The following is a 144179-nucleotide window of genomic DNA, read 5'->3' on the forward strand; positions in this document are numbered from 1 at the left end:
CCGAGGAATGTAATTAATATCTAATGCTTAGCGACTGATCTACGTGTAAATACAGTTATGGAATATGCATGAGCTCATATCACTGAGAGGCAGTCTGGAGGGCTTACTGACTGGTTGCCAGCATTCTGCATGTGCTTCTTTTTCTCTTTTCTTTTTTTCTATGATAAAAACATTTTATGGAATAATAGATGTATTGTAATCATGTTGGAAAGTTTCAAGTGGAATATGGGGCATTAGATAAGTGTACAAACCAAGGTAATTTCCATTTTTGTCAGCCCCTATAAAAACTGGTCGTTTCTTCTTAAATGGTCTAATATCCCTCTACACAGTCAAGAATGTATGGCAGCATTGTAGGGAGGATCAGAGTTTTGTCTGAAGGTGGTCTTTCTCATTATTAATGTCATCCTAATTAATTGTTTCCATTTTTCCAACTAATGTATGTTAAATCAAATAATACAACCACTGACAAGGAGTTGAAAAAAATGGAGCTGAAAAGAAGATAAGGTTTTGAGGGGGAAAAAAAGCATACAAGTACATTGAACATTGTCCCTATTAAGAAATTTACTTAGTAAGCTGTAGTGTAGAAAGTAAGTGGTTCTAATTTGAAGTAATTCTCATACTGACAGCCTTGATTTCTCCAACTGAGTCTGCGGTTTGCACTGGAGTGTTCCAGTCTAATGAAGTGCTTTGATTGACTCCTGTGGAGGCTCGGCCTTGGTTGCTGTCTTTATAGATGTTCCTCCACCCTCTCTGGCTAATAGGACTGGAGGCCTACTTTACTGACAAAGCTTTTAGCTGCCATTTTGTGACAAGCATGATGCTGTTTGCTACAGGCCGTAAAAAAAGTGTGAATGGGAGACTAATAAAGGGCTAATTTTGAGCAATTTCTCCCTGACAAAGGTAGCAGAGGAAGTGAGTGTGTGTGTGTCTGTGTGTGTGTTTGTGTGTGTCTGTGCATGATATTGTTAGTTGGAATATTAGTTGTTAGTTGGAGATTTTCTGGCCAACTAACATACAACTTAGTTTTATGATTCTTGAAATATTTTTAGATTCAGGTTTTTTTTTTCGCAAACAAAATAAACAAAATTTCCTTTGTTAATTACAAACTTTGAAAAATAAGAAATGATAAAAGACAGAAGACACAAACTGCTCCCAGGAGTGGTGTTTGAACTGCCAAAATGAATGCAGCTGAAGCACATTGATTTGATTTGCCTTGAATGTCAGCACTGGTAACAGGTCAGCCTTGTTTATTGCTGAGGGTGCAGGAACATTTAGCTCCATGTATCCATTGTTAGAATCTTGTAATATGATGTAACATGATACATATTCTACCATTATAGCTCTTTGAAATGTCATCTCCGTCATAACAGTGAATGCAGTATAGTCACGGCTTTGACAGGTAAAAGCCAATTCAGTGACCTCCAGGTGCAGTGTATAGATTGATTCTGACAGTGCTCCTAAATTTAGGACTAGGGTTAGCTTGTTGATCTTGTCTTTAAATGCATTTCAGCTCTGGACTTTGCCTCTCAGCATTGCATCATTTCCCAAGAGGACTGTTTGGATGTCTGATGCTCAGTGAACTGACTAGTGAGATGTAGAAAACCTGGACATACTGTCACTCATGGACAAGCACATGAAAAACATATGGCACGCTGACAGAGTTGGCATTGTACAGTGACAAAAAAGCATCTTATATAAAAAATACCCCAAAAAAATGTATTTTGACAATTTTATTGAATTTAATTTTGCTGATCGAAGATCTGTGCGATAAAAACAAGACATGTAATTTAACGTGCAGTTGTGTAACTTGAATGGTGTTATACATGCAGTCTTCTGATCAGAATGTAAATCTCCCTCTAGTGCACTTAATTCTATTGCAAACTTAATTTTAAGGATCAGCTAATGACAAGATTTTGTTCCTTGTCATCAGAGGAAAGCCAATTAGATCTGGCTTCTAGAGGAACAGAATTGGGGTTGTTGAATTTCTAATTTAACTTTTCATTTGATCACTTGGTGAATCTGTGAACAGCTATACTCTTTTGCCAAAGATGTGTACTTCTTTACATAGGAATTTCCTCATCATACTTGCAACCAACATTGAATTTTCGTTGTTTTATACATACATGTGGACCAAATACCCATTTGTTCCTTGACTGCAGTAGCTTGTTGTGTGAAATGACTGAGGACAATGAATTTGGAAAAAGGTTCCATTGCCCTGCTTAACACCCTGTGTGTGAACTCTGAGATTACCATTTGAATCCAGTTTTTACCAGTGTACTCAAAGAAAAGCTGTACATCTCCTACTCTTTGACACCATCCAAAGACATGGTGGCAATAAATTCAACAGAAATGTTAGGCCAAGCATTGTTACACTGCTCAAAGACCATTCAGTGTCTATCGGTGAGGCAGTAGAATTTTCTTTGTCTGTGTATGGTCCACTTTTTCTCCCCTTGAATACCAAATTTCCTGAATGTTTGCCTGAAATTTATGTTGCCCACTATGGTCATGTTATACGTTTTTCAAGTTTAGGAAGACAACCTTGGCATTTGACACTGAGTGGTTGCCCTTGGCACTGCAAGGATGGCCAGTAGATCTCTTAGAGCATGAGAACTCTCACCTGACAATTGCCCATGGGCCCAAAAAACCACATGATTTTCAGACCCAATTCAGATATTCAAAGAAGATAAGAAATAAACCCACAATTCAACCATTCCCCTTCAAAAGCTTAGGAAAAGTACTTGAGTTCTAGAAAAAAAGAACATGAGTTTTTGGAGCGAAGAATGAATGGCCCCAGGATAAATATAATGGAGGTGAACAGTACACACAAGCCTGGGGACAGGTGCCAGAGAAATCTGGGCCCCTCAACTCAATGGCAGTGGTTTGCACAGAAGCTGAACTGAAAGTGCCTTCTTGAGGCAGTATTTACACTGCACATAAGTTTTTGACTGCCATTCATCTTACCTTATAAGGCAGATCCATTTTGTGGAACTGTAAAGAGTATTGTTGCAAAAAGAGGAATAGATAGATAGCACTAAAATGATGGTAAAGGTGACACATACATGCAACATATGCACATATTAGTCATTATATTTGACTTAGATAATTAGAGTACCACTAGTTCAGATGGAATGGATAGCAGTCCTGCTGTGGATAGATAATCTACTCCATCCATTTAGAGTTCAGGACTGGGCGAGTAAGAATGCTGAGTCTGGATGTCCTGCTGCTAGTTACTTCAATGCAAAGTCATAAACAACGGGTGACAGCAGACCTTTGCTAACCTTTGCTAATAACAAGTCCATGCAAAGTTCATGGGTCAAACAGCAAAAAGGGGTAAATTTATGTTGGTGCACCATTTACGGAATGTGCTATTTGCTGTTTACCTCTGTGCTTTCACAAAATCAGACTTACTAGATTGGTCAGAAATGTACATGTTCTCTCATATTTCACTAAATAGGATTTGTTGTAAAATTCAATACAGAATACAAATTCTATTTATGCCACAACAGACAATGAAACCAGAGAATGTTATTTTTCTCAGTTGGTAAAATGCATTTAATGATGGTCCATTTATTCCCAATTGTCACCTTCTTCACACAACAGAACTCTTCTCTTGCAAATGTGTTCACACATTCTTTTGGCTTTCACTAGGATTATTTTTCACACACTTTTTCACAACAGTTAGCATAGATCTCACCGAACATTGCTCAACTCCACTGGATAACTGCATAAAACATAATGAAAATGATTAGCGTCAGTGTCAACGCACATAAATATAAATATCTTCACCATCTGTGAGAAACCAGCACAGATGAAGAATGTTGAAGATGAGCAGGAGATGAACAACCCATGAAACCCATGAAAGGCATTATGTAATGGTTTACTTTTGTCTAGCCACATTAAGGCTGATGTTTCATTAATGGCATGATGAAATGTTGCTCAAAATATACATTTACACAAAGTAAGAACATATTTAAGTCTCCACAGGCTGCCTTGTACTGCTGGCAGAGGTAACAGTGTTCACTGCTAAACAGGAGATTGTCATTGTAGATAGGGTTGTGGCAAACATGCAATAAGACTGCGTGAAACTTAGACTGCAATAATTGCGAACGGGGAAATACAATCACTGTGGTCACCATCACTGAGAGTAGCCAGTTTGGCATGAAGCAGCTCTACTGAGCTCCAATCCACGGGAGTAATGACCTTATAAAGTGACATCACTGACAGATGACATAGATAATGCATTAATGATGGTGCAGTTCCTCGCTGCTTTATCTGCCATTCCAAAACCAGCCGAGGAATTCTCCACTTGGCTATGGATGGTATATGATCACCAACCCCATGAACAGATGTAGCACTTGGAGGCAATGAATGCTGGCCATCCATCAGTCTGTTCCGAAGACTGCCAGTGATGGATAAATCAAGCAAGGAGGCATGTCCCTTGATGAAAAGCAGTGTGCGTGGGGGGTGTGAAGGCAAATGTGATTCCTGTGATAATCGGAGCACTAGGGGCTGTAACGGCCAAACTCAGAGAATGGCTCCAACAGATACCAGGAACAACATCTCGGTCCAAAAGAGTGGAGTACAGGGAACAGCTACGATACTACGCAGGACTCACAGGCTCCCCATTCAACCTGAGGTTGAAGGAAAAACACTGCTCAGACAGCAAGTGGGGAATATCTATACATTATTAATATTTAATTTTAGGCATTAAATAGGCAACCAACAAAGGAGATCTGCTCCAAGGTAAAGTAATGGCCACATAAACAAGAGATGTGTTATAAACCAGAGAGAACAAATGAAAACAGAAACCGACTCAAAAAACAATATTTAGAGGAAAGATACATTTTTTTTTAATTGCACCAAACATTTCACATTACATTGTACAATTCCGATTTTAGTTCTGATCGAATTTGCCTAGCTTGACGGTTTACGTTAATGGCCTGTATGTCTGTAATGGGAACGGCAAGCATGCGCACATTGACAAGCAAACGGTCAACAACAACAAAAAGGGACATATTTGTGAAGTGACTCATGATGTTAAAACCGGAAACATGGACGTGCTGGTGGCTTAGGTATTGCATCAAATTTTGCTCTGATCCACTCGAGAAGGCATAAAAAGCCAGTCGTCTAGCGTTAGCTATTACCGTAGCTACTGTTACCATTGCTGTTGCTTTCCTTCATCGTTTTGGAGACGACAGCGAATAGGCAAAAAAAAGCACATGAAGTCCACTCTACCCGTTCTCATTCAAATCGCATGGCTATGAATCCGTTCTAGGACCACATACGAAAGAGACAAATCCGATTTGAAAAGATCGGATTTGTATGTCCACACAGCCCTGAAAAAAAAAAAAATCAGATTTGAGTCACGTGAACATAGCCAAAGTGAAAATTTCAAAAAGGTTATATCTTGTAAAATTTAAGAGAAAAAAAGTGATACGCTTACTTCCCTTTGCTCCTAAATTTAAAGAACCAGTCATGAACATAGAAAATGTATATATTGAAAAATGAAAGCTGAATAAGTTGATATCTGAAATTTTATTTTTTTTCTTTGTTTAGTGTGTGACTGAAAGATTATTCAACTGATTACAAGTTCTGTTTGAGTAAAAAAAACTGTTTTTGTTTAATGTCAGAACATTTTACAAGAAACATTTTGGCCAGCAAGCTTCATCTTATGTTTGGTTTCCTATGGAAATATGACTTTTGGATAGGAGTGTGCAATGATTAGGACTGTAACACCAAAGTTAGCTTAACCCCAGTTCCAACACAAGGGAGACACATTTGTTCAGACAAATATAGCTCAGTTGGTTAGAGACCATAAGCAACAGTCAATGAGGTGACAGCACAACATATTTAGAAGCTCACTTTTCATCTTACAGCATAGTGCGTTTAAGTTGGACTGCTTTGAGTAGTGATGGGACTATCCATTCATTAGAGTACTCAGACACTAGCTATCAGGCACAGGGTAATCAGGTACTGTTGTGTTAGGCATGTTGATTTATGCGGCACTATCAAACAAAATGACATTTCCTCTGACCTTTGCATTAACAAATGAAATGAAAGGATTGGTTATGTTGAAAGTACTTGTGTCATTTCACTTTTGACATGGCCACTCAATCTCATCTTGTACTTTGTTATGTTCAAATCACATAGTGTTTTAATACATGGCAAGTCTTTCCCATTTGCTCACTCAATCACACTAGCTCTCCCCCCCTTACCCACAGAAGAGCAGCAACTTGCATCAATATGGTCTCACGAGGAGTCCTCCATATTAAGGAATTACTGCCACCTCTAGTCATACTAATTTGTAAACTTTTGATGCTTTGAGATTTCATATTGTAATGGCTGAAATGATTTTGAATTAAAATTCAACATTAGCCACTAGTGTTGGTCCACATCTAGCTGGCTTCGGGCTGTTTCAAGCCACATAACACATCTGCAGAGAACTGAAGTGCCATTCAGTTTCTCAGACTTATGCTTGGTAATGACTGGAAATTATGGTGGGATGTTAGTTTGACAGATTTATCATAAAACCAGTGCCAGCTAAACAAATGAGAAGACAACTGGGATCCCCAATAGAATATATAGGATATTGCTAGCAAGCTAAACAAGGCATCATACCGCAAATAAAATTAAAATGCTCCCTCTATTTGAGGGAAAATGAGTGAAGTAACTTTCACTTTATATTCTAAACATATTCTAAATATTTAACTTAAGGCTGAATGGCTGTTTGCTTGTGTCCACACTCCATTTCATCTATTCTTAAACACTTCTTATTTTTCTCAACAATTTGTTCCCTCAAACACTGTTTGCCTTGCCATATACAAACTTTCCATGTCCAAAAGCACAAAACCCAGCACTCCAGAGCCCATCTCTGCAGGAGATCTGCCTTCCAAGTGGCACAAGGCTGCAGAAGCCTTTTTCAAACCCGGCTAAACCACCCCCAAATGTTCCACATAATGAGTCCAATTTACTGACTCCTCCGTGAAGATATTTTCACCTTATTCCATTCTGGGTTGATAGATCTATCCAAAGACCTTTTCCTGTTGTAGTAATATTAAACCAATTTCATGGCAAATGGAGATGGCAGTCCTGAGAGTTACAACACAAGAGAATTTGCTTAGCAAACAAAAGATGAGAACATGACAACACTGATGGAAAACACAATTACATATTCCAATCTTGGAGGAACAACAGTCCAGCACTGTTTAGTGTTGTCCCTGCTCAGACACACTTGATTCCAGTTACCAGTTGGTTAATATCCTTGGAAGCCCTCTTAGAGCAGGGAAACCAATGAACTCTGCTGGATTGTTGCCCTCCAGGACCAGAGTCAGGCATCTCCACATTAAACATTACCGTGACCATACACAAAAGTTTACTATGCTGTATTAGGAAACCAGTTAGCTAACTGCTAATGAGATGAAGTTATTAGCTAATTGCTAGAGAAGGTGAAGTTAAAGCATAGTGATTGTATTCCATCATTCAAACTTACTTAACACTTATATAACATTGCAGTGTTATATCGACTACTACATTGATTATTATATGGATGGCTCTTGTAATCTAAACAGACCATGTTTGAAGCTGGAGTTTGACGGAGGTTACAGTATCTTCTCCTGACCTTCTGCAGAGAACAGAAAGGCACCTGGAGGAAGTTGAGACACTTATAAATAAAAACAGAACAAACAAACAAAAAAATCCAATGTAAGGCCAGTACAGGCCTGGTCAGATCAATTCTTTCTGGAAATGCACCAAAAATCAATGGTACATGCTGCTGCTATTGTTTTGTATGGAATTTGTATAAGCTCTGTCGAAACAAATCATCAGGGACATCCTTTGTTAACTGCACAATGTTGAGCAATGATTATTTGATACTGATTACAGTTAAACAGCCCAACAGGGAAGGTCATGAGGAGGCATTCCTTAATCTTCTTTAATCGAAGCAAACCAACAGGAACCACAGTCAAAATCTTTAACTTTGGATGATTATTGTGGGAGGGAAACAGAGACAGAAAATATTAACATTTTACCATCTATTGTATGGGCCAGTGCATTAATGTACTGCATAAATGAGGATTTTTCCAGAGCTCACCCATTACTGATCATATCAGAAGTGCCAGTGCAAAATGTCTCCAAAGGTTTATAGTTTACAAGACTAATCTGTGCAAACACTTAGTTTCATGTTCTCTGTATTCAAAACAGATACCGACTGGTGTACTCACCTCTGTGTCTCCTGACTAACTAGACAGTGTCCCAACAGAGATAAAATATTAACAATTGAGCAGTTAGAAAATCTGCATGTCAAAATTGTCATTTTAGGCATGGATTGGATTGCGCTGGACTGATGTGTGCTCCCTACATTAAATCAAACTTTCAGTATCCCAGCCTCCTGCCTGTCAGCCTCCTGCCAGCTATTTCCAGCACTAGAGATATACAAATGTTTTAAAAGCAGTGAAAATTTGAAAGGTTTCTCCCCCTTCCTTTGGCATAATGGAGCACCTAATCTTCAAAGACAGGGCTGTCCATGTATTGAGCATTTTAATCAAATACTTAAAGGTCCTCACTTAGTAAATCAGAATGAACATGAGCCATTGGTTATATGATCCTACACTGTAAGATGACTGAACTGTTCCAGCGCAGAGAAACGCAGAAGTCACTATCGCACAGTATATTGAAATGCCAATGCTAAGAATTCATGGATAAGAAATGATGGACAGCTAGTAAGCTGACTATTAAATTGAATTGAGCACATTCTGCTTGTTATAGCCTTCGAATTATGTTAGAGGTTGCCTTTTATAACATTTAATCAAAGGGAAGTTCTCACCGTTACTCCTCTCTCCATAAATCTCCATTGCTTTGTGCCACCTTTTTCTGCATCAATGACCGATGTGGAAACACAGGCGGCACATTCAACATTCAATATGCTATGCTCATGAATCAGTTTGAGCTTTTTTTTTTTTTTTTCTGTTTTCCCAGAGAGTCTACTGTTTGCCCTTTGCACTTATAAAAGGGACTGGTTTTGGATGGGGTATGGCTCAGCAGAATTCCAGCAGTATTCTCCAGTGCACGGCTTGGCATGAAATGTCAATGTTTCAGTGTACCGACCAACCTTACAATTCGGCTTCGTTTTCAAAACCATGTATATGCGACTGTCATTCGGCAGTGTAACATAGACTGAGAAATTCATTCTTCAAACTTAATTAGGCACACCTATTCTAGCTGTAGGCTGCCATACTTTTTAATAGTAAACTGTAAGATGTAATCCCCCATCCTGGCACTACTTTTTTAGTCCCCCATCCTGGCACTACTTTCGGAGGTCAGCTGACTGACTGTCCTGGAGTCCTGTACCCTGTGTAAGTTGTGCCAAGCTTTATTGGCTGCTTTCAGTTATGTTTGGCCTGGTTTTGGTCCAATAGGAAGGTGTTTGCTGAATGCTTTTGATAAACATTTGTAATGCATATGCAATTACTGCTATGGTTTATGCAAACACTTATATGCATTTACATATACACGCACAAAATATCCAGACATCCTGACAGCCATAATGAAATAGGTGCATATACAATTTCATACTCAAATTTCAGCATGAAAACCTGATTAATTTGTACAGATTTTTATTTATTATTTATGTTCAAGAATCCTTGTTTGCGAGCCAGTAAATGTGCTGTTCTTCCGATCATGGTTTGAAACTAACAGATGTCTCTTATCTCACTGTTATTCTACACTGTAAATTAAAATATATTGCATAACGCCACCTTAATGTATCCAAATTTTGCAACAGCTCAGATCACAGAATTTACTGTTACTCTTAAAAAATCTGAAAGTGTCCTAAGATCAGAGCTCCTCAGTCCTGGCTTCTCGAGGGGTAATTTCTACAGGCATCCCTATCTCGGCTCTACCTAGGAGTCAGTGTGATGTCGTAGTGACCAATTAGCTAAATTTGTTGAATCAGTTGAATGTGATACAAATCCTGGACAGAGTTTGGATTGAGCATCAGGAGTTGAGATTTATAATCTTATTAAAAGCATGACATTATTATACAAGATATTTATGGTGATGGGAATCCTCATATACCCAGACCACCAGTATAATCAGGATATAATAATCCAAAGAATTAATGATCAAAGTATAAAAATGATAATCGTGTGATGGCTCCTTAAGGCTAATGTCAAGAACATTAACAGACTACAGAGATAGCTGTAGTGCTTCTGTCATTGGTGTTTCAGTTCGGCATTTAATACCATTTAACTTCCACACGAGGCTGACGTCATTAGGTTTTCACATGGTGAAATATCCGTTCCCACAAACTCCAGAGTTATCTTTTATTGATTCCTCAACTTAATGTGTTAATTCCAAGGACTTGATAAAGGTGTCCAAGGTCATTAATTCAGTTAAGGCTACATTGTTTTGATATGGGAATGCAAGTTGGACAATTGGAAACAAGAAATTCCCTGCAGGTGTTTCTAAGCACCCCTCCCACTCAACACAGTACAGCAAAAGAAGTTAGATTAATTTACAACTCAGCATAATTAGTTTAGTGAGAAAACAGAACGTTATTTTATGATGTGCAGCATAACCTGTAATTTTTAAATTCATGTTAAATAGAAACTGAGATATTATCAACAGCAATCTGGAACTCGACCCAAGTTTAGGATTTATGGTATTTTGAAATGGCACATGTCTTATTCCATTTATAGACTGTATATTTTAGGAAGAACTAGATATCCCATGTGTCTGCCAAAGACTTGTTCTTAAGCACATATAAGTGACTGCTGTAGTTTATTTTAATAATTTCTCATGATTGTGCTGTTGTTTTTAGAGAACATGATGTAGATTGCATTTTAGAGAACATGGTGTAGATTGTTTAATTGTGACCTTATTAGTATAACACACTCATGTCCCAGGACTGATGTATGGTGAAAATAACAATCCTAAAACAACAGAACTTACACCAACTGAAGTGAAAGACAAAGACCTTCCCAACAATATAGCCTGTCTGAGGAATGGAAGCCACATACAGCCCGGTAGCGTCTGGCTTTGTGTTTAGGGCTGAGCATGTGCCAGGAAACCCAGGTGCCGTGCTTATCGGTCAAAAGCCAGTTTGCTTCTATTCTTTTGCTGTGGCATTGAGACAAATGAGATGAGCTCACAGCCTGACAGCAGGGGGAGGGGACGTTGCCTGTCCCGCTCAGTTCAATTTTTATGAAAATAAAACTGGGGGGCGACAAACCTGATTGCGAGATGAAACGTAATCTCCAGCTGCGTTGGGAGCGAGGGCCATTTCACAATTGATTGCAGAGGAGACTCTGTTTGTCTTGCATGGTGTGTTATCGCCTGTTAAAGGGCTTTCTTTGTGTGTGTGTGTGTGTGTGTGTGTGAGAAGGTATCAACCCTGTAAAAGAGCAATCAATTCTGTACCAACAAAGTAGAGTTTGAGACTATGTCCATCTTGTGTCTCCTATTAGAATAACCACTCCTTTAATCATTCAAATGCACGCACATATATATATATATATATATATATATATATATATATATATAAATATAAAAATATAAATATATATATATATATATATATATAAATATAAATTGTGTGTTTGTGCATATATGTATTTCATGTCTTGCTTGACAGTGTACAGAATTTGCACTGTTTTAGGCAATATTGCATAGAAAAAGGCTAAAACCAACCACCAAGCATTTCTTGGGAACACTGAGGACATTTTTGCATGCAGCTGTAAAGAACAGCTCAGAGCAGCTGCAGGAATTTCAAGAGATGACCAGGCCACATGTCTGTTGGGCGACCCAGGAACACAGGAACAGGGACAGCTGTGCGGAAACAGCCGGTGCCAGGTCACTTACTGAAGAGTGAAGCACTCATTCGGGTGTGGAACAAGATGTTGTTCTAACCGACAGTACAGCGGTTAAAATGAGGTTCTCCGACATTTTTTTTTCTTTATTTCAAAAATGGGTATTTCTTAAACCAGCAACTCAGCCAGCAAAGTTAATCAAATATAAAACAATAATTTATTATTTCTCTCATTTTACAGGACATCAGATTGTGTTGCTAACTAAGGATTTGTTAAACTGTGTTATTTTGCTTTAATACGTGGTGTCCTATACAAAAGGCTTTTTGACTACATTGGAATTTAAATTATGACTGATTTTTAAAGCCATTTTGTATACATGAGATATATATACAAATTATGAATGTATTTTAAAGGATCTGTCAGCTCAGCTGTTATGTAAACAAACAACTGAAGCTTCAAAACATGTTTCTTCAAGATACTGGGTCTTGTATTTCTTGTCTGGGAATACAAGGGGAAGCGCAAACATCTAATTTATTATATCCGAATAATAGTGCAAAGAGCACCAAAAATCACAGAATGTACCTATTAACACCACAAATTTACAGTTCAGAACTTGCTCTCAGAAGATACACAACTCACTGTTAGCTTGACCTATTGAACAGCTGAAACACACAATAGCTGTTTATAGTAAAACTTTCATGAAAGCAGCACCCTTTCTTTGAACTCTGCAAAAGAAAGTTGTTTTGTAAAAGTAAAAATGTCTTCTTGAAGTACTGTGTTGACCATGATGCTTAATACTTTGTTTTAATTTTAATAAGTTTTAATAAAATGTATGTTTTAATAAAATGTATGCATGATGAGTAAAATACTGATAAACATGAACAAATAACAATGGTTGTTTACTTATGGCAAGTGGTCTTTGCACTGTTCAGAAATCTTTCACAAGTCCTAAATATTACGAAACAGTTCCTTTAACATGTTACTCAAAAAAAAAAAAGCAAGCGCAACTATAAAGCTATAAGGAGTGTATGAACCATTTGGGTCATTTTCCTAAACACCGCTTGCTAGTTCAACTCCAAGACACTAATCGTACCTTCTCTCAACTGCCAAATGCAAAAGTTCCTTCAGACGAGGCACTCCCATGTCCTTATTTACAAAGGTTGCCACATTGAACGAGGCAGGATACTCTACCCCAATCGGTAGTGTCCTATGTACAGCAGCCACACCCACCAGGGGTGCACTCACACTGTGGTCACCGACAGCAACGAGTTGTACACCCGCGCACCGTCTGGCGAGCGCGTGCCGTGCGTGAGAAGCTCCTGAATGGTCATCCAGTTGTCGAAGATTTTCTTGTTGCGTTTTTTCATCATCTTTTTGTGGCTCAGTTCGATGATGTTGAGCTCCTTCTTGTCATCAGCAGCGACAGCAGTAGCAGTGGGGGAGGCGGCGCCCTGCTCCCGCAGGCAGTCCATGCGGCTCTGCTTCATGAACTCGCGCCGCTGCCGCTGCTCCTTAGCCCTCACGGCGTGCTGCTTGCGCTCCTCTTTGCTCCAGTAGCGGCCCATCTTCAGCTCGCTGGCGGCGTCGTCGTCTGTTGTCATGCCGCCGCTGCGCTCCTCGCGAATGCGCAGGGCACGTTCCTTCAGCAGCCGGTCGCGCACGGGCCGCTTGGTGATGTAACGCGTGCCGTCGCTGCGGATCTTCACCTTCCACTCCATCTTGGGCGCCGGGTCGGCGGGCGAGGACGGGTCCCGGCACATGCTAGCTAGGCTCATCTGGCTCTGCGCGTATTCCACGGCCGACTTTTGCTGGATCAGCTGCATGTAGCTTTGGTAGTGCTGGGCGTGCGCTGGGATGTGGGCGTGCTTGTAGGGCGAGTGGGGCGGGCCGAGGCGGGCAGACTTGCGCTCCTTGGACTCGGGCTGGGGCCCGGCGTCGGGCTCGTCGGCACGTGGCGGGTGGCCCCGTGAGGAGCCAGGGGCCTCCTGCACAGGTGACAGCAGGGGCTTCAAGCTCCGTCCGGCGAGGCCCGGCGTGGTGGCTCCCGTGGCACCTTCTGCCAGTGCCTCGCTGGCCCGGCGCAGGGAGTTGTCGGGCGAGAGCTCGAGGGTGAGTGGCGTGCTGCGGCAGCTCTCGCCTGTATTGTAGGCGCTGGAGCTGTCCTTGTCCGACTTCTCGGGCAGCTCGCTGATGTCCGCCAGCTCATGGCGGCGCGCGTCCACGCTGGTGTTGTAGTTCCTGAAAGCTCCGTTGTGCAGCATCCACGGCTGCTCCCGGCACTGCTCACGGAGCTGCTGCTGCATGCGGTGTGCCCGCACGATGCTCAGGCACTCCAGCTCGATGCAGCGCAGCTCCTCGTTCAGCAGCTCCAGCTCCTTGTCTACGCCCTCCTCGCCCACCACGCCTGGCCCATGCCTGCTGACTATGCTGAGGCCGGGCCAGCTCAGGCCCTGGTGGGCCCCGCCCCCGCCCTCGCTCCTCACCTGGCACTTGAGCTCCAGCAGCTCGCGGAAACGCTCGCACTCGTCGGCGGGGAAATCGCCCACAAATTCGCCGTCGCCGTAGTCGGCGGAGACAAAGGACTCGCTGCTGAAAGGCAGGTCGCTGCTGCCCAGCGTGTCCTGGCTGTATGCCAAGCGGCGCCGGCTGCCCAGTGTGGTGGAGGCGCTGGTCTGGTCGTCGCCCAGGTTCTCCTGCTCTGAGCTCTCATCGTTGCGCGTGCTCTCGTCTGTACGGCCCACGCCGCTGTCCTTCTCGTGCCGCTGCGAGTGTAGCGTGGCCGTGTCCGTTGTAACGCCGTCCTCCTCGTGCTTCTTCTGCCCACGACCAACCGAGATACACGTTCCGGAGACAACCGAGAGGAAAATGAGAAAAACAGCATTCTGAACGATTACACTGTCTGTGCATCTGCCTGTTTGAGCATGCTTTTGAGCTGCTAAAAGGTGCTGCTTGTGTTTGATTGTGGGACAGATGAGTGTGAATTGCCTAGTTATGTACGTGACCCAACAGACATTCTGTACACTTGATTTAGCATTGCTCTGAATTGATAGGACGGGAAAAACTAAGCCGTCATTTAACATCCAATTAGATGGCTGTGGTTTTGCTGGGAGCCGACAGCGATCGGTCCCAATGACAGGACGCAACCTTTGCAGCCAGCTGCTCCACTTGAGGGCTCTCTGACACCCAAAGGCAATACTGGATGGTAAAGAATTCATTCGAAAATCATAAGTCCTGCCTAGAGTGTTGCACTTGCTCAGCATATGAGTGACAAGGACATTTAACAGTACGACTGACTGAGCCCCCAGGTGACTAACTGACAGACGTGGGGACTGTGTGATGGACTGCGATGCCTTTTGCCAGCCTGTGGCGAGCGTCTCTGGGATGGATGGCTTTACCTGTTGGAGCATGCTGGCTGTGAACTGCATGGCCTGATGGTGCTGCTGTTCCAGCATGTCCATGTGCAGGTCATCCAGGAAATCGTTCCTGTCATCATCCAGCCATCCCTCGTCGAGCTGCACAGAAGGAGCCCAAGCTGCCAATCTCAGCCCATCATCCTAACAAGTCGCGGGTTGCGGCTGTCTGAAGCTTGCGATCACGCTAATGACTTCAAAAGCATTTGTGGGATCTGTCGAACTTCATGCCTTTAATATGAAGAAGTTGTGATGGCAGGCTCTGGCTTTGTTACCTGTATCTCAGGTCGAGCCACTAGCAGGCAAACGTTCTGGTTCTCCTCACTCGTGAGCAGGGCCACCGCCTCCTCCCGATTCTGCACCTCTATACCATTGATCTGAATGGCGAACAGGGAGACAGCTTTTACTGCGGGCCCAAAGTCATGATGCGCCAGACGTGTGAAACGCAGGGCTCTAGTCCTGCTCCAGCACGGAACAAACCTGGATGATCCGGTCCCCCTCCCTGATGCGGCCGTCTCTCGCAGCAATGCTGTTTGGATCAATCTGTCAGAGGAGTGAAATGGGTCACGGCACAGCAATGAGCAACTGACCATATAATAATTTTTTTCTAATTATATGGCTTTGCTATGAAGCATAAATTCATTTCACTATGAAATGGATTAAATGCTCTACCCACTCTACATGCCATATAATTATTCTAATATATAAAAATATGAATTATGTATAAAATATTATTTAGATAATTATAAAAAACCTTTTGATATTTTCTCATTTTTATTCAGTCAAAACACTATGGTTATTAATTTATTTATTTATTCAATGGCTAAACACATTGAAGACATGCTGAATATTTTCTCTAACATAATGATCATAATCTCTAACATATGGCACAATTTCCAGAGTAGACTGTAACAGTACACAAATAAATCTCTCATCAGTTAATTTTCCATCTCTAATTCAAAGAGATGCTGGTAGCTATGGGCAATAATGCAATAACAAATGGTGCACTGTATAAATAGCTTCCATTATTTTCCCAACGTCAGTCTCCAAATACAATATCAAGGAGATTTACTAGAGAGATAGACACAGAGATGGATAGTTATAGAGGGAGGACCAGAAAGGCAGACGGAGAAATGGAGGGAGGGAACGAGAGAGATGGCGTGAGATACTACAATTTCCTCATGACAGATCCACTAGATTTTGAAGAAGCCCCCATCCCCCATTAACATAAATGTAAATTTGTTGTTTGCCCCACAATGTAATTCGAGTGCCTACCTCGCTGACGTAAATCCCGGTTTCATCTTCATCGTCGGTCCTGTAGCACACAGTCAAGCCCAGCTTGTCCTGGATATTGGTCCTGTACAAATCCACCTCCTGCAAAAATGGAACAACACTTACATACCCGCTACGGTTCTACCCAGCATGTGGCCCCTGCAGTGACGAGATCTGCACCGGTGCAGTCTGGGAACTTTATGCACATTGTGCAGCAGAGAGATAAACCTCGACACTGCCGCACAGACAAGCCCTCTGATCAGCCTGTCTGGCCTTTTCATTGGAGGCGTGTGAAGGTGCACGTTTCTCAGGGTGACGGCTATCGTAGGGCCAGCCCTCCTTCATCCGTTGTCAGCACCTGTAATCTTTAAGATACGGATGCAGACTGATTTTCCCATTGGGGGGGGGGGGGGGGGGTCAACTGTGGCTTTGGGGGGCCTGGGAGATAATGCCAGAACAGTCTACTGCCTAAATCGGCTCTCGTCTAAACTAGAGGTTATTAATCAGTCCCCCCCACCCCCAATTTTTTGTTTTTAAATCACAGGCCTTTATTTTTTGTTGGGTGTGGGTGAAGGAGCTTTGTTCTGGCCCTCTTCTTCTCACTGAGCTCTGTCTTTGTGGCCCTGCGGTGGCGGCTCCTGGACCCTCCTAGGGGCCAACAAAGGGTCAGAGAAGATCTGCATGTTGAGCATCTGTCCCAACCCCTGAATTTCACTGCTTCAATAACACATTTGCACACCCACTGACCCTTATTTTGCCCATCTCTTTCTCACACTCTCATTACGACATAATCTAACGGCCAGCGATGTACGCCATCAGATCAATCATCCACCGTCTCTCCCTTCCACCAATCTAATTATGCTCCTTCCATGATCCACTTTGGTCGTATGGGCTCTGAGACCTATTAGTCAATGACACTGGTAAAATTAATGACACCGCGGTCCGGCGTCTGCTCGAGGTGACAGCCCTAGCGAAACTCCTTTCTGCCTTTTCAGCACTTCAGTTCGTCTTTCAAGTGGACAGGGGTTTGTCAGTAGAGCAGATGCATCACAAGGAGCGTGTATGGAGGACACCCTTTCAATGTCACCGGACTGGAGACGGACAGATTTTGAGCAGGCGGTAGAAGTAGATCTTTCAGAGAAATGCAGTGAAATGAGAGTGAGGGAATGAGAAAAAAGATAGAGAGAGCGATAGAGAGACAACCAGGCAGGGACAGAGGAAAACTAACAAAGAATATGTTGGTCACATTTGAGTGTGTAGATCTGTGTTACCTCATATTCAAGCTCCTCTCTTTCCATATCTTGCTGTATGCCCTCTAGAAAGTCATTCGGATCAAAGTACTCATGCCCAGGAGAGTGCCTATGAAAATAGTATTGTAGGTGTAAAGATAGAGAAAGGTCAAGTTCACCTGGCTAATAACCCCTTCTCTTAAAGCTTTAGAGGACCTTTGTTATGATTAATATGTTCCCTTTACAACACCTGGTTACAAACGTTTTTTGCCCAAGCCATCTCTACTATTTCAAGAATTCAGAAGCACCTCCATTCCATGACAACAAAGCAGAGACCCATTTCTCCGAGCAGTGATTAAATTTTCACTTCGGAACAATGCCACACCAACCCAAGTGCAATTCTTTAAAAGCTCTCTTAATTAAACTTCAGCAGGGCACAGCATGAACGAATAAGTTAATGTTCCGTGGCGGAAGAGAAAAGGTGGCTAATCAGGTGCAAATATCAGCGCGAGCACAAAGGGAAGCGAGAGTGGCGCCTTTTCATTTCGCCCGAGCTGCAGAAGCAATTAGAACTTTATCAGCGCTGGCTGGTGAAGTAGAAGAGACAGTGCCTGTGCTGTGCGAGCGCGACAGAGGTCTCCGCCACGGGCAACGCGGGAAGGCGGGATGGGTGTTTTGAGGGGAGACATGATTTAGAAATATGGTTGCCCACAACATACAGCCATGGCTTCAAAAAGAGCTGCCTAAACATAACTGGGTCAATAGTGAGTACACCACAATTACACAACAAATAGGAAATGCCCATAAACAAACAAGTATTTAGTTTTTATATATTTTTGTTATTGAAAATTCTTAACCAGCTTTTGACAAATTTTATTAAATAATTAATTTGTTTATTTATTTATTTTTGTGACCATGGAAATAGATATATTTTAAATAGGATTATTTATTAAAGTGAGTCATTAAAATGGGGTTAGCAAGTGCCTTCATGTTATGTTAATAGAAAGTCAGTGAAGTGTGATGTAGCTATGCTTTAACCTGTGCTATGAGGGTGGGATCACTCTGACAGGCTGGAAAAGCTGCCACTCACCCCTCAGGTAGCAGGTATTGCTTCAGCACAGGCACTGGCGGAGTGGAGGCTGGCAGCTGGCTGAGGGCCAGGATGTGCTGGAAGGTGATGTCTGTCTGGGTGCTGATGTCCACCACCTGGGCATCCCCGTCAGGACCTGCTGGTTTGGGTCTGGGAACCCTGCGTAACACCTGAACCATGATGGGCTCTTTGGCTGTACGGAAGGTCTCCACCGCCTGCTCATGAGTTGCCTTGGACAGGTCTTTGCCATTGACCTGCACATAAAGAGAGAAGATTGAGAATGCTTGTTAGAACTGAACTGCTTAGGCAAGGCAGCAAAGCTGAAGTGAACAGAACAAATGCACATGGCAAATGCTCAAAGTCTTAGTTAAGCTATTTAAGCATCCGTCAAGTAATTTCTTTCAATTTTCTTTTCTTCTAATGTTAAGAAGTCAGGGATCGTTCTCAGCACAATCTGAAAATAATAACGACCATTTTACACAGCAGTGCTGTATTGTCTACATGGATTGCTCGCCAAACAGTCTCTCTCTCTCTCTCTCTCTCTCTCTCTCTCTTTTCTCTTTGGCTCCCTTCTGGAGAGCAGCTGGTGTAGTCACTCTCTCCTGAGATCTCAGGAGGCTTGTTTCCACCTTGCCAGGCTTTTTTTCTCACCAGCAGCTATGCTTCAACAGCAGTTTGAGGGTTCTGGCCATCACAAGTAAGAAGGAACACCCCCCCCCCCCCCCCCCGGCTCCCTTTGTCTCATCTCATCTCGTCTCCTCTCGTCTCAGCTCCAGAGAACACTTTTCTCTCCCCCAGCAGAGTTGCAAGGTCATGATGCTGGTAGAACAGGAACGAGGCTCTCGGGGTCACAACCTCAGGACTATTCTGTCCCTATTCTGTCGCTCCCTGACGCTGGAGCCGTCTCCTCTGCAGCTGCAACAGGCCGATCTTTCTCTCATCACTGCTCTTAGGGGGCTAGGGTCCACCATGACAGAACGGGGACATTAATTAGAGAGTGGGCCTGCTCGTTATAATTAATCGGGGTCGTTAGGCAGGCTGAACTGTGGGGGTGTGCCGGGAGGGTGAACTTGTTTAGCTAAGTAATTTTAGCGGTGGTGAAATATGAGGGCTCTCCTAGGGGGACCGGGCTGGTGCAGTACATTAACCTGTGGAGATTAATATGAACAGGGGCCGGTGGCACAGTACGGGCTTGGGGCTAATCACAAGCAAGGCCCATGGGATGGAAGAAGAAGGGGTGGGGGGGGTGATCATATGGTCCAGTTTCCTCTGAGCGCCAAGCTCAAGACTGCCTGCAAACGCTCGCGTGTGTTGCAGAAGTTGCCAAACATCAGTCGTATTCATATGGTACATGCATCTCACAATGTGGCACAAACACAGGATCTCTTGGCACATGGATGCAATTTTACAGTACCTTCAGCTCTCCCATCTTAGAGAAACCTCCCAGCTACACAGCAGAGAATACAAGGGGGAAAAAAGACACCTTGCTGTGTTGAGGTTGCAGGCAAGCTTTCACAGGAGCGTGGGTACTAATGTGCTAGAAGTTGTGTTAGCATTGTGGCTGAATGGTGGAGAGAGTAGATAGTTTCAGGTACCTTGGTGTTCACATCTCGCAGGACCTATCCTGGTCCCTCCATACCAACTCCCTGGCAAAGAAGGCTCGTCAGCGTCTTTACCACCTCAGACGCCTAAGGGACTTCACACTGCCCTCCAAGGTACTGCGGAACTTCTACACCTGCACTATCAAGAGCATCCTCACGGGGAACATCACAGTATGGTTTGGGAATAGCACCAAGCAGGACAGACAAGCACTCCAAAGGGTAGTGCGTTCAGCAGCGCGCATCACTCACACGGAACTTCCCGACCTGCAGACCATCTACTACAAGCGGTGCCAGACCAAGGCCAGGAGGATTGTGAAGGACCCCACCCATCCCAACAATAGGCTCTTCTCTCTGTTGAGGTCAGGGAGGCGCTTTCGCTCCCTGAAGACCAAGACAGAGAGACTGAAGAGGAGCTTCTTCCCACAGGCCATTCGGGCCCTGAATCAGGGAAACTAATAAACTGGGGACCACCACCACCATGTAACATAACTGTATATATATAGATATTCTATTCCACCATGTAACATAAAAACTGTAAAAACTGTAAATGTCATTTTACAAATAGATCTGTACATTCTGTACATTGTGTACATATACATACACAACCATATACATTGTACATTGTGTATATAAACATAATATACATATATTGTACATACATTGTTAATATATCTTTGTACATATATAGAATATATATTTCTATGCACCCCTGTTTGCTTTTTTCTCAGTTTGGACAGCACTCTCAACCATTTCACTGCGAGTTGTACTGTGTACGACTGTGTATGTGACAAATAAACCAAACTTGAAACCTGAATGGATCTTAAACCCTGGGCCAGCCTTCTCTCTTCTTTCTCTTTTCTCGGGATGCTAACAGAGTGCTTTCCTGGCATTATTCATTTGCGACTCCTGGAGGAGAGACAACTTTGAAAGCGTCTGTGCCTTGGGAACTCTCTCTCCCTCTTTCTCTCTCTCTCACATACACAGACACAGAGTATGTTCTCTTCAAAAAGCGATGATGAAACTGGGAAAAATAAATGAATGGGCACGTAAGTAAAAGAGCATTTGATATGGACAAATCACCTTGATACGGATATTTGTGGTGATGTTCCGGGTTTCTTAGAATGCACTCACAAGCAAATACATACATACACACACACACACACACACCCCATACTCTATCTTGGGAATTAATTTTCTGATAAGCTTAAGCACACACATTTCCACCGATATCCGTCATATCAAGGATTTCCGCATGCTACCGCGTAAACAAGCCTCCCCTTGAGGGATGTGAGCAGCTTCAATCACATTCGCAGTGGAAGCATTTATTCTGCGACTTGGTAAAGCTAATGCAGCTAGTCACAATGCCCTCACTCTCAGGCCATGGTGACGAGAGGTCCAACGATGACAATGTACTGTTGAGGACACTGCACTGGAAGATATCAGCAGAAACAGGGAAGTGGCACACTTTAACTCTGGAGAAGTTTTGTGATAATAAGCAAGAAAGGATTAACTCTAATCCCATCCAGAAGGATAATTGGATCATCCGGAATGAGCCAGACTAAAAATTTGGAAATGTGAGAAAGTGAGAGAGGCTGGGCCTAGGAAAAAGGAATGGCTTTTAAAGATTCTCACTTTGCATTGGATAATTGAACTTTGAGCAGTGAGTAATGCCAGGAGAAATGAATGGCCTAATATGAGCAGTTTATGAAAACAATAAGCCCAAGGCACTGAATGTGGTTCTACTCTATACTCAGCATTCTCAGGACTACAGTCACTGTTGCCCTTCTACTCTTTCTCTTCCACATTTTTAACCTCCTTTACTCCAGCTTTCAGACTTATGTAATTCATTCAGTCTTGGCATGTCCTCAGCCCTCACAATCGCTCCCCTCTCCCTGCTCGACTCCCCACAGGACCTGAGTGCCTGGCACTCTTAGCTCTGACCCCAGGGACAAGCCTCGGGCCTGCGGCCTGTTCTGCTCGACCGCCTTCCCCGTTGGGGCTTCCACAATCCTCATTCCTGCACCCTTTATCCGCCTTCCAGCTAGGGAATGCTGGTTATGATGCTAGCGGCGCTCCCATTCAAGAACTTCACCTCTAATGTAGCCCACAGCTACAGCCTCTGGTTGCTCGCAGCACTGTGAACCAAGACCCTTTGCTTTGCAGGCTTACACACAGATAGCCACCTCTACATAACTCCAGCCGTGGCACATTTGCTGTTATAGTGGGCTTCTGTTGACTCTGAGCCAGGGAATGGTGAACATTTCATTGATGTACTGCTGGAAGAGGACATGGAATGTCCTGAATTATGTGCTGATGCTTTGCCCAATCTCACAGATGTCCTGTGCTGGAACTCTTACAGGACTTTTATGACAATGTTGACTAGACCTTTAGGCAAGGTTGCCTATATAAACCATCCACTGTTGACAGAAAGATGGAAAGAGAATTAAATGAGATAAAGGGGAACAGAGTGTGACATTCTGTGTCTTCCAGCGGTGACAGCTGAATTAGTAGGGGCTTGGGATGCTGTCATGACACCAACGCTCTGTCTGAGGCTGTAGTCGAGCAGCTGGGTTAATGTTAATATTCTGTTGAGATCTTGTTAACGACAGAAGGCTGGAGCCGTCACTCCTTGGGTAGAATAATGACATGAGATAGAACAGGGTGCCTTGTGTTCTCAGTGAAGCAGCTACTAAGCGCCAAATCAAAATCTGGTCTTTTCCTTGAGAAGGGCTTTGCACCTCTTCACGCTGCGTTCTGTTTGCTGCTATTGAATCGTGTAGTGAAAGAACAATGTATAGCACATATACATATCCTTATGAAGGATTATAACATATTTCACACTCCATTATACCATATTCCATACAAATTCAGCATACATGAGTAAAAAAAGAAACGCTGTCAAGTTCAGTGGCATATGGTCCCATTTTTCTATGTTCTGAACAAGGCACCATCTAAGGTTGTTGGACCCTATAACATGAACATCTACTGTTCTCTCATAAGCTCTTGTCAAACTAGGCCTGGGGGAGATGGCGTTAACCAGTCCTAATGCTCCTCGGCTTTGGAACGCTCCTCTTTTTGCTCCTTCCTAAACACATTCCACTGGGTTGCCGTCCTCGAGCGGAGGAAGCAAGGAGGTCTCAGTTGGATGGCATCTTCCTAGAGCGAGCCTGGAGAGACAGGACGAATGCTCTCATTATCAGGCACATCTCTTCAGAGTTAGGCTTTAATGCTTCTTTTCCGACACGCTTGACAGTCCGGACCCGAAACAACTCGGTGACGTCCTTTCTGGTGCTGCCGTTTTACTCCTTTCATGGTCGGCTGGGAGATGATGTCTTAAAAGTCGGCAAAGGGAGGCTCTGTGGTCAGCCCGGAGAACATGGCATCCTTTCTTCTCCCGCGGCATGCTGTCCCAGTGCGGCTTAAGCAGGAGGACAGGAGCGAATACGGGATTCGATCAGGAAAGCAGGAGTGAATGCCGGGGAGGACAAGCGTAGCTACTCACTATAAGATGGCGTTGTCTACTTTCACTTGATCTCCCGTAAGCGTGAGACATTCGGTTTTTCATAACAGATCGATAACAGAAGGCCAACCAACTTCCTTTGAGCTTCAGATCGCTTTTCTGCTTTGGCTTAATGAGCATAGCTTCAGGTGTTCGTTTGTGGGGTGGAGTAGGGGCGGCGGGGGGAGTCTCGACTTTCCCACACTCCAACGAGACCCAGAGGAGCCAGAGCAGCCACCGTGTGATGTAACATCCAGGGTTGAGTTGCTCGGGTGAGACGGCAGCATGCCTGAGACTCCTAAAGCAGTGATCCACTAAAGCACCTGCCACTGGTGCAGCTTCCATTACAGCACAGCGAGCCAGAAACGCTGAGGGGCTCGTCTGACATGCTCTCATCACTGACGCATGCCTTTGAGAATCTCAAAGCTGTGTTCTATTTTGCTTGCTTTCTTTTTTCTCCGTGTGCTAAAAGGTTCATCATCGAGTTTGATTTCTGCAAAGTAAGGTCAATTTTTTATGGACGCCCGCCGGATATCCGATAAAAATCAAAATTTTTAAAAAACATTATCCTGAAAGCTGACATTCATTAGCCGGAACAAAAGGTCCGGGCCCCTCTGTCCCTGCGGACACTTTAGGTCCTGCCTGGAGGCGGACACCGCCGGACAGCCGTCTGAAGCGAGTGGGCTAGCGGCGATTAGCCGCTGAGGGAGTGCTCAGGCTGAGGACGATTTAAGCAGCAGTAATGACCCCTCATCATCTGCATTCAAGTGCGGCCCACAGCTCTAACGAGGGGCCTGTCGCGCTAGCTGCTTAGCATGTTTTATTCATCGCGCGGCACGGGGGGACACATCCCAAACGTCTGGACACGTGCGCAATACATGCTGTTAATCATGTCCTATCACTTGTCATTGAATAACAAGGCCCTGGAGTGAAACACCGTCCTCTGATAGAGATGGCAACGCTAGTGTTAGTCATTCGCTGTCGGGTACATTAATGACGGATTCCACAAACGACCTAGTCTTCCCTTTGGCTAGAATCGATTCAATTTTTTCCCCCTTTTTGTTGTCAGAATATTGACTATTAATTAAAGAAATGAAAGAAGTAAAGCATGACAGTACAGCCCTGCTAATCCTGCTCATTCAGTGCACAGAACAAAGACACTAACAAAAGGAAGCATAATATCAGGCACTGCACAGGCAGGCGGTACACTTAATCTGGCCTGATGTCTCTGTTATTTCAGCAGATCACACAAAGGGCTCTACAGCATCTGTTCAAGCACATCAACTGTATAAAAGAAAAAAGAGAGACCCGTCACACCTGTGCCCGTCTGTCGCCACACAAAATCACATCTGTGCCATGTTTCAGGGATTTAAAAACACAACGGCATTCTATTCTTAATGTTTGCTGAGACCCTCATGGATTTCAGTAATATCTATACATAAAACGACTCTGATTACATCAGCTTGAATGACTTAATCAAGCATAAACTATCCAGTCACAAGGTTCCAAATGGCGCAATGAATTTTTAGATTAAGATAAAAAATTAAGCTGAGCTGCTTTAGAGTAAAGCTGTTTGAATTTCTTTTTGTTGCACTGGTATGTAGATTTTAAATATGCATAATCATTGTTCGGATAATGCCCTTTTTATTTGTCTTATAAGTGTCTCATCAATTTGTATCGATGTATATCTGCTGTGGCATTATTTTCTGGTTGTGAATTACATTTGTTCTGTTCAGCCAAAGCATCTTTCTGTCTCGTCCGTGTCATGCCTGCGGTTTGTCCAAACGTGTCACATCCGTGTCCTCGCTGTGTTATGTCTGTGCCTTGTCCATGTCATTTGTCATGCTGCGCCTGTCATGTCTGCACCGTGTCTGCCTGTCTCCTGGGCTTGGGATGGCCGGTGGGGGGGGTTCCAGGAGAGCGGTAAGCACCCGGAGCGCCCCCGTCTCTCCCCCAGTGACTTGCCGACCACCTGCTCAGTGTGAAACAGCTGTGGAGCAGTGGTGGGGGGGTGCAAGCGTGCGGGGCCCAGCTTCAACCCGCCTCCCTGCAACGCCGTACGCCCATCCTGACCCGTCCTTTGTCTTCTGCAGCCTGTGTAGACGCTCCTTGGCATACGGCGATGAGAGAGGTGGTAGGCTCCACTGCTGGACTCTCGCCTGTCAGCAGCTCTGTAATCAGTTTATGGGGTCTTCAGGTCAGGGTGCGTTAATGACAGGCTGAGGAAATGACGCATGCGGACATGCAAAAGCTCATATCATAATGAATAGTTAAACAAGTAATATCCTGAATCTATTTCCTTGCCATTTCTATCCTCTCTCATAGGAGATGGGTGCCTTATCTTTACGTAAAATCAAATTAGATTTACACTCATTTCAGACCGAAATGATCTTGTTCTCATCCCAGACAGATGTGTCATAGACTTTGTTTCTATCAAATGCTGTTAAAAAAGCTTCCCCATTGCAAAGCTCGCACCGTGCAATCATGTGCATCAGGAGCGCCTCAGCACACCGAGATCTTATCAGGACCTGGCAGTCAGTGCAGAAGCTTTGATTAAGGGGAAAGTATAGGCCCATGCCCCAGCCGCTGCCTCACATCGGGGGGAGATTAGGACCCTCCACACCCCTGAGCGGAGTGGTTCTTGCCTCGCAGTGGGCCAGAGGGGAGGAATGAGATGGTGGAGCATACCATTGACGGGGCTGGGGGGAGGGTGGTGTACAGGGATGACAAGGTGAACTCGCTCCATGGTTATTCTGGGTTTTTATGATCCTGACAGAGGGAAAAATGTCGCCCCCGAGGTTACAGCGGCTCAGGGTGCTAATACGCTTTTCCTGAGAGTGGCATTTTAAAATGGGCTCCCTTCACCGGAATCAATGGGCCAACTGAACTGCTATTTTCAAACATGTTTTGTGTGTGCACGTGAGTGAGTGAGCGCGTGTGTGTGATCTTGCCTGAGCGTATCACAAAAGCAATGGGGAGGTTAAGCTGTTGGGCTCTGTTGCAAGGGAATGCTGGTGGATTCTGGGCTTGGAGTGGAGCAAATTTGTTCAAAAGTCCCTCTCGTTCGCTGGTGCCACTAGACGACAGCTCATGCAGGTCTGACTGATGATACATATGCACATGTGCACGTGTAAACAGAGAAGAACGTTACTGCTGTACTGGGGCTGCATCATTCATCATTCATATTTTGGCTGCATTGGTTCTCAGACAGAAACATTGATGAGGAGTGGGAATCTGTGTATTCGTTGGTTCCCTCTCCACACCACTATGTGTGTGTGTGGTAAGTGTGTAGTCTGAGTGTGCGTGTGTGTGTGTGTCTCTCTGATGAGACAGGCATAATTCTCAATCAGAGAGCCTCAGAGGAGACAGTAAGAGAAAGCAGCGGGTAGGCAGGGTTCCAGACAACCTAATGAACAGGATCTGTGTGTATTATCCGAGGATGAGGCTTGCCTGAAGCCTGATCCTCCATGCATCCCATACACCCCCCCCCCCCCCCCCCCCGACACACACACACACACACACACACACACACACACTCATCCCCTGCGCACACACATCCCTGCCCACTCTCTCCACATCCTGCGCCTCCAAACACCCGTCGATAGCTGCTGAAGGCCATGCTTCGTCACTCAGCCCACCGAGATGCTAGTGTCTGCCTTACACTTCTTTTAAAGTGGGGCAGAAATTTCCAGAGAGTTCTGGGGGGTGGTGGCGGTCACATGCGCCCCCAGACGGCTACGCCTGTCAGGGTTCTACCTACCGCACCCTAGAGGAGGCTCGCCGCACGCATGCCAGAAAGCTCAGCTCTAGGAAAAGACACAACATGGGCCAATCAACACAACCATCTTGAAGGGTCTAGCGCCACTGTGATGGTAACCAAGAATGGCCCCATTCTCAGAATCACACGGGCATGAAGAAACATTTGAGTTTATTGAAGTGGCATGCTTACGTTGGCAAGGCCAGCCTATGACAACGTTGGCGCCTCATACCAGAACGACTTCATTATGGTTGCAGACAAGGAGCAACCTCTCTTTTTACACCCCTCCTTCCAGATGAGGACTACCATACAAATGCAACAGAGAGAGACAGAGAAAGAGAGTGAGAGAGCGATAGAGACAGAGAGGAGCAGGCTTATCTGCAAAGTGATGAATGGAGTTTGATGTTATACATGGATGCGTTGCCTTTGTCTGCTGAAGCTCAGCCTAGTCAGCTGGTAGCTCCGTTTGGAGTAATTGGCAAAGAGAGAGAGTCATAAGTCTAACAGCATGGTGCCCTTAGCTAACAGTTCCCCAATCAAACTTAATTGACAGGCAGCATGACTGACTCACCACACAGAGTCAGACCGGACGACAAAGATCTACGGTCTTGTCTGGTCACCCCACATTTCTTGTTTTCCACTTCTTTGTTCATTTACTTTTTCTTTTTGAAAAAAAAAGGTGATGTGAAATGGACCAGTGCTTTCTGCTGGATTGGTAAGAGACCATTTACTGTTACAGAACACACGTGCGCATGGACACGCCACCCCCCCACGAGAGAAAGCTTTTAGTCCGCTCTCACACAGACTGTATGATCAAAGCTGAGCTCGCCTGCAGACACAATAGGGAAACTGCGCTGTCATCAACAGCTAATGTAGAGGAAGAGCTACAGAAGCAATTACATGAGGGAAACACACAAAGTGGGTACTCATTAGCTTTACTTATACACACACACAAACATACGCACGCGTGCACGCACGTGCAGCCACATGCACGCACACATGCCCCCCACAATGCTGCTGGTATTTTTCACGACAGGCAAAGAAAGACCCAAACTGCAGAGCTGAATCTGGGCTGTGTTGGGCAGCGTTCAAGAATTTAAGCTCAATCCAGCCAGTGTGCTTGGGATTCAGACAGACGTACCAGAGGATACAGTGGGAATTCAGACAGTTGTAACTACTCTGCAGGAACAGACTGGCAGAGGAGGCAGGCTCAGTATGGAGCGGGGATTACCCGCAGGTGTGTGCGTGTATGAGTGTGTATGAGAGTGTGTGCAAGTGTGTTACTGAGCACGTTTGTGCACATGAGTGTCATTGAAAAAGTAAATGTGCTCTACACAGCCCCCTGCTGGCTCATAAACACAACCCCTCACTGGTTAGCACCGTCAAATCTCAGCAGGGAGCTAAAAAGCAGCATTGCACATGATTGTATAGAGCACAGGGTACTACCAGTCCCTCACAGAAGAAACTTGTGCAAAAAGCCTTGCCTGAAAAACAAAATAAAAGCCCCACAACCAACAGAAAAAAAGTCAAATTCTTTAAGACATGATTCTTGGGGACATCAAGGATAATCCCAGTCTATCTTAGTTGCTCTTGAATGTCTATGTTCTCCCTGAAACCTCTAATCTCTTCTTTACCGCTAGAGACCTTAAGATGAAGCAGTGAAGAGATGGACAACATTATTAGTGTGACTGAGGTACAGTGAAAATAGATAAACGAAATGTAACATGAGAAAAATGAGAGATCTTATTCTGAGATCTAAAGGAGAAAACAAAATATATAAATACCCACAGTATGACAGTATTAGTCTAATAGACACGATAAAAATACTAAACAATAGGAAGAACTTTACATCTACCAAAGTAAACAATAAAAAAAGTGTTTATATGTTTAGTAAAGAAATTTGCTAAATAAGGTTTAGATGTTAACTGTAAATATAGGCAGGAGTCAAACAGAGGTTGCATTGTGAACTGATGGAGCCTGTTACTATGTTAAAAGCTCTTGCGTGCACACACACACATTTTTTTTACTGTGCCTCTGACCCTTTACAGTACCCAGAGTTCTTAAACTCAGTCCTTCTCCCATCTTGGACTTTGATCTGCCTCACCACATATATATGCACATCAGAGGTGTAGCAGGACTTCACAGTCTCATGTAATGTTAACAGTACCTAGAAGTACCTAGGCATTCCCACAGCTTTAGCACACCACCACACTCCATCCAGCACAAGCAGCTACAAACAAATGTCTATTTCAAAGACTTCAGATGCTCCCTTCAGATTTCCACATTTTGACATTTCCATTAGAGATTTTTTTTAAGAACCCAGCATTCATACCAAAGGTTTGCTATAACCACACAAGCGACTGACTGGAACCATACAGCCTGAATTCCCAAACCTGCAAGCTTTCCACTATTCTCTGACTTTCCTTAAACAATACGAGAACTGTGCTGGAACACTGCAGGTGGAAAAATCCAAAGCAAGAATGCCATGAGTTGGTTACCTGACACACTTCATACAGGAGTTTGTATTGCTCTGCTGGCTTCTGTAAAGTACAGAGGCTGCATCCCATGTTGGAGAGATCAGACCATCCAGCGTTCCTTCAGGAAGAGAGTGGGAACTCTGTATGCTCTCACCCTTCTTACTTTCCTCTCTCTTCCTCTCTCACTCTCTCTCTCCCTCACTCTTGAAGAAACGGATTTATCTGAGAAGACTTAAGCATGTTCCGTAGACTCCAACACATCCTGTGAAATTCTGTGTGTGGGAACACATTGAAGCGTGCAAGTGTGGTCCTTTCTCCCCTCCCTCCCTCTCTCTCTCTCTCTCTCTCTCTCTCTGCCTTTTCACAATCTCTCTCCTCTCTCCCTCAATCCTCAGACTGAACAACCTTCCTATACCAGTAACACAATTCGTCTTATAAGCACCCACTCATGCATATTAAGAATGAGCTTATTGAATATGTATAAGGGGGAGGTCCCACATTGCTGTGATGAGTAAAGAGCCTAAGTGCTTTGTGCTGATAAAAATTAATTAATAAGCTCGCCTCCCAACATGCATCCACAAAATGCTGCCATTGTTGAGCCTCTGCAAACAATTATGACTCAGTCTGATGAGGTCAAATAATTATAAAAACCTGAATAGTTTCAGGCTAGTCATTCACAGCATTATAAAAGCACACAATAGACAGAAATCCACATAACAGGCAACCAAATTGTGTTTTGTGTTGAGAAATAATCAAACTCATCAAACGTACACAGACTTGAACAAAGAAAGGCAAATTGGCCCGTGAGGTAAAACAAAGGAGTCAGACCCTGACTTCATGTCCAGCCCTCACTGGTGTGACCTCTAGCAGAAGAGAGGCAGGACAATTCCTGGGGCCAACACCCCTGCCAGTGGCTCCCAGTAAGGGCTTACTCCCACTAATGACTTGGCTCACAGCCACGCGAGCAAATTGACAGACCAAAGTTCTCTCAGTGTCTCATTACCGTGCCGCACAAGGGTCTTGCCAAACGGGCGAGCTAAAACGATGCGGCATTCTCGGCCGCCCCTACGCACGTACAACGCTGGGCATCCATGATTTGCGGCATCACGCTTGCTTGACGAAAGGGCTTCCCACCACAGCCTCCTGGCTGCCCACCACAGTGCCACTCAGCCAACCAAATATAAAGTCCAATTTGGAAGCCGCGGCGCTGAGCCGGACAGCCTTAATTACTGGGCAAGGGATGGAACACACACACACACACACACACGCACGCACGCACGCACGCACGCACGCACACACAACACAACATCTTCAATATGACCACCACCTACATCTGTATCAATGGATCAATCTACTCTGGGCTTGATGTTTCTTGAGCATTTCAAACAAATCACAGCAAAAGAGAAATAAAAAAAACAAAACAAAAAAACCCCCAAAAAAACAACGAACCACTCTTGACCTGCGCTCGGCATTCCATACGTGCCATTTTATTTTCACACGTAGCACGGACAGTGCCAAAGATATCAGTCAGGGTGTGAATTCTTTGCCCTGCTGGATATGCGAGGTTATCGCCTGAGGAAATATTATTTCAGACGCAGAGCTTATATGGCCTCCGCCCTGAATGGCCAGCCAGCCACAGAGGAAGCCAGCCTGGGTCTGTGTCATTCTCATACCTGTCTCCGTTACACAGGTCGGGGTGGGGCCATGGGCCGCGTTTGCCGCTTCTGGTGCCACAACTGGGATTTCCTCAGACCAGATGTTTCCAAATTATGTGCATCAGGTTTAGCTATCCAGATCTCTGTGGTTTCCTGTGTGCGGAGTGATGGGGGTATGTAGAATGGCCAGTGTGCTGTGGCGCTATCCCTTAGACGGGATTGTGCCTACACTCTGCCTTTTATCATCTCTAAGTCGTCGCTTTTCTCACACAGGACCTTTTCAACGCGCATGCCGTTCCTTCACCGCTGAGATCAAAATGAGGATGTCGCAGCATGGTGGAACCAAAGAAAAGAACGTCCGCCGCTTGGATGTAGGGGGATGGTGAGGATTTGAAAGTCTATGTCCTACTTTCTCTTTAGATTTTGGTACCACGGGCAATTTTTTGGTCTTGGTGGGTGTTGCTGGAAGTTGCGTGTGCCTATGTGCCTGTGTGTGTGTGTGTGTGTGTGTGTGTGAGTGTGAGTGTGAGAGAGATAGAGAGAGAGAGAGAGACAGGATTAGCCTATGGCCTCCCTGAGGCTATGATGATCAGAGAGATTTAAAGACTTTCAGCTCATCTCACGGCTAGCAAGGAGATTACAGAGTGACCAGCGCTGACACGGTCTCATCCACTTAGGCTCGCACACATACAGTGCATCCACAGTGCTGCTTGCAGCCAGTTAAGCTGCATGCCTGCTAAGCCCAGAGCAAACGTCTCGTTAAATCAGCACCACATCTGTGTGTACCAGGACATTGAGACGCCACAACAGATGAAGCCACCTGTCAAAGGGCCATTACTGCATTTATAATGCCAGCGAGTTCCCGGCAACCAGCGTGGCTAGGGCACATGGCCTTTTCGGGGATAAGCAGCAATCAAACACCAGCAATCCCTGCATGCTGCAAACCCAACCAATGGCAAAAGCGGTTCATTAGTGGCAGGAGGTCTCCCAGTGGACCAAATAATGCATGATGAGCTGGTGACAAAGGTAAGGATGGGATGGCATCTCAGTAGGGGGGGAGACAGGGACGGGTGGTTTAAAGACCTCATAAGGCAGGATGGTTGGGGAAGCTGCTTTATCTCTGCTTTAATTAGGTGCGTGGAGGCAGTGGTTTGCCCCTTCCTGATCTGGACACCTGCTCCAATGCATCATCCATATTCATAGCCCAGACTTCCTTAAGCCGTGCAGGCACCCCTCTAGACCTGCTTCACTAGTTGTGTCTGCTGTTATTTTAACCGTCACTACAGAGAGATCAGCGAGTCCCAGCCAGATGCTCACTCTCAAATACACACGCACACACCCATGCGCGCTCGCACACACACACACACACACACACACACACACACACACTCTGTTTCTCGCTGCTTGAATATGATGCACAGAGATTAACTGATTCAACAAATGGAATGTCACAGAAAGATCAACTCAATCTGTTGCAAATATTAACTGGAAACTTTAAGTACAGAACAATGATGTCATTTACTGTCATCAACATCAGCATCATTTATTGTCATCACAGAATTCCTGCTATTGTTTTTATGAAATCTCTTGAGAGAGTGCTAGAGGTTCACCTATATCCAAGTGTCCTTAGCTGCCACTATAAACTTAAGTGCTCTATAACCCAGCTCCTGGAGGGCAGAATGTCTGGGCTTGCTCTCTTTAACACACTGCTGAAAGGATCAGGGTTCAGTCTCCCATTAATAGGGCCATGCCCTCAACATTTCAGCCATACGCCAGAGGAAATGCCATGCTATCTGTCTCTCTGTCGGAAGCCACGGCAAAAGAGACAGAGTGAGAGAGAGAGAGCGAGTGAGCAGAAACACTAGATCATTAACCTGGAGGTGGAGGTTACAATGTGGCCACAGCAGAGAGGGATCAGGCAGCATAGAGCAGAGATGTGTTTATACAGTAATGTGTGGGCCAGACCAGAACATACACTGACAGGATGGCAGTGTGTATTTACCTCTTTGTGAAAAGTACAGACCTAGGTCTCTACTTGTGAGGTTCAGTGTCTGTTTCCCTTTACTTTAGCCAGGATTTGACAGCATTAGCACCAGCATGAAGAACAGCTCCAGGAAACATGGCACCCAAAGAGTTAAAAGACAAGCGAGAGGGAGAAAATAAAAGTGTGCAGTTTTGGACACTTGTGTAAGACACTTGCCAACTTTTGTACATGTCTAGATATGGTCACATTGTTGGATTCAAAATCCAGACCACAACAGAAGAGACAGAAGAGACACAGAGCTAACACCAGAGGCCATGCCATAACAGCACAACATAAAAAGAAAGAACAAAGCCAATGCTACAAGTGTGTGTGTGTGAATGGGATTCTAGATTTTCACTGGACCTACTATTCAAAGGCCAGGATGTCCAGGCTTTCACATATGTGGGATCTCCGACATGTGGGAAGGGCACAAAACATCGTTGAAGCTGCGTTTCCGGAGGAAACCGGACACGCCGACAGACAAACCCATGTTGCCTCAGATGTGAAACTCACACCTCCCCAGTTATCAGTGTTGTGGTTCGAACAGATACCCTGCAGAGGACTGAAAGTGAATGCCTCACTGTGCCAGCTGTCGTGAAGAAAGCTGGCCAATATCTGAGGTCTGTTCACAACCCCCCCCCCCCCCCCCCCCCCCACCGCCATAAATCACTGACAGCACCAGGCTTGTGGATGCAGCCAATATTTTGGATCTTTCAGTGTCCCAATCCCCTCCCAAAATCCCTGTGAACAGGTTTAACAGGTTTGTAATCTCATGAAAAATGAAGAACTGTCAATGAGACGCTGTCAGCAAGGACTATGCTCCATTGGGAAGCCTAGAACGGATTTAAACGTAAATTAACTGGCTGAGGTGATGAGAAAGGTGGGACCTGAGGTGAGGTAAACATATTCTCCCTCGTTTGATGGGCATTCCTAATACGTCTTCAGTCTTTGTCCAGCTTCCAATGAATGCTCAAGCGTTCTGGCCGGTCAGAGCAGCACGGGTACCTATAATAAGGGCTTTAAAACTCAGCCCTAACCTTTGCCACAATGAACCCCTCCCCTTTCCCCTCACTGTAGACAGCCACAATGAGGCGTAATAAAATACTATTTTACAGTTCATTATCCAAAGGCCATGACGGTTCTCTAAGCAGCTAACTCTGGTGGCTTGTCAGCGCAGCTATTAGGTTGGATATTAAGCGTGTTCATATTTCATCCGTCAGCCTTCGGAAGATGGGGAAATGTGGTTTGGTGTGCTGACAAGGAAAGAAGAACGCTGCATGGTGTTTCTCAGGAGGAAGAGGCAGTATAGACTTGACGAAGGAGCGAAGAACAGCCAGTTCTGTGGAGTACGGAATGCCTGCATGGTTGTGAAAGCTTGACACTGCTCTAAGCTTCTATTGCCATGGAAGAACCAATGTGTATTTGAGTTTGTGTAACACATGAAATGCATTCCACACTTAGGTTTACAGTTTGCTAACACCCTTAAAATACCTTTTTTTAAAAATACTCCCTACAACAGCTTCAGATGCTTCAAAACATGTAGCCTACTCTGTGTAATTTTCCCAACACTATGCTGTTAATATTTATCTGCTGCTGTCAAACAAGGTGTCAAGGTTAAGCTTGAATCTTGTCATTATCTGAACAAAGATGAGCTGGATAAATGGAATATTAAGGCCTTTTAGTCCATAGCAAGGCGGTGCCTGACACGGAACACAGATCAGAGATCTGTGCAGACTTGTTAGATCACTCTTACTACAATCCTTAGATAGCTGCTGTGATTATTTATCTACTGGAATAAAAAGATAAAAAATGGGTATGTCGAAATAACACAGATCCACCCCCCCAAAAAATAAACACATAAACGATGCCATGTCTCTTACAGGGTTAATCTCCACCTAGGCCATGTGCTGGTTTCAGTTCTCCACTGATTTCCAGGTTCCAGTCATATTTAATTTTATTAATCATATCAGTAATGACATTTTCTGTACACAGCATACATTTTGAGAACTCACATGATTTTCACAGATTTTGACACTGCTATACTGTTAATTACCATCAGTGGTCCCTCAGTATAAAAAATCTGCCCAGTTTATGCTGTAACACTTTCTGTATCGCCCTCATTCTCTCACGTCCTTTCTTCACATACATGTTCAAGACGAGACAAATCATTAGTGCATTAAATTAATCTGATAGTCAACTAGCACAACTAATTATTTATATCTCCAATTCCCACTAGACATCTTGCCTGGTGATCCACAAAAGATTAGCTTTTAAGCATCTGCCTCTAATCCTTTCAACATATATGGAAAAATGCATGTGTAACAGTTTGCACTCTTGAGCTGTTAAATTTGTCACTCATGCTAGCACTTAGTCAGTGTGCTAATGATTGGATATGCTAACCTCGAAAATGGCTGACAGAACTGGAGGAATAACCAAAGGGAAAAAAAAAAAAGTATCCTATAGAAAAAAAAACCCCAAACAAACCAAAAACCCAAATACATGGATGAATAGATAAATTAATAAAATTCAATTAAACAGCCTCAGAGATGTGCAAAATGTACCATGTGGGAAAATCAGACAAGGCAATTTCTTTTATGAAGCCTCTCAACCCGCGACAAACGGCCTGTCAATACAATGCCTTTTGGGAGCCTTAAAAAAGACATCAGAGCCTTTTTGGTGAAAATAGAGGGGAAAATAGTTTTCCCATTAGCCATTCCCACCATATTCCCTTACACCCTGGGTTATTAACACCACCATAATTCCCCAGTAGCTGTTTCCCCCAACACAGCTTTGGAAAGCCTTCTGTTTGTTTGATGATAATTTCATCCTTTTCTCTCTGGCATAACCCCTCTTACCAGATGGAGAATGGAGGGAGTCTGGGTGTATTATATGTGCTTTTTTTTAAAAGACCCTGGGCCCTATAATTTTCATCCAATTCAAACTTCATTAGTACTGAAGCACTCCTGCTACCATTATTGAGTACAATGGCTGGTGCTCAGTTAAGGAAGACATCACGGGGTCCATTAACTCTGAAGGGGAAGGCCTTCAGCTATCCTTCTCTGGCTGGACAAAGAGATGAGGTAGGACGAGGGGAAGGGGGGGGGGGGGGCCTGAAGGAGACGGCTCTTTAGCCAAAACAAACTGGAACAGCTGTGTGTCACATACAAAAAACTTCAGGGTCGACCCATCCGTTGGCAGCACCTTGAGTGCGTCTGTGTAGCGTGTCCACGCTTCAGGTTGAGTTGTGAAGAGTTGTGAAGGCAGTTTGAGAAAGGCATGGGTGCAAACCCGGCTTTAAAATGTGCCTTAGTAGTTCAGCTCTGACGTGACGTCTAAGTTTGGACAAAATCGGAAAACACAGTGCAGGAACACAGCAGTGAGGTCACTGGAGGTCGAGAAGGCATCTCAGGTCGGTGAGGATGTGGAGAGGTGTGAGTGGGTGCTCGACCTCTGCGGTAAGACGCAGATCAAAACATACTCTTCGCTGCTTTTAAAAGCAATATGACTCTGCCTGTCATTGTGTGAGAGAGCGACTTCTAATGAAGACGGGCGGAAAAAGAGGGGAGAACAAAATGAGACAGAGGCGGGGAGTGAGAAGAAGGAGAAAGATGAACATCTGCAGCAAACTGCAGCGACCTTGGCACAACACCTCAAAGCATCAATGACCTCCTTAAAAAAATTCACTTCAATTTATGACAAACCCCCACAGGCAAATCTTTCCTCCTGCTCTCAGCTGAACTCCTCTGTATACTGATATATTAATCACTCCCTTTCTCTTTGGGTTTCGCCTCCTCTAATGGAGTCATAGCCACTGGAGCGCATCCTTTCTTCTTCTCACTCTCTCCTCGTGACATGTTTTCAATTACGATCGCCAGCACACACAAAGGCAACCTGTGCGCCAATTCAAAAAGGACACAAAAGGGCCAGGGGAGGGGCGACCCCTCCCATTGTCATGGCGACGGGTGAGTGACAGTGGCCGTTGTGCCACTGGCTCCTGGACCCCAGAGCAGTGAGCACTTACTTTGTACCTGTCACTCAAAGGGGACGTTGTGCACCCTTTGGAGGTGTGTGTGTGTGTGTAAGAGAGATGAGCTGGGGTGAAAGGGCCTTCAACCATGGCCTCCACCCAGCAGGACATGCAACCTGAAAAACGACCCTCAGAAAGAGACACTTTGCAGATGGTCTTACCTCTTCTCCACTACACTATAACCAAAGCCACTTTATGCACTTTTTAACTAAACTGGCAGCTGTTTAAACCCTATTAAAACGTGCAGGCAGCTAATAAATGACAAAACAATTACACACAGTTCCCATACAAAACAAAGTTGAGAACTACAGTATTTTCTTGGAGTACTTTACAGCATGGACTTTTCATTTCTGTATTACACAGGAAATTTTATTTTGCATATTTTAAATTTTAAACTGTCACAACACTGCAAAACCAACCTAACCAAAACGCAACAACTTCACACCTTCCGGACAAATGACCGCTGTCAGTTTCTGACCTGGCTTACGAGGGCTGTTATCTGCTCTTGTACCCATACAGAACTTGGTGATATGGATTTGCAGCACAGTAGTGGTGAAGAGAATATGACTGTGAAGCTAGCCCTCAGCAGAAGAATATGTCAGGCCACAGGGAATAAGAAGGGGAGAACAACTGTCAATACGAGTGCATGGTTTCGAGTGTCATCTATCCCACGATCAGTCGAGCAAAGCAGGAGAGGGCACACGACATTGTTACTATTGTGGTCTCTGTTGTTGACCAGAGGAGGACAGGCCCTCCCTTTGAGTTCTGGTTCCTCTCAAGGTTTCTTCCTCATGCTCTAGGGTGTTTTTCCTTGTCACGGTCACTCTTGGCTTGCTCACTGGGGGCTTGGACTCTGACATTTGTAAAGCGGCTTTGTGACAACATCTGTTACAAAAAAAGGAGCTATATAAATAAATTTGACTTGACTTGACAATAGCGCCACAGTCGCAAACAAGAGGTGGCGATGCTTGACTTTGGGCCATTACAGCAATGGCCAATTTGGATAGTGGATTGTATTGCTTGTCATATGTTGTTAGGATCAGCACAGTTAAGTATTTGGACAGCGGTTTTTGCAACACTGCATCTGAAATTGAATAATGTATGAATTTCATGTACACAGTACAACGTTAAATGTGATGGTATTTACATTTAATTGACTGAACCATATCAAAGTTACACAACTTTTGTAACTCTCCCCTTCTGGGGAGACCAAAAGTAGTCAAACAACTGAACACAGTCTTAAATAAAACCTCCATGTTTAGTACCTCCATGTTTAGTTGCAAATCCTGCACACATTACACCCTCGGACCAGGCCTGGCTATACAGTCATTATTTAATTTAAAATTCAAAGTGATGGAGCACAGAGGCAAAATACCAGGAGCTGTGTTTCAGCTCAACCATAGCAGGTACAGTTTATTTTGTGCGGATTATAAGTAGAAAATGCAGTCGTCTTCCTCTTGAAGAGGGAAGAAAACTATGTTTTGTCTCTCTCTCTCTGTGTGTGTGTGTGTGTGTGTGTGTGTGTGTATATAGTGTGTATAGTGCTCAGAGCTAGGGCCACAGGATGTGATGGATGTACATTACTCCAAACTCCTTGTGTTTTGATACTCTGTCACACTTCACCACACACCAGCCCATAATGAGGCAAACAGGTGGGTGGAGTTTTCGCAACACACACACACACACACACTCACACACAGAAATACAAGCAGGCCATGGTGACCACGAGGACCATGAGTCAGATAAAAGCTCACTGAAAATGGCAAGGAAATAAATGTTAAAGCAAGGAAAGAAAGGCTCAAATCCATCATGGCAGTGGTGGAGTGCCCCAGGGCTCAGACCTCGGCCCTCTATAGTTTGAACACATGAACAAACAAGGAAAATGCGACCGCCATCCGCCAGAATCAGCATCTTACTTTAAGTTGGAACCAGGGCAGTTGCCAAGGAAACGTGTGCTGTTAATGTCTGTTGCTATGGCATCCCATTACTTAAAAGTGCTCAAGCGCTGCCGGTGGAAGGACTGCATTTCCCCTGAAAGTATAAGGCTGTTAATCTGGAATGGAGAGATGAGGACCGGTTCATCAGGCACAGCGCAGCATCAGGCACAAAAATGACAGCGCTGGTTAAAGTGTATCTGCATGACTTGCTTACGAGAAGAACTGGCAAGCAGGTGGACAAAAATAAGTGCCCACCCCTTAGGGAGGAGCTTCAGTCTTATGAGGGTTAAAACTGAGACTACAAACAACTTTCTTCCCTAATGTCATGAACAATTAATGCACATAAATGTTTTTATATAGTACTGCCACCTTGTTTTAATCATGTAACTGTTAGTAATCTATCCATTACATAAAATTATTCAAACGTCCTTTATATAGATTTCCCCCCCTTCTGTGTGCATCTCTAAATGCAGCTTTTTATACGATGACCCAGATATTAATACAATTTAAAAAATACTACACAAAAAGCTGTATCCCTTCTTTCCTTGGTGGAACATGGCAGTTGTCACATTCAGCACGCCTGAACTTACAGAAACCCAAACTGCTGTGATGGCTTGGCTGGTAAGGTGTGAAACTGTGAAATTAGAGATGAACACACCTCACACACACACACACACACACACACACACACACACACACACACACACACTTATGCCCCTTTCCTTCACTACAAACATTTTTATTTAGCTCCATCTTTCATGTTTATTACAATTTTTGATGAACTGGACATGGTTTTCACTTTCGGTACAACTTGTATTTCTTGTAGTCTTTTGTAGTCGATTATTATTATTTGTAGTCAATTAAAATACAGCACAGAAACGCAAACAAGCATTACACTGGTAGGAAATTACCTACTCAATCCACTGAACTGCAAACAAGGTCCATAACCATAATACAACAAATAGATTTCTGCAGAATGATCTTTAGTCTCCACTGCATTATACAAGACAGCCTAAATGACTCCTTCAGAGAGAGAGGGAGAGTGTGTGTTCTCAGCTGAAGTGGTGATTTTGTTAGCTGCCTGTAATGAGATTATGGCTGGGGGTGAAGACTAGGCAGATAGAACAGGGAATGAGGTAAGGTACATTCAAGCTATTGGCAACCACCTAGAGATCAGAAGCTTGGAGGAACTGTGCACTTACGTATTACCACTACACTGTGTCACAAATTTCAAGAGCCCGCCATGGCTTGTACTGGTGACCATGTACTTCAAAACATGGTTCCTGTCAACATTCCTCATGTAATTCTTCAGTGGTCCACATGATAGCATCTTAGAACTGTTTCGCTGATGTTCCAGTTTCAATTTCCTTGCTTATAAGTTAAACATTGTACACTTAATAAAACATAACTGTATTTAAATGCATTTGAACTGTAATTAATAAAAACTGCTGCAAAAATACATAGAAACAGCATAGTCGTCATGTGATACAGCAGTGGGCATATCGAGAGAAAAAAGTCCTGTCTTTTTGTTTGAGTATACATTTGAGTATAAGCGCTGCTGTTGGCGCTTGTAGGCTATAATGAATCTCTTAGGTTATATCTCCCCCTACAGCCAGAAAGCGGTGCGGCACTTTAACTTTGATCGCGAGATCCACACACACACACACACACACACACACACACACACACACACACACACACACACACACACACACACACAAACAGACACACACAAACAGCACTTTAGGTACACCAACCGCTTTGTAACAAACTCCACTTTATTAGCGATTCCCGATGTACAGTTCAGGTTAGCCCTCCTCTGGTCGTTTAGCAGTGGTTTTTGGTCACATGACTACCGTTGCCAGTTTGTTCAGTGGCAGGCCGACCTCAAACCAGCAGTCACAATGGAATGTGTGAAAACCAAATACTGTCGTGCTTGACAAACTTAACGCCCACAACCATGTCAGTGTTAATGCTATTTTAAGTTCCGTCACCCAGATATTATGCATATTCTCTCCAATATAATAATTTTGTATTTTTTTATTGTAAAGCAAAATAATGAATTTTAAAATCATTTTGAATATATTTATTTAACTGAATGTTTTGACTGAATATCACTTTTTGCAAACAAGGTATGCGTCACCTTAGCATCACCTTTTTGTTTCGGTTAGGAAATACTCACAAATACTTCAATTGTGTTTGCTGTGTGTGTTTGGGGGAAGGTGTTATTAGGTGGTGCGGAGATGCAGAGGTGACAACCTGTAAGATTTTGGGTCAAATTGAGAATCTGTGAAACAGTGGCCTAATCCCAGAAAAGAGAGAGAGAGCAACAGAGAATGAAAGTGAGAGAGAGTAGGTCTACTGTTTACTTGCTACATTCTACAGCACCCCATAAATCTCCCTTGTACTCCTCTCTGCACACACAAACCCACACACCCACCTACCCTCAGCTGTTGCCTCCCTGCTCCTGTTCCTTCTCTGATGCCTTTTTGTCGCTTCTTTCCCCGAGATCTGTCTGCTCAGTGTACATTTCCTCTCCCCTCTCCCACACTCTTCCTCTCACTTCCTTTCTCCTCCCTCTCTCTCTCTCTTTATCACACACATTTTTGAGTCCATCTGCACATACAGGTACTAACTATGTGTGTAGGCTCTGCATACTCCAAACCTTGTGTGACTCAGCGTGTGTCCAGGGGAGAAACAAACCCACCCCCAAATTCCCTTTGCTCTAAAGTCTTCCATTTCTTTCTGTCCCTGATCACCTCTCTCTCTCTCCCCATCTCCCCCAGAAAAAAAACATTAATAACAGGCTGACTCGTTTGGTGGGAGTGGGAGGGAGTGTGTACCTGTGGTGTGTGTGTGGGGGCAGGTTGTCCTACTTGGGTCCAAGTAGGCTCCTGCCTATAACACACATTTTCCTTAAAACTGAAACAGCTGACCTCACACACTGCACAGGAGAAGGTTTGGAGCCAAAATCTCTAGCTAACCAGACAGAGGCATGTAACTTTACCAATACATCTCTTTAAGTAGGACTTTACTAAAAATTCTCCCATTGCTACTAACTGCCCATTTAACCATTTTTGGAAAAGAGAGTCCTTTCAAATTAAAGTCTTTTGATGCAGAAAAACTACAGCAGGTTTGCTGCATTGCTTCCAAGCTATTCCAACAGTAGCAGGTTTGAGTGCAGACTGTTCTCACATGCAACATGTATAGATGCCTGAGGGAACCATGCACCTGTTCAAATGGGCCAAATCTATGCAGAAGAAAGAAACACTTCCATCTCTACACGTGTCTTGCACACCAATCATTCTTTGGCCTTTTCTTACCAGCTTTTCACAGTCCAAGAGCTTGGCACTGAAGTGAAGGAATGCACACCTTGTGGTGGAAAAACCACTGAATCCTCCATGACTCGTTTCTTTGAGCTAAACAGACCAAGTACTTGGCTTGGCTAAGGCTTGGTTAAAGGGAAAAGGCAAAGTGTAAACTACACCATTCAGGTCGTAGGGATGCAACAGGCACAATATGAATTTGATTAGAACAAAAGATTGTAAAAGAATGAATAATACTTTCATCTTAAAATCTGTATAAGAACTTTCGTAGTCAGTCCACAGCACTTGCAGTAGCAGATACACACACGCATGCACAGACACACAAACGCACATACTGACACACACACACACACACACACACACACACACACACACCAGCTGAGGTGAGAAATGTATGAAGATCTGAAGGAGACAATAGATGATGGACAATAGAAAATAAGCTTCCTCTTGCGTCAATGTATACCACCTTTTCACCTGCCTAACTTGAACCAGGATCTCCTAGAGCCGCCATACCTGATCCTGGGCTTGCCTTACTCGAACATGGACTACCTAGCCACTTGACTTATCACTAAATTGCTGTTTTTGTTAGTATTCTTTTGTGTACCCAGTACTGTCCAGTCATATGTTCCCTTTTTGAGTCTGGCGTCCCAAGGGTGTTTCTTCAAGGATTTCAGGGAGTTCCTCTTTACCACCACTGCCTCTGGCATGCTCGTTACACATCCAGGCCTGCCTCCTGTAAATCCGCTTTGAGAAAATGACTACTATGAAAAGCTGTAGAAAAATACAATTTTACTGATAATTTGATAAGCGTTTTAGATTTTTATTTTTAACTATAACTGCTGTTTGGAACAGACAAAAGAAAGTCACAAAAAGGTTTTGTGTTTTGAAACATAGCATAAAACATAGCCTACACACAGCTTTAATCACTTATCTCGGGTGGCAAACCTGGTGTTTAACTGACACGTTCCGACCTGCAAGATTCAGCTTTAGACAGACAGACTGCACTTTCACAAAAACATCCTCAACGCAGAGGCTAAAGAAGCACGATGTAACCATTTAAAATAACAAAGGAGTTAAAAAACGGTCAACACCGTTTCAGGAGCTGCCGGAGCTGGTTTTCTAGGACTGGTTGGTCCACTGGGGGGTGCTCCTCTCCTCTGTTCCTTTTACTCTGCCTCCCCCCCAATCCTTCACCAGTTGAATCCAAATGGTTTCTGGACAGAATTTGAGCGGGGCGGCGAAAGAGCTGAAATTCTCTCACCCTCTTATAAAACAAGGCACACTGGTGCATTGACCTGTTATAATGCTTCCCGGCTTCTGTACCGGCTAAAAACATTTTTCAGCGACTATGCAACTATTTTACGATGACCCCACAATGTGTGGAAATCGACTCTGTTTAAAATAAAACTAAATAACTTTTTCAACCTGCGGTATTGACACAGCCAAAATGAAAGCGCAAATGGATCATACCAATGCACAAGGCTTTTGAGGTCAGATGACTCCAGGGTTGGATTCCCACAAGCAGACATGGGTTCATGCGTTTTACTGGTCTTAACGCCACCACAGATTATACAGTTCACGGGTGGGAAAACATAAACAAATAATGCTCAACTTTCAATCCAAGTTACCCAAATGTGGCAAGTAAGTAAGTTCAGTGATTAAACACAACAGGGAGAGAGCGAAACAGAAAAAGAAGCATTAAAGCACTGAAGGTTAAAAGCACATCATCTGCTGTGTTTGGTTTAAAGAGGTCAATACACTTTCACTCATGTCTCCATTAAGCTCCAGATCAGAGGCACTCCATCAAACATAGCACTACATCACATACACTGTAGTGGGATTCATATTGTGTGTGTGTGTGTGTGTGTGTGTGTGTGTCAGTGTGCGAATGTGCTCAGAAGCTGGATGCCTCCACTTCTACACATTCCAGTTTACATAAACATTTTTCCTCTCTGCAGTATGCCACAGACACGTCTGACTGGGAATATGAGGTGAGGGTGTGTGTGTGTTTGTGCGCGTATGTGTATATGCGTCTACGAGCTTGACCGTGTCCACACACTGTGTGTGTGTGTGTGTCTGCCCTGACTACATGCCCTCACAAGTGGCCATCTCCGATGAAAGCGGAAGGACGTACATGCTAGTTGGCCTTACGCTGAGCATGGCACCAGGACCGGCGGTACTGACCCACATGCCATGAGGCTTGGCACCAGGCTGGTGGTCCAAAGTAAGTGGTCCTACATGGGATGGGCTTCCAGGTACTGCTACAGTTGGCCATGCTCACAACTGGGGCTGTCTGCCCTTTGACCCCTAACCTCTGGAGAAGGCCCAGGCCCAAAGCTTTGCATGGAGGGGTCACACTGCAAGCTCTGTGGATGAAGTGCAGATACGTGACAAGACTTTCGTGTCAAGTGTCAGTGCTGAATGGACAATCTTTGCGTTTACATTTTCACAAAATAAGATACAAGATATATATCAAACCCACAACCTCTGTGTTGCCAGCATCTGGGTCTAGCTGCTCTACCAGGTGAGCTACGGGAGCACAGAAGCTTTGCTGAGACCTTGATCGAGTGACCTTGCCTGTCTGCCTGAGTTGCCTCAACACTGCTGGAAAACCAGCATGCTCGACTTACGGTGTATTCCGAAGCTTCCATACGCTTCCAGGCTGGCGATGGCATATCCAGCGTGGCTAGCTGTATGGCCTGGCTTTGGACTTGAGGTTACACTTTAACTCAGGATAACAGCTTCCCCACCAGTGACGCCTCTGATGTTAACCTTTTCACATGGCGATGGCGGTTAATGATATACGACACTCGTGAAACAAGCTTCAAGTTAAAATGCTATACTTCTCACCCTGCTTCCACAGTCCCATCCTCAAAAGAAGGTACCCAAGCAGAGGAATGAAAGCCTAACGCCATAATGGGCCGCAATTTACTGTAAGAAAATACATGCTTTAGAAAAAAAGGAGTTAAGGTAGACATAATCGCCCACTGCCACTGGAAATGTCTAAAATTACGGCTCTTTGTGTGAACATCTATTTTGGTAAACACAGGCTTGAAGAACTCAAAGCGAACACTTCAGGAAAGGGGCAAATGTCTGCTTCCAAAGCAAATATGCACTTGTCAGTGAGTGCTTACCTTGCCAGGAGACAGCTACTGAATTTAAAAGTCCGCTGACTCCCTGTGACCGGAGGCACCTGTGGGCTTGTTGCTGGCCCGATTTGGCTCGTTAACCATGAAAGCATGAGAGCGTGATGAGCAGGGGGAACCGAGCCCCACAGCTCAGCCTGTCACAGCTTACACCATTGCTTTGAGCCATAAAAAATGCTATTGTTGCTAACGGATTAAAAACCGATGTGGAGAGGTTAGCGTGGGCTCATTAGAGTCAAGTTAACCGCCATATAGATTTACCGTCAGCAACGTTTTATCATCGCTTACTGTAAGATAATAATGATCAATGCACCACTGATCAGGATTTTGTTTTTATGTGTCGGTTCAGTAATACAGCGGTTCAAAGTTGCAACTGTTCTGTGGTGGTGATGAGGTTAATAGGAAAGAATGTAATGTTACATGAGGCATAAAACATGTCTGCTGCTTGAGGATCATACCATAATTAAACAGAAATACCCTACCTTGTCATACCTTAAGGAAATATCATAATGCTGTTAACTTAATATTTCTTTTGCAAATAAGGGACAGGGCAAAGAGAGATCTTTTTATTTAAATTTACCAATGAATGCATTATGTAAGTGCTATTGTAATTTGACTACATACCCCTGGGTCTCTCTGCATGTAATTAAAAAAGATGGATTAATCCCTGTTTACCTGCAGATTAGAGCCTCCCTCAAGCCAGGAGTGTGGAGGGATAAGGGGGGGGGGGGGGATGGGCGTGGGGTGAACGTCAGATTAGCGCTAATCTCCCGGCTAATCAAAGAAGGTGTGTGCGCCGGGGCCCTGCGTGGCCTTTGAAGACGGCTCAGAGGGGAGGAATAAAAGACGCCCTCGGCCCCCTCCACCAAGCAGGAGGTCTCTGGGGGCGGCAGCCACAGTCTCACCCCCTGAAGTCTCACCTCGTCCCTCCAGCCCTCCTGTCCCCATTCCCAACATTCCCTTTCTGCAGTAATGGAATAAAAGTCATAGCTGAGTCCTGGCATCAGTTTGCTGGGGCAGCAGGTGGTGGTGGTGGTGTTAGGGGCTTGGTTCTGCAGAGTCTGGGGAACAAGAAGGTGTCTGTTACCTCATGAAAGCCTCACTTGGATGAGATCCAGGTCATTTTATAAGGTCAAGGAAAGTGATAGATAGATAGAGAGAGAGACACAGAGAGAGAGAGAGAGAGAGAGAGAGAGAGAGAGAGAGAGAGAGAGAGTGGAAAAGGCAGAGAGAGTGCAGGTAAAAATAACAAAGAAAAAAGAGATAAATGAAGGCAGTAAGTCAGAGCGGCACGGCTTGTGTATACATCACTATGGAGACATGTGGGCTCTATTTCACGGCTGTGCTACAGGCTGAGGGCCGGAATGTCGAAGCGGCAGTGAGTCCACTCGGGATCCACCTCATAACGGCAGCCACTCCATCTGAAATGCGACCTCGCCGGTGTCCCATCAACCTACTGGCCCAGAGTGCTGGCCCCTGTGACTGGGCACTCCACCTCTGAGGCAGCAGCTGGGCTCTGAGAGCGTGGCTAACACATCCGTCTGGGCAGAACTGCTGAACCACTCAGCTGTCTCCTCTGCTCTCCAACGTTTTTCTCTTTTTTTGTGCCTTTCTGAGTTGGACGTTTTGACATTTCTCCTGTCTCCACTTATCGCACCCCAACTGTTCCACAACAGATGTCCATGTCTAATGAACTTTTTTTTTTTTTTGGTGAATTTAAAAACATTAAAAAAAAAAAGCCCAATGGAAACAACCATCACGGCTGACGCACAGGGCTACATCTGCCGGTATGTGACTCAGAACTAGCAGTTATCCACTTCTTAAATCTCCTTTCTATCCTTCTACCCCAGCCCCTCCACTCCCATGGGAAACACCCTGCCCGTGTGTCAGACTCCCAACCCCCCAGAGATCGGCCCCCATGAAGTGACTCCCCACGGCGTACAGCATGGAGAAATACACATCACAGCACAGCCAAAGACATCAACAGTCGCAGCTGGCTTGTTCTATTCCATCGGCACTTTTTTGGGGGGTTACCCTTCTTCCCTCTGGTTTGGTTCAGTCTCTGGTTCATATACTCCACTCTGCAGTAAGATTGCTGTCTTTGTACCAGAAATAGAACCGGTCAGAGGTTTTGGGAGGCCGGTTCATGGAAATCAAAAGTGCTAGTCTGTGCAGAGTCTGGTGAAAAAAACATGACCCGCTAACCAGCAGACGTAAGTGTGCTGTCAGTCAGAGGTGAAAACGACTGCGAATGCAGGAAGGGCCAGTTACACGTAAAAGGGTAAAAAATATTGCTGGTTTGAGAGATATACACTTGGATGACATGACCCTTGGACTGCACCAATCTTTCTTGTGAAAATATGGAACAAAAATCACTGGGAGTGGAAGAAACAGAGAGAAAAGTAGGGGAGAGAGGGAGGGAGAAAGAGAGGGAGAGGGAGCAAGTGGGAGAGAGAGAATAGTTTTGGCTAAAGTGTAGCCCATCAGGGCAGCAGATGGCATTGGCTAGAGGGAGTTAATTATCTACTATCTGCATCACTTGGCATATTACCCACCTCTTTCTCACTACTGCACAAACACAAACAAACACACACACACACACACACACACACAAACAAACACACCCCTTTCCCCCCACTGACTCACCGTTCAGCTCAAACTTAAAAATTCAGTCTTCCCATTCTAATACTTTGCACAGCCGTGTTCCCACCTTAATAAACCCACACCACTCGACAGACCTACTTCTCTTTTTCCTAAGCCTAGACGCCATATCCAGGAAACCGAATGGCCATGAAGAGCAAGCTTGGGCTGATGTGCACGCCCGCTATGGCTTTACCCATCTTCCACTGGCTCACAAACCAACATGCCCGGACGTGCCCGTGTGTTAAATTGCATCCAGAGCGCTCTGCTGGCACTTCTTTTCCTGCATCAGCCATTCACCCATCGCCTCCCCCCCCGCCCATTTTACCCAGAATTCCTGCCACCACAGGATGGCAAGACTCCCGTAAACACAACTAGGGCGGGTGAAGTCTCATAAATGCAGTTATCCAGGATAACGTTGGTGAATCTCTATGTGTCGAGTTAAACAAATTGGTCTGCAAATGTTTCGAAACAGCACAAGGGTATATTTTGCTTTTTTGCAAAGGAAAAAAAAACCTGACTGCTGATTTGTGGTAATAGCCTTTGCTGATGTAGGAACTTCCTACAGAGTCAAGCTGTTAGGTGGGTTTGAGTGGTGGCGTCACTTCCAGTGTTGGCGGTCGCAAGACTTTTTTACATGATTTGGGCGAGGTGCTTGTAGGTTTGGACGCCAAGCAAAGCTGAATGCACATCTACCTGCGATGTCACTGGACCCATGGGTTGATGCGTCATGTCCTCAATAAACATGAGAATGGCACTTCTAATTCTGGCGGAGAAGTCTTTCGCTCTCTGGTGCAGCTGGCCTATTCTCAGCAACCCACATTGAACACTGCCATGAGGACACACAGCAATCTTAAAAGAACAGCCCATGTGAACACTGCCCTAAAGGACACAGAGCAAGAGGCTCCTCCAGAGAGAGGCTCTGTGTTTTTGCTTTGCCCCGCTCTCCCTCTCTGCCGGTCTCTTATGTCTTCCTTTCATTCCGAATTAAGCATGTCTTCCTAGGTACTGTCCGGGGACAATTAGGTAAGAGTGTGTGTGTGTGCGGGGGGGGGGGGCTGTGGTTCAGCAAATGCACGAGCCATGGAGAAGGGTTCCCTTGCTGAGGTTAAGTGCTTTCCACAAAAGCCCTCGTGACCCCAGTGGCCAAGGGACTTTCAGTGCGAAACGCCTCTCGGTCTGGCCTGAGCTGCCATAAGGCCCTCCTGCCCAGACACCATCCCCTCCGTTCAGAGCACGAAGGTGCTCCCTCACTCCTACCTGCTCGCAATCCGACACTCTCAGCAGACGCCGAGTATTCCCCTGATGCGCTACCTCGGCACTATCGCTCTGACAGTAATTACAAGCACTCCTGGGAAGCTGCTCTTTAGCTAGGGATTATGCAAACGAAACGGTTTGTGCTCATTACTGCTGAGCTGGTGGCAGCCGAGGTGGAGTGAGGGGTGTCGTGGTGGGGTGTGGGTAGGCAGATCCAGAGAGAGCAGATAAAGTTGACTCACACCTACAGTCAAGAGCTTTGTTTGACTGACAGTGGGATTACACTAAGGCCGTGTGCGAGTGTTCCAATCCACATGCACGCACACGCGCGTGCTTTTACAGAAGCAGGTTTCTCACAGCTTGTCAAAATATTATCCAGAGGATATTAGATGCACTTGGATGAGTTGCAGTTGACACAATTCTTAAAGCTACTTACACAGGCGATCACACATTGTGCGGATGAGGAAATTCGAATCTTACCTGCGAAAAACAAGAGGATGGAGAGAGAGAGAGAGAGAGAGAGAGAGAGAGAGAGACAGAGAGAGCGCATGAGCATTAGTATACAGGACACAGTTCTATGTGACATTTAAGGCTTAGACATAATATTGCACTAGTGATATTTACTTAATGCAGAACAGTCATTTGTCACTGGTGTTCAAAAAAACATTGCTTTTCACTGTTATTTTGAGGCATCCATACCCAAACCATGTTTTATAAAAAACATATCAAATGGATATGTTTTAGGAACAAAATACAGGAAACAGAATGATCTGCCTTAAAAAATCTTATTTAATGTCAATATATTTCCTGAATAATCCCTCATGCCAACTGGTCAGTCATCATATGCAAGAAAATGTGCTGTGTGAGGAAGAATGTTAGAATGATAGGCTGTGTACTAGATATGGAGGCAGGCCCTTAATACTGGCAAGGTGGAATTGCAACAGGCTGGGTGAGCAAAAAGGCCTTCACCTTATTTGGTGTGCTGACTGGATGTGTTTAATGTAAGAGGCTTTCATACACACACACACACACACACACACACACACACACACACACACACACACCTTTGCTTGCTCTCATATTCCACACACTCAAACATGGCAGTGGTGTTTGAAAATTGTGTTATTCCCTCCTGCCTCAAAAACAGGACATGCTAGGCAGTGTGTCTCCGCGTCCTTCAGCCTAGAATGCTCAGATCTGTCTGGGCGGCTGAGCTATGGCACTCAGAAAAGGGTGAGTGTATGCATGTATGTAATTGTTTTTTTCATCAGAGCAACTGGGCAAAGATGAAACTACCCAGAGCTCTAGTTTTCTAACCCATCTATCTCCCTCTCTGCATCTCTTAAAGAAACACTGACCAAAACAACTTTTTCTTCTTAACCAATAACGTAAAAATTGATGGGAAGCACCACTGTGCTATAGGACCCCTTTTGTATTTTTTCCGTAGTATCGCCACCTTGTGGTGAATCTACTGCTTGCTAACCATACATGTGTGAGTGAATGAGTCAGTTACAATCCAGTTCCATGAGGTGTTTCGCTTCTATTAAAAGCCACTACACTGTACTACGCAAACGCCACCATGCTAATCGGTGGATACTACCTGCCATTCACCGTTAGCAGTGTAAGTATTTGTGGTCGGCCTGTTTACGGTTCAGCTTTCTTTTATTTCCTCCGCCTCTCCTTCCCGCTGGGTCTGCAGCAAAACGCCCCGTCCAAGAAACGCAGACGCCGACGACAGACGAGCCGGAAAATCCGGCGCTCCGTCTCATCCTACAGCCATACGGGTGAGCAGTGAGCGAAATTGAGACACGAGTCAGTGGCGTGCCCGCCTCTGTCCACAGGGTTAAATTTAGCCCCGATCACCGCTATCTCGGGGCCGAGCACGGCACCCAACCATCAAGAACAGCATTATCATTCCTTAGCCTTTTCGCCGCAAAACATGCTACCGGGCCAAGAGCGCAACTCTCGGACTAACCCACCCAGGTTTAAACATAAAGCGGTCCGGCCTCCAAAGTGAATGAGTCACCGACGCCAAGGAAACCCGACATGTAATCTAGCGGCCTCGGCGACTGGGCGAATAGAGCAATTTTTAAAATTGTGTACTCAGCGTGTTCGGAAGCAGAATCCTAAACAGCACATTGCACATCAAACACATTTCATCAGCGTGATATCAAAAGCTATTTCTCATTGCCCCCAAACATCTCTTGTGTACCGCTACTCAGAGTAGCCTGAAGTTAGAAAAATAAACCAGAGAAGGCTTCTGCCCCCTATCAAAGTTCACAGACCAAAATGTTTGGCTAGTAGCTATTATCCTTTTCCCAGGGCACTGGACTGCTGTCAGTGTTGTACTATCTTTGCTGTAATTGCTGCTTATTATACAGTCCAGATAAATCCGAGTGGTGTAGTGAGGCCGCTTAACGCATACACATTTGGACGCGATTTTAGCTTATCTAACCTACGCCGTTTGTACAGAAGTGTAACAGACGCCCTGGTTCTAGCCTAGCCTTAACAGGCTGGGTGGAGTCATTGCAGCTGCTTCTCTATGGCCACAAAGGAGAGCTTTTAATTGGTACTGAACACAAGGACAGAGACTTTCAGTGCCGTGGTGACGCTGCATGTGTGTTCATGGCATGTACTAATCCTCCCTTCAGCGAAACAAAAATGGCACCAGCTTGAAACAATACGTGCCAGCGACCGCAATTTTTAAAATAACAACCGGTCTGTAATAATTAGTAAGCGCTAGCAATTGCAAAATGAGAGCCACTTAAGTCATGCCGTCCAAAAACATGCCCAAAGATTGATATCTCTCTCTCTCTCTCTCTCTGCAATAGGTCATCCGACTGCTATCCAAGTCTGCCATAGTGGTGGGTTGGCTGAGGTGCATTTTACAAGCCCTGCTCTATTTATAAACAGCTGTACTTGTGTGATAACTCAAGCAGGGGGCTCAGCAGATGCTGTGATGCAATGTTAGACCCAGTGACCAGCCCCGCGCCCTTCCTCCCCCTACACCAAGCCCAGGGCCCGGACAACAATGGCAAATGGCAAACCAAGCACAAGGCAGTGGGATCATTTTTCGATTGGTTTATGTGAAGCCTGGGTAGTCATATGGAGTTCATTTAAGCATTGCTGTAGGTAAGTAAGTGGGTGTGTGGGTGGGGGTCTAAAGAGTCAGTCAAAGGCCAACAGAATCAAAACTCCAATCCAAATTGTAGACTGGGGAGTCTGATTAAATGACTGTGGTGCAGTGAAAGGCGGATTCTTTAAGAGGGTGTAAGGCTCTTTGATACAGTAATAAGTGATTAATAAGTAAATGCAGCCCAGTGGTCAAGCTCTTCTTTGTCTTTTAAATATGGGACTGTTTAACTTTCTTGATGAGCTCAGTCTGTTAGTTCCAAAGCTACCACCTCCCCTTGAGAAATACACACACACACACACACACACACACACACACACACACACACACACACACACACACACACACACCACACACACACTCACTCACTCACACACACACTCACTCACTCACTCACATACACACACACACACACACACACTCACTCTCTCTGTCTCCCTCCCAAGTCACTGACTGGCCACTAGACAGAGCCCTTTTTAAACTGCCTTTCCAAATACAAAGATAGTCATTTTGCCACTCCAGAGGATAATGTGTAAGAGCGTGATTCTGGATATGTCAACACTGAACACAACCTGGCTGACCAAAACTTACGCCTGGCAGACAACAGCACTGGCTGTAAAATCACGTCTGCTTGGCTTCAGTTCTTATATTTGTAATTTAATATATTTATGAAGTTATTTATATCTGCAATTCAACCAGAGCTGTTTTTACACAGAAACATTTCTATTGCAAGAAGTGAAAACATCTTGAAAATAGGTGAGGTTCCTAATATTTCTCTTTATGAGATTAGTACAGAACTAAGATTACTAAACACATTCAATATGTTACCATAAAAAACTATAAGACATACAAATTGTAAGCAGTCATATAAAAATGTAATGCTACAAAGCAAAATTTTCATTCATTATTGATCAAATAATATATTTAAAATGTTCATTTATTGAGCTATGTGACTGGGTATCTGATTAATGTTAAAAGGGATGGAAAATGTGTCTACCTAGGGTGTCCTGGAACCAACTTAACAGTTCTCACCTCAACACTTCACATATCTTTATCAGTCCCCCATGTCATTTGTGTACTGTCAGTCTGTACGCCAGCAGCCCAGGGGATCAGGTCTTGGATACTGTTTTTCACTTAAACAGATGAGAAAAAGGAAAGTGGAGACCAAGGAGACCAAGCGAGAGAGAGAGAGAGAGAGAGAGAGAGAGAGAGAGATGGAACAGAAGAGGGCAAAAGTAAGGGGGGAAGAAGCCTGTGGGAGTTCTTAAAGTTTTCTGCAAGTGTCTGTGCATGGCGCACGCCAAGCTAAACAAGGCCTGACTACGGTCTGGAATCTGATTTCAAGTGGAGAAACAAGACAGGAAACACTGTTCCTCTGGGGGAGGAGTGGGGGATCCACAGACATGGAATTCACCAAAGCCTTCTCTCTTCTCTCTCTCTCTCTCCCCTTCTTCTCTCCCTGCCTCTCATTCTCTCTCTCTCTCTCTCTCTCTCTCTCTCTCTCTCTCTCTCTCTAAAACATTTTCAAAGCCCACCTTTCTTTTTTTCCCCCCTTCTCGGTTACCAGACCCGGGTCAGCACCACGGTCCACTAGCTCAGCTCTGTCCATTCTCAGCCCCGTTTGCTCTATGGTGGGACCAGGATGCTGGCCAAGAACATTGTCTGGCAGGTATCATGTTTCGCACTTGGGCCTGTGTCACCCTGCCAGTGAGTGAAGGCCAATCGGAGCTGGGACCACTGTGTCATCAGAAGGTCACACTAGTTCAGGCTAACCGCACTAGTAAGGGGAAAAAATGGGGCCACTATCTCCATCCAGATCAGATAACCATCGCAGTTGAATAAGAGCCCAAAGGGTTGAGACTTATCAAAGGACACTGAAGGGTATCTGCTCTACACGAGGGAGGTTCTCGCATGTTAAAGCTCGCATATTGGCTGGAGGTTGCTGCCTGGAAAAATGGCACAGTAAAACAAGGTCCTGCCCCTCTATTTGTGGCCTAAACAGGGGTATCAATGCCAGATGTGACCAATCAAGGATGTAAAGGGTGGGGCCTGAGGTGCAGCTGCCAATACAGCTGTGTTGCGCCTCCTCCCCACCTCCTGTCCCTTCTGCTCCACCCTCCACTGTCTCGCGGATGCTTCAGGTGTTCTGGAATGATCCATCGGGCGGAATATCACCTCCCGACAGCAAATGTCACCAAGCAGCAACCACTCTGGTGACCGTGTGCGCGGAAGCGGAGGGGGGAACGCTGCAGGTCATGTTCATGGAGTCCACCTGAATAGCGCCGAGGAGTCTCTATAATGTGGGACATGTGCGCGGCGATTCAGAGTGATGGCGCCGGAAGTGGGCTGGGTAGCCCATCGCCGCGTTGTCATCTGCTTCCGAAAGCCGTAAAGCCGCTTCACCTCGCCGCACCCATGTGCGTGCTGGACCTCTCAAATGGAGGTCAGTGGCAATCTGCCTTTGCCACACAGTACTCTACTGGCATCAAGCCCTCATACAGGAGACATACTTAGCAGTCCGTGTGAGGCATTTCACTCTCTCACCCCCCCCCCCCCCCAAACCGTGAAAGCTGACAGCACCATACAAGAGCACCTCTGTTTGGGGTTTCTGAGAAGAGGCTGGCTTCGCTAGGCTCTGGGCTAGCATGAATGTGGGCATTTAAAAGAGCCTCCATATGGAGCAGGCCTTAATTAAAACCCCATGTTCCAAATAGTGCACTTGGGGCTTGCAGCAGTGTGCCACTGGTGAAGATCACATGCTATAAACAAACATGGGACCCCAAGTGAAGGGGAAAAAAACCTCTCTCCAATCTAGGGGTATGCTATTCACATAAAAAAAGCCAGAGAGTTAGGACACTCACGTGCGCATGCACAGTCATGTGCACACAGACATTCCCTCTCTCTGCTCTTCTCATCAGATGGAACTTTTGTCAAGTTCCCTCCAGAAGATTCCCCTTTCCTCAGCTCACAAAAAACAGCTGCAGCTCTGTGTGTGTGTGTGTGTGTGTGTGTGTGAGCACGCGCGCAGGGGCCTTCCAAGCTGCATTCTGATACAGTATTAGCAGATTTAGGGCAGGAAGGAGCTTTGGAATGGCTAAATATAAGACTGCTATTGAGTCTCTGATTGGGTTGCTTTGAACTGAATCGCAAGGTTCGCTAGCGTCTTTGGGGACCAGTAATGCAGGTGGCATGCCAATAACAGAGGCTGACTAATAGTAAAATCTGTTAATGAGCAGTCAGCAAGCTTCTCAGATGTTCCTGAGTTTCAAGCATGCCAAAAGACTGCAGTATCGCTGGCGGTTTTCAGCCTAAATCTACAGGGAGAGACATGCACATGGATAAAATGACATCGCATGCCAGCATGCCACCATGCCCTCTTCAGAGCTGTTGGTTTCCCAGTGAAGCTGATTACTGCTGGGGCTTCAAAGTCAGGAGATTTGTGTGCCAGCTTATTTTTCACAACAAATTACGTTCTGATAAATTCCACATCTCAGACCCTTGATATGCTAATGATGATGAAATTGAAAGGCACTGCAAACCAAAGCTAGAGTAACAATGTCATAACATGTACATGGAAGCATCACTCAAAATACTTTAAAAAAAGATTGTGGGTCAGACTGAGAGCTACACAACTACAGCACTGGAGCTGGAAATGCCCATGGGAAGCCAGCCCAAGAATCTACTTGCGGACATTATGAAATCAAGATAAATCTTGCCCAATTACAAACAGGATATTGAAGTTTTGGGAAAAAAAAAAAAAAAAAAAAAAAAAAAGTAGTTACATATAAATCAGCCTTTCCCATCTAGTTCGGTTTATTTTGTTCTTTGAGAATAATGTGTTCAAGAAATGGATTTTGCAAAATGCAGTTGGTCATCCAGAAGGCCAGAGCTCTCATCTGGTTGTTTTACTGCAATTTGAAGAGAATAACAGACAAAGGGGATTGGCTGTGCACGTGCAGCCCAACACCAAACAAGTTGTTTCTCAGTTTACTAATTACAGCAGGCACAATGGTGGTGTGTGGGTAGAAGAAGAAAGCAGAAGGGCAGGAGGCCATTGGCTTTCAGTGGTAAAAGATGGAATCTGATGGGCAGTGACCTGCGATTCAACTCTGTAATGCCGGTTCAAGTGTCACCAGAAGGCCGTTTCTGAGTGTTCCACTATTCAAACATCTCGAGAACATGATAATGGTAAACACTATATGCATTACAAGAAAGCTTGTATGAAGAACAGAGCTTCTACCCAAAAATAACTATCTAAAAATGTAATGTCTTTTTTATTAAGTCTAACTTGCTGTAAAAGAGGGATGATCTATGTTTTACTAAGCCAAAACAAACAAAGAAACAAAAAGACTTTTATTATTCTTTATTACTATAGAGAAAAGAGTAATGGCAACTGGAAACACTAGGAGCACAGGATATTAGTCACCATGCAGCTTATATCCAGCTGAGCTTCCAAACAGTGACTGTAGTTATTCGTGCTGCTAAAGTAGATGAACCATAAGTGTCCAAGAATCTAGGTCAACAGTGGAAGAAAAACGGACTCCAAATTGTTTAAAGAGTTCATGTATAATACATCATACATCTTTTGGCCGTGAATCGTTTTATTCCACCAACACATAAAATGTTATTTAAAGGAGTTAAAGGATGGTTTACATCTGTGGCATGAGTCCATATGAACTGAGTCCATGATGCTATCCTTAACGGCACTTTGAAATGAGGACGCCACTCGGACTGAAGCGCCAGTCGAATCCCAAATAAATGATGTTTGGCACTGTCGCTGGGGGCCAGCTGTATGCTCATCTGCTCCTGTTAGGCATGACTGCATCCAGCACGGCGGTGGCAAGCTCAACCTGAGCCAGACTCGGCAGAGGAAGGTCAGTGAGCCACACGGCCCAGAGACCGCACACGGCAGGAGAAGCAGAGTCAGCGGACGCACAAATCCTGCTTCTACAGCCTGAAAAAGTTTTTTGTTTTTTTTAAAGAAAAAGGGTGTGCATCTATTTCATGTGTGTATAGTGTTTCCGTATCAAGCTGTGGAACCCGGTGACAGATGGAACAGGTCTGTCTGCTGCTAATGTAATTAGAAAGAGTCATCTGTGCATGCGAATGAGCAACTGCTAAATGTTAATTTGCCCCCACAAAACAGGGCAAGGTAGACTTATGGGGTCCAAAGATGGTTCAAAGGATGGTTATTATTATTATTATTTTTTATGTGAATGTAAAGTATAACCATGAATAGATAACTGGGAGAACAGAAGTGTGTCTGGATGATTAAATGCTTTCTTCTTCATGTCCAGGTGGTCAGAAGTCTCGCAAGCACACTTATGCATCAAGATTTACAAACAAGAAAAGGGCTGTAGTGATCTCTAGCCACATCTCTAGCGGCTGTCTGAGGCTGGCAGAGCTCCGGTATGATCACAGGCAATAATGGCACCATTTAACTGATCACAGTCAGGCTAAGCCAAGATACAGTAATATCCTGTTACACAAAGATTATGAATTTCTAAAACAAAGAAATGAAATATGCTGTATGAGAGACCATTGCTGATCTCATCTTAAAACTAATTTTCTCAGACTTTGATAAATGAATTCTGCATGGAAGTTCACCATATGAGGTCACCCAAATGACAATAACTGAAGGAAAAGAAAAAACAAAACAATTGGGCAACAATATGACTATCTGGCAGGTGTGTGCTCCATAAAGGCAACCAGCTGTCTCCAACCCCGAAGAAGCACAGCATATATTCTTTACGAGGCATGAGTCAGAACTCAGACTGTACACAAGAAAAATGCTTTATTTCTGGCCATGTGCTCTGGCCCACCCTGAAATAGGACTTTTCCAGTTCCAGGGTGCTGGAGAGATACATCACTCCCTGCAAAGTCCCGAGTCTTGCCGCCAGGTCCCTGAGTCCCACCTCCTGCACTGACCGCGCAGCATGTGTTGGCAATTTGCACACAGTTGATGTTGATTAGTGTGGGCATGACATCTCTGGACCTCAGCTGTGGCTGTGTACGAGGGGACGTGTCGCCCCCAATTAGCTGTGGCATGTTAGCAGATCAGGATTTATGATTCCTACAGAAACACCTTAGGCTGTGGTGCAGGAATGAAAAATCTGCCCCTGGTTTGCAAATGGATCACAACAGTGTATATGGGGAAAACCCAGGAAACACCAGGGTCCAACCTAAGTAATAATATTCATCCAGATCCAAAAACTAGATGCTGGACCACACAATGGGAGACAATATTAACAAACTGAGAAGGGTAAAAACCAAAGAAGGTCCATTTTAAAACATAAAAAAGCACTTCTTGACAAATAAATTAAAAAAGAAAGTAAGAAAGAAAGATAGATAAACTGAGAGATACCGTTCCCACTGTTTTTCAGCCTTAATTATTAAGCCTACTGAAAATAGATGATCTTAGTTTCACATGAGAGATAGCAAATGAGAGAGACAGAAACATGAAAGCATGGACATGCCCCCATCCCGCCCCTGTCCCGCCCTCGTCCTGCCCCCGTCCCGCCCCTCATCCCCAGGCTTAAATGTGATAATGTCACATTAAGTCATTCTCAATTGCAAGTTTTCCTACCTCTGGACATGAGCATGACATACAACTCTTAAAGCTTGCTTGATTTGTTTAGACAATGAAGGCCTATAAGAAAAGTGAGATTTAAATGGATGCCTCAGTCTTGACCGACTAAAGGTATTACAGAGTTCTCCATTTCCCGTCCAGCTATTTTGTGAGTGTGTGTGCATGAGCAGCAGGGATCATGGGAACCCACTTTAGTGGCGGAACATAAAACAGAGCCGCTGTCTCCCACTGGGGCTACGCATGGCTCTGAAGTGGACCCAGCCCCTCTCTGCCTCCTCTTCCTCTTAAACCACTTCCTCTTTGAAAAGAACTTGGAAAACACCAGCCCAGTCCACAGGGACCGGGACTGAGTTGCAAAGCGTGAAATGTCCCAAAAAAACAGCACCATGGTAATGTACCTTTCCAGCACAGCATTTACAAAGATAGAGTTTTTCAGTATGTGCTGCTCCATGGTAAAAGACATCTATAACTCAAAGATATCTAAAAGACAGACTGGCTGGACACCATTTCCTAGTCGAAAATTAAGCCTCTCTCACTCTCAAATCTGTCTACCCGGACATGAGGAAGTCCCTTGGGTCAGCCTGTGCCCCCTTCCCTTCTGCCTACCCCGACTCCTGTGCAGGCTCTCAGAGCCATGCTGATAGACAGATAGTGTGAAGGTCATCCTCAAAGAATGAAAGGCTCTAAGGGAAGAATGCAAAGAATGACCTTTTACTAGGGCTTCGGACAGAAGGGCTATCTGTGAATCAACACGAGTCTGGCACAAGGGCCTGTGTGTCTGGACTGTCACTACAGACAGCTGAAGAGGTGCGAGGGGGCCCTTTGCTCCAGGCGAACATAACGAGGTCTTCAGGGTTAGCTCAGCTCCGTAACCTTCCACTTCCAACGAAGCTCAGTTTCGGTCTGCTTGATGGGTTGGTTCGTCTGGGAATGTCTGCTTCACTGTCTGTGGTTCGACCTCATCCATTTACAATCAATGGTATTTTGTCATTTGTACTCCAGGAAAGCAATCCCCCACCAATTCTAATCCAAAAGAGCCAACAGCAACTCAGTGTAAGGCACATTCAACAAAACTACAATTAAGATGACTGACTTCAGAATTTGTACCAAACACCAGGAAATGGCTTATGTGTCCACTCCATGTGTCCAAACCTGAGATTTATGACAATATGGGAGGACATACCTTTTAACATCACAGCCTGCTTTCTAATATAAAAACTTGCTGGCATGGACATTGCAGGGTGGGACAAACAACTCGCTACTCAGTCCCCTAAATGTATTAGTTTTAAGGCCAAAGACATCAAACGATGTTCTCGGATATCACAGTAACGGAGCTTTCCACGGGCAGCACCTTGCAATAACAGCATGTGTCATATGAGAAGCCCAGCTGTGTATAGTAGTGTTGGTATAGAGACAGATGTTCCAGGGCCAGGACAGCACGAGAGCACAGCAGCAACTCAATTTTGTGCAGACCAGTATATATGATGATTATAAAATGAATGATAATTTAGGCCATATATCTTATGCAAAGCACACATTGCCATATGCTCGTTCCCTACTCTGCAATTACCGAGCTATACTTTGATTTATGTTTGTGTTTCATTTAGTTTCATCTAAGCAATAGAGCTTTAAGAAAACAGTTTCTGGACTCAAATTATGCCCTATTAAGTATTGGACAAACTGCCAATAAGGATCCTTCTTTGAAAATCCTTTTAGTCAATGGCTGAACTCTCTCTGTGTCAGAAAACCTGCTACAAAAAATCTATTTAAACCATATTCCAACCATATTCTCAGCTGAAATTCTCACTATATTCCAACAAAAACATATTTAAAGCCTACTGCAATTTGTCCAACACTAATTAGATAAAGCAGTCCCATGCACTCCACCACATGGTGACACCATCGCCAGCTAGCTGGCAGTATGCAGGCGTGTCTTCTTGCTGTTGGTGGTCCATTGTGCTGCTGGCTAGTGCCCGTCAGTGAAGTAACACTGGACCCCACACACAGTGAATGGGACTGACCTTGGCTTCAGGCGTGCGTCGGTTCAGAACTGAACCCGATATGCTTAGATAAGCAGGGCACTGGGAGGTTGGTCGGCAAGGGCAATACTCAGATCCACTTGGGGAAAGCGTAGAAGTCTAAATAAGATAAAGAATGCAGCAGGCCAAAACACAATGCATGCTATATATGGGGACATCTGGCCTGGGACTGATGATCTGTCTGGCCTTGGGTGGAGGGCAACACTGTGACTCAAATATCCTCAGCTCCTGCATCCTGGCTTACATTCCAACAGGGTGATGCTGACAGACTCTTGTTTCGTCATGGGATTTTCACATTTTTATGATGTATTTACAGGTGGTATTGTCATTTCAGAAATGTGTATACAAAGGTGTTTTTTTTAAGTTCTCCATTCAACACAGTAATTTGTACTTTGTTTACCCATTTATCTGATTACACAGGATAAAGCATCTTATGGGCAATGCATGTGCGTAAGCAAAAACGAGACAATTCTACAATTCCATTTCCTTGCCAGTGATGTGGGCAAAACAAACACCAATGTGGCACCTACCTCCTCTACAAACACCAATGTGGCACCTACCTCCTCTACAAACACCAATGTGACACCTACCTCCTCTCTTTAAAGCTCATACTGCCTCTCTTTGTCTTTCTCGCATTATGGCTTCCTCACATCAGAAACATTTTCATTCCCGTTAGGAACCTGGCCAGGTTACTGTACACAAAAAGTTTAAACAAATCGACCACTCCTGCTTGAGCCCAGTTACAATTTACATTTGAATGTCCTCATTTTTAAACTGCACAGCTCTTTAATTAGTTGTACATGGAAACATGATGGAACTGGACCAGTCAGGAAATATGGTTATAGTGGAAGGCTAAAATAGGAGATTTTTTAAAACATCACTTCAGTGATCATCTGGGTGTCTAAGCGAAGCACATATAACACAATTACTTAAAATATAAAGTTCTCTGAGAAAGTAGGTCAGCGGCAGAGAGAAAGTGTCAGAAGCATAGAGAGAGTCTCGAGCTAAGACACAAGGCCCCCAATGTTGTATTCACAGTCTTGCAACCACATCCACTCCAAGCTGAGTGCTTATGTACTCACTCGAGCCCTGTTAAGTATTCTTTCTAATGGCTTCCAAATGTACATTCCCATACCAAAATGACACCCCCCCCCCCCGACACACACACACCAAAACCTAATGTACTCACTAAACCATAAGAAACATTGTCCAAGCTGAGGCTGCCTTATTAGAAACAACTCAGTGCCTCAAAGCGAGGCACAGATCAGCCTCTGACTAAGAGAGTGTGTGCACATGTGTGCGTGTGATTTCACATGAGAGTGTTTGTCCATCTGTGTCCAATCTGTTACAAACAACTTTTATTAATGAGCTCCCCAGATGCACGCACAGACATGACTATCTTGGATAGTTTCTCCCTCCGGAAGGTCTGGATAAAACAGCCCCCTTTTCCTCCCTCCTTCCCTGCCTTTTTCTCTCCCTCTGTGTCCTCATGCTGTCAGGACTTGGCAAAGCTGACACTTCAAGAAGTCCTTGTTAATCAATTAGCAATGAGAGCAAAAAGGAGGCATGTCTTAGCAGGATATGAAAAGCGGTGTGAACAAAGAGACGTGGTTAAGTGAACCGCATGGTCTCAGGCCTGCGGTGCTCCTCACCGGAGTGCTCAGTGAGGTGTGTGTGCTGCTGAGGCAGAGGGCAGGGGGAAGGAAGGTTGAGTGCATACATGCGCATATGTCCGTGCGTGTGTGTGTGTGTGTGTGTGTGTGTGTGTGTGAGAGAGAGAGAGAGAGAGAATGTCTGGGGAGAGAGGAGAGTCAGAAAATCGTGACGGTGTATACTGTTTGTGTGAGAGAGAAAGCAACGCAATAGTGAAAGTGATTTCATTACATTATAGTGTTGTATATGGTTAAGACATGACTTGTAATATCAGCGTGACCTCACTGTGTCTGTGTGTATGTTTGTAGCTATGGGGGAGGATAACCAGTCGTCTGTGAAAGTCAAATGTAAACTGGTTTTTACAGGAACTGCAAAGACAGGCAGCCTCTCTGAGCTAATCTGAGCAATCTTGTTCTCAACTGGCAACTGCACAACTGACATGTAGCATCGTCCCAAACCTGTGTGTTCACTTAACAACTGCAAATGTAAACTTGCACATTTGCTTGTCATTGTGGGAATATCTGGCTCAGAATGGTGGGGGGACGGGGTGCGAGGCCAGCGTCACCATCATCTCTTTTTGGGTGCAACTGTCCAGCCATGCGCAAAAGACATCACATAACAAACGAGCGCATGCAAGCGTGAGTCATTCACACTTGCACTGCTAGCCGAATGCTGGTTACAGGGACAGCAGCTTGGTTATCGCAATCCTGGGCAGCGACACAATGAAGCAATCCACGGTCCCAGCACGGCTTCGCTGAGCAAATGCCACGTGGGACAGTTTTAATTACTGCTTCAAAACCGGTCGATGCGTTGACAAGCCAATGTGCAGGTATTTGCCATGCTAACTCGATTGTAGTGTATTCCATGCATCAAAACCAATGCCACTGCACTTGACAAGTAATCTCAGATCATCACATTTAAACTGCATTTTGCAATGGGTTATTTTGGACGTGGGCTTTAAACAAAAGGGACCATTTCTTCTTCTATGTGCAACAAGGGTTCTGCTGTCAGTTTTTCCAGCTTTAGAGTTATTGTTTAGCTTGAGCCACTCCTTTGGCTTTTGGACACTTCAGGCCAAAATGAAGTATGAAACCAACCACAATGTTGCATTTTTTCCTTCAGGAGTCACAGCTCAGTAATCTTAGGTACACCGTTCAGGGGCCAGACAGAGGGTGAGAGGGATGGTCAAGAAAGGAATAAGGATAGTTTCTGACTTCAGTTGGGAAGCCTCTGGTCATGTGAGAGAGAGAGAGAGAGAGAGAGAGAGAGAGAGAGAGAGAGAGCGCGCTGTAATGAACAGGCTCAGGCCCTAGCCCGGTCGACTGTGAGGGGAGTCCGCAGAGAGGCTGGAGTGTCAGGAGGCTGGATCCCTGCGGCTCATGAATCATGTCATCCAATTCACAGCGCACAATCGCCGCTAGCCTGCTGCCCGGTGGCTATGCAAGAATTAGCTCCGGCGCAAATCCTGGGAGACCGGCCATGCCTGCCCTGCTCCTCGATGACGTGCCCGCCGACCCCAGCTACGTGCTGGTTTCTATCTCATTTACAGTGTGATGAACGAGCTAGCAAGACCGCAAAGAGAATAAAGGTTTCCAGTGACTGCAGGCACATGGTTCTGCCTCATTCTCAGGTCACTAAAGTATGCCTGACGTAGGGGGAGAGTAGCTTCAGCCGTCTTCCCCTGCCGTTCCGTGAAAATATATGGCCGCATGGATTATACGTTTCGGTGCAAACACTCCACAATGTAGGAGGATGTAGGAGGTGGTGGGAGCCGCAGAGCTGAAGAATGCTAGAAGTTATGGCTTTGAGGAGATGGTTATGAAAATATAAAAGTTCCCAGCTTAACGTGGACATGAAGTGGTACGAAGTGGTATGTGGTATGTTGGTGAGAGGCATTATACCACAGCCCTCCAGAAGACCAGATTGGGAGATTTCATCCTATTTCATACTGTAAAATGTGTAAAGCCCACAATTAAAAGTCTAATCTGGGACCAAACAAAAAGCCTGGTAAACCACATTGTGATAAGTGATCTAGATCTATTAAACTCAGGAGAAATTTTATTTTTATTGTATTAGTAGTTTCATTCAATCATGCACAAAAGCGTCCATACACAAGGTGTTCTCTCTTTTCCACAAGTACAAATTAGACATCAGCGTCTACAGGATTTTCAGAATCAGATTCAGGAACAGCCTTCCATGCTGCCTGCCAGCTCACTAACCCTGTGCCCTGTGCACTGCTAGCTGCCCCGCCTCGCCTGGCCTCACCCCACCTCGCCCTGATTACCCTCAGCCGCGTTTAAAGCTTTCTGCGCGCCGAGTCTCCACGAGGGCTTACATGAAAGACTCGTTTGATCAGCCAGCCGGGCCTCCCCTCCTGCTATGTGCGCTTACATAAATATTGACCAGCTCACCGTGATCTGCGCATGCTGTTCTCCAGCCAGCCAAGGCGAGCAGCGGCTGGGACGGTGAGTGTTCTTCACATGCTTTGGACATATCAACGAGCGCCTGGAGGATCTCCAGGTTCTTTCGGAAATATTTAGATGCTTGGGGCCAACGGGGAATGACAGGAAGCGCCAGTGTAGGAGACTACACCAAGTTGGGGGCTCGTGAGATCTTAATGGGCACAGGCTTCTTAAGTGGAATATGTAGTAAGTGGGACCGTTCGCAGTGCCACCGGAGTCTGCAGAATACCGCGAAAACAAAAGAACAGCTTAGTGCTCAGAATCAGAGAACGAACTGACAAAGAACTAAGCAGCAATGAAACTGCTAAACTACCACACACACAGCACACCTGTCATCAGTGAACTAAATCTAATAAACAGACATACAACAGTACGTTATGCAGGACAGTTTCCTCTCAGGTAAGAGCGTGTGGAGCTTGGAGCTCTTTAGACTCTCTCGCAAAAAAAAGTCGAAGGACCAACAGCACAGAGATGGACACCCCTCTGTCTCCGTTAAGACCAACCAAGCTGAGTCGCTAAAGACGTCCAAACAGACAAGCATATCTGGCACATCTGCCTCCGGAACCTTGGGGAAAGGCAGGGTACGCACGCACGCACGCACACACACACGCACGCACGCACGCACACACGCACGCACGCACACACACACGCACACACACACGCACACCCCTTTATGTTAAAAATGTAACCAAACATGTGGTCCTCATTTCTGGAGCCTAACATGGGTGATAATGTTGGAAAATATTATTGCAAGAGTGGACTCCAGTTGCTTTAAAAATCAAACAGGAAATTTAACTGAAATCAGGCAGGACAAGAAAACAGCCATCCATACCTGCTTGCTAGTTCTTTGCCATGACATCTACTAATGTCATTAGCACATCATCAACTTCAAGCCTATCCCAAGACTCTGATATAACGTTCCAGCTACATTTATTCAAAATATGTATATTCAAAATGGCAGTATAGCATGCTAAACTATGCTATACTGTTATGCTAGCATAAAATTGGGCCTACATGAAGTTGTTTACACTACAGGACACTCGATCCAGTTTCAATGCTTAAATCTTTTATATGCTTTTCAAAGCTTAAATCTATTATAAACTTGTGGAAAACAAGATCCAGGACAACAGTATAAACTTGTTCAACTGCTCTGTACAGTCTTGACCCCAACCCCATGTGCAAACCACACCTAGATGTTCACCAGCTGGAGGGAGCTGCTTCGCATTTCTTTGAAACTCCCGGAATTCGGTCCAGAGTTTGAAATTCAGCAGCATGCTGGCTGGTAGGAGGCTGCTGCAGCTTTACCTGACCTTGGCTTAAAATGGATCTCCTGGACCTATCAATATACAAAAGAACTATTACTGTTATATAATAATATTAATAATAATAATGGATATTATTATTTTTGTTTGTTGAGTACATAATTATAATAACTTGAGAACTAAGAATGCAGCAAGATTGTTTTAAGGGTACTGTAATAAAGCAGAAAACAGGAGCCTTGTGCAAGACCAGCCCTGTCTGGAAACTGAGTTAAGGCAGCTAGTATGCCTTGACATACAAAACAGCAGCTGTTACCCTGATATAGCAATAGAGCAGGGGACAGTTAAATTCAGCCTTTATAAGTTCTCTCTCTCTCTCTCTCACTCACTCTTTCTCTCAAACTTCTGGGAATAAACACACTCACAGAACAATTATTAAACACAAAAACACGAATCTATTAAATCTATTATGCAACTTAGGTCACGGGACAAAAGCCTGAAATATAGGCTCTGGCACGTGCGTTAGGCAGTCCTCTCCTCTCTCCAGTTCATAAAAAAAGGATTTCACAGCCATTTAGGCTGATGACATGTGCTCTCCTCACAGATTAAAACCACTTTATCTGAGTCTAAACATCAGGTGGGCATTTCTTAAGCTGAATTCTTTTGCTACCAATTTGTTTTCACTCCTTCTATAATCCCCACCCCCACCTCTTCATAACCATGTCCAAGATAACAACTTGCCCAGACAGCATAAAGTTAGTTGATGGCATCATAGAAAAACAAGGATGAAAAGATCTCTGGCATATATCTAAATGATGCATTGAAAGTTACCCCTTGCAAATCAAATGCCATGTGTGAGAGAGAGAGAGAGGAGGGAGAGAGAGAGAGGGGGGGCGGAAGGAATAGCTGTGCAGAGTGAGGAGAGTCTCTGCTAGTCCACAAAGGAACGGTTGTCAGGTTGCCAGTACAGTCAGAAACCTGATTCCTCCCTGCAGATGTGGCTTGGTTTATTTAACATCACCTACCTTGTCGAACAGGGCTTGTGCTAAACCTGCCCCTGCTCTACCCCCCCTACGTTGGTCCCCCCCAAACTCAGCAACTAAAAAACACCCTGCCGGGCTAAATGACCATCCTCTCTGGCTCAGTCCGTTTCATCTTTGACCCCCTCCACGGCTTAAGTTGACTCTCCCGATCCTCACCATCTTCGCATGAGGTCGGGTTCTGTGATGGGCGCCTGTCTACTGTCCCAGTGTGAATCCAGGCAGGTATGGACTCAAAGCACTAGGACCTTGGACAAAGCTCCCCTCTCTCTCGCTCTGCTCTCTGCACAGCTAGACTATGTAGCCAGTGTTTTTCACAGGTTATTTAGGATTTTCCATCGGTTTGGAGTCCTTCACAAGCAATGCCAAGGCAAACACAACCGTTTTTTATACTGCATTATATATTCCAACGTAATGGATTAGCACGACACCAAATGAAAAATGAATGGATAAAAATGAAATTATTTGGTTGAAATTTTATTTAAACAGGAATGCAGTTCAACATGTTGAAGAGCTCACCTGCAGTGCAGAGTTCTGGTTTTTAATATTAATTTAATATTAATCAAAAATGACACATTGTCCTGCAGCTCAGCTTCAGCATGGACCCTCAACCATCAATGGCACAAATCAATCATATGCAAGCTCAAAAATGTTATCTGGTGGACCAAAACAAAAGGAAACAACAAAAAAATTTAAAAAACAAAAATGCAAAATAAAATAAAACCCTGAATGTTACCATTCACTGGATCACTGGATCTTGAAAACTCTTTACATGTCTATCAAGTTTGTCACGTCTGTCACATTTGACTCTAACCTTAGCTCTTAAGCTTTGAGATCCTAGCTGGTAGATATTTTCCTCTGCTGATTAAAAGTCTGTGTAAGTGTCCTTATTTGGAAAACTGGACTCCGTTCATCATTCAAGCTTTTTTTTTTTTGGCTGATATTTTTAGGGTGGCACTGTTGTCACTTATTACTGCCTCTGTATGTTATAACTGGTTGACTCAATAGTTCCCTGATGTGAATACAAGATGCATCCAGGATTGCTGGTCCCAGCCTACTGCTTTTTACTTGCTGTAACCAGGCTAGCAAATTTGTCTGCCTCAGACTTGAAAGGAGTAGGAAGTCTCACATCAAAAGTAGAAGGTAAAAGTGAAAGAGACTACATCTCTCTCTGGGGGTGACGGGCTGGGTGCGGAGGGCTGGGCGCCTGTCAAAGAGTCTGCCTGGCAGTGAAGTTTTCTATTTGCACACATTTGCATGAGAAGGGCGCCCAGCGGTGGCTGGTTGCGCTTTGTTTGGACTGTGAAAGCCTGCTCGTTCCAACAGCCGTTGGAAGAGAGAAGCTGGCGGGGAGACTGGAGCAAAGGAATCTCTGAAGCAGTCCTGTGTTGCTAGGATTAGGAGGCATCGCGTTATAGAAAAGCAGTCTGATAGTCGAAGCCTGCCTGACAAAAAAAAGCAACAACAAAAAAAAACCCCACGAATCATCAAACTCTGACCATGTGTCCTTTGTGGTACTTCCAATGGGCACTAACTGAATATGTGGAAGCCATCCCACTCAGCCCCCATCTAGATGTACTGGATGAAAACACATGGGCCCCATTAGATAAACTGTACTGAAGGATCCTAGAGCTAATGGGTGCTGCCCAAAGCATGCTGTAAAACAATTATTAAAGGTGTACTAGCTATTTGGTTTTAATTGTATCCTCTACTTTCACTTCACATAATAGGAGCGCAGATCCTCTGTGGTATTGTCCTGTAATGGAAAACGCAGCACCGTTGTGGAGCGATTCCATGATTGCCGACACATTAGAGCTTTACCCTTTACAATTTTCCATTTGTTGGAGGAAAGAGAAAAGCACGGGCTTGTACGTCAGTGATTTATGATAGGAAACGTGACTGCAGGGCTGCCCCTCCCAGGCAGACACACTTTAATGTTAGATCGTGAAAGGGTCGCTGAAATACAGCGCAAACTTTGCTTAAATTACAGTATAGTCATTTCAATAAGAACATTTACAAGGTCTGCAGTAACTCTGCTTCAACTTGGGGGAAGAAAAAAATAGCACTGGGAGGCAGGCTTTTAAAACAGGAAGACTATCTTCATGCACCGTAAAAATGAACAGCGTCATAAATGACTTGGTTCTTTTATTACCATATTTGGAGAAAATAGCTGACCATCTTGCTACTGCTAAAGACCAAACCAAGAGTTGTTGTGCCACAGTTGCTCTAGGACAGGATGTGCTTACAGTAAAGGAACATAGTAAGCACTCTGTGCATGTCAATAGTCATGGTTTTGATATGTTGCTGTTAGCAAGCTTCTGCCATCACAGTGCGAAACTGATCCAGAGCTTGACTAGGCCTTTGAAGTCTGTTCAAAAGTCCAGGCACAAGCATAGCATGAACTGTTTCAAAAATCAAAACATGATACTTATGGTAAACATCAACCAGCATTACATGCTGATTTGGAAGATCCAACAACGGGGCAAATAACCCCCTAAGCATTTGACCAGTCAGAGTATATCCACGGTTCAGTTTTGAACTACAAATAATAATTAGAAATGAAGCAATCCCAGACAAAACTGTGGCATTATTTTTTTATTTTATTTTTTTTACCATGCACCATACTTGTGTGAGCTGGGTCATAACAGTTTGAGCTTAGCCAGCATACCTAAAAGTTGTGGACGCTCAAAGCAGGGCACTTGATTAACAGACCGGAGGGTCTGGTCTGGATTACTTGAGGGAAACCAGAAGGAAGCAATGTGCTATTACGGCCCCTGTTAATCAGCCTATTAGCATTTAATTGAGGGTAGTTAATTAGGAAGATGGTGGGGTGGGTAGCATACATTGGGGGTGGGTGGGTGGGTGGTGCTGTTCAAAAGACTCCGACTGAAAGAGCAGCTGGTTGGGCAACCTGAGTCTATTGTTACCATTATATTTATGCCAGTCCACTTGATTGATTAGCAAGACAATTAGTTTTAATCTGACATGGCTATTTTAGGTCTCTAGACATTTTGGTTTGCCATGAATGAGCACTCTGAGGTAAATATAGAAAAGGTAAAGGCATGGTCTCTTATTAACTGCTTTTCAGGGCACATTTACAGTAGGCTGAAGCCAGACTGAATGACTCCATTATAACAGCATTAGGAGCCTCTGCTTTGAGATGGAAGGAGGAGATTCAATATTTCACAAGACAAAGATGGTTTTAAAGAGCACTGACAATGAACGGATCAAGTTTGCCAACAGCGAGGAACAAACTTCATGTTCTGCGATTACAACAACTCTTTGGCTCGCTTGTTCTCTGTCTCCTCTCACTTTGCCCTTGATGGTTAAGAAAACAAAGCTCTACTTTTTCCATGCATAGCTACTCTCTAGCCCATAACACAAAGCTGTCTTGCTCAATCCCAGCATGCACCACTTCCACAGCAGCCTGCACCCGATGCTAATTATGGTCCCTTTAAGACTTCCGTTGGATTTAATGTCTTGAGTTAGCCAAGACCGGCCAAGCTGGAATGCACCTTTCAGCTGATAGTGACAGACCCCTATAGAGCACTCTTGCAGGCAAGCTGGCCCCACCTTTGGACCGCTTGTGTGCTTCAGCAAGGCAAGACACACACCAGCGCAGGAGCCCAAATCCAATAAAGTCCTTCACAAAGGCCTGCTTCTTGCCATCAGATACCAAACACCATGTGATCCCCCAACCCCTCCATGAAATAGCTACCGCCTTTGGTCAGAAATAAATACAGGGGACCTTGTGACACATGCCAAGCTAAAGATGCCATGTCCTCTGACAACTTAGTGGCACTGGTAAGAGGACAAGGGATGTGAGGGAGTTTCAACCCCATGCTGGTCTGACCTGACTCTGTGTCCCTGGGGAAATAAAGAATGGTGACCCTGATCCAAAAATATTTAAGTTGATCATAAACATTTAGTAGGTTGATGGCAGACAGGGTGTTTATGTGTGCTAATGAAGAGCAACATTCGAATGAAGGCTTCAAACATCCCTTCGTCACTAGCAGGAGAATTCATAGGATTCACTTCTGCACTTTTTCTCAGAAGAAAACAAAAAGGCTCCTGAATAGCTTGGCCACTTTAAAGGCATTTCAGAGGCCCCTTGCTAAATGGTTAACTTGGGTCAGAGTTTCAGATCTCAAAAACACCTCTTCAAAAACCAAAATCTAAAGTGCATTAAGACATGCATTCACCTTGACTGAATTCAACTTGAGATAATATGACACATGACCAGCAAAAATCAAAGCTTTAACACTTTAAAACCACAAATATACACAATTGAAATATTTCTGCTTCCTTGCTCTTTTATTAGGACTGATTAAACTACTAGCTCCTTTTAAGCAGAAGCAGAAAGGAATGTTGACACCCTCACTACATAAGAACATAAAGTCTCATCTGCATGCTAGCAGTGGGCCCCTTCATCTTGACTCTTCTAACACAATCTATTAAGTAGCAACCATGCTAAGCAGCATTTTAGCACCAGCCCAACTAAAGTAATTGGAGAAGGTGTAGGGTGTTAAGTGCCTCTCAGTAGGTAATCTAGTATCTTGGCAACTCCATCAGGATACAGAACTACAGGTACTGCTAGAAAGCATTGCTACAAAGGTCAAGGCATTTGCCAGCACGTTCTTCTCAGATAGGATATGCTCACTGGCTAGCAAATAATACAACAGAAACTTGCAAGCCTGTTTTTCATTTGAAAAGATGAGCAATGCTAGTATAACCAAAAATGTTCCCTGGAGTCAGCACTTCACTCCCAGGTTTTGCACTCATGGCCTGTGCTGGTGCTTTTTAAAACGTGGGTTGTTGTTCAACCTCCGACCCACGAGTGTTCGCAGCCTTTACAAGGTGAAATTTACAACCGCAGCCTATACTGCCTTCTCTTAATCGTCCATCCCCTCTGCAACTCAAAGCAAAATTATTTTCACTTACATGCACAGATTAGTGGATATTTGACTAATTGTTTATGAACATGCATGTCGGTAATAAGCAATAACCATTAGAATATGGTGCCTAACTGCATACAACTATATTTTGCTTAGAAATCTCATATACAATGACAGCGAAAAGCATTCTGAATCCTAAAGGTCTCTTGTGTCTTGGTTTTGAAATGAAATGACCAGTAGAAACCATTTTTAGATCAAAAAGATCCTTAAATGATGTACTTTGGCATGCTTCCAAGTCATTACCAGGAAGTAAGCATGTTCTTGTTCTAGTCGCTATGGGGCAGATCACTGCTTCCCTGTGCTTCTCAATCAAGGCGAGTAGAAAGAAGAAAAAAAAATGTGGCTGGATACCCTTTAAAGATTGCATTAAAAAAATACCAAAAATTCATTATAATTTGTACAGGTGTAATTTTACCAAAATGAATGCAACCATGTCACATGGTCTGAAGCAGATGTTGTTCTAGGTGCAAAACCTTGGGTTAAGTCCAGTAAAACATGGTTATCAAATCTTTGCAAGCAAACATGACTACTCACTCAGTGTGAAGATTTTCAGCTTGTGCAGAGCAAGTGAAAGTAAACATAGCACCAGAGGGGTTTTTAGGAGAAAACGTCTCCACCAAACAAGGAGCTATTCATGCACAGATTCACTGGAGCCTGGGTCAGAGTAACTAAGCACGGACATCTGCCATTACACAACTCTTTCTTCTTGGATCTTGCAGAGAGATTTTGGATCTTTATGCATATGTTATATACGTACATGTAACCTTTTTGCGGCTGACACCAGCACGAGGGTTTGGCATCAGAACATTTTTGGATATATTCTTGATTTCTCACGAATAGATGTTAGCAATTATGGACTTGGGTTTTCTCTGGAATATGAGGGAAGGCAGCTGTATTTCATTTGAGCTTGGTTTTAAGGATCAGATGGTCCTTGGGGCAAGTCATTTAGGAATGATGCACGGATGGTGATTTGTGTTCAGGAAAGCCCCTTTCTACCTCTACCACCGTCAAGAACATGTGCACAAGGTACGCTAAACTTACTGAAAGGTGGAGCAATATGGCCCATGCCACATTATGATATAACTTTACATTATTACAACCAAATATACCAGTGAAATCGGAGCTTCTCCGAGTATGGCAATATAACCAAGACTGGGCTATACACAAAAGCACACAGCCTGAAGATGTTTATTTGGTAAATGGATGTAGGCAATTACTATTCGTTTTGTCTGATAAAACTGCTTTGGGCCACTTTTCTTTTAGGATTTGCTTCTGAAAATGTGGTCCACACCAGCAATGCTGATTCCCTATGTGCAAGTATCAGATTCGCCACCAGTGGCATCACGCCACTTTCATCAGTGTGATGATTCGTAGTCTATCAACGTGTGACTACCATAAGATCCTGCCAACAAATGTTGCATCTCAGAACAATCCACTATTCTTTAGGATATAAATCACAGTCTCTTGATAAACAGACTGCTGTAATACTTGAAATGAAGTGATGCTAACATTGCAGATCTTGATGTCATGCAAGACAGCTAACTAAACAACTTGAACATTTAACTTCTACGGTCACAGTTAGGTCAAAAGAACACACTAAAGAGAGAGATGTCAGATTAATTGGACTTGTCTAGCACTCAGAGAAGACCATCAGTATTGACAATGTTTCTGTTGCAGACGTTTCAGTGTCACAGCTGTAGACTAGTGAAAAAAAAAAAAAACTCCAGGTAACAACTCTAATACACAGAACTTCTCTGGCTTCACCTTGCTCAGTCTCTCAGTTCAGACACACAAAATAGCCCAAATTTTGACAGACGCACAGCCTTCCCAAAGTGGCCAGCCTGATCCCAACATGCAGGAGAAAAGAGGAGCCGAAGTGAGGAAAGGGGGCGAAACAGGAGAGTGGCAGGACCCAGAGAGCCGGACTGGCCCACATTTTAAATATGCAAACGCAAGCTGGGCCTCCTGAGCCCTGCAAGGGAATCAGGAGCGGACCGCTGGCTTTTGGTTTAGCTATATACAACAGAAGAAAGAGAAAAAAACAACAAAAACCGTGGATCTAGCCATTTGCCTTTAAATTCCGTAAAACAGTGCAATCCCCCCACCCCCCATTTCTGGAGAAAGTCCATTTTTTAATTACAAAAATTAGAGATTGTGTATGGTACCACCCACAGTTTCATAGTGTTAAGATTCACACACTTCCCAAATTCAGTACAAAAAACAACCTTAAGGCTGAAACTCAGCCAACAAAGGACATAATTATACCTCTTTAAAATGGCAGAGAAGCCATTGCATAGATTTTTTTTTTTTTTTTTTTAAGTGGGTCTTTTGTGCATATAAAAGGTCCTGAACGCAGCAACATTACACAGCCACATTAGTGCACTGTGGGCAGGGTATGCTGATTATTTAAAGAAGGTCTTACTTTGGCTTTTGTGGGACACTCAATACACAGCAGCCAGAACTAGAGCACTACACATTCTGAACTTTCCTTCATAAACCTAGTAACTATGCCAAATGAGATATAGGTCTACTGAGAAATGCCCAAAATATATAGGTCTACTGACATGCTCTTGCATGGCATGTTTAGGAAAACAAAACATGTTCTTTTATGAGCATAAAAAAAATTTGGACTTTCCCCCCCAAAGATAACCACAACTGACAACAATATCAATGTAGCATCTATCTGAAAAAGCAAAAATGACAAAAAATAAAGAATATGGCTATATCATTTTTTTTTTTTTTTTGCTGTTAGCACAAACAAGTAGCCATATAACCCCCTAGCAAGGCTCAGCTCCAGTGCGTAACATTTCATGCAGGCACCCATGCCTATAACTCATGCTAAAACACATCCACCCAAAATTGGATCCAACCCTGGGTCTCCTGCATACAGGGAGGATGGCATTTTTCACAGGTTTAAGTCGCCAGGTGCCGGCTGGACTGTCATTGTGTTCGGTGGCTCAGGCTGTCATCATGATGGCTTTGAGCATATCTGAGCCAAAAGTTTTCCTGCTAAGCTGAAACATCAGCACATCTTCACCATAAAAAAAAAATCACAGTGGTATATTCTCTTAGAACATTGCCATGAGTGTATATAGTAAAAACATAAATAAATACAGAAACTTACCTAAACATATAAAGCCATGTGCTATTCTATGCCTAGTGTGTGGCACATTTATAACAAGGTGTGTCTGAATTCAGGGCATCCATTGTTAAATACTTTGTGCACCCAAAATTATTAACCCCAGAGAGTCATGGCGTTTGATACAGTCTAATTATTTACTGAAGTAAGAGAGCAACAGCTTGATGGGAAGAATTCTTTAAAGTCAGTAAAGTACTCAGTAAGTAAACTAGTTAGTCATTAAAGTACTTAGTCAGAAAAGTACTCAGTCAGTAAAGTACTCAGTCTACTCAATTACACAGCTAAATCAAAGAATAGTTATGGCCTTCCATAATATTCCCTCCCCATTTACATTTGGGGGTGAATCATTGACTGTGTCTCTCATCCATTCTACTACTATGAAGCAACTTCAGCTTCATCAGGCCCCCAAATCAGGCTCCCTCCTTTAATGAATAGACATATTTTTATTATTAAGTAATAAAGTTATTATTAAGTTACCATTTACTGTTTAGTCATTGTTGTTAAGTAATTGTCCAATATATATGGTTCATGGCTAAAGTATAACTACATAAGTAGTATCTTTATCTATCTTTATAAAGTAGTACTTTATAGTATCTTTATTTTCCTTTGATGGGCAAAAAGCCTTTTATGATTGATTATGTTGGTCTCTTTTTTGAGAACTTTTTTTAAAAAGAGTTAATTGTTGCTACCACACATACCTCTATTATCCTGTCATGAATCTGAAGTCCCCCTTCTTTATCTGCTGGTCCATTGTCCACAATCTTTGATATGAAGATTCCTTCATTTGAGGTCCCATCTTCATTGTCCTGAAAATTCAACAGCTTATTGTAACTATTTTAAATTTATTTGTATTTATTATATTGAATTAATCCAATTTGCTATAGGGCAAAAAACTTTTCATTTTGAGTTATTTTGCTTAACTCTAGCAGTTTTCCCAAATGTTCTGTCAAGAAAAAAAACTTTACTGTAATCAGCAGGCTAATAAATAGCTTTTTTCGTAAAGTGGCTAGCTCTAAAATAGACATACGTTCCTGTGACAAAAGACCTTTAAAGCCAAACTGACTTCTGTGAATACCACTCCAAAGTCCAGTAAATGACCAGTTTATTTCGCCAGAATTTATCCCCTTTTGATGTAAAATGGGTGGTCCAGTTTTTTGTAAAATTGCAAGTTAATTATAAACATATCAAAACAGGCATTAGATTAGGCGCCACAGAAATTAATTAGTAAAGTTAGAAGGCAGTCTGCGTTTTATTGAGAATTTGAATGTTTAATATAAACACTTTTCTATCATACAAACATTTTTAATAATCTACAATATGTTCTCTGGCACTCTGAAACCTGCTGTACTGCACACAAACTCATAACAGGACATATTTGAGTGCAACAGACTTGCTTTTTTGTCCTTGCTGTGCTCAGGAACTACAGACCCCATGACATTAGGTCAGATGTAGCCTGGAGTTTAACAGAGATAACTATCATGGCAGCAATCAGCCTATTCTAGTTAAAACCCGTTACTCACGGCTGGGCTCCTCACCCCCTAAATTACATGCAAGTGGTTGCAGGTGCACATAAAGTGCTCTATGTTGTGCTTGGCTAAGCTACTTTTGCCAAGACAGTCTGTCACTTGAAAGACTTCCCAGGCCTGAAGTAGCGTCAGAGTTCTCAGTCAGGAAAAGGGATGGGAAGAGCAAAGGGAGCTAATCAGTGTCCATCACAGGGCCATAAACTGATAGCCTGGGTTGGGGTGGGGGGAGGCCAGAGGGCAGGAGGGGGTTGAACGTTTGAAAAAACCACATCAAAACAGTAAACTGCTGCATGCCAAGCCGAGTGACACAGCACAGTAATTTTTAATGGAAAACTTGAGAAACCGCAGGAAGTCAAGCTGCGAACACTGCAACTAATTACTGGCCCACTTCCTCTCTTCTTCAATCACCTACTCATTGCATCAACAACAACAACAAAATGTTTGTTTACTTGAGGACACTGTTCCCACTTGACATGTGCCTACCCTTGGCCGACATGTGAAAGGTCAACATGTGCGAACGGGCCGTTAACCCATGACTAAGACGCAGTGCCTTTAACTGCAGTGGAATGAGTAGTCAGGAATGAGAACTCTAAAAGCTTAAGCCAGACAGAATCAGTTGTGTCTGAACCAACAGTGGCACATGCAATGTGCTTATGTGCTGTCGTGGATGTACTGTCTCACCCTGGAGCATGCGAGAAAACTGGATAGCTGACAAAGCTACAATGCCTTAAATCTCAGAAGTATCTCCTCCTGGCCAAATATCAGACAGCTTCTCAGGCCAAAAGCAGACATAATCTAGGTCAGACGTGCTGTGCATAAGTTTGGGAAACTTCTGTCTTTCTACAGATAAACTTTCACTGCACTGGTCCAGGTAAGAGCAGCAAAGTACACTGCTATTTCGGACAGACCTCACACAAACTCAAAGCGTCCGGTAACCTCTTGCTGATATGGATAGCACAGCTACCACTTCAAAACAGGCTGCAATACCAGCAAACATCGGCCGTTGGGCTGTTCAAATACCGTTAAAAGCCATTCCTAACCAACTCTGGGAACACTGCATTCTCTGGAGGTGGAGGTTCTTAAATAACATTAGACAATGATCTTCTTACCCCAATTCTGTGGTTGGAGTTTTACAACTAAGGAACATTAAAGGTATGTATAACATTCTCCTCAGGTAAGCTACATGTCACAACAGAGTGGCAGAACAGCTTGTGACTTACCATGCATGGTCTTCCTCCAATGATATTAAAGCCCAAAGACCCAGACTCCCTGTGGAGCAAAACTGAGACACTTTTGCTCTCCCCACCCTAAACAGAATACAGACACAAATACTCATCAGAAACAAAGAGATTGCCCAATTTTCTTTTATTACATTTTTTTTTAAAAACACAGCTTAATATATGTATATTTTAAATCGTTTTTGTGAGGTCAGTGTGCATTCCAGCAACACAGACACATATACAATGCACTGTACATTAGTTGATCTCATTTATATTGAATTAAAAAAGTACAGGCTGCCAAAGTGGACAGATGCACTAGTTTGTATGCTCTAAACCTCAAACCATGCAATGTGCAGTGACATAGTTCTGTACAGCCTCTGAATCAGCTGTCAGTTTTGTGCCCCATAGGATACAGAACCTAAATATAATACAGATATTAATGGTATGTACATGGCCAGCAACCATCTTGGCTGTAAGTAGCACAGGTCTCTCATTGTGGAATGCATATTTCCCATAATTCCACAGGACGTTTTGAGAGCACTAAAATAAGAATGGGCTGCATCATACATGTGTGGTTCTGGGAGTGGTTTTTTTTTTTTACATTTCTGATGATAGATTTCATTTGTTAAAAGGACAAAAAGAAAACAACATATCTTTCTCATAAGCAAAGGCATATGTCCGTCTCAATATCGCCCGACACTTAGTTCTCCAGCATACATATGTCCACCCTCATCTTGTCCCAACTACTTCAAAAAACCCGACAGGGGTGGTGTCAAGACATCCATCAGAGCAGCTGGGTCAACAGCCCATGTTAACTGGACGGGTTCGCTCTCCGTGGATGACAGACTGCAATCATCGCACGCTGTTGTCCAGCCACACACCCTCAGGACTCAGTGCCTCCTGGACTTCTCCTGACTGACAGGAGTGCTCAGAACAGAGAGAGGCCGTGCTCCCTTGACTAGACCGGACACCTTGCTCTCTCGCAGACCCTTTCACATATTCAACCTCACGCCAGAAGCGAAGCCTGAAGATTTGGCTCTGGGCAGGGAGCAGTCAAGAAAGGTTAGCAGTCACTGTTTGCACAAGCGGACGCTCTTCTTGCTCAAACAGCAGCCTGAGGAGGAGAATACGGCACAGCAATCTGACCCAACAGAAGACTGCATCATGCGCAAATCTTCTTTAATCAGCCCCGAAATTCAGAGGCTCTGACTGTTGCTCTGCTGACTCTGGTTTGATGTTCGTGCCACTGTTTTTGAAGTGGATTTTGGAGAGCGATTCAAAAATGTAGGCAACATGCAGTTAAGAATAACACACTGGTAGATAAACTTTTTACATTTTGTAATGCCAAAAATTGTAATGGAAGTTGGTATTTAAAAATAAAAAATAACCTAGTTAAAACCATTCAGTATCTCTATATTTCTATATCAAAATATATTTGATTTCAGATCTGCATTCAACAAAATGGACCGAAGATATAGTGACCCTTGCCAAAAAATATTTTAGCCCAAGAGAACAGAAAACTATTACGTAATAAAAACACATTTAAAGTCTTAAGTACTCTGTTAAACCACCAAAAATCAATTTTTTGACACAAACTAAATCACCACTACCGACGTTTTAATGCACCCACGCAGAAACTCCATAAACCAAAGCGCAACAGAGAACCTCATATAGGCAATTCGCTGCTTGGGGTCTTGTGGCGTGTACACTGCATTTTAAATCATCATTTGCCCCTCCCCAGACTGCCAGGTGGCTACAACTGCAGCTGACAGAAATGTCTCAAGGCTGGACAGGGGGCAGAGACACAGAGAAAAATCCCGTGTCCATTTAGGAAACTTCCTCTATTTCTGTAAAGTTGAAAGGCATGTGAATAAAAGTAGATCATAGGAGTTTCAACGCAATGTCCACGGATCAACTTTTGTACACCATTTTTTTTTAAAGCCACTTTCTAAACAGAAGCTTGTGAGGGTTGGTAAAACTTTTAACCAAACAGGAACATGTCTAAACTGAGCACCAAATCTGCTGAATGATACAACTACGGAAAGTTCACCCGTGATTGAAATAAAAGATATATCGAAATCTAAGAGCACTAGTTGTTAGCCTTGCTCAACGTAAATCGCATCCAGCAACTTTCACCACCGTTTTTTGTTTTACCTTGCAAGGAGGCGCGAGGGTCTTGGTCAGCGAGTCAATCCGAGCGCTATACTCGGTAAACTTCTTCTGATATTTCAGGGCTGTCATTTGCAACTCGTTATGAACGGCGGACAGCTGAGCAAGAAGTGATTTTTCTCTTTTACTTGATCTTAGCGCTTGCTTTTTAAACTCTTTGTCCAGGCTTACCACTTTCCCCTGCAATGCACTGTTGTGGGTTTTGAGGGATTTCAAACAGCAATGGATGTCTAATTTGTGATCTTTGTGGGTGAGCATCAATCCGCATCCTTCCTCGCACATGCCGACCGGTCTATAATCACACGATTCACGCATATGAGAATCCATGTCCTTCAGGTTAAGCACCTCACTGCATCCCTTATTCCTACATTTGGCAGGGGAATAATCGCACATCTCCGCGTGCTCGGCCAGATGTTGCAACTTAACGATTTTTTCACAGCCCCGTGAATGATTGTCGCACTTAATGTCCAACTTCAGAATCAGGTTTTTCAGAGGCAGAACGTGGTTGAGCTCCTTCGTTGAGATCCGTTGGCATTTGACTGGGCAACTACTTTGCTGCACGACCCAAGGCAGCACGCAACCAGCGCAAAAGACGTGCCCGCACGGGGTAGTGAGCGGGTCTTCCAAAACTTTATTACACAAATTGCATTTGAAATCTGGGTCCACTGCCCCTTTAAAACGATCCAACTCAAATCCCATGGTTAAAAAGAAATATCCGAAAAAGCGCCTCAAAGTCCTACAGATCAGCGTAGGGCCAACCGGTCTACGAAGTTTGTCATTTGAAGAACTCAGACCAACTGACTACAAGCTCTTCTTACCACGAAACTAATTGCCTGAGACTTCCTAGGGGGGGGGGGGTTCCTTGAAGAATTTAGTACCGTAACGATTGTAAAAGTGGTGCGTCAGAAAGCTCAATTTAGTTGATTGAAAAGATTTTCACTTGCCCGTTACATTTATTTAGCCTACTTTTGTCTTTAAAAAAATCTGTGCAAGATTATTAGTTTGGTCAACGGTTTAGGAGCCCAAGATGTAATTTAATTGCATGGATAGGCTGTAACAAGGGAAAATAAGCATCTCTTTGCCTTTTTAAACCATAAAGCTTAAAAGAGCTTTATCGCTTATGATCTCTGAATCTTCACACGATCTGATGTTCTCTTCTCGACTAGTGATGGCTCACTGTGGATAATCAGACGTGTCTTTCAGTCTTTCATTAGATCGATAACCAACTAGCTCTTCCCGTGTGTGGTGGAAAGCTACTTTGTAAAAACACCTCATTTAAATAAGATTGTTTTCCGTTAGCATGAAGTAATGAAGTCATAAAAGCATTTGAATTGTAAATGACAGCAGGCCGACTCGTGGGCCAGTGGCTCTCCTGTTCAGCAGGACAAGAATGACCTAACTTGGCTGCTTTCCTACCCTTTGTAAACGGTGCCTGTGATAGAAATGTTTTCCCTCGCTACAGATGGAAAACGCACTACTTTGGTCGTCAGCTTTCTGGGAAATCAAATAACGTGATGCTATGCTTTAGCAATTCAATACACATGGATTGCTGACTCATCAGAAACTTCGGAGGGAAAAAAGAAGAGAAAAAATAAAACATGCACGCAATCAATCACAAAGCAACGTGGGTTCACTGTCACTTTTCTTCCTCTCACTGTTTTGTACCCCAAGAAATCTGGGCTTCAGAAAAAGGGACGCCAAACAGGAGCTGCGCTGTAATTCGATAGCCGCCAGGACAGAAGCTCTTAGTAATGCGATCATTACTTCGAAAGCGGACGCAGGCGCTGTATTAGTGTCACGGGCCCGGCACAGAGGAAGCATCCGGAGTCAGCCAACGCCGGGCTTTCACGAACAACACCGCACGCACACAGGCCTGCTCTTCTCATCTTCGCCACTCATACTGGCCCCAAATAATACAAACATTTCAACCTTGGTGAATTTATAAATACTACAAGGAAGTGGTCCCTCTAGTGGGTTGAATGAGAGATTCAAGAAAAGCCAAATGCCGAGTGTTTGATTAGTAGGGGAGGAGAGTAATTAATCTGTCGCTCCACTAAGTGGTGATTTATCATTGCTATCCACTAAAGGACAACATGTTTCTCTTTCTTCTTATACTGGTCTGAAGTTGCAGACACTACCTGCACACAGTTGCATAATCCACGCTAATCTTTTCAAATCTTTGTTTATCCGATATTTTTGGATCAGTGAAAGATCATTGCCAGCTCTTCTCCAAATATGTACTAACACGTGTATTCCTTTTACTTATTGCATTTGTGTTGCAGTTACAAGCTTGCGTTAAGTGCAGTTCACTGCTTTGATACATCAGTTAAACATGGCGTTATTAAAAGCTTTGATACTTTCAAAACAAAATTACAGAAATAACTATTGTTTGAATACCCCAAAGGTGTGTTGTTTTTATTTTCCGCTGAACACATAAACGTTGGGAACGTTGCGTGAAATGACTTTTCCAGACATGTATGAAACGGACAATGGCGCACCAGACGGTTGCAAAACGGGACCGCTTTACTCAAGGTTCAGCATTAAGACAGACTTATCGCCGTGTCTTATCGGCGATCTGATTTAACCCAGGCTCCAGTCTACAGAAAACCTCACATGAATTACCACACACCATCACTCTTTGCCTAAACGTCTTTCAGTTTAGTTCAGATGCCAACTGTCCCGTTTCCCTCCTTAGATAAACTTCTCAGCAATTTAAGTCAATTTTTGGTCAGAGAGACCACTCATTACTGCGTTATTGGCCTTGAAATTTGTGAAGACAGAGTGAAGAGCGCAGTATTACGGCCCAAGTTTTTGTGTGGTCAAAACAAGTAATAAACAGACATTCTGAGTGGCTGGGTGGCCTCTCATCAAAAAATGCTAAACTGATAAACATATGCAGTACATATGGACTGTAAATAAAAAGAGATCTAAACAAGTGCACATATGTTTACTTTCCTTTAAGCATAGCCTGCTTCGTGCAGGTACTTGAAACAATAATTATGGGATTATATTTTGCAGCAATTTGTTTTTTGAAAATGTTTGTGCATGAACTTTGCAGATGATAATATAATTGCCAATTATCATAGTTCTCATTTTGCATTCCACATATTGCATCATTCCTGCTGCCGCCTTCAGACCTCTGAGTGTTTAAGGCTAAATTACAGTCCTTCTTTTCTTCAGAACACAATGCATACATCTGCGGTCACAGAAGTGACTGAGTCACAGAACCTATGCTCGCATGAACCTCAAGACAAAAAGAGAGAGATGGGAAAAAAGCTTGCAGATTTCGAGCAGCAAGCCTCTCCAGACAAGCTTTCCCATGCCTGCATATCCCGTGTGGCTGGCGCACAAATGGCTCTGATCGTCGGCCTCTTTGTTCCACAGATAAGGGTAGAGGCATGCAGATGGATTGATCGGTTCCCGCCTCGTCCCATGAGGGCATACAGAACAACAGCAGGCTTTGGAGCGCGGCCATAAAGCTGTCATCACCCCCTTTTTTAGTTACGATATGCTGAGAGCATGAGGGCGAGGTGGCACCTTGCACAGATGACTACTAGTTCACCTGCTTCCCGCCCACCACAGAGGTTGCGGGGCAAAAACGCAACACACCCGGCCTTACACGGGCAGGCTACATTTGGCTTTGCATGGCTTAGTGGAGCGAAAGGACTGAAGCATGTCTGTTTCATAAGTCTTATTTATTTTACTTCAGCCATAATTCCTCTCAAGCGTCACCTTTTGTGGCAGTTAGTCAAGGCAGTGTATGACACTACATGGAAGCCTGAAAAGCCCTCATCACCTTCGCTCAGTGTTTTTCGGCTTTCCATCTCGAGCTGGAGGGAGTTCCCCCACCACCGGCTGCTGTTTGGTGCGTCTGCGCAGAAGGCCTGGAGTGGTGCACATTAGTGGAGTGTGCCCCGCTCTGGTATGGAGGCAGAACATGCCCATGCGGAGCTCTCCATGACCTTGTGGCCTCTTTCGTCTGAACTGGGGATGGGGGAAGGGCTGGAGTCAGGCGGAGGCAAGGCCGCACTTGTCTCCTGGAAGATGCTGATGACAGATGGTGTGAACAAAACAAGCACCCAGGCTTCTGTCACACAAGACTGCTCTACCTTCACTTTCGAACATTTGCACAGGCCAAAATGTGGAACCTTGAAAGGCACTTTTGGTGAGCATGTGTGCCTTTTAAGGAGCTTGTGAGCTGCGCTTTGGTTTTGTCCAAATGAATATGACCATATTGTAAAATGAGTGTGAACATATTAACTGAGAAACAGTTATAAAATACACTTTCATGAGGCATTACATTATAGTAAAAAATACATTATAGTAGATATGTATGTAAGTTACAGTAAGGGTATTACTTACTACATCTATTTATATTTTGTACATATTTTCTGCATAGCTTTACACTGTTCTCATGTGACTGAAACCGCTATTTGCTCATACTTTGGTTATTTATCCAAGACGCAGAACTATGTCAGGCTTGCTTTAGATGCACTGTCATGAGAGCTGCTCCCGTATCTCTTGTTTAGGGCTTTACGTGGCGAGAGAACTGATGGGCTAGTGCAGGTAGCCGAGCTGCCAGTAGGGATGTTTCTCGGTGCATCTGCTGATAGAGGGCTAATCTCCACTTTACATGCAATTAATCAGAAAGCACAATCTGACCCATTTGCAAGGCCGCACGCACTGTGGATGCCCACGCTGGCCCATGCGAAAAACCCTCCAAGTGGAACGGGCTGTTGGGAGCGGACTCAAATCAAAGACGGGGCCTAAATCTGCACTGCATGCTCAGCAGAACGCCAAGCGTTGAGCCAAATCTGAGTGCGGTTACAAGACGCTGGGACTCGGTGAGCAAAACAAGAAGAATATGGAAAGGCGTTAGTGATTTTTTGTGGAGCATGGTTATGATTTATACAGACACTGTGGATTCCACATGACTCAAGCCTGTGGGAAATACTGAGCTCAGTGAGGCAACCTGAAAACCCCTTGCACTGCCTCCACAGAGTCCATGGTACAGGCTCTGCGGCGGATCTCGAGTTAAGCTCTTAGCATTTTGGCAAGTGGTCTAAGGCATAATGCATTAGCTACAGAGGTTTCCAAAGGACAAGTGTGGAATATTAGAACCAGATGACTCCTTTTACAAGGCGGACACCCTGAAAGACTCAAAACAGAAAAGTGGAATGAAAAGAGTCAAAGATGTCCATGTTGGAGAAAGTGACGCATTACAGCCCCACAGAACAGATAAAAGCAGTTTAACTGTGAAGGCCCATTCCATATCTGCTTTAGATTAAAGTTTGGTAGTTGAGCTCGAAATGCTTTGTGAATCACAGATCACCATGAACGTTTCAACCAAATATGTCTGAGATAAATGAATCCCACAAGTATAGGGATCCTCTTTCTTTTCACTCCTTCATTAGGTAGTATGAAACCACACCCCATTCCTTTTCCCTTCCTGGACCTTACAGACCATAATCTCTACCCATTCCACAATGCTTGCCCCCGAGAGAGCAGTGACGTGGGAATTGTAGGCCAGTCTTAGGCTACAGCTGACACCTATAAGAGGGTGACAGTAAGGCTGGAACCACAGATATACCGCATCACTCTGTGTGGAGAGAGGGATAAGGAGAGGAGTGTCAGTGACATGCTGTGCTGATGAAAGCAAGGATGTTGGGGGAGATGAAGGGTGGAGTTTGGGGGTTTGTGTGCTGGAGCACTGGCGGTGTGTGTGCTGCATGTTGGTCGAGACACTCTGAAGAACAATCCCATGCTAATGTGCCATTAAATCAGTTAGAAGTGTGTTTCCCTAAAAGCAGTGAAAAAGGCCTTGATAAGAGCCAGTTCCTTATGTAGAATTCCATTTGAATAATTTAACCCCATGAGACTCCATGTTGTCATACAGAATATAAAAATTAAGCCACTCTCCTCATAAGAGGACATCACTTTTTTGCAAATTACTTCCTGTTGCTTAGTTTCCATGTATATATGGTAAGTGGAACACACGGCCTTAGGAGGTAATGTAACCCAGGTGATTTTAATACATGTACAGGACACATAGAATGTATAAAAATGTATAATGTATAATAGGAAAAATCAGGGTAATAGTCAATCCAGTTGAGCAGCTCTGAAGCAGCAACATAATCTCTGAAACAGATGCCATGACAAATAGGACCATGTCAACCTTTCACTTAGATTCTTTAGAAATCAGAAAGTGAGCAGCATCACAGAGTTCAGTGGTAAGTAATCTTGATTCACCTAGACATGCTGCACCTTGGAACTGTAATCTGTAAACTCCAGGAAAATTCCTTTCTTAAATCTGTGTTATAGTGGATAGCAGTTTATAGAGGATACCACCAGTTCGATTCAACTCCACACCAGTCTTCATGACTAAAGGACAGAATCAGCGATAAAAGACGAACAGCTCTTTCTTTTGTGGTATACACTTTTTTTGAGCAAGATACAGAACTTTTATGTTGAGTGTCAAAGTGTTTATGCTCACCTGAATTGAGCCCTCAAGTAATTTTAAGACCCAAAGGCTGTGAATTAAACATTTGGGTTGGAAGCTGCTCTTGATCCAGAAGACAAAGGGAAAAAGGAAAGTGGTGGAAGAGTGTTATCATGACAGACCATCACTAGCTAGAAATGGAGGTGTCAAGAACATTCCTGTACTGGAGGAAAATCTGACTCAGTCAGAACAGGGAGTGCAGGTACGAGAGACTGTGGTCGAGTTGAACCAGTTCTCCACACACTGAGAGCTAGACTGCTGTCAGGGTATGATTTCAGCTCAACTGAAGCTGCACAAAATTTACCTTTGTTATCCCTGGTTTTTGTCCTTGTGGTGGGATGAGATGTACAAGAAAATATGTCCTCAGTTAGGAGTCTGCACATTCTGAAATTTGAAAAAGTAGCGAGTAGCGGGGTTTCGCATTCGGCTGTGGCACGGAGGTGGAAGTTCACTGTGATGTAACTTAATCTACATGGAAACAAGGCAACAGTCTGTGGGAGTAACATGAAGAGCTAATGGGAAACAAGTCTCTCTTAATTATTCATTATAAAAATAATGAGCTGAAGTTGTGGTCATTGTTGTCCTCCCTAGTGGGGAATACTTAGCCAGAATGCGGGGAGTATAAACAAAATCATAAATGGAAGATGAAACACCACATTTGCTGACTCTGTTTGCTTGTGAGATTTGGACAAAAGACACCCAAAGATTAACTTCTGGTCTTCTTACATTAGATCTACTGTTGTTTCCTCTTGCACAGCTGTGGAATTATCAGCACTGTGCTTTTATCAAAAGCTATGTTTATCTTTATTAGTACACCTATTTTTAAATTGCATTTTATAAGGTCTGCTGTCCTGATATTTGGGTGGTGGATCATACTCAGCACAGTATTAATGCAACAGCAATATCATATATATAAAAATATACATCAAGTTCATTGTTTAATTCTTATGCATATGATAATAAAGTCACATCTGTGTGTCTGACAATTGTCTCTTTTTTGTTACTTTGACATGTATCATGTGAACAGCGTTCTACCAGCAGTTCAAATTTCTTCTCCCCACTGACCAATAGCAAAATAAGCAACCACATTTTACTCATCTGCACTTATGGTCCCAGATCCAACTTAACATGTCTTTCCTACAACTGCCTCCCACTGATATTGTGGCCCAGAACAGGATCACGGCCACTTCGATGCGAGACAGCGCACTTCGTTCCACGTATTTAGCTGCCTTGTGGCTCGGGACGCCCGACTAGAATCCTGTGGTGGGGCGAGATGCCTCCGGGGGAAAAAACCTGGCCTCCATCCCCAGCCTGGGCTTCCTCGACTTGCAAGGCGAGTCTTCTTCTTTGTTCCCACAGATGGGAATGGAGATAGCAGCCCTCGGCTGAACGCTCGGCCCAAGCACAAAAACAAACAACATACCAGAGGCATGAGGAGATCTCCCAATGCTCTTGTCCCACCCCGGGTGAGTCTCTCTCTCGCTTTTGTGTGCAAGGCGTATGAACCTCTTTTTCCATTCTTCATTTGTCGCCCATCACAAAGAAAAGCTGAGGTGAATAATATGTGTTAATGGTCAGCAAAATTAATTGGAACCTTTGGGCCTTTTTCATAGAAGCTTGACTCATACGGTGTATAAGCTCTTGCACTGCCGTGGTGTGATGCTTTTTAGACTGTGCGTGCAGAAGGTCACGGGCGCCTCATTGCTGACTGGGATCAAGTCCCTCTCTAGACGTGTTTGCAGACAGAAGTCTTGACTCCAGCCTTTGGGCTACCCAGAGATGACTGAAAGTAACTTAGGTTGCTGCTCTTTACCCTAGTCAACTCATCACACTCCTAACTTCAGCAGTACGTACGCGACTTCTATCTCATCCCAACCGCACTTGCAAATGTTCTCTGTACACTTCCTGACACTAATTCGAGCTGCACACGGAAGCCCTCACAGTTCCAGTGGAGACCGTGTCATCCCTCTTGGCAGCAGATGTGAAGTCTGGGGGAAAGAGGTCAAGGGGTTCGGGCAAGTGGCCTCCATGCCTAATACCAGTCCCTTGACACCAAGCTCGGCCAGAACTCGCCTGCCCCTGGAGTCGCGGCCTGTCGCACGGCTTTAGTTTGGTGCCAAACAGTTGCGTCAGGGCAAAACTGTCCACGTTTGCTGCAGGGCCTGAAAGCCGGAGATGCAAAAGTGCATGAATGTGGGAGCATGTGCTCTTATGCAGGCTCAGTGCACAGCGTCAGTCCTGTACCATCAGCTTACTCACACCCATTCACTGTCTGTTTTTCTCATTTGTTTTTCTCACTAGTAATATGCAGGCAATGATAAATGCATCAATGACAATTTATTATTAGCTCCATTGCAATGGAAGTCTTTAATCTTGCCTTTTACAAATCTATTCCAAATCTTTCCCATGCACTCTTAAATGTAAAGCATGCAACCATATGGCATGGGAACTGAACCATGACATCTGTGGTAGATTCAAATTGCTCTGGCCTCAGATGTTAAATTGTTGAGCGGATGCAAGTGATTAAATAGAACTAATTGTGAGATTAAAGGGTTTTTGGCTTTTTAGGACCTGTGCCAATTAAGTCATAGGATGTAATAGCACTTTCACACATTGGCTCTGCTTTCTGTATATAGGCTTTCAGAGAAAATTGTAATTAAATTATGTACAATTTTAAGATATTTCAACACTCACGCACCCTTCAAAACAACACTAAGTCAACCTTCAACCCCCACCTACCAACTCCACTCCTCACACATAGCAATTAGTAGGTATTGCTGCAGTGAAAAAAGACAAAAAAGATATGAGATTTAAAACCATGCTGGCAAACTCTGCAGTCACATCAAAACACTGAATGTCACATGTGCTAATATGGCAGTTGCCAGTAACATCCAGAAGCACAGTGCAGGAAGGAGAGACTAACAAACCAAAGCAAATAAAAAAGCATTGCTTGTTTAGTACAATACGATGTTGCTACTTATTCAGCTATGATGTTATTTTAGATGCAGTTTGCAGTTACTCCTTTGCATTTCTCATTGTCATTTTTGGGCGTTTATATTATACATGGTAAAAGCATGATATATAATGCTGGTCAGTTTTTCAATAGATGCCTACCTGTCTAACCAATCTAACTCACAACGCCTCTATTTTTCATGCATAAGGATTATTGACGTCGTGGTTTCTACTGCAGCCTCTGCCCACTGTTAACTTTCTTTGTCTTTTGGTCTACCAAGTATGTTTCTAATTGCTTTTGCTGGCTTGTAATATCCCATGTAATAGAGGGAAAGCACATTCACGAGCTTCATGGAGAGATTTGACTGAACAGAGGACACATACAAAAATATCACCAATCTGCCAGATTTTTTAAGTGGGACCAGCTGGGGTTTGATGCATTGCACATGTACATTGGTAAGCAAACATTTAGCTAAGTGGTGTGTAGCATCTATCCTGAGGCTTTGGGACTACAGTTGCCAGTAACCTTTGATTATTATTTCCCAATTAAGGGCGTAGGTCTGCGGTGAAAGCTTGTCTCATTTGAATGAAGAATGCTCTGAGGAACATATACATGGAACCCTCTACTTGGTGTAAGCTACTTACAAGCAAACGTACTATAGGAGCGATGGCGACTCATTTGAACTTGATTTGGACATCAAGCTCTAATGAAGTTCAGTTTCAATACATAATAACATGGTAGGTAGTCTTAAAAGTCCCCTTTACACAGTTAGAAGAGTCTAAAGTCTTATTCACTTGGGATTAAATTAGTGGGTCGGGTTCCCTGTAATTGTAACTGCCATGGGTAATTATTACTGAAGTTAATGGTTCATTCACACATGATTACTATTGGGGCACAGTGTACTGTGTTTTAATGAGTGTAGACTGTGAGTGCCAATCAAGAAACCCATAATGTAGCCTTATGTCCATATAGGCCCAGTTATGAAGGTTGCCATTTTTTATGGAGATACACACTTGTTTAATTAATCTCCAAATCATAACATCTTATGTTAGACTCTCACAATACACCTTTTGGCAAATACAGATCCAAAATTGAGGACGGTACATTCTCAAACTTGACAACAAGAATACAGCTGACTGCATTGAGCTTGGGCTGTGGGTGAAAGCATATACTATCTACTGAATCTGAATAAATTTGCTCACTAATTTGTGGCACAATGCTACATGTGAGATATGCAGCGCATTCTGTGTTGTAATTCATTCTGTCCTGTGCCGGACCCATATATGTCTCTGAGAGTGTGCACTCAAAAAATAAAATTCAGAACAAAATGGATCAAATAGATGTTTCTGACAAAAATTGGACAAAAATTTCCTGACGTATATTGGACAAGAGCACTGGTAGCTGGAAAGGGTGTCCTATTGTCCATCAGTCTGCCCTTCACCCTGCCATACTGAAAACCAGTACAGTTCATGTGAGGCAGCAAAGTCTTGATGGCTAAAATATACATGACCTAAAATGTATGTTAATGGATGCAAGATATTAAAACAATAGTTTTGTTCAGAAAGATAATAGGCCTATTATTAGAATTTTGGTAATTATCAAGTTGCAAATTGTAAACCTATAGAGCACCCTAGTCATTATAATCCACTGTAAATAGAGCCATTATACAAATGGTAAACTTAAATCTACAAGCTTGCAGTAAACAACACGAATATACAATGATGAAGATTTTACAGCAATGTACAAAAGTTTACTTCATATGTTTAAAGTGTAAGTAGATCATGAACATTGGTGTAGTCTGCATTTTGGTCTAGCCCTTGATTTTTGTCAGCATATTACTTCCAATAGCTTCCTGGAACCTGGCAGTGCAACATCAATGAACATGAGTAACTGGATGACACAGAATTGAGTACAAAATATCTGCCTGATATAAAATGCGTAGCAATGAGGGCCGAGCCCTGCAACTGGCATTTGAAATTTGGCAGTGGTATCGGTTTGTTTGTTGGTTTTTAGCCATCAATCCATGATTGGTTTTTGCATTCTCAAAACACTCTGGCTTTAAATCAGTGAAGCCATATCTGAAGTGAGAGTGATCAGGGCTTTGTAATTGACCTCTTGTGTATGTCCCAACAGTAACAGAAACTTTATTTTGTTGCTTAGCAATTCACAACTGACTATGCAAAATAGAGATGCATCTCATTACCCTGACATTGTATTTTGACCAGTGCACACTGTTACTCAAAAAAGAATCAATTTCTATAGTTGGACCTCACAATGTATTAATAAATGTTTTACTTAAAGCTGCTATAAAAACACTTGTCTTACACTTATTAGTCTTTAAACCTGACTTAGATAAGATGTCTTTAGGTCATGATAGTTATCACTAAAAGAGTTGCCCTGAGGAAAAAAAATTATTTAGTTACTGAACTAAAAATTTAAACACAGTCACTATATTAACCAATCAGGAAGCTTCTTTAGAGAGTGGTGGTCCTCCTTGCCTGTCAATTACTTTGCATGAGAAAACAGCGCATAGAAAGGTAAGCTAAGCATTAACTGTGTACATTTTTGGAAGAGGGAGTTTGCAGAAAGGGTTGGATGGAAGGTATGAAACAAAGGGGGGGGGGGGGGGGGGGCGAGACCTCCAGTGGCTATGACTGGCAGAAGTTAAGAACTGTAAAATCAATTACAATAGCATATTCTTATATCTAGCACAGCATGATCAGGTCAAAACATGCTAGGCTCTTGCCCTTCAACAGTTTAACCATTGGCATATTGGATATTTTGAGTGACAGAGGAAAACTTTGCAAGGGACATAGGATGACAATATATACCATATATTCTAATTTTCCCTAACCTGAGTATCATATGGTAAAGATCTGTCACTGACCATCTATTTGCCCTCAACTAAATAGGTGTCCCAGTTTCACACCATTAGACCAGAACCATTTGAACCCAGTACATGCACAAAAAATAAATAACTAAATAAATAAATCCTGAAACAATGACTTGCAAAATCATCTCCTTGTTCCTACACAGAACAGATACCTCTTTATCCTTAAGCTTGTACTTCATACATAAGACAGACATCGCTACTGGGACTCTTCAAAGTCACTCAGATGTGCTTCACGCCCATACCAGGCACAGGCTTTGGCGGGGGGGGGGGGGGGTTGAGGGGGTTTCCAGCTCAACCAGCCAGCAGAAGAGAGTTAAACCTCTGACCTAACAGTTTGTAAACTATCTCCACCGCAGGACTTCAGTCTCGTAGCTGGAGCTGGGGATGTGGATGGGTGGATACAATGGGTTCATGCGGAAGCCTCAAGGAACTAAAAACCTCAGCCACAGGCGTATGGCTCTATGCCGTTGCTTTCACACTCTCTTTAGTGCAGCTTGCATAATATTGCATGGATGCACAAAGCACAAAAGATGCGTTCCTTTTGTTAAGCAACAAGGATTTTTTTTTTCTAAGCTAAGAAGTGGGAGATATGTGGTTCCCAGAGGCATTCATTGTGTGACGTGTGTGTTCCATTACGGACCGTTTCAACTGTTTCTCCAGAACTTGTGGCTTCACAGTCTGTTGGAGTAGAGGATTAGGCCCTCCTGAAATTGATTTATTTCTGCACCATAACTGTGCATTAAACATAATTGGCCATCAAAGCTGTCAGAGAAAGGAAAAGAGGAAAAAGGGAGTCATCATCATTTACCACAAAAGTAGAGCATTTTTTCCCCCCTAAATGGGTGATAGCAAACTGAAATGGTTTGGTTAGGAGTAGAGAGTTTCAAAGTGAGTTTCAAAGTGGTTTTGAAATGTATCTCCAATGCTATCTAAACTTTTCTAAAGAGCAATAATGGCTAAAGCTATGGCTAATGATAATGTTATGGCTAACGCTAATGCTATGGCCATCCCGTTCAAATATTGACCTATGTTATTTTATATAAGTTATATCAGGTTCTGTCTTAACTGTTTAGCCATTTTTATTTGTGCCATTCACATTGATTCCATCTTTATTCATCCTAAAATCTGTAGTCGGTGTCTGTGAGGGCCAGTTAGACTGGCTTTATGGGTCTGAAAGGTAGCCCTGTCCTGTTCCATCCTACATCATTAGGCATAACAATAAACAGTCGTCCAGCCTCTGGGTGGGCAGATTGTCATTATTTGTGTCTTTAGCAGACACAAGGGTGGAATATTCTGAATGCATCACAGATGCCACGAGCACTACATAGTTGAGGAGCTCCGTTTTACTTCACTGAGCACTGCTATCTAGAATTTCAAACAAGCCAAGAGACTGCAACATTCCATGTGACAATTTCTTTTCTTTCTTCTCTTTTTTTGGCCATGCTTAATCATTCATGCAGAAGTTTTATTCCCTCGCTCCACAGATGAAAACCGAACCCAGAAACTTGACTCAGCCAACATGATGACTCTGCGGTTTTGATGAACCGTGAAAATTTATCACAGGCATGAAAGCAGTCTTGCTGTCATGTCCAATGCATCAGACTGGTTCAGTTCTGGATTTAGAGAATATTGCATCTATGTTTTGATAACAAATGACAAACAAATGATTGTAGTTGTATCTATAGAAGCAATTTTCCATGACAGTGAACCCTATGTGTTTTTCCCATGGGCAATGATACCCTAATGTTAACACAGTAGCAGATTGCATTTGTAATGCCGTGTTTCACTGATGAAAGCTTTCCCCAAGACCATATTGCAAATAATTTCTCAGAACACTCAGGTCTAATCATCACTAACATCTGGAAGGACTGTGTGGAACACAAACAAAAAGAGAGAAAGAATTTTATTAGTGAATGTGTTTGTGTATAACAGACAGAGAGGAGAGAGAGAGAGAGAAAGAGAGAGATTGAATAAAGGCTGGGATGTAAACTTTAGAGTAGCATGTATGTCCAAATGATTCATGTGGAACGCTGTTTCAGAGCTTTGGCACTGCTTCAGTGTTATACATCCTCAACACAGACACACACACACACACACACACACACACAACTTTAAATTTTTCTTTACATTTATTATTTAAAACAAAGCATATCGTAGTCATATACTAGACTTTATTCTGCAGCAGCACAGCTTGCAAACTCACATTGCTGGTTTTGTAAGGATGAAGAGTCAACATCTCACAGGCAGCCTTTTAATCACATTTTTTCAGAACAGTTCAAACTTATTTCAGAAGAAGTTAGAGGGAATATGGCAAATAAATGCCCATGATATCTCTCTCTTAAGCCAAAACCACCATGTAACCAAGTGAAACTGGAATGGCAGAGGAGTATAGGAATCAAGATTGAGTTTTGGGAACAGGTCCAGGAATGTGAGAAGACATTATCACAAACTCTTATCACGCCTGGCTTTTGTGAAGCATCAGCTTGATCTCTTGTCCTCTGTGCACGAATCAAACCCTTATCTATGCCTTCCGCAGCTCACACAAACACCAGTGCATGCTGGGAAATGGGAACATGCTCACAACAACTCACGTTGCACAGGTTTTAAAAAAAGATAGTGCAAGCAAATTTAACAAATTCTTCTAGATGATTCTGGGACAAAGGCTATACTTGGCTCATGCAATTTTATTTCAGTAGAGCTGATGAGCTGAAACCTGAGTATACAGTTTCATGTACTAAAAGATGTTCAGACAGCTAAAAATGAATGTTTTACAGTCTGGCACCAATCCTGAGATGCCATCTGGGGCCATCTGTAGGATGTGTGTTGTTCATATGTGTGAATGCAATGAAATGATCTGTTAATGCCACCCAACACATCAATTTTACATTATAATACATATTGACTCAGCACAAACGATTTGGTCTTTGCCTGAAAATTATGTTGTGGTCTTTAGTAATATACATCAATCAACACTGCAAAACTAAATTTGGCAGATTTAGATTGGACAGGCAGACAATCTAAACAAGTCTGCCTGTACACCCAAATGAATTATACGTGTACATTAGTTATTAGGAACTGACAGTGCAATAGTGTTGCAGCTGTTTTTAACATCCACATTGTCTCAGAGTTTTACAACCTAAGAAAAATAAGGATAAATTCTATCTGTTGTCAATTATATATAATAAGCTCCCTAGTTTCACAAGAAAGGTCCATTGCATTAATCTATTGAATGTGAGCTAAATCACTGTAATTGATAAATGGAGCATTTCAAACTGCTATAAAGAAATGATCAAAACAAAGAAAAAACTCACGATGCCACAGTGAAAAGCATGCACAGTCATATCGTCCCCGTGGTCTCCGCATGCTGTGGGTGGCAGCTAGGTCCCATGAGCAGCCGGCGTGGTATAAAGGAGTGCTCATTTCAGACCCCCCCTCCCAGCGCAAAAGCATAAAAAAACGAAAAACAAAAGTAACTCCTCACCACGAGCGGACTCCACGCTTCATCAGCGCTGCCACGAGTGACACTGACTGATTAGAAACAGCTGGCTGGCTCTGCAGAGAACGGAGACTGACGGACTTGTGGCTAGGTGGACTATGTGTTTTAAATGTAAACACATGTGCCCCATCCGTTCCTTTTGATCGCACTCTCCATTTTGAAAAGTGCCATTTATAATCAACAACCTGGGGCAGTTAATCCCTACCAGATGGTTCCTAATACCATGTTGTAGTGAAAAAAACAATATTCGTTGTTCCACTACTCTTGGGAAGAGGCAGAGGACACTCTTCATGATGGGCAGAAGCAGTTCTTCCATACTCTGTTGGGGTTACATCGGATCTCAGCTGGGGTAAACGGAGAAGCCAGCTCGGTTTATTATGTGCAGTTATAGAAGAGCAAACCAGAGCCATCTCTCACCAGAATCTAACCCCAGCACACATCATCTGCTTCTTTGAGGACAGGATGAGGGAGCATGGAAGAAAAAGTCACTGATTGCCTTGATGGGACTGAAGAGGCAGAACAGCTTCCACTATTCTTCAGGTTCTGCCACTTCTCTCCAGGTTCTTCTACCTCTGTTCATTTGATCAGTCCAAACAATTCTCAAAGCCTGATTTCCCCAAATCCTACCTGTTAGAGTATTTTACATATTTTTTTACAAATTTTTACATATTGAGAAACAGGAAAAAGAGTATTCAAGTTTTCAGACACATGACCCAGATAATTTCTCTTTCATTATAAATGGAAACTTAACCTATTTTACATTTAGTTCTATGGAAACAGTCGACAAAAAATATATTATAGCATTTATCTGGTATTACAGCACTGTCTGAGAAATCATAATACACTACAGGATTACAGAAATTTGAACTTAGAAACTACTGTTGTTTGTTTCAAATTTAAAAACCTTAATGAAAGTGACCTCAGTATTACAGGATTGAGGTAAAGCCGAGCTAAGTGACTCTTTGGCATTCTTTCTCCAGGGTTACATCAAATCTCCCACTGACATAAATGAGTGGTACACCAGAGATTGATGGACCATTGGCTGTAGCTGCAGCATTCTGCATCATTAGCATGCGTTCTGTTCAGACAGACAAATTCAACAAATGTAAACAGGATAATAGAAGGTGTGGTGCCTACTTGCCAAGGTTTTTACATTCCTGCCAAACTAGGTCTCAGGAACCCTTTGTAGTGGTTTTAGAATGAAGAGAAGCTTACTCAAAGAAGCTTCGGTGTTCTGCTATATTCATGGGCTTTTCAGAGGGCCACAGCAAGCAAAGCCAGCCTAATTAGAACCTCAAGATAACATTGACCTGGTGCTGAAGAAATGTTAAAGGAACTTTGGCCCTTCTTTAGCGGTCTAGGGAAGTACATGGAGCGGGAGGTCCAGTTGCCCTGAATTAGCATTAAGGAGGCCAGAGTGGCGGGTGAAGAATTTTGTCTGTGACAGTTAATGGTTCTAGCAGTTTTGTCGGAGGCACCGGCTCCAGCACAGTGGCTCTTGGTATGATTCTACAGTGTAGGTATTGACGGAGAGACCAAAATCACATCTTTCAGGAGCCTCTCTGTCTCTAGTGGCTGTGCTACAAATATACTGACATCGTAAAATCAGTAAGCGGACGCTCCAAGTTCAAAGAGTGTGCTGTACGTTGGGCCCGAGAATGGAGACCGCGAGGCTGACAGCAGCTATATACTCTTTACAAGACTCGGAACTGCCTTATATCAGATGAAAAGGTTTGTCACAGAGGGAGGGGGTGCTGAGATGAACAGAAAAGGGGAAAGGTAAGCAGCAACTGAGCATGCTCAACAAAGACAAGCCCTTTGTCATCCTCCTCACAGACACGTCCTGTGCCAAATCCATCATGTTACTATCCTTTCACTCTCTGCCTGGACATTTCTCTAAATAAACATTTACTGACCTGAAGAATTCTCCCTCTTCTGGAGATATCAGATAGCACAATCCATCAGTCCACAGACCACAAAATTACACAGCTAATATTTCATCTGCCAGGCAGTCCAAAAGACCTAAATGTGAAAATCAGCAAAAAAGAGAACCAGACAAGAGACATCCAGGCACCAAATAATTGAACGTTAAGAGTCAATTGAATGTGCAAAACCTGTCAGTTAGGTTCAGGCAGAAAAAAATAAATAAAAGCAAAGTACAAATTGTAAAATGAAATGATATCTGGTTGAAAGATGCCCTCTTATTTGTATAGGTTGCCACTGGTAGCACTGAAGTTGTCTGAACCTGCCTCTTTCCCCTCCTGTTCCACTCTAAATGAATGATTTTAATGGATAGGAAGGTTCTACCACAATATTATTCTTGGATAGCCTTTGCTAGAAAAAAAGCTCTAGTTCATTTTCTGAGGAAGTGGGCAAGTACAATAATTGCAAAGCTACCACGAGGACCGTGCATAGTGACATGGACTTTTTGTGGCTTTGGAGCAATATGGTACATCAGAAACACATTAAAACACTGCAAACATAGCCAGATTAAAGGACATCAAGCTATTTCATGACATCCATCCTTTTTTGACTCTGTTTTGGCAAAAAAGGCACTGCTGGTTGGGGACCAGCCTTGCCACCCAAAACTCAACTCAATCAATTGTCAGGGCAACAGCAAAACTGGTCTCAGATCAGACCAGCCTGAACCTACTTTACAGGAACCAGTGTAAAATACAAAGCAAGAAAACAGTAAAAGTGATACCGCTGTGGGGGGTGGTTGAGTGGGGTGGGGGTGGGGGTTGGAAGGGAATGAAGGATTGCATGGAATGCTGAAATCTCATAGCTTTTTGTGGGGTGAAGAATGCAGTTAAATGCACAGATTTGCATCTGGGAAGGAAATGGGTACAAGTCTGAGCAGACGTGTGAGAAAGCTTCCAGTGCATAAATATATGTTTCGAGTCTTACTCACTACCAGACGACTGCAGGGCCTGGCCTATAATGATATAACTTATATGCTGAATATTACAGAACAACATATAAAACAAAGCACATGGTAAATGGTTAACCACAGACATTGCATTTGTTTGGCATTACATGCTGTTTACATAGAAAGACGTCAGACAATTTGTAAAATCCCAAAAGCAAATGCAATTGATTTATATACCATCCACATATAATTTCCCTTTATGTACATGGATGGTTTTCAATAAGAGGATCAGATATCTCTTATGATATTAATAGCACATTGGGGACTGAATGTGAGGACATTTATGACTTTCTGAAGCTAATGATATACTTTTATTAGTGAAATGAGGCTGTAATCTAATCTAAAATGGTGACTGGTCAAAACAAGAAGAAAGAGTAAAAAAAAACCCCAAAAAACAAGCAACTGGTAGTCGATGCACACCCAAACACCCACCAACAAACATGTGGCCTTCTAGCGCTCTCTGCTGGATCTCCCTGGCACCCTGTGTACAAATGATTGCTGAGAGGAGAGAATGGAGAATGAATGTTCCTTCATTTTTTAAAAATGTCTGCTTGGGGCTTGGAGCTAGTGTCATCTTCCATTAGGTCTGCAGCTGATGCCTACCACTTTTTCCCTACATATAGCCATGCATCATCTAGAAATCCATGCAAGGTCCACATATGCAGATGCTTGTTTTTATTTGTATCCATGCACAACTCCATTTGGTATGCCATTTGCAAGTGGTACCAACAGTACTTGGTACTACATGAAACTTCTTTACTTTTAGACAGCAGCCACAGTAAGAGATCCACTGTCAGGTAACTCAGACAGGTAGCCATGGTAAGGAGTGCTTGGTCTCAAATGGAGAGGGGCCTGATAATCTTGCTGTGCAGGTTGGAGGCACTTGTTCCCGCTTAACTGAACCAGTGAGTGAAAATGCTCCTCTCTCAGCACACCCCCATTCTGTTTGCTGCAATCACACCACCAGTTGGTCTCCACCTAGGCCTGCAGCTCCACAGATGAGAAAACCTGTGCCCTGCTCCAGCTGCCTGCCTTGCTAAAGAACTGGAGAGCTGGCCCTGACTACCATCAGATAACCCCCCTCCACCCCAACCCATCCACTTCTCTTCACGCTGCGATTACCATGAATAAACACTTAGAGCCCAAATGTTCCAGGGCTTTCGTACTCGACTAGAGTCTCCTCAATTGTGCCGGCATGCCCTTCCAAGGAACAAGAGGAACCCCAAAACTGAAAGGATATCTGACAATGTGGCCCACTCAGAGGAGACAGCACATGGGCTTTTGTGCTTGGATTCGCTTGACAGAGGCCAGGTGCACTGGACTGATCTTTAAAAAGTGCTTCACTTTCCACGTACTGTATAAGTCTGCCGCTATAGGTTCATAGGTTAGCATTTGCCATCCACTTCCTTAAACTGTGTGCATTTTAGCATTATGTGTGATAGGCCCAACACCTCTGCTGAAATGTGACAGGCCCAACACTATTTCTGAAGCGTGATAGGCCCAACACCACTGATGAGGTGTGATGAACCCAACACCTCTGCTGATGTGTGGTAAGCCCAACACCTCTGCTGAAGTGTGATAGGCCCAGTACCTCTGTTGAAGCAGGTAGGCCCTCCCATGCTCAGCCATGTTCCACTGGTGCCACAGGACTGGAGTGTGTCTCATCATCCTCACTGTATTTCGCGTAGCAAAAGCTTGCAGTTCTGAGTTCTGGCAAAGCAGTTTCAGGGCTGTACATGTTTTTTAACAGGTCAGACTAAGAATAAGGTACCTTCATGAATGTGTTTTAAACTTTATCCAGATCAATCTGTCTGCGCTGGGATAGCAGGTCCCAAAGCTTATGTAAAAAACCCCCCCAGCAAAGTCAGTAAAGTCCAGATGAGATGGGTGAAAACAAAGGGTTGGAATAAAGCACATTATCACTGTAATTGTAACCAACCAATTGTCTTCATTGCAAAATTGTCATTTTATAATTTATGCTGAATTCATACTACTGAAACACTGCTCTGCTACACACACACTCCTTTGCATAATATATCTCAGTGGAGCATCCATTTTGGCAGTGAGTGAGAAAAGAGGGCATATTTCTTTCCAGCTTACTGAACATCAGGCTTCTAATTAGCACCAGTTGACTCATTTGCCAATGCTTTCATTTCTATGCCACCGGTAGCACTGGGTCTTCAACTTTTGCTGAGGCTGGTATAAGCTATTTAGTGGCAATGCATTGCTGGATATGAGAAAGCATTTAGCCTTTCAAAATCCAGGAGTTATGGGTCACCCTGGATGTACTCCTGGATATATTACTGGAACATCATATGATTGTCTTAAGTGAACAAGAACAACTACATTTATGTAGATAGGGCTTCATTTTGGAGGCTAGTATGGTTAGTCAAATACTGAAGCTTCACTAAATGAAAAAATGTGAAAAACCCAGGATTCCTCTTATCTACGCTGTCAAGTGACATCACAGGATTGAGGTTTTAGCAGCCAAAAAACTAAAATAGCCCTGGCATGGAAATTATGACAGAAACAATATTTACACTGCCAAATTATGCTAGGAGATGTGAAAATGCAGTTCAGGTTTTTCTGTGACAGCACTTTAAGAGGACAAGTTCTGAGTGTGTAGAGTTTACAGAGAAAGTAGGTTATTGCATTATTCTGTGAGAATTCACTATTCCAAATAAGGGACTTGATCTTGTTCTTAATTTTCATTGAAAAAACAAAGTGTATTAAACATGATGAGTGAGCACACACATGCACATAAAATTGTACCCACCCACATACCTTCACGCATGCATGCGCACACACACACACACACACACACACACACACACACACACACACACACACACACACACACACACAGAGACAGACAGACAGAGAGACATAGGTAGAGCAGTAATGGGAGATAATGGATTCCAGGTCAACAGTGCAACACCTGTTGAACCCAGCTAGCAACGAAGGATGGTGTGTGTGTGTGCGTGTGTGTGTATGTATATGTGCATGTGTGGGCAACAACTGAGAGGGAAAGTATTTACACACTCAGTGAATCCAGTGACACCCCTGACATTTTAAAAGCCAAAAAGAATAATCACTCTCTGAATTTAGAGTCTGACTCCCTTTTAAAAAGAAGTACAAAAAAGCAGAGATGATTTCATCTGACTCTTTGCTGTGTGTATGTTGGTTATAAATGTAATTCAATAGTCAATGCGTCAAATAGGCGGACATGTTTAGTTTGGTAGAAAAGTCTTGATTGGAAAGACTGAATATTTTAATCACCGGGTTGGTCAATTGAATGCTTAAGCAGATTTTCTTTTCTTGGCAAGGACATCTAAATGTTTGACCTCAGCCGGATTTATGAGGTGGCTGTTATACTCTGTGTGTGTATGTGTGTGTGCGTGTGTAAAACCACAATGATTAAATCAAATGGCATATGTAATCAAAGTTTTAAATAATTTCTGCTATGTTTAGAAGTGTAGAGGATATGGTTAAGCTGACTGCACCTCCTTAAACTCTCTGTTGTGTGGCCAGCTTCAGAAAATTTATTTTCTGCTTCTTTGGCATAAACATTGGGGATAATTTGGACTGGTCTAATTTGGAGACAAAATTAAAACAAACAAACCCAGAACATAGAAAGCAGTCCTCTCATCTTTAATAAATCTAAATCTCATTGGCTTTAAAATAAAGAAGGTCACGGGCCAGTACCCACAATAGCACTGCAGCAAGATGTAAACTTGCAACTTCATGTCGCCCCCTTATGGTGGGAGGTTACTTCAACTCCTTTTAACTTTTTTTCATTCTATCGATCTCAACTGGATAGCTCAACACAGTCGGCACTTCAGGACGATGCCACAAACAGATCACCTCTTTTCCCCAGTCTGTATCCCAGCATTCCAACTGCTTAGGACTTGTCTATACTGAAGTGGCAACTTGGACTAAACATAATGTTATAAAACATTAACTGGTTACTAGCTGGGATACCCAATGATAATAGATTCCCTCGAGTCTTGGTCCTCCCAAGGTTTCTTCCTTAATTCTGTCCAGGGAGTTTTTCCTTGCCACTGTCGACACTGGCATCCTCATTTAGGATCTGAACCAATACATTTTTAAACTGCGTTGTAAAAAGCGATAAATAGCCTAAATAAATTCGACATGACAGGGGAACATTCCAGAATCGATTTCTGGAACCTTCACTCGCCACCCCTGAATAATAGCCGACACTCTTTAACAGTTATAAACAGGTTGCGAATGATAAATAGAGATGAATTCTTCATTCGTTTCAGGCTCCACACGTAAAACAAGCTGTACCTTGTCACTTCCATTACCGGATGATTTAAGATAGCACTGTGGTTAGAAAATGCAAATATGGGTTGAGTGACTGAATTAGCCGAGACTAGCATATTTGGTTCTGCCTCCTGTCTAAAACACTTCTGAGACCAGCATTTCAAAAAGTAAAACGGAATACGCGACTGCTCCTGCACGACCGTAACCGACCTGCACGTCCCGATTGTTGGATAATGCTTCTGTGTTAACCACTAGGGGGCAACGAGAGAACGCTGTGTTGAATCTAGCGCGCATTCACATCGCGTTCACGTGCTGCCTCACACAGACTGTGAGCGGGTTGTCAAATTAGGATGATGCGTCAGTCCTTGGGATGAGATTTCCCTTTGGCTTCTTTTAGCACTATAATATACAGCCCACTCACTGACCTGTCACTTAATGAATGTTGTTTTAGAGTCAAAGGGCTTGTTCAACAGGCCACTGCTTAAGTACTTTATTCACAGGCGTGCGGCTAAAGCTTTCTTCCTCTGTGCAGGTTATGGCTAGTGGTCAAAATAGGAGGCAGTTTGTGTTAAAAAGCTAGACGAAGGCTCAAGTGTGGCATTGCAGATAACGATATGTGACAGATTATCTAGATTTGAATGTCTTTGTGACACTGTAGGGTACACAGAGAAGGGATTAGCTAATGCAGTATGTGTTTGTCATATCAAATTAACCTTGATGGATACTTTAATGTCTGGAACAAACACTGTCCTACGTTATTTCCTTATGGGGCAAAAATGAAACAGCCAACTAAATATTTCTTCTTCAGCCAAGCTGGTAAATATTAATTTAAATTCTTCCCATGAAAGGGTAATAGCTGTAGGTGAACCTCTGAAAAGATTTGCTCTTTGGTTTAAAGTCCAGCAAAGGGTTGAATTGTCAAAAGTCATTTTCAGTAAGGGGCAGAGGGAGGGGTTGAATGGGAGAAAGAAATCAAAAAGACATGCATGTAATCAAGTACATTTTAGTGGAAATTTCTCAATTTTTCAAAGAAGGAGAAGAGGTAGAGAAAGAAAAAATGTCAGCCTGGCTCTTTAGTCAATAAGGCTGTCTTTTTCAAAATTGAGGATGGAGAAAAAGTTTCATAGCTAGGGCCAGATTGTTCAGGACAGAGCTCATTACCTTGCACTTATGGGCAGGGGACAAAATGCAGCCCTTTTAGACAAAATCTTCAAGACAGGTGAGGTGAAATTCCATTTCAGCCCTGGCTTCAGGGTCACTGAGCACTGGGGCTGCGGAGGTGATATTTGAACTGGGTCTGTGTCGGCAAAGAGGGTGCTTGGATTAACCTTCTACCTGCTTTGCCGGTTGGCCCGGAGCTCGTCGGGTCATGCCCAGAGCAGGGGGACGGGTGGGGGCAGGTTCGCACGTGGGTCTGAGCTGACCCTATTTGAACAGTATGCTACAGAATACAGAAGAGATTGTTCACGTGTTACGTAGAGTTTAAAGCATTGGAATCTCTATGGCAGGCTAATCCTGAATGGTGCTGTGTGAAATTAATGTTTCCAAAAATAGATGGAGTGCAGTACCTTTCTGCTACATTCTGTGGATAATTTTAGATCCATATGTTTGTATGCTAAACATAAATATTTGTGTATATATTCATATGTGTAACTTAAACTGAGCAATTGATTATTTTATAATCTGCTTTCAAATGTTAGCATGGCTTTTTAATTTTACTCCGTGGCTTTCAAATGGTTGTGACTTTCAAATGGTTGTGACCATCGTTTATTGGTGTCATGTCACTCATGGGGGTATTGTCCTGGTATCTTGCCAAAGATAGTTAATGGATGCTTAAAGAACTTCAACCAAAAATGCTATTGTTGCTATCAGTGAATGGAAGCCAGTAGCAGCCATTTAGGATTGCACTGACAAATTCTCGATAACCAGCTCCCACAAGCTTTCATTCTTGTAAACACCCATTTTTGCTCAGTGCTAAAGCTTTTTATAGCTAAAGAGAAATTCTGGAAGGAATTCTAATCAGATTAATTTCTTGCAAATTTCAGCAAAAATCCAGTAAAAATACCTCAACTGTAATAAATAATAGTCTGTACTCTCAATTCATAATGGCACAATACATTATGGGCCTTAAGAAAATTGATTTTTGATAAAGATAAATCATATGATCATAATTTGCACTATTATTTTATTCAGAATAACCTCAGTGCTAGGATTTTGTAACATCAATTTAGATAAATCACTCCATAGAAAATGTCATTGTCAATGCTGATAGATTATTAATCTATATTAAAGCTGGATTTCAGATTTGAAAATGTTATGGAAGATGATGTAAAATCTGCTATACCTCAGCTGCTCTGAGTAAGACAGAAGAAAAGTGTGAAAGTTTTCTGAAACATTACAACGCTGTCGAGCCGGCCGCTGTGGATAAAATCCCTACACTCGGGGGCTTGTTATTGACAGGTCAGGTAAAGAAACCTGTAAGAGTCAGGTTTTTCCTCACCTCTATCTAGAGGCTCATCTGCCCTCTAAAAAAACATGTCTCTAAAACCACACATTGTGAAATGCAGTCTGTTCCACAGAAAGGTATTTAAGATCCACAGCACTGGATTCTTCCAATATCTATCAGCCAGAAGTTTCAAGAACTTACTCATGTTTGGTCCAGGGGTCTCTATATATCAATCAAAGGTGCAACTTTTGACACCTTCTTCAGATTATAAAGGTATAAAACACAGACCGGTAAAGTCAGTGGGGCGAAAATACCTAAACTCCTGTCCTTTACTGAGAAGAAGTGAGCTTTTCTCAGGGGAATTTAACCAAGGCAACCTGCCACATACCCAAAAATGTTGAAAAATAAAAAAAATTACTGAAACAGCTATTAAAAACAAATACTAAAGTGCATGACAAGGTAAGGGGGAAAGAATCCTTTGAACAAATTTGTCTCAATGAAGCCAAGATGAAATGTGATTTTAATGTATGTTATTTCTCTTTAGATTTTTGCACTGCTGTTTGAATCCATCAAATTAAATCTTAAGAATATAGTACAAAAAACCCATTTGTACTAGAGCTTAAGAATGAGTGCTGTTCCAGCAATTCTTTGTAAAATTCTTCCTATTTCTTTGGTTTTAAAAGCAAGACTTCATATTTAGCCATTGAGATGCCACTTTGTCTCAATATTCTTCTTCTGCACCTGTTCCTTTTCTTGAGGGCATCTCTATCATCTCACGATCCATGGTGTCATTATAACCATACAATCATGCTGCCTCTCATTGTGAATTGTGAGGAACTGACACTCAGGTGCCTTCTCCACCGCTCTATGGGAAACTTCCTAATGCGTGGCTCTATCGGTGACTGGCAGACCATTGCTCGGGAAGTGAAGTGGCTCAAGGGTTTTTTTCCCCTTTCCACAAGAAATCTGATTGCAGTGGAGGAAATTGCATTCTGGCAGATGAGATATACATATATACAGTTTGGAATCTTCACTTGATGCCTCCCTCACGTTTGGTCCAAAGATTATCGGCAAGGCATGGAGAAATGGGTTGAATTGGTGCAGGGAGCCATGTGCAATCCTGTCCTCATAACTTTTTGTACCCCAACACATACACCTGGTGGAGTGTGTCCAAGGTAACAGCATGGTGCAAAAGCCTTGTTCTACAGCTCTTAGCTCCTTCATCTGGTATGTCTCTGTGGACTGACTGAGGCTGACCTATGTCAGTATTTCCATGCGAAGGGCAGAGAAGAAGAAGAAGAAGAAGAAGAAAAAACCCATTATGTTACTTGGACAAAAATAATTCTTGGCACTAACAAAGATGAAGAAGCATATGCTTAATAAAATATTAACTCATTTTTTTGTCATTTGTACAGAAATTAGCAGAATACTATTATTAATCTCATAGAAATAATAGCAATGAGCCTTTCTTATTTAACTTTCATGGTTCACATACACCAAACACTCTATGTTTTGTGCCACTTCCAAATCCACATATCAAAATAAACAAAGTAAGTCAATTCTGAAAAACAAACAAAAACTAACAGACGGACAAACAAACATTCTTTCTCATCTTGCTATCCAACCCCTGACAGGACAAATCTCTGCAGTATTTCCACGGTCAGCGGTAGTAACAAGTAAGTATGACACCCCAGGCAAAGATGCTGCTCTGATCACACGAGCCAATGCTGCTTCTGACTGCTTGCCAGTCTACTGTGGTGCTGGCTCACAAACCTGCTGTGTAAAGTCACTTCTCTATAATCAGCGAATAGTTCCAGACGATATTGCCATGGTACTTTCTCTCTTCACTTATATCTAGCCATGCTGTCAAATGAATCACACGCATAATGTTTCGGTGTCACAACCATTTGGTTTTACTCTGCGTCATTGCGTTGTTGCTGTTTGTTTAATCTTGAGGTGTTGGGGCTACGTAAGCCACGATGACATTTAAGTAACGACGTCAACGTATGTGTTTTTTTTTTTTTCTTCATCGCTGCAAGACTTGCAAAGTCTGATTGGTTGAAAGGTCAGTCCCTCCATTATCATTCTCTCCATATACAAGAATGGCAATACTTAAAACCCTTGTGCTATAATACACAGTTTATATATATATATATATATATATATATATATATATATATATATATATATATATATATATATATATATATACACACACACATACACACACAAGGATTCGAGAAAAACAAGACATTTTGAAGCTCAAAGAAAAAGAACTGATCTATACTCTCAGAACTTTAGAGCCCCATGGAATGAATATATATAATTTAAGCATGTACTTTTTCATATATAAACTGGCTCCTTCTCCTAGAACACCAGTAGTACTTTGCTTGAATTGCAGATGAAAGGCCTTAATCAAAAATCTCGTGTTTCTCTGGATATGCTGTGTACGTCACTATATACATATGGCTATATATATATAATATGGCTGCTGACGATTACATGTTTTTACTAATATGTACTTGTGAAAATACCTCAGTTAAGCGGATCCATTCCAACCTCCCCGATGTGTGCATGTGCGCATTTTATATCTGAACATATGGAAAAACAGCATGTGCTACACACAAGAGCATTTTTAATGATGTCAAGGTCAAACTCGAGACAATTCCTGTGCAGATCCAGGACTGTGTTACTGGTTCATAGAAGTACAGTCTCTGTAAGTGGCTTTGCAGCTGACAGACCTCCCCACTGTGAGTATTGAATCTCTTTGTCCCTTTGTTTCTCTCTCTCTCTCTGTCTCTCTCACACACACACACACACACACACACACGCACGCTTTCAATATACAGGGGATTTGGAGTATGGGCAGACTTTGTCCAGCATGACTACCTACTGCAGCGATCACCACAACCTCACCACGACTATTCTTCTCCCCCTCCCCGCCCCAGCTTGTCAAGTGCAGTAGTGGCAACCTTCGCCTGCAGCATATGTTCCATTCTGGCCACTCCTTCCCCGCTCTAGGCTTGAAGATGCCGTCAAAACCCAAACGAGTTTCTGCCTTGTTTGAAGGTGATGACCATCGTGATGTCTCAGTGACCGCCAAATTATCGGACGAGACCTTACCCTGTTCGTCATTCTGGTCCTGGTGGTTGTCAAGGAGGTGCAGACAGGGGCTCGTTTGCTGGCCACTCCCACCACTCCGTTTCCTTGCTGAAATCCCAGCTGGGGGTTTGTCTTTCGCTCGGCGCATTAGTCTCAGCAGGGGTCCTTTTTGTCACAGAGGTGTCGCTGCTCGCAGCCTCTGCCGAGGATCGGGTGGCGCGCTGCTCTGATGAAGGCCACGCTCCTGGTGATAGGTTGAGAGCGTCGAACTGATTGCCTACCGACGAGTCAGGAGGGCTTTGGTGGTTTCCACTTGATTAAACCCCCAGCCTTGATGCATTCAGTGCTTGCTTTAATTTAAAAAGTGTCGAGAGAAAGCGAATGAGAGAGGGAAAAAGAGGAAGAGATACAGAAAATGTAATGAGGAAATAAAATGCATAGATGCGAAGTAATTCACTTTCTGATCATCACTGAATCAGATGGGGTCTGATTAGTGGAACTTTATAATATTTTAATTACCAGATTTAGAATAAACCTCCTCATATTGTGGAAGAGGGGATAGATGGGGTAAATACCCCAAGAGAGAGGTAGCAGATGGAATGAAAGCTAATCTGATGTGAGGGCACGATCAGTTTTAGCTACATCACTCCTCATTAGTACGCAAAGATGCACGATCACATGTGGATACTTCATGCTTAAATAATCCACATCTGCATGTGGTAAGGAAAACATCCATGTAAGGCTGGCTTTGTTGTTTGAACTTCGAAAAAAATATTTCTAATGCAAGGACAAGTATTTTTTAATTCATAATGTTTTTTGATTAATTAACTTGATTGATTATGGCTCATTGAAGGAAAGATGATTCTCCTTTCACAGACGTCCACACCGACATGCTCCTTTTGCTTGGCATCAGTGTTACTTACATTTACAGCAATTAGCTAACACTTTTTTACATTTATGACTGATTACAACTTGAGCAACTGAGGGTTAAGAGTCATGCTCAGGGACCCAACAGTGGCAACCTTATGATTACTAGTCAGCTACCCTAACCAGTGAGCTACCACTGCCCTTTTCAAATCAGCAAACATCCATCACTCCTTCTCTACATACCATCATCAACCTGTGACCTCTTGGCATCCCCAGTGTGACGTTGTGCAGGTGGAGCCATATTTCCTCCCATCATCTGTTATTCTGGGTCGGCCATCCGTCAATCTCAGGCACCACAGTTGAACTTCGCACATTACGATGTCCTGCTCAGAGTCACGAGTTATGAAGTGTATGCCCTTGCAGGGTCAGCAAGCACACTTCGGCACCCAGGCCTGGTGGGCGGGGCTTCGTCTAATCAACGAGACGAACCACGCCTCTGATGTGAGCGTACTTCCCACTTCCTCCTGAGAATCCTGCCTCAGAGGCCTTCAAACACTACGTCCTTTTCCGTGTTCCCTCTCCAGATGGCGTGTGAGGTAAGAGTGCTCCATCTGTCGAGGCACATGGACTTTGCGCCCGTGCATCGCGATCTCTGTGATGAGGTCCTGATAGAAGTCTGGTTTCGGTCCATCATGGTCCACTTGCTGCTCACACTGGTATCATGGATTCACAGCTAGGAGTGCAGTACCCACATCAAATGACATTTACCTTTAATGAATTTGGATTAGAGAGCAGCAGTGACAGGAGACAGTTGTTGCTTTAGATAGGCATCTATAGACCCATGGAAATTAAGAAGGAACTGAGAAGCTCGGTATAATGTAAGCTAGAGCGGGGGATCTCATTTGTTTAGCATGGCCCCATTCACCCCAGTAGATGATACAGCTAGGTTGTGATGTCGCTAGGAATATTCATAGCCGATATATGCAGGCAAGATGACAGCAGCAACTCACACAGCCTGTCTTTAGCAAACACCAAACGCCTGGTCGCATAGGGAAATGCAGTAACACGCATCAATTATTTAACACAGGATTTGTCTTAAACATGAATATACTAGCCTCGTTCCCAGACTCTCAGAAGCATAGAACATGCATGCTTTGAATGCTGTATCTAGCAGCTGAGATCCTCTTAATACTGTGATGCTTTTGGCAAACAGGGCCCATGTGGCATTGAAATTGCTTTTCCATATAATGTCAGATGTAGTGTGCTTGACCTACAGATATTTTATAGTGTTAGTGCTGTAGGCATAGACAAACTGGTAAATCAAGATTGACAAGGCCTCGAAGAGTAAGCATCCATGCACTGGAATTTGTATTGCTGGCACAAATCACAAGATCACAAGTCACAAGATCTCTGACATGCCATTTGAAACTATTTAAGATACTGAATCAATCCTTGTGAGTTATCCATATATATTTCCATGCTGTTGCTTGGCTTTGTGAAAGAGTTTCTAAAATTCAGATGTGAAAAACTCCACAGAAATGGCACTCGACGTGGGCTGTTGATGTTTTGTTTGTGTTAGAACGAAAAACAGCTGTAACACTCACACAGAGAACACAAAAAGCAAAACATCTGTTTAAGGTCACAAGTTTGATATCATTTACACACACACACACACACACACACACACACACACACACACACACACACACACACACTCACTACTGCTCTTTTCCACACAGCAATATTTTAGCACTTTCACTCTGATAAATTAGAAAACTGCTTCACAGCCTCATAATGATTGTGATTTCAGTTTCGACTGATGTGCAAAATTAACCTTGTACCCATATTTCACATAAATGCATTTCTTGCTTTTTAATTTTTCCTTAAAGACAAAAATAGTCCAAAGAATCTTTTTTACATTGTATGCGGTGCTGCACGTAAATATTTTCATGAAGTTTTTCAGAAAACCAGAACATCTGAAGAAAGAATATCGCACCTTCTTCAGACAGAGAAGAAAGCATATTTGAAATCAGGTGCAACTGTTAACGTCAAATCTATGGAACTGCTGTAGGCTCCTTGCCAGTTCTGCAGCTGTAGCAGAAACAGCCATGTGACCGTTTATCACAGCCTCTACTGGTACTCGGGCTCTAATGTCACCTACCAGACCCATTAATGTTAATATGCAACATTTAATGTTCTGTGTCTGCAGAATCAATTTGGCACTCAGTATTCTGCCCTGCTGATGAGCTTGTGTTTTGGAATGAACTAAATCAACTCATTTAGTGCACCTCATTTCCCAATCTCAATTTGGTCGGCAAGTTCGGATGGCAGTTTTGTCAATTTCCATTGCAAATTGACGAGCTTACCTGTTGTCTGGTAGCTGATGCCACAGAGCTGCAACTCACTGGTTGCAACCTCATTTGGTGAAGTCAGCTTCAGGCTTAACTGTGCTTCTTGGGGGTTCTTACCAAATTACCAAAGTACATTGCATTGCAGGGCATCGCTGCTGATTCACTTGCGACAGACCTTTGCAAGCCTAAAAGCGATCTTTAAATCGATGACTTCTGACAATATTTTGTGATGGGTCAAGTGTTTAAACAAAATTGAAAAGTCCAGTAAGAGTCCATGATTTATGAGATAGATGAATAAAAGTGAACTGACACTGGTGAACAGTTGCTGGAGTTGACAGGAAATATCTATCTATCTATCTATCTATCTATCTATCTATCTATCTATCTATCTATCTATCTATCTATCTATCTATCGTTCTCTCTTTAAAATTTTTTTACATTTTTTAAAATTTATTTATTTTTACAGCAGCAGCAGGAACTACAAAAACAGGAACATCAAAGGGAATCCACTATTTGCTCGCAGACTGTGGAGAGCTAGGCATCAGTGGAAAAGAGCCACCCATCGCTGCTAGGCTGAGCAGCTGTTGGGGCTCAGCAGGGGTAGGCGTGTCTCTGAACAGCCTTGTCTGATGTCCTGTGAGCTGCTAGTATGCAGATGAGACAGCATAATCAGCACCCTCATAGGGCAAAATTGGGAGGAAAATTTGCATAAACCTGGTCAGGGTCTATCTCCATAGGATAATTATGCACAGATGTGCTGCCAAATTTGAACAAGAAGGATTCTGTACTTGATTTTTCCAGTTGAAAGAAAAAGCATTGTTTGAAGCAATAGACTATATTAGACAATTTAATTATTTAATTATTTACATGGCATGTATCTGTTGCATTTGTTTTAAATAGGTGAGAATAAGAAGGCTGGACCAAGCAGCCTTGTGTTATGTGCAAATCTCTATCAGTGAAATCAGTTTAACAAAACCACTACCAACTCTGATTGTTATGGCATTCTTGGGAGATCTTTGGGAAACCAGTGACACACACACGCACATGCGCACACACACACATACGCACACACACACACACACACACACACACACACACACACACACACACACACACACACACACACACACACACACATACATACACATACATACATACATACATACATCAGGGCATTAACAAAGTTAAAAACTGTGATGCCAAATTCAAACCGTGGTAACTGCATATTCAAAATGTTTATATAAATAAAGCGATGAGAGAGATACAGCAACCATATGCTCTTATTTCATTACCTTGCAAGCATGTGACAACAAAGCCCAAATCTTCTTTACTTTTCACAGATTGCACTTTTGCAATCTGTTACAACTCATTTTAAGTGGGGCTAAAAGGACAGTGCCTGTATAAAAGGTGTGCTTATCTTATTAGTGCTAACTTCTTAATGTTATAATTACTGGTCATAGGAAGAGTAAAAATAAAAAGATAGCAGATTATTATACAGTTCAAATAAGGGACAAGATTATTTGTTAGCTATAATGTATACTTTATACATTATGATGATATAATTTGCCCAATACTATGCAAAGTCTTACAGCACATAATAAAGTATTAGCTGTTTATTTGAGCAATCAGTTCCTATCCAAATATAAAAACACTGTAACATTAAATGGCACAGTAGTGTTCGGGTGTTGGAATCTTGACACCTTAGTGTTACTGTAGGGTTGAGAGCGGTCTGCCATATATCCAGCCATCAGTTTAAGAATTAATCCATATTAGAATGAGAAAACTGATCGATCTGAGTGACTGCGAACGAGGTATTATCATCAGTGCTGGACTAGCTGGGGCCAGTATTTCAAAACTGTCAACCTCTGGGGATTTTCTCATGCAATGTTGTTGAGAGTATACAGAGAATGGAGTGATGAAGGAAAAACATCCAGCAAAAGGGAATCCACTGGACATAAACAACTCATTGATGAAAGGGTCAGAGGAGGATGTCAAGAATCGTTCTGATGAACAAGCGGTGCACAGTCAAGCAAACTGCAGCCGAATACAACGTTGGTCTTAACATCGTTTCTTAACACAGATGGGCTCTAACAGCAGACGACCAGTTTGAATGCTGTTGCTGTCTAAAGGAAAAAGAAAGACAAGACTCCAGTGGGAAAAAGAGTGCAAAACTTGGATCACTGAACAGTCGAAAAACATGGCCTAGTCAGATGAATCCTGATTTCCTTTGCCCCATGCTGATGGGGGCGGTGTGTCAGAATTTGGTCCAAGCTGCATTAATTGATGAGCGCTTCCTGTCCGGTGTCCACAGTTCAGGCTGGTGTAGATGGAGTATTGGGGGTGTGGAATGTTTTCTTGGCATACCCTGGGTTTTCTGATACCTGTTGATGGACAGTTGAAGTTCACAGAGTTTCCAGAAAAACAGAACATTTTAGACAGAGGTCCTTCATCAGCTATACAAGAAGAGTGCTTCTCTGGAATATCTCTCTCTCTCTCTCTCTCATATATATATATATATATATATATATATATATATATATATATATATATATATATATATATATATATATATATAAAATTAAGAAAATGAATGAATAATTAATGTATAATTGAGTATAGGAAATATAGAAATATAGAAAAAAATAGAAATATTTCTAATTTATTTTATGATAGTCTGATTTGATTAGAAAATGTTTCCTCTGTACTTTTATCTGGAAGCAGTCATATGACATATGAACAGAACATAATCTCTTTGTTTGGGATGGAGTTCATGCACTGCAGAAGGTTGTCTGTGACTCAGACTTTCACATTGCACTGCAGCACTTTCACTTCATTAAAAAGATGCTTTTGTTTTTGCTAATAGTGTGTGGCCTCTTGGCAATTTATATTTAAATTTTGAGTATGAGTCTTATACAATGAAGCCTCTTGTCCACAAGGTCTTGTACCTGCCTGCAAGGCTAAATAAAATTGGAAAGCATTGCATCTGATTGTTGTATCTGCCACTCCTGTAGAGGGTGCTTCATAGACTCAGTCACTGAACAATACTGATGAACAAGAAATCCTAAGAACAATGTTGGAAGTGAATTATTTTCCTAAGGAATCAAACTCTAGATAATAAAGGCCTGACGGTAAGAGATACGGCACATTTTATTAATACTTGCAGTTCTGAATGCTGCTTAGCATACTATTTATTGCAAATCTTAAAACTTCTACAATGATTTAGTTTTCACTTAAGGTTTTGGATATAAATTACACTAATGCCATGTAAAATGAGCTATGTTTATTTAATTTACAGGTAACAAGTTCCTGTAAAGGACTATTAAATATTAAAAGTAATGTAAAAGAATAAAAATGCTGATTAAAAAAAAATATCACATTAACCCTAAACCAGCCCAGTGCTAATAGTGAAGTGATACTTGTATGGCGAGTGTAACAATTATTTGCCCATGCTATTATAATGCTTGTATGCTTGTACGTCTGTAGTGGTCTTGATTCAGAAGAAGGGGTCCTTAGCAAGAAAAGACCAGGCTAATAATATCAGTAGCACTGGTTCTCAATTTACGGCCCCCATCATTACATCTTATTCTCCTCTGTCCTATAGTATATACTATGTACACAATTACTGAATGAATAGTAATGCAAACTGTATGTTATTATGTTTTTGGAATTGTGGCAGTTGACTATTTGTTCTGGTAATATTAAATCAACTTCTCAGTAGGTTTAATCAAGCAAGGGTTAGGGATACTTTTTTTGTTTTTTTTTACTTCTGATGTAATCCAAACTCCTCCCATAATTATTTGGAATGTGTAATCGACAAGTGGTGTGTTCGGCCCAATTTAACAAGGAAGCAGCAGCGCTCGCACGTCAAATGGGCATTTTTTTATGAAAATTGAGGTCAGACCATTTTTGAGTTTGACATTAAGTGGGTGTTGTGGGAGAATAAACTCAATCAACTCCTCAAAGGGGCCGGGGTGGGGTGGGGGGTGGGGGGTGGGGGGTGGGGTAGTGTATGAGGAGCCAATTGCCTGAGTGCTCGTCTAGCCTGAACGTAATCCCCAGGTGGAAAGCTGCGCTGGTAATGAGATATAATATCTATTGGCCTGGGAGTGGTCCTATTCATAAAGCACAGAAGGAACCGCTGTTTCGGTGCCATTTGCAGTCTAATTGGAAACACTTCTGTAACATTAGGTGGGGCAGTGTGAGTTCCACCATGTGCCGAAATATAACAGTCAAGTGCGGCAGAACAGTTATGTGTGTTCTGGATAGATTGTGAGCCAGAGGTATAATTCATAACTCATAAAAAGGGGTGATGGCAGATGCTGTTACAAACACAGACGTACGATCATACATCAAGGGGATTGATATGCCTTGTCAGCGTTTTTTCAGGCGTGCTTTGCATTATATGAACAATAATTTTCTGTCGTTAATTTCTATCATCAACAGTATGGTGCTGGGCTGAACTCTCTGCACTGACTTAATCTCACTGCAGATAGCTACAAATCTATAACTTTTGGCTCTTTTATGAATGTGCCTCTGTGTGGCAAAACTTTGGTCACATGACCTCAGCTGGAAACCCAAACCATCTGAAATGCTCTGTACTGTTCGTGCACTCCCACGTGCCCAACGTTCAAATGTCATGGTACCAAGAAATGGGAAGATACGTCAATGGGATATGAGCAATAGGAAAATGAATATCTGTCTAACTGTGAATATACACAGAAACAGCTATATTTTATTGCTCCCATACTGCAGAAAAACACCGGCGATCAGAAGGTTTATGGAACTCAAGTGAACTTTGTTTTCCCTGCGACAGTAAAGTGAGAGGAGAACGTCTGGAAAGAAGATGCATAGCCTTTCCACCTTCTCCTGCTCCAGCTATAAACATCATAACATGAATCCCCACACCAAAGGTAGTGTGGCTTCGATCAATTCATATTAATCTGCTCCTGTCAAGACACTCGCAGAACTGTCAGAGGCAGTGCTTAGATGGTGCAGCTAGAGCATCATTTCCAAAGACAGCTTCCCGCATGCTACATTTTCTCTCTGTTTTTTTCCTCTCCTCCTCTCTCTCTCGCTCTCGTATTGTAATTACAAGGTGGAGGTCCTACTAATGAATAGCTTATCTTAACGCAGCCACAATACCATTTGATGGTGTTTGATGTGTAGATTGTAGGCAGGCAGTGCCTGCAGGTAATAAAGGATAAAGAGACCAACACAATATTGATCACACCAGAACAGCTCCAGGGCTTCCGCTCCACTTCAGCACGTTCGCGGCTTTTCCTTGGTGAATATACGATTGGAATACGCGACATGCAGCGTTCGCTTTAACAAACACCGGGCAACGACAGCTCAGGCATCTAGATGACATGAAGGGGATAACTTTTTTAAAAAGTGCAACTCAAGAACAAAAAAAGACTCAACACAGCAGAGGGAGTGGGGCTATGGGAGAAGGCTTGTTTTGCGGGGCTCACCATGGGCCAAGCAAAGCAACCATCAGGGCCGTAAAGTCAAGAAGAGGCGAGGCCATCTGAGGCTGGCGCCGGAGGGAGTGGAGCATTGGGCCCTGCTGGGGAGGGTGGAGGAGAGGAGGCAGAGAGTCCCTGGGGCCTGTGTCTGTGTCCAGATGGGCTGAGACGTGCAGGCTACGTCAACAAAGTCTCGGGGAGAATGCTTTTAAGGACATGCCATCTGAAGTAACGTTAACCTACTCGGGTTGCTGGTTTCAGTGCTACAACGAACATATGGATAGAAGGAAATTTAAAATGATGAACATCGTGGAACATATTGACCGAGATACTCTAAGATGCGACATAATACTGATACTGCACAAGGAAGGGAGGGGGAGGCATATACTGTAACAGCATAAAACACCGCGAGCACCGGCTGTTCGTTTCTGACCTTAATGCAATCGATCAAACCATTTCCCCCAAGGCCAGCATTCGCTTCTCATACAGCTGCTTACCGCATGTCTGAAATTCATTTGTAATGTAGTAAAGCACAATTGAGCACTGCGTTCATTGAGCGCGGCAGCTTCTCGAGCTGGCTTCCTCCTCGTTAACGGGGAGCCTCTCGGACGTGCTTGAGACGGACCGACGCTGCTTAAGTAGCGCTGCTGGAAATGCTAGGGAATCAGGGCCGGATGCTCGGCCGGAACAAGCGCATGATCTGGTCAAGCTTTGTTTACATGGAGAGGGCTGGGGTCAAATTTCTGGAGCAAAAAGTGTTAGAGAGGTAGGGCATGGCTCTTTTTTCTGTGCTCAGCTATCACCGTGTGTGTGTGTGTGTGTATATATGTGTGTGTGTGTGTGTGTGTGTGTCGGGGGTGCGAGTGGGTGTATTTGTGTGTGTGTGCACACATGAGTGAAATGTAGTGGGGTGGGTTAGTAAGACGAGCGTACAAGCATAATAATGGGCAGAATCGGAAACTATTATGCTAATGCCCTGCGATCTCTTTCAGTTTGCAGCTTATGACATAACAGACTCGATAGAGGATCAGGTCTGGTGCTGCTGATTACAGACGCGGTTTAAAGCAAAGAGTATACTGTTCTACGCGAACAGGACCGGAGTCAATTACGGCACACTTGTGAGCAAAAGTGCAGGGGCAGCCAGGCCGCATGCACTATTTGAGGATGCATCAAATCAATTAGAAGTAATTGGCGTGTCCATCCATCCTCCCACTGTGAACTGTGACAGCCAGCAGATTCACCCCCACAGACAAGGATTGGTTGGGGGTGGTGGAGGCTGGTGGGATGGCAGCTAAACCCTGCTGCAGGAGGGGCTGCAAGTCTGTAAGAGGCTGCTTGGTGCCTCATTAGACCTGACATGATTTGACACAGCTTGTCAAAGCTAAGGCCCTTAAAGCAAACAACATGTGAGTTTGTGGGTTTGGGCCAACTACTCAGGCATCAGCAACGCCCCTGCACAGATGTGCGTGGACAGCCATGCATGGACATACATGTGCGCCCGCAAACACAGACCCATGCACTCTTGTATTAATACTCTTGTATTAGTATCTCTGGGCATTTTTCTTACTGTAGCTAAATAGTCCTAATCTTAAGGTCATTAAGTAAAAGCAACTGTTTTAGTTCCTTTATTTGTCAAGTGAGGGCAATTTTTGTGGAAATAAACATGTTTTTTTGCACAAGGCACAACTCCTGCAACACCCCCCCTCAACCACCCCCAAAAAAGACCACGTTTTTTATATTTTGCTATAACTGTAGAAAGATTTGCTCCTCATCAAGAGTACACACACACACACACACACACACACGCACACAAGTGCACAGATGCCATCTCATCTCGAGAGGCCTGTAGCAGAGGGAGCACCCCCCACACTTCTGCCAGTGTGCCCTGAAACGCAAAGCAGGCAAGGCTGTTACTAAGTAGATTCATCCACGCGCCTCTAACCAGAGAGGCCAGGAGATTTATGCAGGCATGTGCATGTGTGCGTGTGGGAATAGCCATGAGGACTCCCACCCTTTTTGCCAAAATGTCAGGGCCACATATCGTAGTGATTCACATCTAAATGCCAGCCAAAAAATGTGCGGAAATAAACACATATGCTACACGGGAGCTGGTAAAAGTGCGGGTAGGGCGGGGCAAGTTCACAAGGCAACAAAGGTCAGATGGCGGCATGTCTGTGGGCCAGCCGGATGACATCTGAAGGTCCCAGAGTGAGTGTGAATTACTGCTGCTCCTCTGCACTCCCTTTTCGTGTCCAATTCGGCCATATTCACTTGTGCTTGTTTCACCATCGTCAGCAAGCACTAAAGGCCTGTGAAGTTTATTTCAACTATTAATGTGATTCAAATCGCAGTCAGTCTCCAGTCACACAATCTGCTAGAAAAAGTTCTTCAGTGCCGTTTCTGTTTATTTCATTAGGGAGAGCACAAGACCCAGGATACAAAGGCTGATAACAAACCAGCACTGCATGCTTGATAAGCGGACGCTGCACTCACCATCTAACGCTGCAGCCACTCAGACAAAGCAGCGGGGAGCAGCAGGGAGCAGTGTAACACGAGGGAGAGTAGCTCTGGTGCTGGGTCAGTGAATTCATCCTCTGGGCCTACTGCCTTCTCAGTTCACATCCCATAAACACGTTAACTTGGACAAGCCCGCAGGCCTGAGGGGGAGATGCAAGGCTAGCACACATCACCACTTGTTTCCAGTGACATGAAAGAACTGCAAAAAATGCCTGTCGTCCTCTCCCTCCCAATGTTCTTTCTTTTTCTCTCTTGACCTCTCTTTCCCTCTTTCTCTAGCTCACGTTCGCTCTCCTGATAGCCCTCTCTCTTTTTCTCTTTTCCACTCGCTCTCTCCCTCTTTCTTTCATTCTCTCACCCTCTTTCTCTTTTTCTGTCTCCCATCCCCTGTTCTCCCTTCTCTCTTGCCACCCCAGCCTTGACTCTCCTAGCTTGACTCTTTTTGAGGGGATAAAAATAACAGGCATGTGTGACTGTGCACTTCAGGCCTTTGTTCCCACCTTTCCTTATTTAACCCCCCCCCCCACCACCACCACCACCAACCACCTCTCTCACTCTCTCTCACACGTTTCCTTTTTTTTTCCACCGGACATCTGTTCACTAATTTTTCATGAGGAAAAAAAAGAACACTGATGTATGTGAGACGAGATGACTGCAGGAGAGGAAAGGTTGAAACAGCGATGGCTGAAAGCACATCTGCTAGGGCAAGTTCTTGACACCAACCCTGCAGTGAGAGAGCCTTCTTATAGAACCCTCTTTGCCATAAAAAAAAACAATCTTTGGTACTGAAACATCAGCCAAAAAACATGAGTGGGCCCAAACCTTTAACGTGCTTGTTTTTTAGGGTCATGTACTGGTCTGTCACCTCCACTTTTCACCAGATGAATTTATATAGTACATTCTTTTTAACATCGTCAGGGTGACTGTGTTTAAGAAAGGACATTATATTTTCCTGATAAGCCAAAAAAGGGCTTTGTGGCTTCAGACAAGCTCTGGTGCTTCCTCAAAAGCTTGTTGCATTTCAACAAGAATGAATGGAAGCAGTCAAGCTGAAAATCCAGCCCAACACTAATATTTAGAAAATGCCTGCCATAGTAAGACACGACATAGCATCCAGATACAAAACACGTGAAATGACTTGTCTGTGTGTGTGCATGAACCATATCAAGATACCCATTAGACATATCAGGTTATCCAACAGGATTTCTATGCAACCACCACTAGAGAGCAATTATGTGTAATTCAAATTGACCGAACAAGTACGGAAGGTGCGTCCATACCTTACCAACATGCATATACAAAAATCATTTGTTTAAAAGTCTTAAAGTCTTAAATGTTGCAGCTTCCAAGTTTAGGTTACTCCCTGTAATTTGATGGCTACAGTGGACCTTAATTGTTCTAAAGGATTAAAGAGATCAGAAGATCAATTTGATAAAAAGTGCTGCAACCCAAAATTGGCAGGAAACACACAAATAATGTCATTATTTGTCTCCTTAACAGTCAACCCTTTCTCTGGACAGCCAATATCTTGGAAGATCTATGATAGGGCACATAAATATTCTCCATTTGTTCCTCAGAACGCCAACGATATCATTGATTTTATCTGCATTGGAGACACAGCCCCTTTCCCCACCTCACCCCACCACAACCTCCCCCACCTCCCCACCCACACTCAATTAATTAGCAAACCCTGTCTCTCATTTCACTTCCTTAATTAGGCGTGAATTAACGAGCTGCTCACTGACTAATCAAACCGAATAGCTTTCAGCAATTACGGCCTCGTCCAATCACCAGGTGTCAAAATGAAGCAGGCGGAAGCGAAATATACAGATGCGAGTACCAATGGCTTTGATTAACAACAACAACAACAACAACAACAACAACGACAACAACCAAAAAACCCAAGGAGCAAAACACACACAAATGATAACTGAACAGCTACTGGAAACTAGGAACATCGGATTAGCTTTGATGCCCTAGGCAGTTAAACGTGGGGTTAAAGAGAGCAGATGAGGAACAAGTGTGCAGCATGTGATCATTATGGAGGTGGGGATCCGCCCATGAGCTAATGGCAGTGCTAATGATCAGTTTCAAGTAAAAGCATTTAAGATTGTTTATGTTTCCAGCTTTGCTACTGTTTCTTCAGGAAACACCCACATTATGCAAAGAAATCCTCAAAAGTGGACAATACTGAGATATCAGTGAGGTCTGTTGTTGCTGGTGCTTTCCTTGTTTTTCATCAAAATGAACCATAGCAATATTTGTCTTAAATGCTACATAATCAATTATAGTTTGTAATGCTGGCAGGATGGATAAGTGATATACAAGGTGTGGTTTTACCTGGTTTCTCATATAGCTCTGCAGATAGATAAATGTGATGTTTCATTAAAAAACAGGATTACTCTTAAACTGCTTAAGCAACACTTCAGAGCAGAATGATCAACTATCACATGGAATACACAACCAGTTTTTGTCTTGAGGGGGCTCTTCGAGAAAATTCTGCCGAAATACTGTAACATATCAAAATAATAACACATCTCTTTTATCTTTGATTATTGTGCATATAAAGGGGCTAGATTTTGGTCATGGATATTTTCTAATTGACACTTTGCTACCCTTACAAATGTATATATATACCCCCCCCCCAATTCTGCTTCTTTGAGGTCTGTTTCTTTGTCCATTCAGCGCATAATCTGCTGTCTAATTTCACTAGCCACACCTTGCCACAGATGCCTGGGGCGCGAGGGCGGGGTGTAGATGAGGAAAGAAACAGCTTTGCATGCATTTCATGCTGTTTTGGTTTGAATGTGTGCTTCTTGCTGATGGAATTCAAAGGGCCAGCCTTAAAGCAGTCGGAGCTCACCATTTGTGATGAGCTGCGTACACTGCGTCAGAAAAAGGCTCCAGCCCCTGAGATCCCTTCTCCTGCTTTTGAAATTTGGGATGCCGGCATCAGGATGAGTGCGTCGCATCAGAAAACATCCCTTTGTTTATGGGAGATGGATTAAATTATGACAAGTCTGCTGTCAAAGTGCTCACTACAAAAGAAGGGGGTTTGCATTATAGTAATGAACATATGTTTTGGTGATGTGTTGGGCATGTTTATTTCCAGCAGAGTACATTCATGTTAAATTGTTTTAAATGGGAGGATGAAATTGTGCAGCCCCATTGCACAATTAATTGATTTACACTCTAAAAAGAAATGCCTGACCACAAAACAAATCCCTCACAATAGGGCCTAGAATTTGCCCAAAAAACGCCAGATCTACAGACTCAATCCCGTTACAAGCTGGCCATGAAATGTGGAAACTGCATGCATGTTAGTGTGTGCATGAGTGTGCGCATGTGCCAAAAGGCTCTGTGCTGCAAGAGTGCTGCTGACCATCTTTGGCGTATGGGCAGGGCCGCGTCTTTGGTCAGGTCTTGGGGGAGGTTCTTGGGGGAGCGGTTCTACTTGGCAGAGGCAAAAGCAAACAGCCCTGGTCTCTGCTCTGGACGCCTGAGAGCTGAACCGCACCAGGACGGGTCTTCTCCTAAATCCACCCTCCAACCAGACCTGGGACAAAGCCAGCCAAGAAGAGGCAAACTTGGGCCTGTTAGATAAGGTCACTTGAGAAAGTACTCTTCCTCTGTATGCTATTTTTCTTGGGATGCTCCCTTTTTGGTCTCATTTCCTGTCCATTAGACGATTTAATTGAATCAGTCTTTCGAGCAAAAGGACATCAGATTTAAATGATAATCTCTGGTAAGAGGCCGGGGCCAAATCTCTCAGACGTCCATGGCAACGGTCAAGTTGCTCACAAGCCAGAGCTGCATTTGACCCTGGGTCAAAAATGTGGCTTGGTGCTTAAATGTGACAAATCGTCATGGGACAGTCGTAATCTCCCCCTCCTTTCTGTCCTGTTGGAATAAAGTGGCTAGAGATTAGTTTTGGTAGACCTGTCTTCCTCTGTTGTCCTTTATAACATTTAAATCAGGAGTGGTCTGGACACATTTGTGCATGAGTAATCGACTCATTTGGTTGCTGCTATATAGCTAACATACACAAAAGAGTGTATGTTAGCTAAACATGTAAGATCTTTCGAAGATTTGGGCTACTTTCTTATTTCTTCTTTTCTATTTAAATCAATTGCCTTTGATACTTATGTTTTATTTATAAGGCATGCTGAATTGTTTTGTGTATGAAATATAAATGTGGTATATGAATACATTTACCTTGCCTTTACAAAACTCACTAAAAACCACAAAATTGCCACAATGCTTTATAAGTCCTGTTCTTTGTGAGTACATTTAGCAGCCCTGCAACAATACTGTGTTGGTCTGAATCTTCCACAGAATGACAAAATAATGTCATGCATTGTTTTCAACCCTTTTCCTTTCTAAAGAAAACATTGCCTCTACAGTTTTTTTCCCTTCTAAGAAAAAAGATTGTTTCCTAAGAAACTTTACAAGAAACATCCTTCAATCAGAAAGTCAAACTGTGCCAAACTCTTTTCTTTTGGATCTTTTTTTCTCAGGAAAAAATTAGCTTCTCTCTTGTTTAAGTGAAAGAGAGAGTGAGAGAGAGGGAGAAAGAGAGAGCAAGAGAGAGAGAGAGAGAGAGAGAGAGAATGAGAGACACTGCCAGCATTTCTGTTTTAATTAAAGATCTGTGAGTGGAATGACAGTGCTGTAGCCCCATTGTGTCAGCTCATGCTACACAGCTCTCAGAAGCAGTGGATACAGGCAGACAGATATTTCTCATCTCCATTCAGAACAAAACATGTACATTGATACCACCTCACAAGCAGGTGCTCTCCATTCTGCTTTAGACAAGAGAAAGAATACCTCTGTCCCAAAGAAGCCATGGAGAAAACAGATGACTGTGCTCACATATAGTCTTTTTATCATCGTTTTTTGCATTTATCTTGTTTGTTACTGAAAGTAAAAAACCATTATTAAAGGTTTGTGATGTACCCCATCGCATGTACAACTAAAGGAGAGGGTATCTCCTTGCAGGCCTCTGATGTGATAGAGAGCATGCGTATACCATACATAATTTAAGATTTAGTCTTGTCTCATCGAGCAATCCCCAGAAATCAGCTTTTTGTGGCTCGTATAGTGTTGCAGGATTGCAGAGCTTTGAGGGAATTTCTGAGAACCGAATGGATATTTGCTGCCGCATTTTGTTCAAAAGAATGCAAATCATCTCCTGCTTTTTAAAAAAAAGTAGAGCACAGTGTTGATTTGAGTTGTTCGACTAAAAACCGAAACATCAGGACTCGCTGGCTCGGCAGGAGCTGTTGGCCTTGGCACACGCGACGCCATGCGTGACGTGACTGATGTCGGCATAGGTTAGTGACAGCTGCTTGTGCAGCGGGAGAGAGGTTGTGTGGAGCCAAAGCCGAGACACACGCATGCCCGAGGCCGGTAAACACGTTGTTCGTGCCTTCTGTGGGTGCTGCTTTCCTTGTCACCTTGACCCTAGTGACTACAAACCAAAAATATTTTTAAAAGTCCAGTTGGGGATTTGGGCTGAAAATTAAACTACTAATAATACCATTTTGTCATTTTTTCCTCTAAAGAATAATAGGTGAGCAATATATATATATATATATATGAAAACTCTAAATATACCAAAGATGTATATTATAACCTTTTGCATGTCTTCTTACAATTTACATATTAGAAGCAAAAACCTATATAGTTTCTATATAAATTATTTGTGCAATCCAGTACTTTGGCACAGTTCAATAATCAGAAACAAGTTGACCAAGGGCAGGTTATGGTCAGTGCAACATCATAAACTGCCCATGTTTATTTTGACTTGCTCAGCAAGCAGGTACGTTGTAGAACATACACTGAAACAATCTTGACACATCCTCAAATTACTCCCTATTTTGTAGACATAGACATTCATAAATATTTAATAACCTCGCACAAAATCCTGGTTCAGACGTTTTGTTAGCAGAGTGCTCTGCTTGACACATTTTGGAATTCAGAGCAGGCCTACTAAATATATTTGTGCTGACCAAGCAGGTAAAGAGGTGCTACATGCACTGTGCTAATGCACTGATTGGTTGGTGCAATTGTCAGGTGCCTCAGGTGGGAACCCAGAAGCAGAATTGAGATGAAAATCCAAACACCATTTTGGGACACCGGATGTCCCCAGGATTTCATTTAAACATCCACAGAAATATGCTTTGACAAGAAAAGAGTATACTATACACCCACTTAAAAGGTTTTTTATTTTATTTTTAAACTTCTCCTTGTCGGCTAGGATTGACATACAACTCCCAAACACAGTGAAGATCCTGACAGTTCTTTTGCTTCACTGGCCTTCAACAACATTACAGTCCCAACAACATCAAACCAATTCCCTGATGTTTCTCTTGTCAGGCAAGAAGCAAAACAAAAACAACTTTTGAGGTGATTGTTAACAAACAAGCCGACATGATTTGATCTCCCGCTCAACCTTGATGACTCAGGATACTGGCTATTGAAAAGTGGCTTGTCAGCATTAATGCAGCATTAGATTGGCATTGCTAAGTTAGTCTGTAGGCAAATGGCCATGATGTCAATGACCAATAATATTCCACATTTTGGTGGTGGAGGGGACTGCCGTCCAATTTCCATGAGGTTTGAAACAAGAAAGACAAATTTTAAATCATCAGGGTGTTTCATGTCTACCCCTATGCACATTTCAAAGCTGTACAACATCTCCCGATTTAGTCAAAGAGCTCACCTCAACAAAGACAGGAACCTAATTAGTGAAATCAGATGTTATGGTGCATGATTGGAATTAATAGCAGTAGACACTTAATCAGCTGAGAGTACCAGTGCTGCAGTCTCTTTGCCCAACACTCCTGTTTAAGAAAATAAAGTCAACAACAGCCTACAAAATGACTCCAATGCCTTACTCCCAGCTTCGGTGTTTAATGGTGTTACCTTGACGCAGATCAGAAGAAGTCTTGATGAGATTAAAACCTGTATTTGGGAAGTTGTCTATAATTTTTGAAGGCTAAGCACCAGATGGGGAGCAAAGTGAAGGGGGAGAGGTTAGAATGTCTTCCAGCCCTGGCATTTATGGCTGAAACACATAGCACTTACTTAATAATCCTGACAGATGAGATAATGTGTCAGTTCAAACACAAGACAGACAGAAAGACAGACAGACATATAGAGGCATTAGATTGCTTCACTGATTGCTTTTATTGTCCACGATGTGGAAATTTGTCTTTTCTTAAGTATGCAAGTGCTGAAGTACTTTGAAAAGCGAAAAAGCTGTAGGAGATGGCATAGTTTAGCCCAGTATTTAGCTTATGATGTATTGAGGCAATTTTTGTCAGAGAGTAAGGTATACATATATACATCACAGCCTATTACTGTGGTTTGCAATGGCAACACTGTATGTTATTCAACTGATGTGTAATCAAATGTGATCAGTTGGTACTTACTCACTACTGTGATCCACTTCCTAGGTGGCTTCTTATTCTCTTTTATTCTTTCGTTGTGTAATGATCTTATATTGGCTAAATTGCCTTTGTTAATTATCACTTTTTTAAAAGAACTGAGACGTGCTGAGCAACTACAGATGGCACAGAATTAGAGACATCGCTAGATGTTGTGAGCCCACCACTGGCATTCAGTAACAGGTTGTCACTGCCTCTGTGACTCCCACTGAATGTGATGAAGGGGTGAACAAGCTCTCGCCTTTATCAGCACAGCAAGGGGATAAACTCAGCAGCATGTCAATAATGGAGCCTTTGTTTCCTACCTAATAACATTAAGACATATCTGACTGTGTGGCATCTGACAAGATGTGCATTCTAGCTGGCCAGATGGTCATCTCTCTCTCTCTTTCTCTCTCTCTCGCTATCACCCCCTCTCTGTTTTCACTCCTTGTTTTTTTTAAATCCTTTGCTGGGTTGTATTCTCTCTTCATGTCGGATTTTTCACTGAGCTTTGGGAGCAGTTCAGGGATGTCACAGGCTGGTGTTTTTCTGCCTTTATCTTAGACAGCCAGTGTTGCCTCCCCCTCACCTGATTCAGCTACAGCCCTTCAGCCTGATGAAGTCCAGTGGCAATGCAGTACACAGGCTCTATATCAGGCCTGCTTTGGTGAGGTTTTTCCTTTCCTTGTCTTGTGCGACCCTCTGTTGAAAGCCGCCACAGGCCCTTCACTGACACTAGCATGCGTGCGTGCGTGCGTGCGTGCGTGTGTGTGTGTATGTGTACGTGTGTGTGTGTGCGTGTGTGTCTGTGTGTGTGCAGGTGCGGGGATGCTTGTACAGATATTCATCCAAATCGCCTTCTTAGTGAGGCGTGAGAGGAAGAGTGAGATGTTCGGTTTTGGTGCTTCCTGTTCCGTAGCTCTGTACAGGGCATGTCACGTGGGAGCTGGATTACGTGGACACCGGCGACAGCAGCAGCGGTTTGCCTTAAAACGGCGCAGGCTTTGATCTGTTACAGCAGGATAATCAAGTGAGTCCCAGGCTGTAACACCAGGTGACGGCTGCTATTTGTTCGCAAGATGATTTCACCACTCTGCCTGCAAGGCTGCTGCCACCTGCTCGAGATAATGAACCAGCAGCAGCAAATGTACAGCTACGTTCTAGCTGCCCACACGCTTGCAATGATTTAAAAAGTTTCAGAAGAACTATGTTTGATTATTACGCAATGCCTATCCTTTCATACTTATAAGTGTAAATAAAAAAAGAATGAGGTTACATAATTTTCCCCAAAACAGAAAAGCAGGACATTCTCATATTGTATCTCAAATATTAATTGAGTGCAACTGCCTGTAGGCTTAATGTTTGGAAACATTCTTGGAACTAATTGTTCACTAATAGCAGGGTAATCGAAGCTACTCAAATGACATTACTATATTAATTAATGGCGCAGTACTACAAATATGGAAATATTAACTCATATGGCTTATGGCATGATAGAGATTTGTGCGCCATTCATAGCTTTGGCAGCAATACATTTAATTGCAGAGGTGTCAGGCTGTACTGGCGGTATTAAGGCATGACTGCATTTCTGAAGAAACTAAACAAGAAAAGTAAAACACGCAGTATTCAAAAGGAAGTTCTTCTAGGATTAACTACTCAGTATTTGAAAATAATCTGACAGGCAACAGTCTGCTACTTATGCTGTGTACTGTATTAATGTTCAATGAATATTTGAGTGCTAAAGTATAAAAATGACTTTTTATGAGTAGGATTATTATAGAAAATAAGTAAATACTAAAGGTAGCTATTCATATTGTCCACAAGAATAATAAAAAGTCTCTGTCAGTGACGTGATTTCTGATGACAAAATATGACAAAATTTAAATATCACAGGTACATATATTTTGTACACTGTATACTGGTTTTTATACTGGTCTCAAACCTCTTAGGTTAGTTGATTTGTACAGTATTAAAACTGTATTCTGGAAAAGGGACCCTAAAAAATGGCCTTCCCATCAGGTGTGGCAGGTGCCAAATATCTGCACATAGGAGTGTGAGGAACCTATGACTGAGAACTGCTTGTTAGCTCATAACAGCCAAGGACCTTGTAGTACACTAGCAAGCCAATAAACTCATCATAAAGTCATCTTATGTTTTGTGTACAACATACCTACATGCACATGTATATATGTATAAGTACATATTGACTAATATACATATGAGGCTGAAGTCCTGGAGGCATTGCATTGGAATATGCTTGGCGCTATATGTAATGAGTTAGCTGGAGGCACAGGAAAATAAATCTCTGTCAACAAATAATAATAATAATAATAATGAAAAAGAAAAGAGTGTTTTCCGTTGAATCTCCCTTGATCATACACTCAACAGTTAAGCTTGAGGCTACCCACATTCAAAACTTTGACCTGGGTAATAATAACTAAGCCATTTTTTAATGGAAAACTTATTGAATAAAGGCTTATTCAGTTTATGATTTAACTAGCTTTGCACGTGTCTGCTTGAACAGTATGCATTTATAAATGTATATTTTAAAAAGCATTCTGCTACCACCAGCTCTTTGTTGAAAACCATGACAAAAACATCTGTCTCGAAAAAGGCCAACAGGCTTACACAACTTACACAGTGTACATGACTCTGGTACACTCTGTCTAATGATCATGCACAAGTAAGTTTCCTGTGAGTGTAAAAAAGCAGTGGCTAAAACTGCTGATTCTGTGAATGTATTCTAGTCATTTTTGCTTTGCCCAAAATTACTGAACAAAAAACTGTTCGATATGACTGAAAGATTATATCAAAGTTATATCAAATGTCACATCAAAGCTTGAACTGTATCTTTTTGGTAAGACTTAAGCTGACAATAAAATTGGGTGGCAGAGTGAATACTGCTCGTGTGACTGAAAGGTCCAGGTTGGCTGCCGCCGTGACGTAGATGGCAGGCCCACGTTCGCCTTCAAATAGTCGGCACGATGTTCAGTATTTGATAAAACAACGTCTCCCACAGGAGGCCCGGCCATCTGGTTCGGAGAAGGAGGTGGTGCTATAACACTGTCTGGCTGAAGCCAAACACTGCCTACCTGCGACTCGATTACACGAAACAAAAAACAAAAACACAAATGATAAAACTTACCAGTGAGCTCCAGAACAAATCAAGGCTCTTTGAGAATTCTTGTGGAGGGTGATGTTGCATGCTACGCTATTACTTTCGTGGTTTAATGTTTAGATTCATTTTTTGGGTAAATATTGAATATTTTTACATTTAATGCAGTAATTGCGTGCGTATACAGTTGAATGTGTTTTTGTCATTTGCATTGTACTCTTAAGTAATGAAGTAAAGACCTCAAATTTATCATGTTTCCCTGTACAATTTCTGTGACATAATTAATCATTAAACTGCTTAAACTAATCACGTTCCCATTTTTCAGTGTAAATCCTTCCTAAACTGGCCATGATGTGATGAATATTTATAAGCTTTCAGCTTGCAATGGCGTGAGGACGCAGCAATGCCAGCTATGGAACTTATCACATTCTTCTATTACTCCAGTGTGTGTGTGTGTGTGTGTGTGTGTGTGTGTGTGTGCGCGTGTCTGCGTCTGCGTCAGAGGCACCACCGCGCAGCGATAAGGTCCCTGGCCCTACCGTTGCATCAGTGAGTCTGGCGGTTAGATGTGACAGGAGTTGGAGAGCTTAGGAAGTGACTCTGAAGTATGCGTTCGAGCGTACGTGCGTGCACGCGGGTGAGCGTGTACGTCCGGCGGCCGCTCACGGCTCAGGGGCTGAACCTGCCTAATTCAGATTGTCAGCTTTTGGGAGCAGTACCACTGCCGAGCGAAAACCGTCTCTCATCATAGCCCACAATCAAACACCTGTCACCAAGGATGAGTCCACTGGCACGAGCCTGTCGGGGAGAAGCGAGGCCCAGACACAGCGCACGGAGATGGCACGAAAGCCAAAGAGCTGCAGCGAATCCCCAGAGCACTAGCTTGCTACTGTGCTCCTGCTCCGGAAATAAAAAAGAAAGATGATGCAGCGATGAAGATGCTTAGGTCTCTAAAGTGAAGAGATGATGTCAATACGAGAGGATGACTGGACAGGAAGTGGGGAAATTAGCTCCCCCACTGCTGTAAGATAGCAAAGTTGTGAGAGTTTAATAAATTCTGGTATTCATTTATGTCCAGTTTAACGGACGAAAGTGAACTCAGCATGGGGTAAACGGAGCTCAAATAAACGCTATTTACATAAGAATTTACATTATTGTTATATTTTGTAATTATTTTAGATTCAATGCAATAATAATTAATGCAATACAATTATTATTATTATTATTATTATTATTATTATTATTATTATTATTATTATTATTATTATTATTATCAGTGGTAGAAGTAAAATTATATATATATATATTATTATTTTTTCCCCCACTCCTCTTTAAACCTTTTTTTTTTCACCCTACCACCCTACAATAGAAACTGATTTTGATGCAGCTTTTATTTTTAAAATAAAGCCATGACACTTCTTATAAACATTCAACCATTGGCCAAAAGCCCCTAACTACATTTCACCCTGAAAGCATTTGTTCACTCCTGCTATCATTTCCTTGTAGTCCACACAGAAACCCAATGATTCTGATACTCCTCGAGTATCTTTTGATAACTCTTTGGCCTGTACTGTGTAACTGCATTTCACATTGATTGCACCTATTTATGTAACCTTGCTTTCATCCTTCATGCCCTCCATGGAAAACCATTGATTTTGCTGCTTCTTGACATTTTCAACTAGTAGCGCCAAATCTTAACACTCAGAGGGTACGGGTGCTGACCCACCTGACAGCACTTCATTTCATACAGAGAGCACTTGTCTCTGGTACTGCACTACTTTCTTCCATTTCTTCTTCACACAGAAACCCACTGATTTTTCTGCTCCTTTAAGTTTCAAGCTAGAACTATCTTTAACATGACCACATTCATAACTTTGCTTTTGTTTAAGTCAAAAGCGTTGAGTGGTTAATGGTCTCACTTAGATTTTTGCAGGTGACTAAGTTTGCAAGATCCCATCAACTTACAACCTTCACCCTCCACCCTGAAACTTAGAAATGTTGTCCCTCCTTATGGCCATTTACATTTTTTTTGCCATAACATACATATGGTTTAAACCAAAAGTTTTACAAACGCTTCAGGTATTTTATGTTCTGCAGTGTCACATATACTTAACTCTTAATTCTTACAAGTATAATCCACACATTTTATTGTTGATGCTCCTGTTTTCACTGTTAGTTTCAACCTACTTGGCTTGTCCATACACTCTGCATGTCCATACAGTCTGGCCCTTATATTCCTGCTTTAATGGTGCTTTAATCATGAATCATGCATGAATTGTTTCTAGGGATGGATTACTGACCAGTCCATTGAGGTCAGGCCCAGGAGCCTGGACACAGGGCCCAAAGCAGGGCCCAAAGCCCAAAGACTGTGGAAGAACCATTGCTGGTGTTAGAATAAGATCCCTGGACTATATACAAACCACTATATCAATAAGGTGAGAAAGAAACCTCGATGTGGGCTGAAATATATATTTTGTATTCTTTTTGCCTCTGCTTCAATACTGAATCATAGTGCATTGTCTGGACAGGGTGGACATGTAGTAAGATGTGCATTTAATTGGGATATTGAGTTATTGCATCATAAAAGTTTTGTATCATTTGTATCATACTTTTAGAATACTGTTGTTGATATTCCAGAAGAATATTTTGTGCAGTGTTTGATAATGTTATTAGCCTTAGCCGGCTAGACAGTAAATTAACCTTTAGGTACAGATATGGTTGGAAGTTTAAGGCATAATTTGTAAATTTAAAAAAATTGTAAAGGACTCATGGGGAAAAAGCTACTAAATCATACTGTAAGCAAACAACACGAATGTGCTTGAGGATATAAAAGGCTAAGGTGGGACCTAGATTAAATGAAGTGCTTTCCCCCCCAAGTAAGAGTTTCATCAGCTCATTTGGCAGACACTTTTATCTAGAGCAACTTGCATATATATCAGTATGACAGTACATGTGCTTGCTGGGAATTGAACCCATGATCTTGGAGGTTCCAAGCTCAGTTCTCTACTGAGAAAAACATACGTGCACTGAGTGATCAAATCATTAGGAATTCCTAATCTGCATCTGTGCCAATACTCCACCAATCTCTTTCAGTCAATTCTATGTACTCAGACGCAAAATGTCTTGTTCTCTACACAATTGCATGGGACTCCAGTACTCTCAGTCAGAGTGCAAGAGCAGCACCACCAGTGATAGTTTGCAATTTACAATCAACTGTTAAATCTATGAGTCTGTTTTGTGCAGCTATAGACTATATGTATATATACTGTGCACACATACAGTATGTATGCACACACACATGCACAAGGCACTGAGCATTTGAAATCCCCAAACAGATCTTAAATTTGACTCTTTTTCATGCTCTTTACATTCTCATGTTTATGTAATTTTTTTTCACACCTCATAGTGGATCAGTAGCAGTAGAAACACTGGTAATTCCTTTAATCTGAGCACATTTATCTAGGATTATCTCCAATTCACAACTGAATAGATTTATTCATCTACACAGACTGAGTATGCAGGTGTAAATTTACATGTAATTTAGCCCTAAAAGATGAAAAAATGCTATACACAATACAAGGTTCACACAAGCACAGATTCATTTTAGGCAAAATCAAGCCACCAATTAAGATGAGACAGTACAGGTAGAGGTAAACGCCATTGCTGTTGGCCAGTTATGACCAGTTAAACTAACTAGTAGACATTCATCATCTCATTACTACTGCTGTGCATTATTCATTACTACTGCTGTGCCCTAATATTTCTACATTGCAAAAAACAAAAAACAAACAAACAGGCACATACGTTTTTACCGCCGACAGGACTGTGTAAAACCTGCTGTAGACTGGATCTTAGATTCCTTAGTTTTTGCACTTTTATCCCAATGTCGCAGCAATCGCTGAGACAGTGTAAGACTGTGGGGTTGAGGGGTTCACAAAGCCACACAAGCCACACTTTAGTCAGTACCAGTGTGATTACTGTTAACACAGGCTACACCTGGAGGAACCCGTTATGAGAGTGTTGATCTCTCTTAACCCACTGTGGCATATTCAAAGTCAAAGACAAATTTATTTATATAGCATTTCTTTTTTACAACATGTGTTGTCACAAAGCAGCTTTACAAATGTTTGGATCCAGATCCCTAAAGAACAAGCTGGTGGCGACAGTGCCAAGCAAAAACTCCCTTGGCGGATTAAGGAAGAAACCTTGGGAGGGCCAAATCTCAAGAGGGAACCCATCTCCTTGGGCGGCCCAGCTTACAAAACAGCTCATGCTAACAATACTGACTATATTTAGTGTATGTAGCCAGTTCAGATCAAAAAAGGCCAGTTAAGATCAGAGTCTCAGCTGCTCCAGTGGGTCTAGGGTGAGCGAGTTGTTTCTGCATCCACTGGAGTAGAATATCTTCCCCATGCTCCTGCTCTGGCTCTCTCCTTGTTACTGTCTCAAGGGAGAAACTGTCTGGTTTGCCTTTGGGCTTTTATTTTACATCGTTGTGGATGTGTTTGTGTTCTTATGGTAGACTGCCATCATTTTTTCCCCCTTTTTTCTTTCACTTAGTTGTTTTAGTTTACTTTCTTAGTTTTCATTGGTTAGGGGAGGGCAACCCAAGGTCTGACCTCCAATTGTTAGTTTTTCTCAGGTTATAAGACTCTGGTACAATCAGTTAGCTGACTTTTAAGTACAACAAGTGCCTATGCGTTTGCCAACCTCTAACCAACTGATATTAGTCGATGGATTTCACAGAAAATTTGCTGCTCAGTACTGTTGATTTCAATGTTGATGTACCTACAACATCTTGCTCACTGCTGATTGCAGGCTTCGTTGTTCATAGATGGATGCTGCAGGCCACCTGGGTGCTTGTGTGTTCTTCAGATCTCAGGAAGCACACATACTGTCATACTGATAAATATGCTAGTTGCTCTGGATAGGAGTGCCTGCCAAATACTTAAAATGAGCTAAACATAGGGGAAAGCACTTCATTTAAGCTAGGTCCCACTAACTCATCCTTTTTTAAACTCCAGCACATTCATATTGTTTGCTCACAGCATGATTTCATAGCTATTTCCTCAACAGTCCTTTTAAAGCTATTTATTATTTACATATTAAGCCTTAAACTATAAACCATATCTGTACCTAAAGGTTAATTACCTGCCTAGAAGAATTTAATGCCAGCTACGTTAGCTAACTGTTAGCGAGCTGGCTAACGGCAGCAACTTCATTTACCCACAACACTCATATACACTGCTGTCCATGGTTTTATTGTTGCTAGGGAGATGGCAAAGGCCACCTGGGTGCTTGAGTGTGTGATGCTGCTCTGGACTAGAGGAAGCTTACAGCTGAACAGAGCGCTGTTCATGTGTGCATTTGTAAGCGTTTGTGTCAAGAGTGAAGAACAGTGGTTGGTCAACAGACCCGCTTGGGGAGTGAGTGAGTGGCTGAGTGATAAAGAGTTGCCTGGAGTGTTTGTGGTCAGATAACTCCAGGTTCCCTCTGCACCATGCTGGTGGTAGAAGTGCTGTGTGGGGAATGTTTTCCTGGCACACATTAGGGTCCCTGTTGGGTCTGATGTGAGAAGTCTCCTAAAGGATTTTCCTCAGCAAAACAAATCCACCCGCTGCTACAGCTGCAACACCTGGGACCTTCTGCCATCGTATCTCCCTCCTGCTAAGTCCTATAATCTGTGAGAGAGAGCAAAAAGAATGACAAAGAAATCAGTCTGCACCGTGAGACGCACAAATTGTTTATTACAGCCATTGCGACATCGTGTGAGGCAGCAGAGCGAGATGCAAGCAACTGAGCCACTTTGGATTTATTTATAATCCAAAACAACAAGAAAAATAAAAGCAGAAAAAGGAAAGAAAAAGGAGTCCAAAGAGCTAAATGTGAACAGCCACAGCTGAGGTAAGCAGCTAGACGAGGATGGAGGCAGGCATAGCTTTAATCTGACTGCAAAGAACTGTGGGGGAAAGCTTGAAGCCCTGGTGAGATTCGCAACAGGTGTGTGTGATCAGTACTCAGGTGAAGTGCTGAGTGAATGAGGGCCTGTGGTTGGTGTGAGTGTGTATGTATTTGTGTGCGTGCATGTTTCTGTCTGGGTGTTGATTGAGATGTGAGAGCCATATAATCCACATTTAATATAATCTGTATGCTCTTATACACTAAAGACCCGATTTCAAAATGGTCTGGACTGTCATAGTCACAGAATTATTCCTCAAGTATAAACAACAGTGTCAGATCATACACAGCTTTTAGGCCCTCTATTAAACAAATAGGCATAAATACATATTAAATGAATAAGTAAAAATTAAAAAAATGTATTCATTTAATAATAAAATAAATTTAAAAATGTAAAAATAAAAAAACAATACTGATTAAGACTTTACAGTCGGAATTGGTCATGCTCACATTTGCTCCCACAGTGGTGTCCTCACACTTTCTCCTGATGTGTGCTCTGAGGTCTCCTCTAGTTTGACCTTAGGATGTTCGCGACACTGGAGATCAGTGTTAGTCTCTGTTTAATCTGTCTGCCAACACCTGATGTTGTCCAATTATGTATTCACTTTTTTTTCAGCACAGTCAGTGAAACAATTGCAAGTCAAGCACCATTTTTATTCCACTTGAGAAGGCAGGGGTGTAGGACACAATGAAGTTTCATATGAATATTTCATTTATATCACATTTTAAATATCACATTTTACTTGATTTCTCCACTGCAATAAAAAATAAATAAATAAACTGTGTCATTGCCAGAACAAGGTGGGCTCTTGTCCTCAGAACCCCAGGGTGGCACTTCTCAACATGGATCTAATAAAACTGATATCTTCTAATCTATGTGTTAGATTAGAAAATAAGGGGGTTGTATTCATAGATTAGGGACTTAAAGTTGAGCTCTCATGCATCAAAGGTACATCAGCAGGTATGCAGTGATTGCTTTATTGATTTATGTTAGTAGATTCTTTTTCAAGAGACCATTCAAATGATTGAAATTATTTATGTGCAGTTTATGCCTCTGTAGGCTTTTTTCAATGTACATATGTAGAGCTTTTGGGACATGACCTATTGAAGGCAAGATTCAAATAAATATCTAATAGTATCTTTATATAGGCTATTATGGCTGACTGTCTTGAATAGTTGTACTTGTAATAAACATGTTATTTTATACCATGAAAACATACTTATAGGCATATTAAATAGTGGCAGTTACTAAGGAGCACATATCTTGGGATCCTCCAGTCCTGTGTTCTGAATACAGATTTTCACAAATTCACCATCTTCTCATGCTCAGTTTACCTCTATACTGTATATGGCTCAGCAATTGTGGAGCCTTTGTAAAGCCTCTGTAAAGCAGAAAAAATATAGTTTATTTTGTTCTTATTCTGCCTTGATGTTAAATATTAGAAAAATGTCTAGACAGGGCAGATATATAGTAAATAGTACATTAAATCGAGATGTTTAATGATGAAATTATTGCATCACAATTTTTTTTTCTATCTTCGTAGAATACTGTTGTTGATATTCCAAAAGGATATTGTGGACAGGGTGTGATCAGGATATTAGCCTTGTTTGGGGCTGCTTTTCGGCTCTGTGCATAGGGTGTCCTTGCGTGTGTGTGTGTGTGTGTGTGTGTGTGTGTGTGTGTGTGTGTGTGTGTGTGTGTGTGTGTGTGTGTGTGTGTGTGTGTGTGTGTGTGTGTGTGTGTGTGTGTGTATGGGGTGCTCTCCAAAGACGCTTTTGTCCAGGGGGCTTTGTAATTTGCCCCTGCTTGTTGCCGCTCTGTTCTAGAACATTCATGCTTTTATCACAATGAGAAAATGGTGGTTGGTCAGCCATCGCTGCCGGTAACGAGAAAAAAGGACTGCCAAATGTCAAACTTCGCTTAATTTATATTTCCAGGTTCCATGTCCACAAGCACGTGGCCCAGTGTTGCTTACAGTGCATGAGATGAAGAGCTTTTGTCTGCGTGTTCCCACCGGCAAAACTGAAAATTATTCCTATGCTTTAAACTAGCCTCTACATTTACAGACCAGACCTTTGCTTGGTCATAAGTGGTAGCTTGTCCACATCATACAGCACAGTGAAACCTTCAGCGTTAAATTAACACGTCCAGTTGGACACAAATGAACAGAGTAAGAGGGCAGGGGATTTTGCACTGCATGTACGATCCTTCTGGACGACACTGAGATAAAGAAGAACATTTCAGACCATGACATTCTCACAAAGATGATTCTGACACTAAATCTGGCACTGTAATTAGCACTCAATTATTTTATTCCCACCAAATACACAATGAGATGAGACTTCAAGACATTAAAAGGTGAGTTGGACCCTGTCCACTGTGACGTCATGTCATGTTACCTGCTTCCCTTTACGCAGAGTGTAGCTGTCTTCTGCTATAAAAGACACATTTTCTTGAAGACCTTGCCATGTGTAGCCACCTAGATTTTCTGCAATTATGCTCTCACTACTTGCCAAAGTAACGCTCCTGCGAGCCATGCAGAATGGGTGAGGGTGAGGCGGGGGTGTCGTGTGAAGTGAATGCGAACGGCCGTGCGCTTTCCTCGTTAACAGCATCAGCATACGCAGAAGCCTGGAGTAGATTAATTAGGCTGTACTGAAAAGTCGCGCTTGGATTATGGTCACTACTCAGTCCCGCAGTGTCGCCCTGCATCCAGGGCAACAGTGCCACTTAAGAAGTTCACCGGGTGCACTGGCTTCTCGAAACATGTTGACAGATATTGTTTAGGAATTTTGACAGAGAGACCTTATTAAAAGCAGATGCTGCATTTTACCTGTAATTTGTAGTGAAATTGCAATATATGATTATATAATTTCTGTAATTGTAATAAACAAAACAATCAGGTATTATATTTTAGATAAAAATTAAATGCTGCCATTCTTCTTTCCAAACCTGGTTTAGGTTAGGTCTTAGTTCTTCTCCTGAGGTCCTGGGTAGACTGAGAAAAGCAGATCTGTATGAGCCTCTAAACTGTGGCCTAGGACACATCCATACAAATACAACATCGCTGGTAAAATGGAAACACTAATAAAACCACAAACAGGGTGGACAGTATACCCATCATTTGCGCAATGGGGAATCTGTTTTTTATTAATACTCACAGTGTAAGGATTTTGCATGCACAATGATCTTTTCCTAATCATAAAAACAGGTTCTGCCTTTATGCCATGTCAGGGAGGATTTTAAGACTTTTGCATTTTGAAGATGTCCTGTATCTGAGCCTAATAAACGTGTCTTTATGCCTGGATGGCATTCTGAACTCAACCTTTAAGGATCATTCCCATAAAACCCTGCCTCTTTTTTTTTGCTGTGTGCTTGAAATTCTGCAGTTGACTATTCTGCTGTAACTCAGCAGCCACCAGTCGAATGCTAAATGATTTGTTCCTTTGGTTTGTTGCAAATGCACACGTATAATTCATCACAGATCTTATGAATGTGTGTAAGGCAGCATTACAGTGTAGCCAAAGAACATATTAACATATGTCACACTCTTTGGCTCTGTGTCTGTACCATTCTTGTTCATTCAAGCTCTTAAAGCACCTCTCCTACTTTTCATTTCACAGTTCCACCAGTTTAATTATGCCTGGGAACATGACCACATATGAGAGAGAATGGCCCTATATAATTCCCAGACGATATTGCTCAATTAGCATCAACATCACTGACAAACACTGGTATTTAATTCATATATTATGAATGTAGCTTGCAGCTTTACAGTTGGGGATTTGCAGTACGGAAAGGCATACCTGCTTCTGTTACGCTATCAGTTGCATACCGAAATGCATCTCTAATTTCAAAGTTGTATGTATGGGCAATTACATGTGTGTTAACATTTTATCAGTCATTGGCATATAACAGGACGAGATGTGCTTTTGCTGGATGCACCCTGAACATTACCATGGTGGTCCAAGATTCAAGATGTTCACAAAATCAAGGAAAGCTTTTCATTAATACTGAAACTAACACTAAAAAAATTCAACAGTCAAAACCTTTTTCAGCAAACTACTCTGGTGCCTAATCCACTTTGGCTCTTCTGTTTAATAGACTCCACTGAGCTGGAAACAGAGCCAAGTCTCTAGTATTTTGGGCAAAAAGCTAAATAAATAAATAGAATGTTTACTTTTTGGGCATGTATTAGCATTCTACGAGGATTCATTACCAAGAAAGCAGGCTTTGCGAGAAGGAATTTGAGTAATATTTTGCCTCGATGGGTTGTGTAATTACAAAGCAGGAACAGGTTAAAGATTCCAGAATCTAATGGAAATAAACTGAATAAATATGACAACATTCAGATAAAGAATCCATAGTTGCTAAAGACATTTATGCTATCATGCTCATAGAAGAATAGTAGCAATGAAGAGGATGGCATGTTCCACTTGTTTAGCAATGAAGTGAGGTCTAAACTCCTGGAAAGTAATGCAGCATCACTAAAAGTAATAACATTCTCATTCTAGTTTCACAAATTCACAAAGTCCATGCTTTGTTGTCATTTCATAGACACATAATAGAAAATAACATAAACACAGAAAATTCACAGATGATTTTCCACTTTCAATAGAAAGAGTCTAAATATCTCTGCAGAGAAACCCAGCTTAAACTTTTCATTATGGTAAAATAGATTTGCAGTAGTTTTTGTGCTTTGGCTACACTAGCATTTTAAGTCATTTTATGTTTTCCAGAAATTTCTGGTCTATAATAAAACAAACAACAGTGGAAAAAGTGAATGGTGAGAATGCGTGAATGTCAGACCTGTGGCTCCTGTGTCATTCTGCCATGGTGCTTTGTTTACATGGTGAAGTTACATGAAACGTAGCAGCTAACATGTGGAGGAATCATGAGGAAAATAACAGACTGTTTCTTTGTCTTGACAGATTTCAATGTTGAGCAGGTAAACAGCTATAAACAGCCTGACAATAGGTTATGCCATTTTTGTGGCGGTCACATGACAACCTTACATCAATGTTTTCTAAAAGCTATATTTTCCTTATTCACACTACAAAAAAAGGCACATTTTTAGAATATACACCCTTAAAACAAGGTTGCATAGCATCTAATAAATAAATAATTAAATTGTGATGTGTATTTAAAAAAAAAGATATTTTAAGAAGTGCTGATGTTAGACAGTTATGGCAGCGATATTTACAAACTCATTTTAGCTAAAAGCATATCTACAGCTGCTGCAAAATATACATAAAGATTATACATTTATATCCTGTTTATTTTCGGCACTGCAGAATGTATTGCATTAATACAACCATTAAGAAAACCCTCTAATTAAGAAAATGGCCAAAAATAAAATGAACATTTAATGTTTCACACAGTACTTGTGCACAGTGTTTATTTATGTTTACTTATAGCCTGTGCAGGTCAATTCAGCACTAGAGGCTTTTTGTGTGTACATTGCTTCTGTACTTGTTTGCAAAAGTAAAACCTTTACAGTAAAGGTTGCAGTGACATTTTCTCTGTTAATCTTCATATGGAGATTAGAAAGAATAGTCAGATATGCTGGATGGGCAGGGTTGTGAACTGATCCAGGCACAGGTTCATCTTAACTGTCATCCCAATAGACACCCTCTCACAAACCCAGTGAGAAGTCTCAGATGGAAGCGGACATTGAACTGCCCTCCTCATATGTTCCTGAAGTTCAAATTTATCCCTGAGAAGTGGGATAAAGCATTCCAGTGAATGGGACTTCTTTCACTTTACTGCTCCAAAATTGTGCTAGAAGACTCTAATGAACTACCAGTATGGAGTGAGGTGACAAATGCTACCTTGAGTCCTGGTTGGCCATGTAAAGATTAAACCACAGCAGGACTCTAGTGAACCGTAGGGTTGGGTAAAATACTTGAATGCTGAACACACTGTTTTAAATGTACTCACTAGTATACCATTACCATTAATACTTAAAAGAAAACTGTGATGCAGCGAGGAAGTAGAGACACTGAGACAGGATGCAGGCACTAGTCTTGCTTCAATAACAACAAAACAAAAACAAAAGTAAAATATGAAGCATATAAAGCCACACTCTGGAATCCAAACAAGGAAGGGCAACAGGCAGTGTTGAGACAATCACTGACAAATAGCAGAAGGAAAAAAAGGGACTGTATACCAACACAAATGAGGGACAAAATGAAATATGGTGGGAGAAGTAAAAGACAACATAAAACTGGAGGAGGAATCAGAAAGGAAAATGGACTTGACAAAAAGGGGCATAGCTAGGAAGATAAAAACAAAGAGAACATGGAAGATAAGTCAGGAGGAAAAAAGAGTTATCATGTCACAATAAGGGGACCATTACAGAAGCACCCCCCCCCCCCCCCAACTCACAACTTCCCATGTGAGAGGAAGGAGGGGGATCCCGAGGCTGGGATCAAATGTCAGGGACAGAATTTTGAACTGGAAAGAGGGCAAGGGTGGGGACAGGAGACTGGACAAGAAGACTGGGAAACAGACTAGACAAGAGGATGGACTAGGGA

At 42.9% G+C, this 144179-nt stretch overlaps 1 protein-coding gene across 2 annotated transcripts; it reads right to left on the minus strand.

The window, feature by feature from the left end:
- Nucleotides 1-12002: 12002 nt before the first annotated feature.
- On the minus strand, nt 12003-82136 carry pdzrn3b (PDZ domain containing RING finger 3b). 2 transcript variants are annotated; one of them, XM_026999616.2, is made up of 10 exons: nt 81320-82136; nt 79166-79252; nt 77118-77225; nt 18806-19059; nt 17758-17845; nt 16490-16588; nt 15695-15757; nt 15490-15591; nt 15200-15316; nt 12003-14620 (listed from the first exon to the last, which is right to left on the minus strand). In XM_026999616.2, the coding sequence occupies exons 1-10, from the start codon at nt 82031-82033 to the stop codon at nt 13046-13048; spliced, it is 3207 nt and encodes a 1068-aa protein (XP_026855417.2). In that variant the 5' UTR covers nt 82034-82136; the 3' UTR covers nt 12003-13045. The 2 variants fall into 2 exon arrangements, with proteins under 2 accessions (XP_026855417.2, XP_026855418.2); XM_026999617.2 differs by lacking the exons at nt 77118-77225; nt 79166-79252; nt 81320-82136 and adding an exon at nt 30161-30495.
- Between the last annotated feature and the right edge of the window lie 62043 nt (nt 82137-144179).

This window comes from Electrophorus electricus, chromosome 3 (genome assembly GCF_013358815.1).
Source record: "Electrophorus electricus isolate fEleEle1 chromosome 3, fEleEle1.pri, whole genome shotgun sequence".
Lineage (NCBI taxonomy): Eukaryota > Metazoa > Chordata > Actinopteri > Gymnotiformes > Gymnotidae > Electrophorus > Electrophorus electricus.

Excerpts from the sequence above, each read along its gene's own strand:
- pdzrn3b (XM_026999616.2), bottom strand. The coding sequence starts at position 82,033 with ATGGGATTTGAGTTGGATCGTTTTAAAGGGGCAGTGGACCCAGATTTC. Across the intron at positions 19,060-77,117 it reads TTCATGACAGGATAATAGAG|GTCAATGGCAAAGACCTGTC; the intron begins GTATGTGTGGTA and ends CTTTATGTGCAG. Across the intron at positions 17,846-18,805 it reads CAATACCTGCTACCTGAGGG|GCACTCTCCTGGGCATGAGT; the intron begins GTGAGTGGCAGC and ends CTATTTTCATAG.